Source organism: Ranitomeya variabilis, chromosome 1, assembly GCF_051348905.1.
Source record: "Ranitomeya variabilis isolate aRanVar5 chromosome 1, aRanVar5.hap1, whole genome shotgun sequence".
Lineage (NCBI taxonomy): Eukaryota > Metazoa > Chordata > Amphibia > Anura > Dendrobatidae > Ranitomeya > Ranitomeya variabilis.
Window position 1 is genome coordinate 913,232,781 of NC_135232.1, and position 132,213 is coordinate 913,364,993.

Sequence of the window (132,213 nt, forward strand, 5' to 3'; positions counted from 1 at the left end):
AGCAGCTTGAGGGGTGCAGTTTTTAGAATTGTGTCACTTTTGGGTATTTTCTATCATATAGACCCCTCAAAGTGACTTCAAATGTGATGTGGTCCCGAAAAAAAAATGGTGTGGTAAAAATGAGAAATCACTAGTCAACTTTTAACCCTTATAACTCCCTAAGAAAAACAAAATTGGGTTACAAAATTGTGCTGATGTAAAGTAGACTTGTGGGAAATGTTACCTATTAAGTATTTTGTGTGACATATCTGTGTGATTTAATTGCATAAAAATTGAAAGTTGGAAAATTATGAAATTTTCAAAATGTACGCCAAATTTCCGCTTTTTTCACAAATAAACGCAAGTGATATCAAATAAATTTTACCACTGTTATGAAGTACAATATGTCACGAGAAAACATTGTCAGAACCACCAGGATCCATGAAAGCGTTCCAGAGTTATAACCTCATAAAGGGACAGTGGTCAGAATTATGAAAATTGGCCTGGTCAATAACATGCAAACCACCCTTGGGGGTAAAGGGGTTAATAAAATCTGCTCCATAATGCTGCTGTTCTAATACGCAGAGGAATTTACGCACTGAAAATATGCCCCTTGTACAAATATCCTGAAAAATTCTCAATGTTTGTTTCCCATGCTCTTTGTATTTGTATAGACCCCATATGTGTGAGAAAACTACTCTCTGGGCGCATAGCAGGGCTCGGAAGGGAAGTAGCGCCATTTGACTTTTTGTATGTAAATTATGCTGGAATAATTAGCGGATGCCATGTCACTTTTGGAGAGCTTCTCTCATGTGCCTAAACAGCGGAAATCCCAAATGGAACCTAAAAAAATTGTTGTTCAATTTCTCATGAGTACACAGATACCCAATATGTGGGGGAAATCTACTGTTTTGGTGCATGGCAGGGCTCAGAAAGGAAGGAGTGACATTTTGGAACTCAGACTTTTTAGGGACCATATGACATTTGAAGTCACTTTGAGGGGTCTATATGACACAAAAAGTGACACCATTCTAAAACCTGTACCCCTCAAAGTACTCAAAACCACATTCAAGAAGTTTATTAACCCTTCAGGTGCTTAACAGAAATTAATAGAATGTGGAAGGAAAAAATTAACATTTAACTTTTTTCCTGAGTACGCTGATACCTCATCTGTGGTTGAAAACTACTTTTGAGTCACAATGCAAATATCAGAAGGGAAGAAGCGCAATATTGGAGTTCAGGTTTTGCTGTACTGGTTTGAGGGTGCCATGTCACATTGGCAGAGCCCTTGAGGTGCCAGAACAGCAGAACCCCCTACTAGAGACCCCATTTTACAAACTACACCTTTCAATTAGTTCTTCTAGGCTGTGGCCTCAAAAGTAGTTTTTAACCACAAATGAGGTATCGGCGTAATCAGGAGAATTTTCAAAACAAATTTTGGGTTCCCTTTTCTTCTGTTACCCTTGTGAAAATTAAAAAATGTTGCTAAAATAAAATTTTTGTGGGAAAAATGTTTTGTTTTTTTATCTTCACGGTTCTACATTATAAACTTCTGTGAGGCACCTGAGGGTTCAAGGTGGTCCCAGCTCATCTAGATGCATTCCTTGAGGAGTCAAGTTTCCAAAATGGGGTCTCTTGTGGGGGGTTTACACTTATTTAGGTACATCAGAGCTCTTCAAACTCAACATGACACCCGCAGACCATCCCATCAAAGTCTGAGTTCCAAAACGTCACTCCTTCCTTTTTGAGCCCTGCCATGCGCCAAAAAAGTAGATTTCCCCCACATATCGAACTACACTCTGATGTCATCCCAGTGCTGTCCGATGCAGCCAGTCAGGCCATGGAGGAGATGGACAAATTACTTTCCTGGTCTCCTCCGCACCTGTGCTGCGATTCTCTCATGCAAGAGCACAGTGCACTGACACTCCGCTGACGCACGCAGAAGAGTTGGAGCCCAGTGTCATTAACATATCACATTCGATGCTATATGTTTGTCTGATTCCAGCCTTGCCTGCATAGTCGTCATTTAACTGCAAAGAGTAAGGATGTTAAATTCAAATACACAGAGCAACAAAATTAAAGCTTGGACAAAGTCGTTGGCCAACCTTAATATTTATTAAAAGAATGTGTACAATTGAGGATTTTTCCTTATCAAATAAAACGATGAACTTTTTCATACGGAAACCAACTTAAAGTGGTTTTCCCAACAACAAAGTACATTTTATTTAATAGATTTTACAATAAAATATTGGAATAATATAATATATTACTAGCTGTTTCCAGCCAGCTAACGCTCGGCATGCTCATTGCTATCTAATTAACGTTGCTAGTGATTAAAATAAAGTAAATAATGACAACATTCAATAGCGCTTACGCAGGTGGTAAATTAACTTAAAATGAAGTTAATAACAATAATAATAATAATTAAAAATCAGAATAATACTAATACATTTTATTCACAGTGTAAAATCTAAAGCAAACTGGATTCGTGTGGTAATGTGTGGGGACAGAGCCTCGTGTGGTAATGTGTGAGGACGGAGCCTCGTGTGGTAATGTGTGGGAACGGAGCCTCGTGTGGTAATGTGGGGGGACGGAGCCTCGTGTGGTAATGTGTGGGGACGGAGCCTCGTGTGGTAATGTGTGGGGATGGAGCCTCATGTGGTAATGTGGGGGGACGGGATTATGTGTGGTAATATGGTGGGGGGGTAGGATTATGTGTGGTAATGTGGTGGAGTCAGGATTGTGTGTGGTAATGTGGTGGGGGGCGAGATTGTGTGTGGTAATGTGGTGGGGGCGGGATTATGTGTGGTAATGTGGTGGGGGGGCAGGATTATGTGTGGTGATGTGATGGGGGACGGCGTTATGTGTGGTAATGTGGTGGGGGGCGGGATTATCTGTGGTAATGTGGTAGGGGGGCGAGATTATGTGTGGTAATGTGGGGGGCGAGATTATGTGTGGTAATGTGGTGGGGGGGCGGGATTATGTGTGGTAATGTGGTGGGGGCGGGATTATGTGTGGTAATGTGGCGGGGGGTGGGATTATGGTTAGTAATGTGGCGGGGGTGGGATTATATGTGGTAATGTGGTGGGGGGCGGGATTATGTGTGGTAATGTGGTGGGGGCGGGATTATGTGTGGTAATGTTAGTGGGGGGGCGGGATTATGTGTGGTAATGTGGTGGGGGGGAGGGATTATGTGTGGTAATGTGGGGGGGGCGGGATTATGTGTGGTAATGTGGGGGCGGGATTGTGTGTGGTAATGTGGTGGGGGGCGGGATTGTGTCTGGTAATGTGGGGGGCGGGATTGTGTATGGTAATGTGGTGGGGGCGGGATTGTGTGTTGTAATGTGGTGGGGGGCGAGATTGTGTGCGGTAATGTGGTGGGGGGCGGGATTGTGTGTGGTAATGTGGTGGGGCGGGATTGTGTGTGGTAATGTGGTGGAGGGGCGGGATTGTGTCTGGTAATGTGGGGGGGCGGGATTGTGTATGGTAATGTGGTGGGGGGCGGGATTGTGTATTGTAATGTGGTGGGGGGGCGAGATTGTGTGTGGTAATGTGGTGGGGGGCGGGATTATATGTAGTAATGTGGTGGGGGGGCGGGATTATGTGTGGTAATGTGGGGGGCGGGATTATGTGCGGTAATGTGGGGGCGGGATTGTGTGTGGTAATGTGGTGGGGGGCGGGATTGTGTCTGGTAATGTGGGGGGGGATTGTGTATGGTAATGTGGTGGAGGGCGGGATTGTGTGTTGTAATGTGGTGGGGGGCGAGATTGTGTGTGGTAATGTGGGGGGGCGGGATTGTGTGTGGTAATGTGCTGGGGGTGGGATTGTGGGTGGTGATGTGTGGGGGGCAGAGCTACAGTGCAGGGGGTGGTATTAGCGAGTAATCACGATGCCTCATATATATAGATGTACCTTCAATAGGAACCTGAAGACCTACCTGTTACGGAGACGCGGGGTCCGTGGGTGCTCTCGTCCGCTGGCCCGGCTGTCTTTAGCAAGACTTCATGGACCACGGCTCATACCACTGAATGCCCGCTCTATCTCCCAGTGGGCAATACACTACACAGACAACACAGGGTTAAGGTAAAACAGAGTGGCCATACTTTATTGAGCCACAGCACACAATAGCAAACAGAACATTCCCAACATGCCTGGAATTGTATGGGTAAATGGGCGCATATAAAATATCACTGCGTCGCCACGTATTTCCAGTATGACATGACGTCAGAGCTCCCAGGATCGCTACTCCATCTGTGGATGAACGCACAGAGAAGGGGTAGCGACCCTGGGAGCTCTGACGTCGTGTCATACTGGAAATACGTGGAGACGCAGTGATATTTTAAATGCGCCCATGTACCCATACAATTCCAGGCATATTGGGAATGTTCTGTTTGCTATTGTGTGCTGTGGCTCAATAAAGTATGGCCACCCTGTTTTACCTTAACCCTGTGTTGTCTGTGTAGTGTATTGCCCACTGGGAGATAGAGCGGGCATTCAGTGGTATGAGCCATGTTCCATGCAGTCTTGCTAAAGACAGCCGGGCCAGCGGACGAGAGCACCCATGGACCCCGCGTCTCCGTAACATTGGTGGCAGCAGTGAGAAACTACTCAGCCCGGCGGAACCGGGGGAGCTGCAGGGGACTGGTGTTCTCACACACCATCCAGGGCTCCACAACAAGGGAGGTATACAGACAGACCCAGCAGACCATTGATGAGGCATGCACAGCAGGTTTTGGATGCCACTATATCCAACCCCACCAAATCGGCCTTGGGAAGAGGACCAGAGTGGCTATATGACCTCAACAAGAAATGGAAACTACAGGAGATGTTCCAGCTTCAACAGATTGAATAGAATTAAGGCAGGAACTACGGAATGCGGAGGAAGCCATGCGTGGACCCAATGGATACCAGTTGTTACTCTTCAATTACGTATGGAGTTTATTTTCGTAAGGAGCGTATGGAATATGCTCTAAGGAAACTGGATGATCGGAAGCCTATCATGTCTGGTTAATTAAGATGGGGGAGGAATGTGAAGAAACCAGATTGTATCTTAATTACCCAGACAGCTACATTTTTGCAAACCAATAAGGACTGAATTTTCATCTGTATATTGGCTTGTGCATTTAAGTGTTTATGTCTGGTGGTTCAAGAGGACAGACTTGCAGACTGATACCATTTTACATACAGTGTAAGGGTACCGTCTTACAGTGGCACTTTGGTCGCTACAACGGCACAATCCGTGACGCTCCAGCGTCGCTCCATTATCGCTCCAGCATCATAGACTGCGGTCACACTTCGCAATGCACGGCGCTGGAGCGATAATTTCATGACGTATTTGCGATGTAGAAGCCGTTGGTTACTGTGCACACATCGTATACAATATCGTGCACACCTTTGTTACACGATGCGATCATGCCGCCACAGCGGGACACTTGAGGACGAAAGAAAGTTTTAAACGATCTGCTACGACGTACGATTCTCAGCGGGGTCCCTGATGGCAGTAGCGTGTCAGACACAGCGAGATCGTAAGTATATCGCTGGAACGTCACGGATCGTGCCGTCGTAGCGACCAAAGTGCCATTGTGAGACGGTACCTTAAGTCTGTAGTGGTGACTGTACATTGAGTGTGTTGAGCTTTGTTTGTTGATGTGTGCTTATATGCTAATATAGTTAATACCATCACCATTGTTTACCTTTTCTTGATGTTGGACTGAAAGACCCTGGGTGGTTCTAAGGGTTGCTTACATGCCTTGGGTATAAAGAGTCTGAAGTAATACAGAGCTACGAGCCAGACATTCTGAAAACCACCCAACAGACAAGAGAAAGGACTGCAGCCAATTCATCATGGCACCATCACGAGGGACACTGATCTAGGATTCTGTAGGATACAACCTAGGGGTATTCGGCTCTGGTTGGAAGGACACAGATCTGATCCAGTGACCATCTCTGAACCATGGATGTTTGGAGAAAGCCAGGTACGGGACCCGCTGGTCGCCTGGTTCCATGGAGATGGTCAGATAAGCCAGGTGGTGGCTCTCGTGTCAACTGGCTTTGGACCTTGTATGGACTCTATGGACAGTTCTTGGTCATCTCCCTATGCTTGTTGTTACCCCTTCTCTGTGCGTTCATCCACAGATGGAGTAGCGACACTGGGAGCTCTGATATCATGTCAACTGGCTTTGGACCTTGTATGGACTCTATGGACAGTCCTTGGTCATCTCCCTATGCTTATCGTTACCCCTTCCCTGTGCGTTCATCCACAGATGGAGTAGCGACCCTGGGAGCTCTGACATCGTGTCATACTGGAACTATGTGGAGACTCAGTGATATTTTATATGTGCCCATGTAACCAAACAATTCCAGCCATGGTGAGATTGTTCTGTTTGCTATTGTGTGTTGTGGTTCAATAAAGTATTGCCACACTGTTTTACCTTAACCCTGTGTTGTCTGTGTAGTGTATTGCCCACAGGGAGATAGAGCGGGCATTCAGTGGTACGAGCCGTGGTCCATGCAGTCTTGCTAAAGACAGCCGGGCCAGCAGATGAGAGCACCCACTGACCCTGTTTCTCCACACTACCTCTTCCGACAACCCTACAACCTGCAGTAACCCTCTTTCCGTTGCACGACCAGCTCTACCCTCACCTACCGTATCCTCACCCATCCCTTGCAGACTGTGAGCCATCACGGGTAGGATCCTCTCTCTTGTACCAGTTGGTGACTTCTATTGTTAAAGATTAATGTACGGTACTCATTTTTATTATGTATGCTCCTTTTTACATGTAAACCATCATGGAATAAATGGCCCTATAATACTAATAATGAGAGCAGTAAAAACATATGGCTCAATGGCTTAATTTAAATTTGTAATAACAAAGGATAAAAAACCTTAAATAATACAGATAATAAAGTAATTTTCCTCCTACTGGAGCCCTAGGTTCCCCTTTCATTGAACTCATAAAGTATGATGTCAACAAAAGTGCCCCACAAACACAGTATGATACACCCATAGTGAATTCCTACTACTACTGTTACTACTGTACCCCCCTCCCTCAATCCCACCGACAATGAATAGTGACTCCATCAAAGTATGATTTTCCAACTGTAATCCCCATACAGCCCACTATACAATATAATGGCCACAAAAAGAGCTCCATACAGTATAATGGCCCCACATAGTGCTCCATGTAGTGTAATCGCCTCACCTAGTGCTCCATACAGTATAATGGCCACAGTGTTCCATACAGTATAATGGCCCCTGATAGTGCTCCATTCAGTATAATGGCCTCACCTAGTGCTCCATGCAGTATAATGGCACCACATAGTGCTTCATGAAGTATAATGGCCCCACATATTGTTCCATAAAGTATAATAGGCCCTACCTTAAATTAAATAAATGCTCACCTCTGCCTGTTCCCCCGCTCCTCCGGCCTCTTCTTAGTGTCTTCAGATCCTCCGTACATCTTCTGCATGTTGTAATGATGTCATCACGCCTGCTGCGCTGAGACATCAGATCAGACAGAGAGGGGAGTTATCATTGCTTTCAATTATAACAGCATCAAGGATGCCCATATAGTTGAAAGTGTGATGCCGGGTGAAAGTGTGGGCCAAATTTACTTAGGGCACCCACCTGGCATCGCGGGCCAAACATACTCACCATGTGGGCCAGATTTGGCCCACAAACCAGAGTTTGACATATGTGGCATAGAGGCTGATCACGTCCTTCTAGCAAGTACTTGGCAATCAGATGTAGTCACTAATTCTGGACTGCTTGCTGTAGAGGTTTTATGTGGGCCTTAAACTTAATACAATTAAGGAATCATTTATACAGAGATTTATTGATCCAGTCTAGAGAGTTAGAATTATTGTTGTGGACCCAGTCCCCAGATGGTTTCTTTGCCTGGTGATATATCAGTTCTCTAAAGTCCCATTTGAGCACTTCAATTTTTTTTTATAAAATATCTGTCTCTCAGGGCTTGCTTCCTGGTAGTCATGGGCTAAGATTTCCGTGTAAAATAAACCACAACCATGACTTATTAGCCACCAGAAATGGTGGAGCAAAACTCGTTCCTCTAATTCAAGGGATATTTTTAACTGGTAGGTATATTGGTTGCATGTAATGGGGTTTTGTGCTTCTGCTCTTCTTGCTTCGATGAGATTAGCCTTAATAATCTTCTAAGGACACATCTATTTTGGACCTTGAATAAATTACTGTATTGCAAGAGCCATAGATCTTTTTATTAATTTGTTTTGTTCGTCAGCGTTCACCACTTTGTAAAATTTATTTTCTATGTTTTTATTTTAGTTCAATGAAATCCATTAATAATACTTGCCTTTGGGTCACCACATTCTGGAATCTGAATTGCACATATATAAATTTCATTTTACACTGCAATATCCTTGAAGCGTCTGTTGAAAATGGATGGTTTGTCCAACACTCAATTTCAGGATAAAAATAATGAAAAGTTTATTGCTTCATGAACAGATAATTTATAAAAAACATACACAGGTTTAAAAACAGGACATTCTGAGGGAAAAAAAAAACTACGCGTTTTGAGCCTAGATATTTAAACGATTCTTAATTAATTGATTGATTTTTTTATATATCATATTTTTAATGAATCAGTAAAGTTTTCATTATTTTAATCCAGACAGTGAGTGCTGGACAAACCATATATTTTCTACAGACGCTGCATTTATCCTGGCTAAACAAGGTTCATTATCTGTGCGCATTTGAGAGTTCGTCTTTTTGCTTGAGGTGAGCTGAACAAATTCCTCCTTTTTTTCTCTTTGTGAATACCCTTGTATTGTAGTGTATTAAGCCTGTAAGCATAATGCTGACAGGCATTCTTTAAGGCCATGTTCACATGTTCAGTATTTGGTCAATATTTTACCTCAGTATTTGTAAGCCAAAACCAGGAGAGGAACGATCAGAGGAAGAGTAATATAGAAACAGGTCACCACTTCTGTAGTCTTCACCCACTCCTGATTTGGCAGACGCGGTACTGTATAAGGTGCGCGTCTCTGACTGGGGAGCACCTAGATAGAGCAGCACGGAAAGGTTGTCAGTGCCAGTTCCCCACTAGCATCACTCCCCCTTAGTGATGCACTAATTGGAAGACCCCCAGCCGGCCAGTGGTCACTGGAGGGGAGGGGTCCTACAGCCACTCCTACAGGGGTTAAATCCAGGTGTCCGGCCGGGAACTTTCTCTTTTCCTCCCGGCGGACACCTGGAAGCTTTTGTTCCCCTGCATCTCTGGAGTTATGTCGGACCCCCTGGTCGAGGCCCTGCTGAAAGGGGTGGAACAGAGAGGTGAGCACTGGCTTCAGGCCATTCTTACCGGCGTCAGGGCTCACCTCCCTGGGCCCTCTCCCGACCTGTCCTTCCTCACCCCTTCACCCCCCGGGTCCCCCTGATCTGTTCTCACTCACCCCCCCGCCCACGGGTCCCCTTGGTCCAGCCTCCCTCGCCCCTTCGCCCCCGGGTCCCCTAGGTCCGGCCTCCCTCTCCCCTTCGCCCCCGGGTCCCCTCGGGTCTAGCTCACCTTCGCTGCCTTCCAGAACGCCAGCACCCGGGGGACCGGAGGTTGGAGCGGCCCAGAGCTGTAGGCAGAGGCCCCTCTCTGCGCCGCTGCAGGCACCGGGGCTCTCGGCTGCAGAGGGCCTGGGGACCTCATGAAGGAGGCGGGGCAGGGCCGGGCGTCGCACCCGTCGGAGGGTGGGCTGTGTCTCATCGCTGGTGGCATCCGTACAGGTTCCTGCAGGGGCGGGGGGTGGCGGTGTACGTCTGGCGCCGGGGGCTCCGTCACGGGCCGATGGGGCTAAGCCTGGTAGCGCCAGGCGTTGCGCAACATCCCCCCTTTCCCCGGCCGCTCCGGAGGCGCTGACGGCGGCGCCGGGGGGAAGGCGATCCGTCCGCTTACCCCGCACCCCGGAGCGTCTCCAGGTAAGGGAGGGGGCGTCCTCGCCGCCTCGCTGCAGCCGGCGGCTTCCTGCTCCCTCGGTGTCGGCCCAGGGCTCTGCAAAGGCTCCGGCCGGGCACTTCCGGTCCCCGCCCCCCGACATCCGGTCACCGCAATTCCCCAGCGCTGGCAGCGCTGGCCGGTCCTCCATTACCTTCCCTGCGGGCACATATACGCTGCCCGCAGGGGGTAATCGGGAGGCTGGCATTAATGCCACGCAGCCCCCTGATTGCTCTGATCGGTCGAATCTGACCGATCAGAGCGCGGATCTCCCACCAGGTCCGACCTCCAGCATACCCCCGGCAGACACAGCACTGTTGCCTGCACGGGGGTATCAGGGGTCGGGCAGTACTGCTTACAGGGCAGCTGAGGAGCGCATTGTTCGGTCCGCAAGGACCAATCAAGGCGCTCAACAGCTGCACAACAAAAATTACTGTGAAATTTCGTTAACAGCACCAATCACGGACACATTAACACCGCCCCACACAGCCCATATGCCCAATAAAAATTATCCGATAGCCGCTGCCCCGTTAAATCCCAGTAATGGGGCTGAATACAGTTGCCTCCTAACGCCCCCCCTCCTAAGTAGCACAACAGGACCGTCTACGGCCAATTATCCCCTTCGGGCTACTGATAGAATCCCTCCCATGACACCGCATAGTAATGGTGGACGAAGGCGTAGACGCCAAACGCCCTCCCAATCATCTTCGGATACCTCCCATCGCCATTTGCGCTACCCCTCTAAACGCCCCTCTCGTCACCGACGCAGACGCAGCTCCCATAGGAGCTGCCGTAGATCGCGGGCCTCAGGATGGCTGTCATCAGCATCATCCGAGGGGTCCGATGTATCGCAGAGCCCGGATAGGAGTCATCAGGCACGCGACAAAACTTCAAAATCACACGCACCCTCTAGGGCTTTCAGCCACGGAGAACAATCCCCCGCGGCTTCCAGCCACAACAACAACCGTGCAGTCGCCGAAGACAGAGCCAGTAATCCGCCACTATGTGGTTGTAATCGGGCTCCAACGCACGATACTCAGCACATCGACCATTCCCACGCTGTAGCGGGAGCCAGAGTTTCCCTGTCCTGCGACATCACCCCGTCAACATCTGCGGGGGTTCCTCCAGGAACGGAGTACACTCGTCCAGAGTCACACAGCGGTGAGTGTTCCAAGGGTGGCAAGGAAATGTTACAAGAAATGGAGCTAACTTCAGCGGTAAAGGAATTAATCCTACAGCTATCACACTCGAGCGGAAAGGTGGTGAACAATACAACACCACAATCCGCTAATCTACACAAAGACGCCTTCTTCTGCGGGATCAGCCCGCTGGGCTCTCATATAGATCAGGAAACTAGACTGAAAATCTGGAGCAACGATTATATTGATATATGGTCGCTGTTATCAGCGGACCAACAAACGGTGGAAAAAGCTAACGAGAGAGGTTTCGATAGGGGGAGATCAAGAATTGCATTAACCATGAATAATTGGCTCCAGGCCTTCGCAGTATTGGGCTGTATTATGGGCCAGAAACATCCGGAACGCTGCTCCGAATTGTTTATATATCAGGACATGATATATAGTTCATACAAGTTGCACGGCTGTTCAGCCTGGTGGCGGTATGACGAGGAGTTCCGCAGGCATCTGGCCCTACAGCCCGATCTAGGCTGGGGGGTTAAAGCGACTGACGTGTGGTTGCGTTTGATGCTGTCCCAAAAGCAGCCCCCCTTTTCGGCCACGACCACTAATTACTCCACAGCCGCAGGTCAAAACTCAGTGGTCGTGCGAAAACCCGGGGCCTGCTGGTTGTTCAACGAGGGAAACTGCCGTTTCCATGCATTATGCAAATTCAGACATGATTGCTCCACTTGCGGGGGGGACACCCAGCGTCAAGGTGCACTCGTCAGCCTTACAAAGCGCCTACGCGGCAGAACCCCAGTGAGCGTAACCGCGATGGCCCCCTGGCTAAAGCTCTACCCCAATAAGAAAGCGGCTCAGCAGCTGCAGGCTGGATTCTCCGACGGGTTTTTTATTCCCTTTAGGCTAACAAGAATGCCAACCCTATCCGATAACCTAAAATCGGCTCGCGATTTCCCCAAAATACTTAGACAAAAAATTGAAAAGGAGGTAGAGTTGGGTAGAATAGCAGGCCCCTTTAAGTCACTCCCCTTCAAAAACATGAAAATATCACCGCTAGGCATTATACCAAAAAAGGAACCCGGTAAATACCGCCTAATCCATCATTTATCTCACCCAAAGGGCGATTCGGTTAACGACGCAATTTCCCCAGAAGAAGCCTCTGTCTCATACGCGTCTTTCGATAAGGCGGTGGAATTAGTCCGGGCAGCTGGACCCGGCACCCTGCTAGCCAAATCCGACATTGAATCGGCATTCCGTTTACTACCGGTGCACCCCGAATGTTTCCACCTTCTGGGCTGCAAAGTGGACCAGCTCTATTACTTCGACATGTGCCTCCCGATGGGATGTTCCATCTCATGTCACTATTTTGAGCTATTCAGTACATTCCTAGATTGGGTAGTTCGGTACGAAATGGGCAGTAAATCCTTAATTCACTACCGCGATGATTTCCTGTTCGTCGGCCCCAGAAAGTCAAAACTCTGCTCCGATCTACTAGAAAAATTCAAATCTATCTCACTCGAATTCGGCGTGCCATTGTCACCAGAAAAAACGGAGGGACCATGTAATGTATTGCCTTTCTTGGGCATCGAAATAGATACCACTGCAATTGTTTTCCGCTTACCAAAGGATAAAATATTAAAAACCCAGCAAATGTTGAAAGGCTTTCGAGAAGTTAACAAGGTAACCCTCCAGCAAATGCAGGCATTATTGGGCCTACTGACGTTCGCCTGCCGCGTAATGCCGGTCGGCAGAGCATTCTCGCACAGACTATCTTTGGCAACAAAAGGTGCTTCTCAGCCCGGCCATAGAATTAGGCTCACTCGTTCGCTAAAAGCAGATCTGCTAGTATGGCAAACGTTCCTACAATCGTACAACGGTCACACGTGCGTTATGGCTAGAGAGATCGCAAGCAAGGAATTAGGGCTGACAATAGGGTGGAACAAAAAAGAGGGTTTTGCAGCAATTTATAAAAACCAATGGTGCAAATCTGGTTGGCCAGAGAGATGGACGACAACAAAGTGGGGGCAAGACCCAGCTCTATGGGAATTGTTTGCGGTAGTAGCAGCGTTGGAGATATGGGCCGATCAGTTGAGAAACACGAACATTCGTTTCCAAACAAAAAATGCGAAAACGGCGAAGAGTCTAAATCACATGTCTTCTTCATCCCTGCCCATACTCGCTCTCTTGCGCCGGCTAGCGCTGATATGCCTAGAAAACAATATTTGGTGTAGAGCCACCGTGGTGGCGGAAGTAGATGATAATATCATTAACCCATTGTTATTTTCCAATTGGCAGGCTTTCAGAATCCAGCAGCCCAACGCGCAACCCCGGGGTATTCTGTGTCCACTGTCCCTTTGGGACACAGTGGCCAATCATTGATGCCCTTAATCATGGACTCCGTTTCGCCAGCTACCTGGCAGGTGTATGGTAAGGCTTGGGAGGAGTGGTGCTCATTAATTCAGGGTAGGCCAGTCGACGAAAGCGACGGAGCGCGAAGCGCAGTGACAACTGATTTCCTATTATGGATGAGGGAAGGCGGGGCGTTGGGCACCTCGGCACAACGGAAATTATCGGGGCTAGCATTTTTCTTTCAATTATTGGGATGGGTAGACGTAACTAAATCCTTCTGCATAAGACAAGCCATAAAAGGTTGGAAAAGGCTTCAGCCAAGCCAAGAATATCGCCGCCCCATCTCACTGAGACTATTGCAGGACCTGATTGCGATATCCCCGTCAATCTGCTCATCTCAATTTGAGGTGGCCCTCATATCGGCAGCTTTTGCGACCGTCTTTTTCGGAGCACTGCGTATTAGTGAATTGCTACCGCGGTCAAAAAACGCGTTGGAAGGAGGCCTAATTAATGAGGACATAGTAATATGCCGCAATGCCCTGCGCATCAGGGTTAGAAAATCCAAATGCGATCCCACTGGGAGGGGTACATGGGTCCTGGTTAACTCTACAGAGGGCCCAGCTTGCCCGCTAAAAATGGTTAAAAGATACGCCGTAATAAGACACGCTGGTAGATTTTTCTTCACTCATACATACGGGTCCCCTCTGACCAAGTGCCAATTCCAGGCAATGTTCAAGCTATGCTTGGAAAAAACCGGCGCAAATCCAAAGGAGTACGGAACACATTAGTTCCGGATAGGGGCGGCCACAGAGGCAGCTAAGGCAGGAGTGTCAGAGGCCGAAGTGCAGAGAATGGGTCGTTGGAAGTCCGCATGCTTCGCCAGATACATAAGACCCGACTTGCTTAATTAACATGTGTTGTCTCTTACAGGGGTTGAAGTTTGGGTGGTAGGAGATTCCTACGTATACTGGGCCGAAAAGAGGGCCAAACTGCGGCCAGGAGGAACAAATCTTTACATCCCGGGAATAAAAGTTAACTGGAGGCCTCCAGTGGAAACAGGTGTTCAAGGAGATGGTTGGCATAGCAAGGATGGCGGAACGCCCGGTGATAATGGTGTTACACGCGGGTGCCAATGACCTGGGCAAACAAAAGGTGGCCGAGTTGTACAAATGGGTGACAACGGATACGGAACGGTTCAGCAGTCTGTTCAGGAACATGATACTGGTGTGGTCGGAGATAACACCACGGGCCGTTTGGCGCGGTGCAAGAGATAAAAAAGCCATAGAGCGGACAAGGGTGAAATTCAATGCTCGGATCGGAAAATATGTGAGAGGAAGAGGCGGTATCGTGATTCGTCACCAATACCTACAAGGGGATAACACGCCACAATTGAGACCGGACAGAGTTCACCTAACGGACATTGGCCTCAATATTTTTCTGTCTGGTTTACAGGACCGGGTTGAACAGGCCCTAACATTGTTGGGTGGGGTCGGAGTCCCGCGTAGGTAATACACGGGATCCTCCGTGGTGGAAGAAGCGGAGGAGGGCAAAGGTCGTAGCCGCTCGTTGGGCCAATTCCCCTGTCGATCACGGACAGGAGCTCGGCGCGAGCGCCCGTTACGATATGTAATTGCCCTTTCTCTGCTTATTTAATTAATAAAACTGTGACCGACCTGTTCAACCCACCTAGGACTGTGTGTGTTTCATTACGGGACTGATGGGAGGGGGGAAGGCACTGGTTACGACACCCAGGTCTCCACAGTCTGGCAGACACGGTACTGTATAAGGTGCGCGTCTCTGACTGGGGAGCACCTAGATAGAGCAGCACGGAAAGGTTGTCAGTGCCAGTTCCCCCCTAGCATCACTCCCCCTTAGTGATGCACTAATTGGAAGACCCCCAGCCGGCCAGTGGTCACTGGAGGGGAGGGGTCCTACGGCCACTCCTACAGGGGTTAAATCCAGGTGTCCAGCCGGGAACTTTCTCTTTTCCTCCCGGCGGACACCTGGAAGCTTTTGTCCCACCCTCCCTCCCTTTTTAAAGGCTAAAGATGGTACTAACCAGCGGGATGATGTAAATTTGTAAATGCTATTGTAATATTTTACGTAAAAAAAAAATAAATGTATATACGTATGTGACAGAACTAACCCTAGTAACCTTTATTAAGTCACAGCGGAAGAAGCGGAGGAGGGCAAAGGTAGTAGTCGCTCGTTGGGCCATTTCCCCTGTAGATCACGGACAGGAGCTTGGCGCGAGGGCCCGTTACGATATGTAATTGCCCTTTCTCTGCTTATTTAATTAATAAAACTGTGACCGACCTGTTCAACCCACCTAGGACTGTGTGTGTTTCATTACGGGACTGATGGGAGGGGGGAAGGCACTGGTTACGACACCAAGGTCTCCACAGTCATGGCTTTCAAATACTGATGTAAGTTACCAAGGACGATTTTCGACAATGTAGGGCCCCAAATGCTAACATATTGCACATCACACAAACATTTTGGTTGTATTTACATGCACTGAGTTCAGGCTGTTAAACAAGTGTGATCGACAATATTGAAGTCGTTGGACGCCTGTTTCCCGGCCTCTTTACACTGGCTGAGGAAGAATGATGGCACAGAACGATCACTAAAAGATCAATCTGTCCAAATACAGTATATCATGTTATCAGCAGCACATATACAGTTTACACCGGTGATGTGCTGCTGAGAACAATGATTTCTGTTCCGGCATAAACAATCCAATCATTAGATGAATAGGTAGCATTAGTAATACTTGTTTAGTATAATGCGCCTCATAGTCCGCCATACAGTATAATGCACACTATAGTCCTCCATATAGTACAATACACACCCCTTAGTGATCCATACAGTATAATACACACCCCATAGTCTTCCATACAGTACAATACACCCCATATTGCTCAATACAGTATAATACACACCCCATAGTCCTCCATACAGTACAATTAACCCCATATTGCTCAATACAGTATAATACACACCCCATAGTCCTCAATACAGTATAATAGACACCCCATAGTCCTCAATACAGTATAATACACACCCCATAGTCCTCCATACAGTATAATTGTTAGCACCATGCTGGATCCCTGCTCTCACAGGCAGAATCTCTGGTGTGTCACTTCACTCACCTGTGCTGTGGTCGATGCTTCCCTTCCCCATGCTCTGCGTGCTTCCAGCAGAGCTTCCAGCTGGGCCACCAGCCATGTCCTTAGAGCACGCGTGTGCGCTCTCCTGCCCCCTTAAAGGGTCTGCGCGTGCACTTGCTATTTCCTCCCCAGCCAATGCATTATGTACAGTATATATTGCTTCCTCCTCACTGGGGAGGTGCCTGAGCAACCTTCCTGTTCTGCAGTCTAAGTTGTGTAAGGTTGCGTACCAATCCTTGCTGCACTCTGGTACAGATCCTGCCTGCTGTACTCTGACACGCATTCTGCCTGTTGTATTTTGGTGCCGATCCTGCCTGCCAGTACTATGGGGTGTGACGATAATACACACCCCATAGTCTCCCATATAGTACAATGCAGCCCCACACAGGAGTACAATGCAGCCCCATAGAATGTAATGCAGCCCCCATATTATGTAATGCAGCCAGCCCCATAGAATGTAAGCAGTTCCCATATTATATAATGCAGCCAGCCCCATAGAATGTAATGCAGCCCCCATATTATGTAATGCAGCCAGCCCCAATAGAATGTAATGTAGCCCTCATATTTTGTAATGCAGCCAGCCCCAATAAAAAGTAATGCAGCCAGCCCCCATAGAATTTAATGCAGCCCCCATATTATGTAATGCAGTCCCCATAGACTGTAATACAGCTAGTCCCCATGGAATATAATACAGCCAGTCCTCATAGAATGTAATGCAGCCAGCCCCATGTGGCTGCGTAAGCACAGACTAGTGCCCATGCTGACCCCTGTCCACTGCATGAGAAAGTACCTACAATGGGCAACGAGCATCAACTTGACATGGAGTAATGGAAGAAGTTGACCTGACTGATGAATCATGTTTACTTTAACATCATGTGGATGGCTGGGTGTTACCTGGGGAAGAATGACACCAGGATGCTCTGGGCAAGGTTCTGCATGGATAACGCGTGCCCTGGATTCAAGTGGAAAGAAATTTTATAGGTACCACCACCAGTGCGTAAACATTGTTGCATATCATGTACACCACTTCATTGCAATAACAGTGCCCTGTTTCAGCAGGATAGAGCCCTGAAACCCTGCAACAAATGTTCAGGAATAGTTTGAGGAACATAGTACAAGATGTTGATTTGGGCAATAAATTTCTCAGATCTTAAAACAAATGTCCAGGCTTATGATATCAATGACCTATATTCTGGACAGGTTGTCAAAATCAGATTGGTAAGAGTCCCAGACTTGGCAGCCCCAAAATCAGTTGACTTCATCGGAGGCGGATGGATGTAAACACTTAACATGGCCAGAACAGCAAGCTCCATACACTGTGTCCTTTCTGTTTCCAAGAACTGCAGGTCAGCTCGTATTGAAATAAAAGAGCTGAGCCTCTGCCAGAATTGAAAGCAGCTGTTCATTGAGGATGTCAAGTTTTGGACCTCCACCAATCTGACATTGATCACTTCCCCAAAAAATGTGTTGGAAAAAAACAAGTCTGACCTATAGTGGCTGATAGTATACATTTAGCCATCTTGTGGAGTCCATGAATCAAAGAGTTGGAACTATTTCAGCAGAAGAGGAACCTATACACTTTTAAATGGGTGGTTTTAATGTTGTAGCTGATCTGCGTAAATACTAACCTCTTTTCTAGACACCAGAAGAAAGAGGGTCAGACAGGGTCCAATTTGCCTCATTGAAGTCAATAGCTCCATCAGGGACATGTCTAATTCCTGTTTTTCTGGTATTCAGATAGAAGTCCTTAGCGATCCATGAACTAGCACCCAAGCGCGATGTGACCCCAGCCTTAGACCTCAGCTGCTTTTGAACCTCCTGACCTGCAACAAATGTCCATTAATACTATAGAGCACTAGTATATTTTCCAGGTGCAGGGTGTCATAGGATGAAAAAGATATGCTCTTGTATAAGTCATATGTAAACTTTCTGCTCATGTTTATGACCCTTTTTTGCTTACTTTCCTACCTCATCACCTTTGACCAGTCACATTTACCTTTTTAGAAAAGACACAAGCTTTACAAATGATTTAATCAGTGTTAACATGATAGCACTGTGTTTAGCATAAACTACACAAAAGACTTGTAACTTAAAGGGGATGTCCACTACTCGGATAATCCTTTCTCAATCCATATGTTTGCCACCAGTAAAATAACAACAAATTTCCTCACCTCCACTGATGGCACCGGTGCAGCAGGGTTGACACTATCTCTCCTGGCGATCATGTGACATTGTCATGTCACATGATCTCTGCAGCCAATCAGTATCACAATCATCCAGAGGAATTGAGAGAGCGGTAGTGCTGACTTCCTTCAGATGTAAGTGCGGGGAGTGTGAAGCGGTGACTGACTGACAGCAAGGATGGAGTCACGTGATCGTGAGGAGAGACAATACTGACATCACTGAAATGGTGCCAACACTGGAGGCAAGTACAAGTGTTGTTACTTCACTGGGGCAAACATACGGATTGAGATGAGGATGTCCGAGTAGTGGACAACCACTTTAAAGGAAATGTGTAATCAGAAAATGACCTACTGCTTATATCTGATTATTTTATTTTTTAAATGTTTTTGAAATTTGTTTACATATCTCAATCTGTTTTTATAATACAAATTAGAAATCGTGTGCCTTTTTAAAAATCTAACTTCCTGCTGTTCTAGGAAATCTATAAGTACATTAGCAGCAATGAACAAACCCTAACCCAGTCTTTTGTAATGACGCATCTAATGAGCATGTGTAAAAATGTGAGCTGGACACATCAATTTGCGGGACTCTGGTCTATCATCCAGGTTAGTAAAAGGGAAGGATGTATTGGGCACATCAACTTCTAGTTTAAGATCCAAAAAACTTTATTAGAATGTCAAGCCATGTTAAAAATATCTGACGCGCTTCAGGCGCGACAGTAAAGCCCTTAGTCATAGATTGTAGAAAAAAGGCAAGGCATACACATATATAAGAAGGAGACCAATAGCAAGCCAGCAAGGGAATTGCATACATGTACTAAAGGTGTGTGCCACACTGACATTGTTAACAAAAAAATATAATGACCACAAAACAAAAATGAAATGAAAAAAATTATCAATCAATAGACATAAATAGTTTTTGAAATTCATCCCATTGGGATATTTGGGGTTTAACTTCAGAATCCAAAATGCTTCCCTCATGGTGAGATTTTTTTCGTCTGTCACCTCCACGAATGGCGTTATTAACCTCTCCAATGCCATAGAATTTGAAATCCGAGACATTACCCTTATGTATGTTAACGAAATGTTATGAGGCTCCTGAGTAAGATGCATTTTTATTATAAATATTGGAGAGATGTTCCTCTACTCTTTTTTTTTTCATTTACGTATGGTACAGCCAATACATTTCAGTTGGCACTTCTGGCAGCAGATGCAATAAACCCAGGGGCTGACATATCATTGGTGCAACCTGTGCGGCCGCACAGGGGCCCAAGAGGTAAGGGGGCCCATTTCTACCTCTGAGACAGGTGCAATTTTGCATTTTTAGTAGCTTTTGAGCTGCAAAGGGTCCAAATATTTTTCTTGCACAGGGGCCCTTTTCTGTCTGTGTCCGCCAGTGAATAAACCACATATTGAGTATCACAATTAATAAAAGTCGTAATTTCTTGAGATATGCCAGAAACCAAAGGGATAAAATTTCATTTTCTCTAAAGCATAGATGCAGACATTGCACCTGCTGCCAGAACATTTATGGAACCCTGTAACAGTCAGCCATGTACTAGTGTGATTCGGTTGTGTAATTAAACTGGGAGATAAGGAATCACCCAGAGTTAAGGTACCTTCACACTAAGCGACTTTGCAGCGAGAACGACGACGATCCGTGACGTTGCAGCGTCCTGGATAGCGATCTCGTTGTGTTTGACACGCAGCAGCGATCTGGATCCCGCTGTGATATCGCTGGTCGGAGCTAGAAGTCCAGAACTTTATTTCGTCGCTGATCACCCGCTGTCATCGCTGGATCGGCGTGTGTGACGCCGATCCAGCGATGTGTTCACTTGTAACCAGGGTAAATATCGGGTTACTAAGCGCAGGGCCGCACTTAGTAACCCGATATTTACCCTGGTTACCATTGTAAAAGTTAAAAAAAAAACAGTACATACTCACATTCTGATGTCTGTCACGTCACCCGGCATCCACAGGGTTACGCGCTGCTGCCGAGAGCTTCCTGCACTGACTGTGTCAGCGCCGGCCGTAAAGCAGAGCACAGCGGTGACGTCACCGCTGTGCTCTGCTTTACTGCCGGCGCTGACACATTCAGTGCAGGAAGCTCTCGGCAGCAGCGCGTAACCCTGTGGACGCCGGGGGACGTGACAGACATCAGAATGTGAGTATGTACTGTTTTTTTTGTTTTTTTTTACTTTTACAATGGTAACCAGGGTAAATATCGGGTTACTAAGCGCGGCCCTGCACTTAGTAACCCGATGTTTACCCTGGTTACCCGGGTGCTGCAGGAGGACTTCGCATCGTTGAAGACAGTTTCAACGATGCCGAAGTCGTTCCCCTGATCGTTGGTCGCTGGAGAGAGCTGTCTATGTGACAGCTCCCCAGCGACCACACAACGACTTACCAACGATCACGGCCAGGTCGTGTCGCTGGTCGTGATCGTTGGTAAGTCGTTTAGTGTAACGGTACCTTAAGACCTCTGCGAGCTACATGTCTGCAGCCCTGATTGATGATGCAACGTAGGGTATCATCCTGATATGTAACCGGTAAATATTTCTTTATTATAGATTTAATTTCGTTAACTTGAGGACTGTAGGGCGTTGAAAAAGTTAAAGTGGAGTTAGTATTATAAACGGAGGAAGAAACAGGAGCGTTATGAGAAGTTAGAAATCTCGGTCTGATTAACACTTTCTTGAAAGCATGTTTGAGGTCATGTTCTCTATAACCCCTTTCACTTCATCGTTTTTTTAATATAATTTAACTTTCTGAAAGAAAGGACTCATGTTCAGAACAATTACATTTTGCACGGTTAAATTTGCCATAGGGTATGGCTTTCATACTATGACGTGGGTGTGAGGAAGAAGATAATAAAGTGGACACACTTTTCCTATATAGGTAAGAACTAAAACGATGTGTGGCAGAATTGCCTGATAGATATATATCCAGGAACGGAACCTGGATGTCAGAGGCACTAAGAGTTAACTTTAGATTTAGATCATTAGAATTAAGATAAACTAAAAAATTCTCTACTTGTGAGGGTTCACCCTGCCATACAAGCAATAAGTCGTCCACATATCTGCCAAATCCAAAAAATTGAATCATGGAAGTGATAAAAATAAATAATTCTTCCCACCATGCAATAAAAAGGATGGCAAGGGATGGGGAGAATCTTGTACCCATCAGGGCACCAAGTAGCTGTAAAAAAATTTTTTTGAATCAAACATGAAAAAATTATGAGTCAGGAGATAAGAAAGGGATTTTAAAATGAACTTAATTAATTTGGACAAATAGTTGCTATATTTATTTAAATGATACCAAATAGCTTGAATGGCTAAATCATGGGATATAGTAGAATATAAATTAACAACATCACAGGTAATAAATCTGAAACGCTCTTCCCAATCAAAAACATGCAAAGCCGAGGAAGTATCTTTGAGATAACCCGGAATTCTAGTTACAAGTGAATGGAGATGTTCATTAATCCAAAAACTCAATTTTTTGTTTAGAGACCCAGTACTGGAAATTATTGGAGGAAGGGGGTGGGTGGGTTGGGGAATGCATTTGTGCATTTTTTGAAGACCATGAAAAATAGGAATAATTGGATGATCAGGAAGAAGCCATGTGCAAATTTAATTACTCAATAAACCTAAACTAACACCTTCATCAAGGATATTTGGCAAAATGAGCTTTTATGGCAGGGTGCGATCAGCAGACAAGGGTTTATACGTGAATAAATCATCTAAAATACAAGGTGTGCCATTTATATGGCTACACCTAAATGTTGCACATTAGTATATGTGAGGGGGGAAACTTTTCAAGATGGGTGGTGACCATGGCGGCCATTTTGAAGTCAGCCATTTTGGATCCAACTTTATTTTGTTTTCAAAGGGAAGCGGGTCATGTGACACATCAAACTTATTCAGAATTTCACAAGAAAAACAATGGTGTCCTTGGTTTTAACGTAACTTTATTCTTTCATGAGTTATATACAAGTTTATGACCACTTCTAAAATGTGTTCAAAGTGCTGCCCATTGTGTTGGATTGTCAGTGCAACCCTCTTCTCCCACTCTTGACACACTGAAGAAATGCTAGCACAGGCTTCCAGTATCCGTTGTTTCAGATGCTGCACAGCTCATATCTTCACAGCATAGACAATTGCCTTCAGCTGACCTCAAAGATAAGTCTAATGGGGTCAGATCAGGAGGACCTTGGTGGCCATTCAACTGGCCCACGATGACCAATCCACTTTCCAGGAAACTGTTCATGTAAGAATGTTCAGACCTTTTATCTTTGGGGTCATCTGTATGCAATTGTCTATGCTGTGAATATACGCCAATGGCAGCAGACCATGTGGCCGCTATGGTGCCCATGAGCAGGGGGGACCTGTACCAGCACCGGATTCCCCGCCCATCATTGCAAATTCATCCTGGTTGACAAAACCAATGATGGAAGAGGGAACTCATCATTCTTCCTCGGTGTCTGACGTCTCAGCACAGCAGCTGCAATGACGTCGCTACATAGCGCTTGAGATGTGCAGCGCTTCGGAACTCTGGCTGCAGAGACCAGAGTAGCGGAGGAATGAGGAGTAGAGATGATTGTTGTATTTGTATTTTTTTTTTTTAATCAGTGAGAACATTGTGGTGGCCAGAATGCTTTATGCAGTACAATGGGGTGCATTATACTATACGGAGGACTGTAGGGAGTTCATTATACTGTATGGTGGACTATGGGAAAAGGATTATACTGTATGGAGGACTATGGGGAGTGCATTATACTAAATGGAGGACTATGGGGGGTCCATTATACTATATGGAAGATTATGGGGAATGCAATATATTATATGGAGCACTATGGAAAGGGCAGCATACTATATGAACGACTCTAGAAAGTGCATTTTTCTATATGAAGGACTATGGGTGCATTACACTATATGGAAGGCTATTATAATATTTGGAGGGCTATGTGGGAGTCTTTATACTGCATGTAAACATACATTATACAGTGTGAAGGCTTGTGTGGGATCTATCATACCATGTACAGGGCTGTGTGGGGACATTAAAGTCTGGAGACATGTGGTGTCATACTGCATGAAGAGCTGTGTGGGGTTCACAGTTGTAGTACCATACTGTGCTGGGGTCACAATAGTTTTTGGGGGTGGGGGGGCAATTAGAAATTCGGCTATGGAGCCCCATTATTTGCATATATATATACTCCTGGTAGTGAATATAGTAGCTTGCGCCAAGCAGCAAAGAGCCACATTAAAGCCATGAAGGTTATTTGTCAAATTATTTGCAGCAGGAAATATTCACATTTTACCATTATAGATTGATGATTATTGTAATGTTACACCATGAGGCAGAGGTGAAAATTTAGTGTATGTAGTACTGGGTCACAAAGCAGAGGGACGGGGCATTCTCTCATCGTGGCAACTATAGAAAGCAGCAGTCTGTACTGTAGCGGCTCCTCAGAAGAATGGATGGGGGATGGAACAACACAGACAAATGTTTTTGTTCCCTTATTTCTTTTTCTCAAAGGGTCTGGTTAGTATGGTAATTCTTCATGATCTTTAGTAAAGCCAAGCTGCTCTATAAATACCTGTCAACATGTCCAATGCCAAGATGCTTTGGACTCACACAGTGCACTGGAAAACAATGGAGAAATAATGGGAAGACTTCAGTGTGCATTTACACTGCGTGATGCGTGGCATTAGGCGACCATGTTTGCCGGTCATTTACCGACTTTGCTACAGTTACAGATCTTTCCGTACACCTAGGCTGCCACTGTTCTTAGCAGCACAGGTCCTGTTTACACAAAACGATGTGCTGCCGAGAGCCATGATCTTTTGGGTAAACTAAAAGATAATTTCACTTGAGGGACAAGCATTTTACCTGTCAATCGTGTGATTGGTTGCTTGTTTAAATTACATTAGTGGGAATGAGAATTCCGAGGAACTGCCGTTCACAATAACAGTGCAGCGTAAATTTACCTTAAAGGGATTGTCCAACTCTGGAGAAATCTTTGGCAGGTGAAGCAGATTGCAGAATCCTAATGGCGTATAATGCATACACCGTTGGGATTCGGCTCCGCTTGCCGGATCGAGTGGTCGTCATTTGACCACAAATACATGATTTGCACATTTGCAGTCACGTACCAACTAGAGTCTCGAGAACTTTGCAAAACAAGGCTAATACTCTATTTGGCCCATGACTGTAAGAATGCACATACGTGATGGCCAATAGAACCAGCAAGCGGAGCCAAATCCTAATGGTGTTTGCATTACACACTGTTAGAATTCAGCAATCTGCAGCAGATTTCACCAGGTGTGGAAAATAATGCCAGATATAAAAAGTTGCAATAGTGAGAAGGGGATTAGACCTGAGTATAGGATACCAACCATGGGCCGACCTCCAGTAATGTAGTGACCAAACTACTTGTAAATAATAAGTAATAAAATCACAGCTGGGTGGAGAGATAAAGCGCAGCATGGAAAAGGGAGAGAATGGACAGCAAGACTGGTGGTTATGCTAGTAGCCCATTTATGCAAGCCAATAATAGGTACAGACAGGGGCGGACTGGGCCGGGTGGCAGGAATGCATTTGCCCCCGGGCCGGTGCCTAAGCCACTGCACAGGGCCGCTGGAGGACCTGTGATGAGCAGGAACAGGAGGTCGGGACACGCAGCGTGCACCTGTGGCCAGAGCCATGGCCAGCTTCAGTAAGGTGCAGGCTGCGGTGAGAGGGGGCAGCTCCTGGCACACAAGAAGAGGAGGCTGCCTTAGGCTACTTTCACACTAGTGTCGTATGACGCACGACCAATTGCGTCGCTGCGACGTACCAACGCAAGCAGTGAAAGCTCCGCACAACGGGGGCAGTGGATGCTGTTTTTCAACGCATCCACTGCCCCATTGTGAGGTGCGGGGAGGCGGGGGCGGAGTTCCGGCCACGCATGCGTGGTCGGAAAAGACAGGCACGACGCACCAAAAAACATTTTTTGGTAGCGACGGTTCGACGCAACATCGAACGACGGTTACGACGTGTGGCACTGCGTCGCTAATGCAAGTCTATGTAGAAAAAACGCATCCTGCAAGCACTTTTGCAGGATGCGTTTTTTCTACAAAACGACGCATAGCGACGTGCAGTGCACGACGCTAGTGTGAAAGTAGCCTAACTTACACAGTGATCGCACGCAGCCTCCTCTTCTGTGTGCAGTTTTGTCTCCGATGTCTGCTCAGCCAGGCCTGGAGGGGGAGGAGCTACAGCGTGCAGAGCAGCAGTACAGGACGGCAGGACATAGACAAGATGAGAGGCAGGCTGCTCTGTGTGCCCACTGCCCTGTGCCCACTGCCCAGCACACACTAGGTATCCTCTCCAGCTGCTCATCTCAACGCTTGCTGTGCTAAGTGGCAGGGGGAGAGGGGCATTTAACAAATTAAACATGGCAGGTCAGAGTATGTGTGTTTTCCTGAGTGTGTGGGTGTGTGTGTGTTTTCCTGAGTGTATGTGTGTATTTTTGTGTTTGCGTTTTCCTGAGTGTGTGGGTGTGTGTATGTATGTGTGTGTGTGTGTGTGTGTGTGTTTTCCTGGGTGTGTGGGTGGGGGTGTGTGCGTGTGTTTTCCTGAGAGTGTGTGTGCACGTGTGCCCGCACAGCAGCAGTTAAAGCCGCAAGCCAATTAGAGGCTGGCAGTTGACATCAGCGCGCATGTCGCCAGCGTATGACGTCATTGTTATTCGCTGGCGAGTCTGCGCTGAAATGCCAGGGATGGACGTCGGCGCTGGACCGTGGCCAGGTAAGGAGAAAGGTGTTTTTTTTTTTATTGAATGAGGCAAGCCCGCGGCAGAATGGAGACACAGGGGCAGGAATGGAGACAACACATGGGGCAGGAATGGAAACAACACACGGGGCAGGAATGGAAACAACCCAGGGGGCAGGAATGGAAACAACACAGGGGGCAGGAATGGAAACAACACAGGGGGCAGGAATGGAAACAACACAGGGGGCAGGAATGGAAACAACACGGGGCAGGATGTGAGATATGTGGGCATGGGAGACATGGGGGCTGGATGGAGACAAATTGGGCAGGAATATGGAGACAGATGGGGCAGGATGGAGGCAGATGGGGCAGGATCATGGTGCAGGATGGAGACACATGGTGCAGGATCAGGGGGCAGGATAGATACGATGGAGACAGATGGGGTGGTAGGATCATGAGACAGATGGGGCAGGATCATGGAACAGATGGGGCAGGATGCGGAGATCATATGGGGGCAGAATGGATCCTCATGAGGGCAAAATGGGAGAACATAAGGCTGGAGCCAGGAATGAGATACCCTGGGCCAGGATGGGGGATATTATTACCATAAGGTCTAATTTAGGGATATTATTACCACAGTGATGTGTTTATTTTATTTTTTGAGGATACTGTTTTAAATGAGGGGGCGGTCCTGTTACTGTGCAGAGCGACATTATGTCGCCCTTTTTACTTCATCTGGTGCAGTGTAGAAGTTGGGAAAAAATGAAGTAATGTGTTCTGCAAGCGGAGCTCTAGATAACTTATTTCCTGCAGAGACCCATCCTGGCTGGAAGATGTGATGGTGGTCTGTGCTGGTTGAGGATGAAAAGCGAAGCTTAAGGACTTCACCTAGAGACGTCACTGGTGAGTCAGTGTGTTACCTGTATACTGACACTATACAGAGTTCCTGTGTACAATGTCACCAGTGATCATTGTATTACCTGTACACTGGCACTATATACAGAGGTCCTGTGTACCATGTCACCAGTGATCACTGTATTACATTTACACTGACACTATATACAGAGCTCCTGTGTATATTGTCACTGGTGATCACTGTATACAGTGTCAGTGTACAGATAATACAGTGATCACAAGTGACAATATACACAGGAGCTCTGTATACAGTGTCCGTGTACAGATAATACAGAGCACCTGTGTATAATGTCACCTGTGATCACGGTATTACCTGTACACAGACACTTCATACTAAGTACAGATCTCCTGTGCATAGTGGCACTTTTGGTGATAGTATTGTGTTTTTTTTTATTAATGATCAGTATTGTAGTATTCAGTCACTATGTGGTGGTAATATGTGGTCCGGTCATGGTGTTGCAGTATTTGTCTCTTGTATGTGCTATTATTCGGTAACTGTGGTGGTAATATGTGGACTGGTCATGGTGTGGCGATATTTGTTCCTTGTATGTAGTATTATAGGTCACTATGTGGTGGTAATATGTGGTCTGGTCATGTTGTGTTGGTATTTGTTCCTTGTATGTGCTGTTATTGGTCACCATGTGGTGGTAATATGTGGTCTGGACATGGTGCGTTGTATTTGTCCCTTGTATGTGATCTTGTTGGGTCACTGTGGTGGTAATATGGCGTCTGCATTGTACGGTGGTATTTGTCCCTTTGGATGTGTCATTATTGGTCATTTTAAAAAATTGAAAAAAATAAATATAAATATTCCTAAATTGTATTGCATATTTTAACAAATTTTTAATAGGTTAGCGTAGAGTAGGGCCCGGCCAAATGAGTCTACCTTTTCGTGGTGGCAAATTAGTAAAATCTTTTGGCAAAACAAAAGCTGCTGGCTATATGTGTGATCTGGTGATGGGAACTGTTAATGTGTGATTGGTGAGAAGTGGAGTTTTTCCAAGAGAGCGGTGAGACTGTGGACAGTTCGAGGGGTGGAGACGAGGCTGGGGTTGGAGCCTGGGCAGAGTCTCAATGGGCCCCGAAAATTTTGGCCAGTATGGGGCCCCAAAATTCCTAGTGGCAGCCCTGTTTGAAGGTTCTGTATGGTGATGTTAAGGAGGTACTCTATGGTGGAGTTATGGAGGTTTTGTATGGTGCCGTTATGGAGGTATTGTAGGGGAGGCGAACAGCAGGAATGGTGAGCAGTGATCCACATATGAGCTGAAGATTACATGGCCTGACAAGGGGAGAGGAGGGAAGGGAGTATTGGGCAAAGTGTTTTACTGCTAGCGCATTTCAAGGACTGTGGTGTGTGTGTATCATTATACAGTGGGGCTGTGCGTGTGTGTGTCATTCTATGTGACTGCAGACTTGTGAATCCTCACATTGCTGGCAGTGCTGTGCTTATTTAGCGGGTGTGTGACTGCAAGTTTGTGATTTGCATACATGCAGTCACATGCCGACTAGACTTGCATGGCCTAATGCAACTGTATTGAACAAGGAAAGAAACAGTCTAGTCGGAATGTGGCTGGGAATATATATATATATATATATATATATATATATATATATATATATATATATATATATATATATATATATATATATATATATATATATCTCTATCATGCTTGTGGTCACAAGACCACCTGTTCCCAGCGCCGGCACCAGAGAATCTTCACAGCGCACAGTGCGCACGATATGAGGATTCACACATAGTGACTGTAGACATGTAGCATAAGTTCCGACAACCCATTTAAGGATGGGCCACTACTCATGGGCCACTGCTGTGTGCTTGCCCCCCAGGCAAAAAATTTGCCAGCCAGCCCCTGGGTACAGAAGTTCATTTGAACACATGTCCCAACTATTGGCCCATCTGAACAGGCTTCCAATCACCCAACAAGAAAAACAATTCTTTGTCTGGTGGGGCGACTTCTATTCATCATCACACATTAGTATCAGCAGCACATCACCCAGTTTATAAAAGACGTGTGCTCCGATAACATGATACTGTATGGGACAGAGTGGTCGTATTAGCAATAGAGCTGTCCCATCACAGCTACGTCTGCCTGTGTAACTGACCACTGATCGCCTTGTATATAGGCAAGTGCCAGTTATTTAACAACCTATTATTGCCTCGTCTAATCGGAAAGAGTTGCAATGGATCCCTGTAACAATGTACGTCACAAAGCGTAAGGGGAAGTGGACAAACATAGCAAAACCTTTAGGGTAACGTTCCAGCGATATAGTTACGATCTCGCTGTGTCTGACACGCTACTGCGATCAGGGACCCCGCTGAGATTCGTACGTCGTAGCAGATCGTTTGAAACTTTCTTTCGTCGTCAAGTGTCCCGCTGTGGCGGCATGATCGCATTGTGTAAGGTGTGCACGATATTGTATACGATGTGCGCACAGTAACCAACGGCTTCTACATCGCAAATACGTCATGAAATTATCGCTCCAGCGCCGTGCATTGCGAAGTGTGACCGCAGTCTACGACGCTGGAGCGATAATGGAGCGACGCTGGAGCGTCACGGATCGTGCCGTCGTAGCGACCAAAGTGCCACTGTGAGACGGTACCTTTACAGTTTCATAATCATGGAGTTTTACCACAAAAAATTACTTATGTGCATTAACCAGAGGCTCCCATGTAAAGAAACACTAAAAGACAAACAAGAGAAATTCCGATGTGCACTAACCCTAATTTAGAAGTGTAAATACCTGCAGCTGTATAATTGATGCAATTGTCTTGTTAACTAATTTGTTAACATTTAGATTTGCTTCCATGCAATTCTCTAATCACTCCTCTTCCTGAGATCAGTAAATAATTACTGTGGGTTCAGAATGATTGAAACTACAAACTCCAACCTTTCTTGTTAGGCTGTGTTCACATGTCCAGTAGTGATCAGTTAGAACAGATCCAGCAGCAATTCGTTGGCAAAAAAGTTGTGCATACACAAGTTTATAATCCGTTTTTAAATAACTGATCTCTGCTGGATCCTGTTATTTTTAACACTGAAGTCTATGGAAGACGCATCGATTATTTAACCATGCATTTTTGCTTACTGGATCGAGTACACATCTTATGCTGACCACACGCCTAAGCTGTAGCCTGGCCAAAAACCATCTCAGTCTTCTCTCCCATACACAGGAACACTCGCTTAGCTGAGCGCTTCTGTTTTCTCTATGAGAAAGCTGCCTAGTGTCATGTTATCCAGCGGCCAATCTCGGGAAAACAATGAGATCGGCAGTTTGAAATTGGACATGCGTGATCGACATCTCTCCCGACCATCAGTCTGCCGGCGCCCCCATATAAATTAGACTGTGACAAACCTCTATATTGGTGGGTTCAGCCAGCATTAGTCTATACGGACCTTTAGAACTACACATTACGCCATACCTAGCATATATACCGTCAGGTTTAGATAACACAAGCGCCATAAAGGAGGATCAGTATAGTTGTAGAGTAACCCCCTGAGTTATGCAGCCATTATTTTGGTTTTTTTTTGTGCTTTTGTTTTTCAATCAACTTCTCCCAAGAACCATCATTTTATATTTTTCACTCTACATAGTCATAAGAGAGCTTGTTTTATTGGATGGGCTGTAGTCTTAATACATTTTTGGGTGCTACATAGGGTGTTCTGATTGCTATTTTTGGGGTTAACTTTTGTGGTGGGGTCCAATGAGATGACCAAGAGAAGGACAATTCTGACATTTTTTTTCTGTTACGATATGGGTAAATTAACCCCTTCACAAGTCTGTTTTCACCTTCCTGACCAGGAAAATTTTTTACAATTCTACCAAGTGCCACTTTATGTGCCACAGGTTCCCTCTAACTTTATGTGTTAAAGGGAACCTGTCACCCCCAAAATCGACGATGAGCTAAGCCCACCAGCCCCCGATGTATCCTGAAAGATGAGAAAAACAGGTTATATTATACTCACCCAGGGGCGGTCCCGGTCCGCTTCTGGTCTGATGGGCGTCGCGGTCCGTTCTGGAGCCTCCCATCTTCTTACGATGACGTCCTCTTCTGGTCTTCATGCTGCGGCTCCAGTTGAAGCCAGAGCAAAGTACTGCAGTGTGCAGTCACCGGGTCCCTCTGACCTTTCCCGGGGCCTGCGCACTGCAGTACAAAGTACGCCTGCGTCGGAGCCGAGGCGTGAAGACAAGAAGAGGACGTCATCGTAAGAAAATGGTAGGCCCTGGACCGCAGTGGGACCGCCTGCCCAGGTGAGTATAATCTAACCTCTTTTTCTCATCTTTCAGGATACATCGGGGGCTTATCTACAGCATTACAGAATGCTGTAGATAAGCCCCTGATGCTGGTGGGCTTAGCTCACCTTTGATTTTGGGGGTGACCGGTTCCTTTTAACTCTGGAACGCTTCACCGGATCCCACAGATTTGTTTTCTTGTGTGGTAAAATTTAGAAGGTAGCTTTTATTCTTCAGGTCAGTACGATTACACAGATACCACATTTTTTTTTTTTTATGTTTTAGCGCTTTTACACAATAAAAACTATTTTATAGAAAAAAGTTATTATTTTGGCATAGCTTTATTATGAGACCTATAAGTTTAATATTTTTCCACTGACAGAGCTGTATGGTGGATTGATTTTTGCGGAACAATATGACATTTTCGGAAAAATCTCCTGCAGACCCCAGGTTGTCATGCCAACCCATCGGCGGTGACACGGGCGTTGATGGGCAGAGCTAGTGATGCGCTTCCGACGCGGGCATGTTAAATGTCGCTGTCATAAAATGCCAGCAGCATTTAACATGTTAACAGTGTGATCGCGATTCCAAATCAGCGGTCATGTGCATGAAAAGATGCGGGCTCAGCACTGGAGCCCGCTTGAAAGAGGGAAGGCATCCTATGACGTACCTATACCTTCATAGGTCGTTAAGGGGGACATGTCACTTGCTAAAAAAAAAAAAAAGGAGTTAAATACCTTGTAAAAATAGCTGAGTTCCATAAAATTTCTGCCATTTTTTTTTCTGTTTTGCGATGCATTGCTCTTTTGCAGAGATATCCTCCTTTATTGCTCCTGGAGTCTAGTATGTGAAATTTCTGCTTGCAATCCAATGGGTGTTTGTTCAGAGTCTTCTCTGGGGGCATGCACTTTCGCAACCCTCTCCTAGATGCTGCCAGTCTCTGCAGCTATGATTTATTGTCTATGGGACTGATAGAGATAGTACTGTAGAGTATAGAGCTTGGCTATTTCTACTAGATCAATAGACAATTAATTGAGCGGCAGCATCAATGCGCAACTGATGCCGCATTCAAATAAAGGACATATGACTCCCATGATCAGTTGGAGTCACATCAGTGAGAAAATCAGATACTTATGACCTATCCTGTGTAAAACGTGAAAAGTCGTGATTGTGGGACGACTTCTTTAAATGGCCTTCTGAATTCTTTTCTTCTAAGTGCTGGGTCAAATCTGGCTTTTTAACATACCATGTAGAAGAAACAGACACTACACGCATATTTGTATATTGAAATATTTTAATGAAGCTTGTGTCTAATTAAATCTCTTTCCAATAAACAAATTACCGTAAATTATGTCCCAAAAAATGTCACTGAGCTAGATAAAAAAAAAATGTGTGTAAATGCAGAACAATAAAGCAGAAAAAGGCAAAAGCAGTTTTTATTGTACTAAACTGCATTATGACTAAGAACTAATGTAACACATGTTTAGGTAAAAGTACATGGCTATATAACAGCAATTCTAATAGAGAAGGAAGTTGAGAAATGTGGATTGCATGTTACAATTGTATGTTTTTCCATAATTGCTCACTTTTCTTTCCTCTCGTTTGCACTTCTCAGGACCAGCAGACACTCGTGCACTCAAGGAGACGGCACACCCTCCATGATAATTTAGGTGCTCACAAAAGACAAGCACTGGCAAACAAGTAAATTCACGCTGATTGTTGAATGGCTGCACACGTTTGCACTGAACAATGATTGGGACCCTTAATTAAGACTGTAAAAAAAAAAATCATTAGATCAACTAATTGCCTCATATAAAAGTCACTTAAAACGAATGTCGTCAGAAAATGCAGACAATAACAGAGCTCAGCCAGAGTTGACGGCTCGAGCCGCTGCGTTCATTTATTGGCTGCAGCGCTGTCTCCGTGATATCAGCCCTGCAGACAATAACCGACATTGGGAACAGTGCTAAACACTCTGGACCGGGGAACGGCACGTCAGGAACAGTTTGTTTTCAGAATACACAAAAACCGGGTTTAAAAAATTGGTAATTTTCTGACGTCACGTTTCCTTTAAGTGGCTTGTTTATCTACAGATTTCTATTTAAACTTGTCTTTTCAATTTTTGTCCTGTGAATGGGGCAATGTGAAGCACACAGGTAATTGTTACTGAAACCCCGACACATATCCACAGAGCTCCTCCGATTCATTACTCCCTGCTTTAATTCTAAACCTCTGTATTGTTAATAGGGATTACGGTAATAGCAAACAAGTCAGCACATATAGAAAAATCCTAATGTAATAATAAACAGCTTGTAAATGCAATCATTGCCGGGTGTGAGTAACCTAACACAACAGGACAGTGACATCACAACATCTCCGCATTATAAATACTGTACATAACTGATAGAATTCACAGTTCATTGCTAAGAACTATTTACTGAGCATCAAAAAATGTCATCAGAGCGTTCTGGTCATAATTATCCAAAATCTCCAGTAACAGCGGCACCTTGGATTTCACATTGGTGCCCTTGAATTTGAACTTGTCAATGAAGAGGTCTGTTATCATGCCTATAAAACAAAGGAGACAACCATATAAATACACTCCTACCCCATAGTCATGCGGCTTCTTTATCCACAAATTAATGATACGAGTAGAACAAAGCATCTTAGTGAACTAAACTGATAACACAACTATTGGATAAGAAATCTGCATTGAAACGAAAATGACATAAATCACACAAAATCAGTTTCTATGTATGTGAAAACCAGCGATTAACGTTACCTGGGATTCTATGTTGTAATCTATGGCTGTTACTTCTGGATTAAGTAAATAAGGCGATTATTAAAATTGCTGTTTATTAAATGGTTAATCTGTATTTCTATTAGATCAGCATCTTTACTGACAAGACCTATTGTATGATTAGGCCCCCTTCACACGTCCCTGTTTCGGGTACGTGCCATGTCATTTTTCCTATGTACACCTATTATAACCACCTCTCCATTACCAAATTACCAACACCATGGCTTGATGTCAGCTGTGTTTTTGGACAATTCACAGCTGACATCGACCCCAAATCCCATTAACCCGATTACCATGTTGCAGTGGCATCGGGAAGAGCAAAGGTGAAGCACCAGAATTGGTGTATCTAATGTGCTGCGCCACTTCTGGGGCAGATGCGGGCTCATATTTTTAGGCTGGGAAGGACCCAATAACTATGGACCTTCCCAGCCTGATAATATCAGCTCACAGCCATCTACTTTACCATTTATTTATTTATACATTTACAGTAAGCAACAACGCAAGTCACTAATGACATGTCTTGCGGTTATCCATCTACCCCATATCCATCCATCCACTCCATATCCATCCATCCACTCCATATCCATCCATCCACTCCATATCCATCCATCCACTCCATATCCATCCACTCCATATCCATCCACTCCATATCCATCCACTCCATATCCATCCACTCCATATCCATCCATCTACCCCATATCTATCCATCTACCCCATATCTATCCATCTACCCCATATCTATCCATCTACCCCATATCTATCCATCTACCCCATATCTATCCATCTACCCCATATCCATTCATCTACCCCATATCCATCCATCTACCCCATATCCATCCATCTACCCCATATCTATCCATCTACCCCATATCTATCCATCTACCCCATATCCATCTACTCCATATCCATCTACTCCATATCCATCTAACCTATTTATTTATTTATACATTTACAGTAAGCAACAACGCAAGTCACTAATGACATGTCTTGCGGTTATCCATCTACCCCGTATCCATCTACCCCGTATCCATCCATCTACTCCATATCCATCTACCCCATATCTATCCAGCTACCCCATATCTATCCAGCTACCCCATATCTATCCAGCTACCCCATATCTATCCAGCTACCCCATATCTATCCATCTATCGATCTACCCCATATCCAGCTACTCCATATCCAGCTACCCCATATCTATCCAGCTACCCCATATCTATCCAGCTACCCCATATCTACCCCTTATCTATCTATCTACCCCATATCCAGCTACTCCATATCCAGCTACCCCATATCCAGCTACCCCATATCCAGCTACCCCATATCTATCCAGCTACCCCATATCTACCCCTTATCCATCCATCTACCTCATATCCATCCATCTACCCCATATCCATCCATCTACCCCATTATCCATCCATCTACCCCATATCCATCCATCTACCCCATATCCATATATTTGCACATCTTTAACCCCTAAACATCTGTAATTTCTATCCTGCATTCTATTCCAGTATGTGCCACATGGATGGCGCACACGTACACATGAACATGGATAACACAGATGCTGTTTTTTCCAGTACCAGCAAAATCAGGAGGTGTGAATGGGGCCTATGGGTGTGACAAAAAGTAAGACCTGAGACGAACATCAATAAGGACTGTGAACTGCTGCCATCGAACTTCCTGAAAACCATGTAAATCAGCATCTGACACATTTCTGAATCTAAAAGGTTTCACGCATAAAGCTCCCAACCTTAAAGGGCAACTATTGTTTGTAAACAGTTTTATGATGTTGCTGATCAGTGGGGGTCTAGATCCTTAGACCCCCACCGATTGCTCAAAAGACTACTCTGAAGCGCACAGCTCCAGCATGAGCTGCGAATACAGAGCGGTGTACGGACTCAATAGTGAACATATGGGTCCGTTCACCAAACTCTGAACAAAGCAGGGGATGGGCCCCAAGGTTGCACCATGATTTACCAAGAATGATTACTCTTGTATTAAACCCTTTTTGGACATGTGCTCCCCCACTCCCATCAGCCACAGGTGATTTTAAATAGTTAGCTGGCCATTCCTGCCCCATAAATTGGAGGCTTAATTTGCCCAGGAGAGGTGACATATCAGGACAGGGACCCAACTTTTGAAGGATGCCTTGATGTGGCAGTTGGGCTCACATATATTGGCCAATCTATGCTTTTAGTACCTTCTTTTTTACTGTAATTTTCATAGCAATTTTGCAGATTAATATTTTATATATACATTAAATAGCGCTTTTTTTCTTTTTTTCCCCATTTTCTATGGCAGTAATGCAGTTTCAATGCTCTAGAGTATTCATTCTTGGTAAATCATGGTGCAACCTTTATCGTTTTTCAAGTTATATGCTTTTTTTTTTGTTTGGCACCTGTTCACACTAGTTTGGATGTGCTGGTCTTTTTCTCTATTTGTTTTATTGAGCCTGTGCACTATTCGCTTCAGAGAGCCGCTTTGAGCGGTTGTGGGGGTCTCAGGATCCAGATCTCCAATGATTAGCAACCCTTTGCGGCCTCTGTAACATATTAGGGTATGTGCACACGTTGCGGATTCCATTGCGGATTTTTCCACGTGGATTCTGCAGAATCCGCAGATAAAATGACCTGCGTTTTACCTGCGGGTTTTCTGCGGATTTCGCCTGCGTTATTACACCTGCGGATTCCTATACACTGTGTTCCAAATTATTATGCAAATTGGATTTAAGTGTCATAAAGATTTAATTGTTTTGTTTTTCAAATAAACTCGTGGATGGTATTGTGTCTCAGGATTCAATGGATCACTGAAATCAATCTTAAATACATGTGATAATTGGTTTTCCAGGTGATTCTAATTAAAGGAAAACTACTTAAAAATGATGTTCCACATTATTAAGCAGGTCAGAGTTTTCAAGTAACATGGGAAAGAAAAAGGATCTCTCTGCTGCTGAAAAGCATCAAATGCCTTGCTCAAGGGATGAAAACATTAGAAATTTTCCAAAAACATAAGCGTGATCATCGTACTGTTAAGAGATTTGTGGCTGTATCTGAGCACAAATGTGTTTGTGCTGATAAAGGCATAATGAGGAAGATTTCTGCCAGGCAAGTTCATCGGATTAAGAGAGCAGCGGCTAAAAAGCCATTACAAAGCAGCAAACAGATATTTGAAGCTGCTGGTGCCTCTGGAGTCCCTCAAACCTCAAGGTGTAGGCTCCTTCAAAGGCTTGCTGTGGTGCATAAACCTACTATTCGACCACCCTTAAACAGTGTTCACAAGCAGAAATGATTGTATTGGGCCCACACATACATGAAGACTAATTTCCAAATAGTCTTGTTTACTGATAAGTGTTGAGCAACCCTGGATGGTCCAGATGGATGGAGTAGTGGATGGTTGGTGGATGGCCACCATGTCCCAACAAGGCTGCAACGTCAGCGAGGAGGTGGAGGAGTCATGTTTTGGGCCGGAATCATGGAGAAACAGCTGGTAGGGCCCTTTAAGGTTCCTGAAGGTGTGAAAATGACCTCTGCAAAGTATATAGAGTTTCTGACTGACAACTTTCTTCTATGGTCTAAAAAGCAGAAACGTGCCTTCAGGAGCAAAATCATCTTCATGCTGACAATGCACCATCTCATGCTGCAAAGAATACCTCTGAGTCATTGGCTGCTATGGGCATAAAAGGAGATAAACTCATGGTGTGGCCACCATCTTCCCCTGACCTCAACCCTATAGAGAACCTTTCGAGGATCATCAAGCAAAAGATCTATGAGGGTGGGAAGCAGTTCACATCAAAACAGCAGCTCTGGGAGGCTATTCCAACTTCATGCAAAGAAATACAAGCAGAAACTCTCCAAAAACTCACAAGTTCAATGGATGCAAGAATTGTGAAGGTGGTGTCAAATAATGGGTCCTATGTTAACATGTAACTTGGCCTGTTTGGATGTTTTGGTGTTAAATAGCTTTTTTGTTCAGTGAATGTGACCTCCTAATGCTGCAAATTCCACAAATGAGCATTTTCAGTTCTTTAAAACATATCAAATGTTTAGAAATTCTACTGTGCATAATAATTTGGAACAGTGCATTTTGAGTTTTTATTCATTTTGGAGATTATACTGTTATCATTGGGAGGTTTATTCAATAAAATTTGATGTATACTCTAACGGGTGATGACTTTTATTAGACTGACTGTCATTTGCACCGACCATTTAGGAAAATCTGATAAAAGTGTAATTTGCATAATAATTTGGAACATAGTGTAATGGAATAGGTGTAAAACGCTGCGGAATCTGAACAAAGAATTGACATGCTGCGGAAAATAAACTGCTGCATTCCTGCGCGGAATTTTCCGCAGCATGTACACAGTTGATTTGGCTTTCCATAAGTTTACATTGTACTGTACACCGCATGGAAAACTGCTGTGGATCCGCAGGGCCAAATCCGCAACGTGTGCACATACCCTTAAAGAGAATCTGTTACCAGCTTTTTACTATCCCTTCTGAGAGGAGTATGGCGTAGAGGCAAAGACCATAAATCCAGCTACAGTGGGTACGGAAAGTATTCAGACCCCTTTATATTTTTCACTCTTTGTTTCATTGCAGCCATTTGGTAAATTCAAAACAGTTCATTTTTTTCACATTAATGTACACTCTGCACCCCATCTTGACTGAAAAAAAAAAAACAGAAATGTAAAAATTTTTACAAATTTAATAAAAAAGAAAAACTGAAATATCACATTGTCATAAGTATTCAGGCCCTTTGCTCAGACACTCATATTTAAGTCACATGCTGTCCAGTTCCTTGTGATCCTCCTTGAGATGGTTCTACTCCTTAATTGGAGGCCAGCTGTGTTTAATTAATGATTATATATATATATATATATATATATATATATATATATATATATATACATACATATACACACACACATACACACACACATACACACACACACAGTGTGTATAATACAATTAAAAAAGGCATGACACAGCTTGTAAAAAAAACAAGAAAATAAAGTGCAAAAACACTTCATTTCTTCCGCTACGTGTTTTCGGCATATGTCTACACCAAAATACGCCACAACAATCTGCTCTGATTATTGGATTTGTGCCTTATTTTCTAATTAACCTTTTTTTTTTTTTTAACACACAATTGTTCAGAGCTCGTTACCAGCCTGATTACACAGGCAACAAACAATGGTGGGGTCAGAACAATCATCGTCAGCGTGTGCTGCTGATAATGAATTTTTTGGTAACAAAAGCGAGACGATCGTTCGTTGGGTGAACACAGGTATGTTTACATGGGCAGATAATGGGGAGTTAGCCTTCTTAGGGTATGTGTCCACGTGCAGGAAACGCTGCGTGTTTGACGCTGCGCAGAGCCGCAGCATCAAACACGCAGCGTCCAGATGTTACAGAATAGCGGAGGGGATTTTATGAAATCCCATCTCCACTATGCGTGGTAACACGCATCCGGCAGCCCTGCGATTCCGGACATGCGGCGCGTCTTTTGAGATCGCAGCATGTCCGTGTACCTTGCGGCGCCGCTGCACCACCGCAAGGTAAATCACAGGGCCCTATGTGTGGGGTGCGATGATGCCGGATGTGTGCAATGAACACATCCGGCATCATCGCGTCACAGAAGGGGGCGGAGCTTAGGGCAGAGCGGGTTTGCCGCTCCGTCCAAACCGCCGGCCATCCTGAAAGTGGACACATACCCTCATGGATGCTTCTTCACTAATTCTACTAATGTACATGTACCGGAATACCACAAATAAATGCAGATCTAAGCAATTTGGATCCTGTTATATATACTGTAAAATAACAAAAAACCTATATGTTGGATTTAGTTTAATTTCCTCATCTCCCAATAGTGAGGGTTAGGTAGCTTTCATGTATATTTGTGAAATGTCAGAGTGGCATCTTGAAAACTTACCATTTTACCAGAGTAAAATAAACTATGGCTGTATGGTAGCAAAACCCAAGTTACAGATTCCCTTTAGCAATCTGAACAGCATGATAAAAGGGACAGAGACCCTGATTCCAGAGATGTATCACTTACTGGGCTGTTAAGATTTAAAACGGTTTCAACTACTGCAGATTTAGCAGTTCTCAATGCTGAACTCTGTATAAATCTGAAAACACTAAGAGGAAAAAGACAGCGCAATAGGGAGATAAAGGTGTTATATAAGGTTTGGCTGATTTAGTTGTGTATACACAACATTTCCATCACTTCTAAATCCAGCTGCTGCAGGCCCAACGGGTCATCAGACCGGGAAAACCCAGAGAAGGAGGATTTGTGGATAATCTGCGCTCCTGGTATCCCATAATAGATAGATAACTGAATAAAGAAAAAATGCAAAGACTTTCTGTCTGTATTTGGATCCATTATATTGGGTACCAGCAGCACATATTATCCACAAATTCTTCTTACCTCTGTATAAATCTTCACACACCACCAATTAGCAGCTTTCTGTTTACACTATGCTTAGGCAGAAAGCTGCCAATCTGCGGTGGGGGCGGGGTTATAAAAAGGTCATGACTATAGAGGACTACATGGCAATGCATTTACTAGTCTTCTACGGTAGGGATAAAACACGAAATTTATAAAAACTATAAAAAGCAGCCCAGTAAATGACGCCGCTGGAATCAGGATCTGTGCCCATACATCATGCTGCTCTAAGGTTAGGGTCAGATTAGGTAGCAAAAACTTGGTTGACAGGTTCCCTTCAAAATCAACTGTGTCTGTTCTACTAATTATGCATATTGCTGTAGATGTTCACAAATAGATAACAGACTAATAAAAATGGTTATTTCTCCATACCATCAAATCCACATCACGCAACCTCCGATCCTCACAAGATCTCCTTCTCTACTCCCCTCTTATCTCCTCTTCCCACAATCGTATACAAGATTTCTCTCGCGTATCACCCCTACTCTGGAACCCTCTACCACAACACATCAGACTCTCGCCTACCATCGAAACCTTCAAAAAGGGCATGAAGACCCACCTCTTCCGACAAGCCTACAACCTGCAGTAACCACCGATCGACCAAACCGCTGCATGACCAGCTCTGCCCTCGCCTACTGTATTCTCACCCATCCCTTGTAGATTGTGAGCCTTCGCGGGCAGGGTCCTCTCTCCTCCTGTACCAGTTATGACTTGTATTGTTTAAGATTATTGTACTTGTTTTTATTATGTATACCCCTCCTCACATGTAAAGCGCCATGGAATAAATGGCGCTATAACAATAAATAATAATAATAATAATAATAATAATCCACATGAAAGGCATTAAAACTGGCATAGAAATAATAACTACAGTAATCCGTTTGCTTATTTCTACAGTTTCTAGCTATGAAAATCCTAACTTGAGAGTGGCAAGTAAGCTTACTTCTACAGTGACCCGAATAAAACACATGGCACGTGTACCAAAGGACGGCACGTGTACCAAAGGACGGCACGTGTACCAAAGGACGGCACACGTCAGAGTGATGGCAGAGGCAACCGAGACTTCAGAGCCTGTGTGCTCGTGGTTTGTACGGGAGCACTTCTATCCCCCCCCACGAAGCCTCTGTACCTGCTGCCCCACAGGCTTTACACAGCTGCTATTATATTCTGATGTGCAGGAACATTTTTAGTCTATCATGAAAAAAAATCCCAAGAAACCTGTAGAAGTGCTGGGCCGCTGCACCCCATCATAATGCCAAGCTAACGATGCTGAACTGAAGCAGATACTGTGTAAATCATTAATAGGGAGCACAACAAAAATCTTACCATAAAGCCTTTCAAGATGTGCCGGCTGTTTCTTGTATTCCTCCTGGAGCTGCTCTGCCTCCTCTAGAATACAGCGATATTCTGGGATCAGAAAGTCTGCATTTCCTTCATGAACCCGAAGCTCCTTCCAGAAGAAAGGTATAATTCACATAACTTAGAAAACGCTACTATACTGATTAACACACACGGGGCCACGAGTCTCCATGATGCAAGTTTCTGGGTATTCCCATCTCAGAGATCCTGTCCCAATATACAGTAGGTGTAATAATATTAGTAAATACCTCCAATATAAATGTAGTATAGATTTTCTAATTTGCCGTGTCTCTTTCCTCATATGCAGGCATTGTAGGACCTTAGGTATCCATGGTTACAACCAGTGTTATAGTTATCAGTTAGCTGCTAGTGGTCGTAACCATGGATACCTAAGCTACTGCAATGCCTTAACATGAAGAAAGAGACATAGTGAATCAGAAAAACTACACTATATTTCTATTATTATTACTACTACTAGTATTACACCTACTACATACAGGAATAGGATCTTGTAGATGGGAATACACTGTTAAGTATTAGCAGAACTATAAAGCTCAGCACAAGTTCTGCTGAAACACATTCAGCCATCAGCGCTTTCTTCTTAGTGTACCATATATACTCGTGTATAAGCCAAGTTTTTCAGCTCTTCCTGTGCCGAGCGATCACGTGGCCCCGCTCATTAATGTAATGAATATGCACGCATCTCCACTCCCATAGGCGTGCAGGGAATATTCATTACATTAATGAGCGGGGCCACATGATCGCTCAGCACAGGAAGAGCTGCCGGGACCAACGAGATGCGGCAAGAGCGCGTGGAAGGCAAGTAGGATGTTTTTGTTTTTTCTTTTTTTTTTATAGGAACCATTCATACAAGGATAGGGGATAAGAAGCCACACATACCAGGACAGGACAGGGGAGCCACGCATAGCTGGACAGGGATGAGGGGACAATGCAGACCCGGCTTATACTGTAGTCTATAAGCTTAGCCAGTTTTCTGTGGCAAAATTAAATGCCTCGGCTTATACTCGGGTCAGCTTATACTTGAGTATATATGGTACACTGCTATCACTACATTTACACAGAGATAACAGGACATTTAAACAAGCGCACAGCTCCAGACAGGGAGAGTATAGAGATTAGCAGACCTGCTGTGAAAGCTGACATCTGGTGATTTTGCAAGATTATATAAACAGCAGGTTTTCAGAAACAGAGGGACAGGGAGGGAGATGAGCTGTATAGAAATCAAAGGACCGGGGAGACCTTACTGGGATGTCAAGAGTTAATCTCTACAGTTAACATAGCTGCTCCTATGACAGCTGCATCACTGCACAGTAAGGGTATGTGCACACGTAATCTGGAGGACTGCGGATTTATTGCGGTTTCTATTGCGGTTTCCGCTGCGGGTTTACATCTGCAGTTTTCTATTGGAGCAGGTGTAAACCCGCAGCGGAATCCGCACAAAGAATTGACATGCTGCGGAATGTAAACCGCTACTTTTCTGCACGGTTTTTTCTGCAGCATGGGCACTGCGGATTTAGTTTCCCATAGGTTTACATTATACTGTAAATGCATGGGAAACCGCTGCGGATCCGCAGCTGCAGATCAGCTGCAGATCCGCAGCAAAATCCGCAACGTGTGCACATACCCTAATAGTAGAGCAGAATGAAGGACCTGCATAGGTTCTGTGAGATACTAGAAGAATACATGGCTAAGGGGTTAAGTGCGCAATAACAGAATCCGAATTTCTAACAGGGTTTGTAGTCAGCCAGCTGTTATCTTATACAGATTTGTCAAGATATTTAACAGTGCGCAAAAATGAAAAAAAAAATGCTCATAAAAATTGGACGTTTCCTTTAACCCCTTCACAACATCCGCTGTATATATATGGCGCATGTCGGAAGCGGGTGTATAGAGCGGGCTCAAGCAATAAGCCTTCCCCCCCCCCCATACCCAGCAATTGTTAACTTGTTAAATGCCGCTGTCTGACAGCAGCATTTAACATGCACTGACATGCCAGAACGTCCTTCCCTCCACATGACGGCACGCCCGTGACATGACTGCGGGTCGCCGATGGGTTGTCATGACGACTGGCGGTCAGCTGATGACCCCTGAGCCAGTCATTACGGAGCTCCTTTGAAACCCTGCTTGTTGCCCGTCTTCAAAGGAGACCGTGATTTTTGCTATATGCAGCGATGCTGTAGCAACACTGTATATAGCCCAAGCGATTGGACGATCGCATCTCCAAGTTCTCCAAAGGGACTAACAAAATCAGTTAAAAAAAAACAAACAAAACATTTTACAACACATGAAAAAAATATAAAAAACAGAAAGTTCAAATCATCCCCCTTGCCGCCCATTGAAAATAAGGATATTCAGAACAAATTAATCAAACCCACGTTTGTGGTATCGCCGCATTCAGAAAAGTCTGATCTATCAAAATATAAAAATAATTAACCTTATCAGTACACACCGTAAATGGGAAAAATTTAAAAATGTCAAAATTAAGTTTTTTGGGTCGCTGCCGTTCCGCCAAAAATGCTGTAACAAGTGATCAAAAAGTCACATCTATCCCAAAATAGTACTAATAAAAACATCATGCTGCCCTGCAAAAAATTAAGATATCACACAGCTCCACCGGATGAAAAATAACAGGTCTCGGAAAATGGCGACAACTCCAAATGATTTTTTTTTTTTTTTCAAACTTCTGATTTCTTTTTCACCACTAAAATAATAAAATAACTAGACATGTTTGCCATCACAGTAATCGTGTTGATGAGGAGAATCATATTGCATGGTCATTTTTCCACAAAATGTACACCGTAAAAACTATTCCCAAAAAACTTGGAATTTTTTCCCCTGTTTTCAAGTACGCTATGTGGAAAAATGAATGGTGTCATTTAAAAATACTACTCGTCATGCAAAAAACAAGCCCTCATATGTCTATGTGGACAGAAAAAAGAGTTATGGCAAGGGAAAAAGGAGAGGAAAAAAAACGGAAATATAAAAAAAAATTGGCTGCATGGTGAAGGGGTTAAGTCATAAAATATATGAAGAATATGTAATATAAATCTGAAATCCATGATAAGATTCTCCAGATAAAATTTTTACCATGGAACTATGACCGGAACAAGAGGACTAGCAGGATTACCAAACTGTCACCAGGTCATGTGCTCTACCCCATAACCCAGCTAGCCTATGTTCGGAGATGCAGGTGATAGCCACTTCACAAGTTTTCTGGGCCTTTGTCTGTCTCTCATATCAATCTTTGGCAACCATGTTTGGAAAAAAAGAATTCTATTTTACTTATAAAATACCAATATGTCAGCATTGGCATTTGTTTTGGCAAAAAGTCTTTTACAAGCGTTAGCTAGGATTGGTATGTCCATTCTTTTGTAGGAAGACTACTAGTATGAGTATCCTTCCTTTGTGAACTATACCCCTAATGAAGGCTCGGGCCGAGATGTGCGTTGTTGGGGCTGGCACCATTCCAGCAGGAGAAGCATATGGGTAAGGAGGACTTTGATCTTTGATTCGGTGTTTTATTTCATTTTTTTAATATTGTATATGCAGCCTAATATGTTTAAAAACATTATTCAACCCCTACTGTGCATATTCATACTTATATACCCTTTTGTGACGCGGAGTCACTACTCGCGGGCAAGCTGTGACACAGATAGTCAGGAGGTCTGAGGTCAGATACCAGGAGGGCTCGTAGTACAAAGGGGTAAGACAAAGACATGGTCAGGTAACAGTTTGGGGTCAAATATCAGGAGGGTACATCAAGACAAGAGAGTTCAACAAACGGATAGTCAGAGCTCAAGTTCAGGATTAGATACTTAAAAGTCAGCGGGTCAAAAGCAGAAGGGATAATCCACATGAACAGTCACAACAAATCCAAGGTCAGCAACAAGATCAAAAAGTCAGACACAGCAAGCACAGACACGTAACTGAGCAAAGCTACAATTGACACTGGACTGCACACAGCAACCCAGCTAAATAGCTTGTAAATAATACGATGGGAGGCACCTGAAGAAACGCCCGCAGGCTAGACCAGATTGAGCAGCAGGGCTTTTGTAATATTGTTATAATAAACTTCTATTCATACTTTCATCCTGGCTACACACATTTCTTTATAGGTTTTTTTCTATATAAATGTATACCATACTGGATACCATGGAGGCACGCAGATCAGACACGTTCTAAATACTTTACCTTCAGTGCATCAATTAAATGAACCTTCTTAGCCAACAGCAGCTGGTACTCCAACTTTGGATGGATCATTTTGAGAGTATGGCCAACAGATTCTTCACTTATATCTACTCAGGAAAACACAGAAAAGGGACTTCAATTACAACCTTACATTATACAGATGTTTTTAATTTTTCAACAATATATTTTAATATTTGTATTAGAAACTGAGGAATCTTAAAAACTTCATGCAGAAAATAAAGATTTTTCATCCATATGCCATCAGTAAGTCTGTTTCCAACATCAGTACGGCTTGTGTTTTATACATTCACAATTAAAAATAATGCAAGGCTAAATTCAGTTTTCTATGTTAGCAGCTGCAATGGATCCATTACGAACAAATGCTATCCGCATGGCATCTGTTTTTTATGCACCGTTTGTGTTTAATGGGCGAACCTGATCCGAAAAAATGGATCATACTGCATGCTAAGATTTTCTACTCCTTCACGTCAATTAATCTGTAAGTATATTTGGTACACAGACTGTAAATACACTTGTCTGAATGAGCAGTAAGAGGCAGCATTGGGAACAGGCCTGGATATTACCATATGATATATTAAGATTGATTTTTCTTTTAGTGGCTTCTTTAGATAAGACGTCTTTTAGAATTGAAATTGTGGAGATATTGTCCGACTTGAAAACTCCTTCTCCTTTTCTGCAGAAAATAATTAAAACATTGAAGTTACCGAAACCGAAATACATTACTACACTTCACTGCAGTCAACAAAACATTCAAACACCAAAACATGGAGCAAAAACACCTCCAAAAGACCAAAAAATATTTTTTCAATATAATAAAATGTTATATTCTTTATTAGCAAAATAAGTAAAAACAACAAACAATAAATTAATTTTATATATAAACAGAGCTATTCGAATATGGCCACAGATGCCAAGATGTGCTGGGCCATAAGTATTATACATAGTTTTCAGCCATTGCGAAACGCGCGTCGGGGCGCATGGTTACAGATGGACATTTCTATGGGTGAGAACTATGTATAATACTTATGGATACGCAGTGTTTTGGTGCGGAGTTCTATGTGACAGGTCACTGACTGGAGTACTGGGAGAAATCTCCATGCCATTATGGTACTACTTACCATTATGACACTTAGGATTTGGCCAACCCTATATTCTTAAAGAATATGCACTGGCACTTTAGTTAGAATCAATTTTTAGAGTGAGGATATTGTTGATAATCATGTATTACCTTTTCCGATGATTTTGTCTTGTCTGTAGCATTTTGTTTTACATCTTGGCATCTGTGGCCATATTCGAATAGCTCCGTTTTTATCCAGAGTAAGAAAAGATGCAACAGCACTCACCGATCCTTGAAGTAGTGTGGTTCCTTTATTCAATCATAATAAAAAGCCTTCCACGGCTCGGGGGTGTGCAAAACAAAGAAGTGTGCAGATACCGACGACGGCCGTTTCGCGCCCAACACGGCGCTTCCACGGGTGTGGGCGCGAAACGGCCGTCGCCGGTACCTGCACACTTCTTTGTTTTGCACACCCCCGAGCCGTGGAAGGCTTTTTATTATGATTGGATAAAGGAACCACACTACTTCAAGGATCGGTGAGTGCTGTTGCATCTTTTCTTACTCTTGGATGGTAATACTGTTTTTTCTATGCAAGCACACGACATCCGAAGGCGACTTTCTGGCAAGCACCAAGCATGACTGACGCCCGATTTCTGGTTAAACTGGTGGTGCTACCTGCTTTTTTTTTTTCTTTTTTTTGATTAGCTCTGTTTATATATATCATTAATTTATTGTTTGTGGTTTTAACTTATTTTGCTATTAAAGAACATAACATTTAATTCTATTAAAAAAAACCTTTTTTGGTCTTTTGGTGGTGTTTTTGCTCCATGTTTTGGTGTTTGAATGTTGTCTGGGAGCTCCACAGGGTTATACCCATACATACACGGGTTGTATTTCTGATGATATCTGTATTTGAGATTCTGTTAGGCTACGTTCACATTTGCGGTCAGCGCCGCATGCGTCATGCGCCCCTATATTTAACATGGGGGCGCATGGACATGCGTTGTGCTGCGTTTTGCGCCGCATGGCCGCAAGCGTTGGACGCAAGAAACGCATCAAGTTGCATTTTTTTCGCGTACAACTTTCGGCCAAAAACGACGCATGCGGCGCAAAACGCAGCGTTTTAGCGTGCGTTTTGCCGCGTTTTTGTTTGCATTGTGCGCTGCGGCGCACAACGCAAATGTGAACGTAGCCTTATTAGTCAGCAAAACATGTAGGAACCCTACAACTGTTACACTGCAGTCCCACAAACTAATACGAAGATACCGTGTGGGTCTGCAAGAAATAGTTACCTGTACGAACACTCAAGTAATGTATCCAGGAAAGTATTCTGAAAGTAGAAAACAACATCTTCCTCAGCTGGAGGCTTCTCAGGGACCTCAGGCAGACAGAACACCATCCATGAATGGATCTCCGCAAAGCTGAACTGACCTGTGAGGCTCAATATATTCATAGGCCTGCGAAAATGGATACGTTTTATCTATACTTGATTAATAAAATGGACTATTGAAATCATTTAACCAAATATTTGTCTAAGATGTCATGCATGTACAGTATGTTCTAAACAGATACAGGTTTGTATGCTTTGTTACATGGGTTCACGTAGTTATTCCATGATTAGCCGTATCTGTAATTTACTAAACTTCTGATATGGCAAAACCCAATATATATGGGGCTCTGGGTGTTGACATATAAACCTTTTGTTTGAAGGAAAGAAGAAAACGGAACCAGAAGTGCTTAGCGTCAATAAAGTACAGGGTAATTTTTGACATTTCTCAATGCAAAGAATTATGAAGTTATATAATACAGGATGGTAAATGGAATAGTACTAGATATAAGTTATACATAAATGCGATATGAATATTACACCATATTTTCCCCTATCGTCATTAATGTACCTGTTTTGATCGAAGACATGACTCCTCTGATGAAGAGACAAGGGTTTAATTTGGTATTGACGAACTTGGCATGTTTTGGGTTGGATTCTAGGTGTTACATAGGCCTGTAATGTTCCATACTGTCCTTCTATTGAGCGAATCTGTATGAATACAGAAATGACAAGTTATATAGGCAAGCTTTACAAATATCAATCAATACAAAAAAATAGGAGTACAATGTCCAATACAATCATATAAAGTTTATTAATCAAACGCAAGTAAATTATAACAGACTAGGATCAGATAATGATGGCTGTCAGGGTCCAGATATTCAAATAAACTATAAGGTAATCCGTAAAGTGCATAGTGCATAGTACTTTCAGAGGGAAGTCACTATTAAAGGCAAAAAAGTATCACCAGAGAGAATAGTAAGTGCGCTTCATCAATGGAGCCCATACTTCCCACTGTTAACCTTGCTTACCCATAGTGTATCAGAGTCTGGGCACGCGCCACGCCAACACCGACGCGCGTTTCGCCTTGCTTTCTCAAGGTGCGGTAGTGTGTTGTACAACAAAGCCACATATAAATATACCCCACTCCCCAGGTGTCTGTATAAATACGGTACCCCACATATAACAAAGCTTTACAAATAATAGCAATTCACTAAATAGAAACACTGGTTATACTAAAGCAAAAATAACATGTGAATTGTACATGTTCTTGTTCTTTTAGTGTGAGAGCAACAGCTTGTGCTCCAGAGCAGATCTTCCCTCTGTGAATGATATAACAAAGTGGTTCCTATGGTTCGTCATTTTGGAGGTTAATTCTTCCATGTTATTTCCTTTTTCCTACTCTGAAGCATGTCTCCTTCTCTGTGCATGCAGTCTAATAATTACATCCCACTGCCTTGTATTAGAAGAGATATAGTATTAGCACATTGAGGCCAAGAAGACATTTGTGACCGGCTACATACAGTCTCCAGACGGCAGGCATTATTCTCACCATCAAATACATTTTAGACAATAATGATGACTTTAGACAGAATGCGGATTTTTAGCTTCAAGATTACCTTCAGTTCTAGGCGGGTGGTGTTTGCCTGGCAGCGATAGGTAGCAAGGAGGAAATTCCCATTTGGCTGTGTAACAAAAGTGATATGTTAGAACATACTGTACGTCAGAAAGAAAATCTAATCCTCTCATCTGTAAGAATGTCCTCACCTCACTGTCACAGCCACTGAAACTCACGACAGCCGAGTTCTTGTCAACATCCAGCAGATCCACGGGGACATCGCTCTGCAAATATCAAGAGCATTTGTGCTGGAGAAATCAAGAAATTCTAGTACACAGCTAGATAGAAATCACCACTAAAATGCACAACTGTCACTGCACACGATCACATTCAGAACAACAAGGTAGAAATCCCGGATATATGTCTTTTTCTTGGAATACACAAAGGTATCTGATACAAAATAGCAGGTAAAGACCTGATAGTAGTGCTGGAGAAACATATGACCAAAGGACAGATTAGGCTCTGTGCAATAGATTACACAAAATGTTTTACATTTACTGTAATGTGTTTTTAACCCCTTAACCATCACCATAAAAGTGTTTTTACCGTGGGTATGAAAAAGTCAGGTCATCAATATCGGATCTGCGGGGGCCCGACACCTGGCTCCCTCACCTATTATCTGCCCATATCCCCGGTGGAGACTGGATGTAATAGGAGCCGATGTGCAGTACCGGGCATTAGCTCCTACACAGTGAACTCCATTCAATAAGTTAGTAGCCATCAGAGCTAAAAAAACGCTCAGAGATGCATTATCTCTCTTGATATGGCTTTATAAGGGCCATCTGCTGCCGAAAAGTCGCTTTTTTACTTTGTGCTGTAACTAATAAAGAAGTTTACTGAGAAAGACATTTGGTGCCTGGGATGTTTTTACTTTAGAGATTATAACCACTCATAGGTGGGAGTGCAGGGTCCCCATACCCACGCCAGCACACATACACGGGTGCACATATACACAAACACGAGCGCGTGCACACATACACGGGAGCACACACACATGCTTGCGCGCACACACACACACACAGACATACACATACACGGGCGCACACATACACACACGCTTGCACGCGCGCGTACACAGGCGCACACGTACACGGGAGCACACATGCACACACACAGACGCACACATACACGGGCGCACACACGCCTGCGCGCACGCGCGCACACACACACATACACACAGGCGCACACATACACACGCACACACATTTTAAGACAAGAAAACTTAACTGAAAATATGTTCAGTCATAATGGTGACTACCAACCTGCATCAGCACATTGTCAATAGCCATCTGTACCTCTAGGACAAGGCTGTAACTGGCATCGTCTTTATTCAGTGTAAACTTGTCATTAATGCTGAATACAGGTACAGCGGAGACAGCGGTGGTGGACTGAGACGAGTGCTGGTATCTCTCTCGCTCCTGAACAACTTTATACTGAAGCTGCTCCAATTCAGCCCTGGATATAAACATACGTCCGTGTCATGAGTCGTAGCCTGCCATATGTTACTCTGCTATAGTGTGTGATGCCAGTACTGGTGAATAGGGAAACACATCAGTGATGTCCAAAGCAACACGGCAAAGTGGTCTTCGCAATTGTGATGTGTGTAAAGTAATACTGGCCGTACTCTCACCACGGATTGTTGGAGTTCTCCCAGATCTGCTTCAGTTAGTTTGCTCTGTACTTCTAGTTTGAAGCGTATAACATACGGTCATGGAAGAAGATGTTTCTATATTATTATTATTACGATTATAATAGCAGCTTTGTAACCATAACTATACGCATTGAACAGGTCCAATGAGCTACCAGGTCTAAATCAGAAAAAATATATATTGTGACATTTGATCAGCAGCTGTGAATACAAAATTCAGCAGATAGTTTTAGTGGTCCAGTGTGTTGAAGATCTTGGTGTGTGCAGGTTTGATCACACCACCATGACTGCGATCCAGCTCACCCACGCTGAAGGAGCCAGCAAATCCTCGGCTTGGGTGAAAGACCACTCCTGATCAGTGGTAGTAATAGGAAAAGATAAGGCTATCCAGCTGTTTTTGGATAAAAAAAAAAAAACACATCTGTATTAATAGATTTGGATGATGATCATTTCTGTAAAGTGCTGTGGAGTTATCATGGCGCTATATAATCAGCGCATAATAAATAATAAAAACAGAATATCCCCAGTACTGAGAGCTTTTTCTACGTGTTTCGAACTGAATCTCAGTACTTACTCACAAAATGGAGATTCAGTACGAAACATGTAGGAAAAGCTCTCACATTCATTTTTTTCTATAGTTCTGGAAATGTTCCGTTTTTATTAAATTCTACTGAAACTTTTTATCCAAAAAATGGCTGGATAAGCTCATCTTCTCCAGACCACTGACTAATAGTTGCCGTTTACCTGCCTGTATACACACTGGCTGTTAGTTACTGGGCAGAAAGAGCTGGCATGAAGCATGGTCTCTTCTTGCGGGAGATTATTAAAACAAAACAGTCTTTCGATTCATGCTGTCCGAACAACAGGCATCATGAATCAGACACTGGCCGCGTTATTACTGCTGTGTACATTTTAATATGATATGCTGTTACAGAGAAAATGTACCCTGAAAAGCCAAATGGGGACCATGCGTCTCGGATGACTAGTCCAAGGCAGGTCTCTGGTGGCTTCTTCCTGCCTTCTCACTCTGTAGGAGTCACGGGGATCTAATGCTCATTTGCAACGAGCAGTTGGTGTTCTGGAAAACACCTGAATATTGGTTTGATTATTTCGCAAACAAAAAACCCTACAGACATGAGTATAATAAGAGCTCGTGTACATGACTGTAGTTTCAGTCAGAGTGCTGTCCGTGAAAAAAAAAAAAAAAAAAAAAATCGGACAGCAGTTGGACCAATGTTGGCTGTACAAATGAGCGATTTTTTTCACTAACCAAATCTCATATGACCACTGATGTCATCGAGGTTACTGCAGGTCACTGAGGCTACATTCCCAGAAGTTCACCGCGAGTATTGACGTGACATCCATGACAACCCACTTGTCACTGACGCTCATTCACAAGTGGTTCTCAGCCTGGACGGTGCCAAGATGCGCAACTTGGCACCATCCAGGTTGAAAACGGTTTCGCGTGGTACAGAACACTGCCGCCTGCTCTCACTGTTAACAGGTGAATACAACTCAACATGCAAGAATGATGAGCGCTGTCTTCAGTAGCCAGCACCAGGGAACAGCGTGAACAGTACCGCCGATTCCCAGGTGCCGGTACGTGTGATACTGATGCGGCACACGGTTGCCACACATATATATTGTTACTGATATGTCAGGTACTGGATTTTCCAGTCCGGAAATATCAAGATGTGTGAAAGAGCCCGTACACTAATTTAGACAAATTTCTGAACAATATTTGAGAAAAAAGGGCCTTTTGTGAACATAGAAAAAGTCTTAGAGCTTTGAGTTCATCTCATGAAAAATGGGAGCAAAAACAAAAGTGTTTTGTTTACATTTTTGCTCAGTGTAGTAACTAAGTCACCATATACCATCTTAATGAAAACTAGGAGTCAGCTGTATTCTTTCCAAGTTGCTATTAACTAAATGGCACAATCTCTTTTATGGCATGTGCACATGCTCAATAGTTGCAGCATAAAAAGATTAATATGGGTCAAATTTGCAGCAAAAACTTTGAAACAACTGACACTGCAGATTTAAATCTGCTGAAAATGTGCAAAGAAAAAATAAGGAACATGCCTGAGACTTCAGGAATACCATTCACCTTGCTGGTACTCAGAAATCCTTCATGTTTCGTGACATATCTATGCAGAAAAAAACACGACAAAACTGCAACACGTGTAGAGACCCCTATGGTATGTGTGCAAGTATTTGCTGCGTTTTTGTTGAATTTTTCCTGTTCTGCACAGATTTGTAGTAAAACTGAAGGATTTCCCTATACAGTTTCACATCAGCAGAATGTCAATTCATCAATTCTAATGAATGAGCAAAACGTGCAAAACCTGCCTTTTCTATGCTGTGTTTTTCCTGCCAGCATATCAGTGCTTGCCTCAGTTTTTTCTGCTGGAAATACTAAACAAGTAGGCTATGTGCACATATTTAGTAACATAGCTCGGCGGACCTTTTATATTATACAGATAACCGCTTTAATAATAACAAGATGTAATCATTAATATCAGTCATTTTTATTTATTTACCAGCTCTGACCTTAGAGATGATATTTTGGTCTGCATTTCTTGGCTCATCTTCAGCTCCTCACCTGGACCAGCTTCTTTATGAGTCGGTTCTGTCGTAAGTCCAGAAACCCACCCTAACAGACACACACAAAAAATGCGGTTTGTGATCACAGCTACAAAAAAAGGCTCCTTGAAGTTATTACAAATGGCAGTTCTTGTATTGTCAGGCTCAATCAAGTACCGTATTTTCTGGTGTATAAGACGACTGGGCGTATAAGACGACCCCCAACTTTTCCATATAAAATATGGAATTTGGGATATGCCCACCGTATAAGACGGGCGTCATCTTATACGGCGTGTGGTTCCCAGGGTCTGGAGGAGAGGAGACTCTCATTCAGGCCCTGGGATCCATATTCATGTAAAGAATAAAAATAAAAAATATGGATATACTCACCCCTCCGGCGAACCCTGGCTGTCACCGCTGCAAGCGTCTGCCTCCATTTATAAGAATGCAGTGATTGGTCGCGTGACCGGTCACCTGACCGCGACATTATCGAATGTCCTTCACACTCTGCATTCTTCGGAACGGAGGCAGACGCTTGCAGCGGTGACAGCCAGGGGCCGTCGGAGGGGGTGAGTATATCCATATTTTTTATTTTTATTCTTTATTTTTTACATGAATATGGATCCCAGGGCCTGAAGGAGAGTCTCCGCTCCTTCAGACCCTGGGAACATCCAGGATCGCTCCCTGCACACGCCGTACCCGGCGTATAAGACGACCCCCGACTTTTGGGACAATTTTTAGGGGTTAAAAAGTCATCTTATACGCCGGAAAATACGGTATATAGTGAACTCTTTTACAAGTAACACTGCATTCACACATTTGGTACAATGTCCATGTGCTATTTGGTTTTTTCTTGGGGGTAACACACGGATCAATAGTGTTGAATGGATCTTATTCTCATCGATGTTTGCAGATCAGACTCGGCTATAAGCTATATGCACACGTCAGGATTTCTGGCAGAAATTTTCCTGACAAAAACTGGACATTTCTGCCAGAAATCCGCATGCGTTTTTACCGCGATTTTACCGCGGTTTTTAGTGCGTTTTTTCCCAATGCATAGAATAGCGGGAAAGACGTGAAAAAACCGCAAAATTAATGAACGTGCTGCTTTTTTTACCGCGATGCGTTTTTTTCGCGGAAAAAAACGCACCATGTGCATAAAACATTTTTAATGAGTTTTTATAGTGTTTTTATCGCGAAAAAACGTGAAAAAACCTGAACGTGTGCACATACCCTAAAACTCAACAGGGATTCCCAAGACACCAGTGCAAATCAGAATTGTATCCTTATCTCAAGGATCTGTTGCATAGTGTTACATTTGCATACAAACATCCGACCTTCCAGGGGGCTCTCACTGGCTTTAGGGTACCGTCACACAGTGCCATTTTGATCGCTACGACGGTACGATTCGTGACGTTCTAGCGATATCGTTACAATATCGCAGTGTCTGACACGCAGCAGCGATCAGGGATCCTGCTGAGAATCGTACGTCGTAGCAGATCGTATGGAACTTTCTTTCGTCGCTTGATCACCTGCTGACATCGCTGGATCGTTGTGTGTGACAGCGATCCAGCGATGTGTTCGCTTGTAAACAGGCTAAACATCGGGTAACTAAGCGCAGGGCCGCACTTAGTAACCCGATGTTTACCGTGGTTACCAGCGTAAAAGTAAAAAAAACAAACAGTACATACTTACATTCCGGTGTCTGTCCTCCGGCGTCTCAGCTTCTCTGCACTGTGAGCGCCTGCCGGCCGGAAAGCGAGCACAGCGGTGACGTCTGACGTCACCGCTCTGCTTTCCGGCCGCTGTGCTTACACAGTGCAGAGAAGCTGAGACGCTGGAGGACAGACACCGGAATGCGAGTATGTACTGTTTGTTTTTTTTACTTTTACGCTGGTAACCAGGGTAAACATCGGGTTACTAAGCGCGGCCCTGCGCTTAGTAACCCGATGTTTACCCTGGTTACCCGGGGACTTCGGCATCGCTCCAGCGCCGTGATTGCAACGTGTGACCGCAGTCTACGACGCTGGAGCGATAATCATACGATCGCTGCGACGTCACGGATCGTGCCGTCGTAGCGATCAAAATGGCATTGTGTGACGGTACCCTTAGGAACAAACATTCCTCTTCTAGTATGCAACTAGGGTGACACCAGAAAAAAACAAAAAGTCTCTGATTTACTTACTTACTAATCCCATCTAATTTCTGGACATGTAACGTAGACCAGACAGTCTTTTAGGCTACTTTCACACTTCCGTCGGTACGGGGGCCGTCGCGAACCGTCGGGCTGACGTACCTTGTGCAAATATTGCACAGCGTGGGCAGCGGATGCAGTTTTTAGATGCATCCGCTGCCCATTATGAGTTCCGGGGAGGAGGGGGCGGAGTTCCGGCCACGCATGCACGGTCGGAAATGGCAGACCCGTCGCACAAAAAAAGTTACATTGAACTTTTTTTGTGATGACGGTTCGCCAAAACACGACGCATCCAGTGCACGACGTATGGAACGTTGTGTCCATACGTCGCGATGCATCGGTAATACAAGTCTATATGCAAAAAACGCATCCTGCGGGCAACTTTGCAGGATGCATTTTTTGCACAGAATGACGCATTGCAATGTCTTTGTAAAGACGGAAGTGTGAAAGTAGCCATAGAATGCACCATATTTATCACCGTGGCTCATGCTGGACGATAAATGTAATGCTTCTTTAGGCCTCATTCAGTCAATAATTTTTCTTGTATGCAAAAAAACAGTCAGAGCTTCATCCGTGTTTGGTCCGTGTGTCAGTTTTTACAATCAGTGTTTTTCATCAGTGTTTGGTCAGTGTGTCAGTTTTTACCATCAGTGTTTTTCATCCGTGTCTGGTCAGTGTGTCAGTTTTTACCATCAGTGTTTTGTCCGTGTGTCAGTTTTTACCATCAGTGTTTTTCATAAGTGTTTGGTCAGTGTGTCAGTTTTTACCATCAGTGTTTTTCATCCGTGTCTGGTCAGTGTGTCAGTTTTTACCATAAGTGTTTTTGTCCGTGTGTCAGTTTTTACCATCAGTGTTTTTCATCAGTGTTTGGTCAGTGTGTCAGTTTTTACCATCAGTATTTTTCATCAGTGTTTGGTCAGTGTGTCAGTTTTATCACCAGTGTTTCCTCAGTGTTTTCACATATGAAAAAATAAAAAAATAAATTACAATGTCTCTCCAGTGTTAATTTCATAAAGCATATTAAAGGAATCTGAGTGCTTTCCACGATTTTCATGGACCCGTAAACTTGCATTGGTTATGCGGATCAGAAATGGTCAGGTCTCCGTAATTTTTTTTTTTTTTACAGACTGGAGGAGGACTCCAATTGTGTAGTCTCCTATTAGTTGACTTACCTTGAGCCAAAATTTTGGTACAGAACGTTGCCCTTAGGCCATTCCGTTTAGCATGAAACCACAGCCCTTTCCTGCTAAGGCATGCACATCCTTTTATCACCATCATTAACCCTCCGTCAGGGGCAACTGATCTGACAGGCACAGCTCACTAAGGGTACTGTCACACTCTGCAACTTTCCAACGATCACGACCAGCGATACGACCTGGCCGTGATCGTTGGAAAGTCGTTGTGTGGTCGCTGGAGAGCTGTCACACAGACCGCTCTCCAGCGACCAACGATGCCGAAGGCCCCGGGTAACCAGGGTAAACATCGGGTTACTAAGCGCAGGGCCGCGCTTAGTAACCCGATGTTTACCCTGGTTACCATCGTAAAAGTAAAAAAAACCAAACAGTACATACTCACATTCCGGTGTCCGTCAGGTCCCTTGCAGTCTGCTTCCCGCTCTGACTGACTCCCGGCCGTAAAGTAAAAGCAGATCACAGCGGTGACGTCACTGCTGTGCTCTGCTCTTACTTTCCGGCCGGCAGTCAGTCAGAGCGGGAAGCAGACTGCAAGGGACCTGACGGACACCGGAATGTGAGTATGTACTGTTTTTTTTTTTTTACTTTTACGATGTAACCAGGGTAAACATCGGGTTACTAAGCGCGGCCCTGCGACGAAAGAAAGTTCCAAACGATCTGCTACGACGTACGATTCTCAGCAGGATCCCTGATCGCTGCTGCGTGTCAGACACAGCGATATCGTATGGATATCGCTGGAACGTCACAGATCGTACCGTCGTAGCGACAAAAGTGCCACTGTGTGACAGTACCCTTAAGGTACCTTCACACGAAACGACGCTGCAGCGATAGCGACAACGATGCCGATCGCTGCAGCGTCGCTGTTTGATCGCTGGAGAGCTGTCACACAGACCGCTCTCTAGCGACCAACGATGCCGAGGTCCCCGGGTAACCAGGGTAAACATCGGGTTGCTAAGCGCAGGGCCGCGCTTAGTAACCCGATGTTTACCCTGGTTACCAGCGTAAAATGTAAAAAAAACAAACAGTACATACTTACATTCGCGTCCCCCGGCGTCCGCTTCCTGCACTGACTGAGCGCCGGCAGTAGCAGGGCACAGCGGTGACGTCACCGCTGTGCTGTGCTTTCACTTTCACTTTGCGGCGCTCAGTCAGTGTGGGAAGCAGACGGCGGGGGATGCGAATGTAAGTATGTACTGTTTGTTTTTTTTACATTTTACACTGGTAACCAGGGTAAACATCGGGTTACTAAGCGCGGCCCTGCGCTTAGTAACCCGATGTTTACCCTGGTTACCAGTGTAAAACATCGCTGGTATCGTTGCTTTTGCTGTCAAACACAACGATACACGGCGATCGGACGACCAAATAAAGTTCTGAACTTTATTTAGCGACCAGCGATATCACAGCAGGATCCTGATCGCTGCTGCGTGTCAAACTAAACGATATCGCTAGCCAGGACGCTGCAACGTCACGGATCGCTAGCGATATCGTCACAAAGTCGTTTCGTGTGAAGGTACCTTTAGTTTCATTTCTCTATTTTCAGTGGTTTGTCTGGGAAACACCATCCTCCCAGTACCTTCCTAACAAGCGGTGTGAAACCTGAGAAGCCTCTTGTGCTGCAGAGCTGCAGGAGATCAGATATCAGTGTTTTGGCTTCTCTGGCTCATTGCCCCTGAATGCGTCACACCTTTGACGGTTAGCATTTGCTGTTTTTATTCATCCCAATTGTTTTTTTAGCTTGTTTTATGAATAGCTAGTGCTAAATTTGTGGATTTGTCATAAAAGGTTTTGTTAGAAATAAGAGTGTGCTTCTCAGGCACATTGCGCCCTAACACATATTCTCTTTCTTGCTTCAGCTTTTGCTTCTGAAATGGCGAGGAGAATATTTGACTTGTCCAATGCCCTTCATGTTGAGCAAGTGGAAAATATACTGATTGATGATGAGACAGACCCCTTACAGCTAGAAGATTTAGGGGAAGAAAGTGACATTGATTCAGAAGATGATGTGGAAGAATGTCCAGATGTGTCTGATACAGATCAAGATGGAGAGAGTGAGGAGGATGCTCAAGACATAGAAACATATTTTCTGATTAAACTTTTTTTTTTCCACCTGATTATGTGTATTCTCATTTATTACATTCCTATTAAGGTAACTGATCACTTTTAGAGCATTGAAATTTTTTAAAAAGGAAAATATAGCCAATTTTCTAGCCTGTGCCGGACAGGCACAATGCCCCTAAACTCGTTATGAAACATATTGCCCCTGACGGAGGGTTAAAGGGGTATTCCCATCTCCATACGGCATAAGGCCGGGGTCACATTTGCGAGTGCAATGCGAGAAACTGACATGAGTCCCTCGCATTAATACCCGGCACTGCCACTGGCACTTGGGACCGGAGTGTGCGGCTGCATGTATTTCTATGCAGCTGAAGGCTCCGTTCCCGAGAGCCGGCGGCAGTGTCGGGTACTGATGTGAGAGACTCGTGCGAGTTTCTCGCATTGCACTCGCAAGTGTGACCCCGGCCTAAGACTGAAAAAGTAAGTGGTACTAATCAAAAACATCTGGAAGATCAATTTCTAACTAAGTCACATGTCCATTTATAATAAGAGCTTGTTAGAGAGGCAGAGTCTCTCAGAAGCAAAGATGGTCAGACGTTCATTATTATTAAGCATGTCTGACCAACCGCACTTGGCATATTTGGTGATTTAATTAAAGGGAATCTGTCAGCAGGTTTTTGCCATTTATACAGAGAGCAGCATGATATAGGGCACAACAGCCTGATTCCAGGAATGTGTTACTTATTAGGCTGTGTTTCGTATTTTCAATACAATCAGTATTTTATCAGCAGAAGATTACCACTACAGGACTACATCTTATGTGCATAGCAGTCAGGCTAATCTGTGTAACCCCACCCCCACCAGTGATTGGCTGCTTGCTCACAATGCACAGTGTACACAGGAAACAGCCAATCAGGAGTGTTGGTGGAGTTATACACAGAGTAGAAGACTTAGCTCTGCTATATCTGATAAACAAGGATTATAAAACTACATTAAGCAGTCCAGTAAGTGATATATCCCTGGAATCAGATTATCTTGCCATATATTATTCTGCTCTCCGATTAGATAGCAAAAAACATCTGAAAAATTCCCTTTAAAAGAACAGCAGGGGCGTCATAGCATGTATATAATCATAATATCTAAATACAGGAGCATTTTTTTTATTATTCCAATTTTAAAAAACGGTTATGTCTTACATCATCTAACAGAAAAACTGAACATTTAATCACAGGACAAGCCTTGTTAGACTAAACACAAATAATGTATTCACCTTACCAGAGTAAGTAGCCAATACAATTTCATCATAACCTTCTTTCCCAACACAGCCTCCCTGGATGGATGAAATGCTTTCTGTCAAGGACTAATGAAAAAAATAAAAGACAAATGAAATGCGAGTTATGCACAATTGGGTCCCTTATAAAAATTCTCTTAGAGCTATTGTTACACTCAGGATTATATAGATAGGTCTTCGATATATTTAGTGCTTTTTACACTGAGCTGGAAGATTGCATAAATGGTTACATTATAGAGCGCTCTTTACTGAGAAGCTACATTAGATTAATCTACAGAAATCAATATAATGACATAATAATTACTTGGCAGCTTAAACAAACTATTTTGGGTCAAATGATTCTAACCTTTCCTGGCTAGATCCTTACAGTATAATAATTCATAGTATTGATCTGTTCAGATAGGTTATTATGCAATACAGAATTACAGTTTCCTAAAGATCGTTCGCACAGACTTACATGGTCAAATCGGAGAACAGGATCACCTGCACTGTCAAAGCCATACACCTCCACCGTCCCATCATCTCGACCAATCAATATGTCCTTTACTCCATCTGCCATTATGTCATAGTTGTCAATGCACAGAATACCTAGCCAGACATAAGAAATACAAGGATTAGGGATCTATCTTGTTTATTTCTCCATTAGTGGCATTAAAGCTCATAAACAGCAATAAAATGCATGAAAATATTTATACAAACCTCCTCTTTTCTTCTCATTGAATATTTCCCATTTGGGTACAGGTGAGCCCTTTGCAATATGAATTAATCCAATCTTTCCGTCTGATGTTCCATATAAAAGCTCTTCTCCGCTGCCACCTGGATATAAGAGACATCTGGATGAATTTGAGAGTATCACACTTCTTACACCAATTTTAATAAAGAGAAACAGTACTCCTTTCAGTGGCTACAATATAACATGGGAGTAACGATTTACCTAAGCTATCTATACAAGTTGGTTTGTTTTTAATAGTTTGAAGGAGCTTTCATCAAATGTTTCATGTTTAACTGGACACACAATGCAATAGGGGCTGTACAGCGATTAGCAATTAAAGTATTGGACACCTAATGAGTTATAGGGGTATTCCCATCTCCAAGATCCTATGACAATATATAGTACGTGTAATAATAATAATATCAGCAAATACCTCCAATTAGAAATGTAGTATAGTTCTTCTGATTCTCTATATATTTTACCCCAGGTGTAGGGCATTGCAGTAGCTGAGATATCCATGGTTATAAACATTAGCAACTGTCTGTCACTATAAGGGTATGTTTTCACGGTCAGTAAACGCTGCAGGTTGGACGCTGTGTACATCCACAGTGTCTAATCTGCAGCGACCAGATGTTACAGCATAGTGGATGGGATTTCAAGAAATCCCATGTCCACTATGCGTTCAGAGAGGCCCGCAGCATGCCTGCGTAAACGGACATGCAGCGCGACTTTCCAGACCGCAGCATGTCTATTTATGTTGCGGAGACGCTCATTAGATGCAGCAAAACCACATTATCTATATAGTCAGATGCGTATTAGGTGCGGGAACGCTGATGCTGACAATCGTAAGCACAGGGCGTTTTTCTGCATTTATATCAATGGCCCCTTACCAGCCTGAGAATACCAGCCCCCAGCTGTGAGCTTTAGCAAGGCTGGTTGTCAAAAATGGGGGCGACCCCACGCCGTTTTTTAAAATTATTTAAATAATCAAAAAAATAAGCATGAGGACCCCTCTATTCTTGATAACTAGAATTGCTAAAGCTGACAGCTGAGTGTTGCTGCCCACAGCTGTGAGTTTTGTCTGGCTGGTTATCAAAATTAGGGGGGAACCCACGCTGGGTTTTCTTTGTTTTAATTATTTATTTATGGCGCAGGAGCGGCAGATGAATACTCAATTCCGCCGGTCATGCAGTCACTGTAATTAGCGGCTGTAGGTTTCAGCTGATGGGAGCAATTGTATCACCAGCTGACACCAGTGACTGAAGGTAAAGTTTACACCTCCCCGCTTTCTTCTGACAGCATGGGAACCACGGCTCTCTGACCGGCGGGGAGGATTTCCCCGCCGATCATTAGCGGTGTTTGCCGCGCTGTCATGCATATGACAGCATGTCAAACACTGTAATGTCGGACCCCCCATTCAAGTGAATGGGGTTCAGGTCCGCTCTGCTGGATGACAGGCTGCATGGACGCATCATGCAGCCTGCCATCTAGATGTAGCAGAGCCGCCTGACGTCACATCCGGCTGTTATTGACTTTTCTGCAGCAAATACGCTGCAAGAAAAGTCAGCCTTGCGTATTTGCAAAAACGTGGAAAGAAGTGACATGCCCCATGTCAAAAAAATGCTGCAAAGCACAAAATACTGATCACACAAAAACCCAATGTGTGTGCATGAGATTTCTGAAATCTCAGACTTTGATGGTACTGTAAAAAGAAGTTGAAAATTAGCATAAAAAAAAAACAGCAAAAACGCCCTGTTTGAACTTACCCTAAGTGTGTGGGGGAGGAGCAGAGCAGCTGAGTTTAGCAGTCACAATATAAACTCTTCTATCAGCTCTCCTAATTACCGAGTTTCAGTAATCTCATGTTTGTCTGCTGTGCTCAAGCAACTTGTGACTGCAGACTTTCTTGCCAAATCTGGACAACGCCTTTAAAAAAAGTTAACTAAATTACAGGTGTGCTCAAAAGTTTACATACACCGGCAGAATTTTAGCTTTCTTGGCCTTTTTTCAGAGAATATGAATGATAACATCAAACCTTTTTCTCCACTCATGGTTAGTGGTTGGGTGAAGTCATTTATTGTCAAACTACTGTGTTTTCTCTTTCTAAATCATAATGACAATGCAAAACATCAAACATCAAAAGTTTACATACCCCATTTCTTAATACCGTGTGTTGCCCCCTCTAACATCAATGACAGCTTGAAGTCTTTTGTGGTAATTGTGGATGAGGTTCTTTATTTTCTCAGATGGTAAAGCTGCCCACTCTTCTTGGCAAAAAGCCTCCAGTTCTTGTAAATTCCTGGGCTATCTAGCATGAACTGCGAGCTTGAGATCTATCCAGAGTGGCTCAATGATATTGAGGTCAGGAGACTGAGATGGCCACTCCAAAACCATCACTTTGTTCTGCTGTAGCCAATGACAGATCGACTTGGCCTTGTGTTTTGGATCGTTGTCATGTTGGAACGTCTAAGTACGTCCCATGCGCAGCTTCCAGGCTGATTGCAAATTTGCCTCCTGTATTTGCTGGTAACATGCTGCATTCATCTTTCCTTCAACTTTGACCAAGTTTCCTGTGCTTTTGTAGCTCACACATCCCCAAAACATCAGCGATCCACCTCTGTGTTTTACAGTAGGAATGGTGTTCCTTTCATCAAAGGTCTTGTTGACTTCTCTCCAAATGTAACGTTTATGGTTGTGGCCAAAAAGTTCAATTTTGGTCTCATAACTCCAAATTAACTTGTTCCAGGAGTTTTGAGGCTTGTCGCTGTGCTGTTTTGCGTATTGTAGGCAAGATCAGGGCCGCCATCAGGGCATTACAGCCGTTACTACTGTATGGGGCCCGGTGATGAGGAGCAAAAAGGGGGGCCCGAACACACTGGCAGCTCGGGCCCCCCTCCTATTTGCTTCTCCTCATCGGGCCCCTGGACGTTTTGTTCAAGGCTTCCAACCCCCTATGCATAACAGCACTGTGGTGTTTTAAAGATACACCTACAGTGCTGTTAATGCATCCGGAAAAAGGAAAATGGCACTGTACCTTTAAAAGCTGCGGCCGGCCCAGGTGCATCATGGTCCTGCCTGACGTCACACGCTGCTCCACTTCCTCATCCCGGAGCAGAGAGAGTAGCATGCTGTGTGTCACGCGGGGGCGGACTGCAGATGACAGACGAGCAGGGTGAGTCTCTCCGGTGATCCCATCTGCTGAGTTGCATCTAATCCTCTCCTGTGTGTTTCTGACTGCTGAGCTGTATCTAATCCTCTATGTGATACTGACTGCTGAGCCGTGTATCTAATCCTATCCTGTGTGATACCGACTGCTGAGCCATGTATCTAATCCTATCCTGTGTGATACTGACTGCTGAGCTGTGTATCTAATCCTCTCCTGTGTGTTTCTAACTGCTGAGCTGTACCTAATCCTCTGCTATGTGATACTGACTGCTGAGCCGTGTATCTAATCCTATCCTGTGCGATACCGTCTGCTGAGCTGTGTATCTAATCCTATCCTGTGTGATACTGTCTGCTGCGCCGTGTATCTAATCCTATCCTGTGTGATACTGTCTGCTGTGCCGTGTATCTAATCCTCTCCTGTGCGATACTGACTGCTGAGCTGTGTACCTAATCCTATCCTGTGATACCATCTGCTGAGCCGTGTATCTAATCCTATCCTGTGTGATATCATCTGCTGATCTGTGTATCTAATCCTATCCTGTGTGATACTGACTACTGAGCCGTGTATCTAATCCTATGTGTTTCTGTCTGCTGAGTTGTATCTAATCCTCTCCTGTGTAATACTGTCTGCTGAGCTGTGTATCTAATCCTATCCTGTGTGATACCGTCTGCTGAGCTGTATCTAATCCTCTCTTGTGTGATACTGTCTGCTGTGCTGTGTATCTAATCCTATCCTCTGATACTGTCTGCTGAGCTGTGTATCTAATCCTATCCTGTGTGATGTCTGCTGAGCAGTGTATCTAATACTCTCCTGTGTGATCCCATCTGCTGAGCTGTGTATCTAATCCTCTCCTGTGTGATACTGTCAGCTGAGCAGTGTATCTAAGCCTATCCTGTGTGATACAGTCTGCTGAGCTGTGCATCTGTACTGTCCACACGGTGTAAGGAATTTAAGAGAGAGTAAGCTTCAACTGCATTTTATTCTTCTCCTCTTTTCCTCCAGCACACAGCATAACAGCAGCATAAGACTTTCTCCTCAGGCTAGAACTGAAACAGAAACTAAACTTAACTCCCACCCTAGCTTTCTTAAAGAGACAGATCTAATTCTTATACATTACATCATCCCCTTTTATATATATGTAACAACACGAAAATGTCCAAGAAAGACCATATGTCTGTATTGTCTTATTCCCTGTTTTTTTAAACTATATCTCTTCAATAAGTCTCGATGGAGCCCTTCTTTCCCGTGTAGGGTAATGTCTGGGTTCATTGGGGGTGTCCAGTGCTGACGGATCAGTCACCTCTTGTTGGTCCTCTCCACCGTCGGGTATCAAATCTTCCACTGGTGGGAGTTCATTACCATTGTTCTGCGGTATGATTTTAAAACGTGAGGAATTTCGAGTGATGGAGTGTCCGTCTCGCTCAGCCGTGACCATATTGCCTTTTCTCTCAGTAACATTATATTTTGCAGGACTATATACAGCTGAGGTTTTGTTGGTTGATTTTTGACGCACAACAACCATATCACCTCTTTTGATGGCACATGGCTGTGCCAGTCACCTTCTGTCTGCATAATGTTTCATGGCTTGCTTGTTAAAGAAATCCGTTGATCGCACTGAAGAGTCATTTGGTAAGGGATGGCTGGTCACATCAGGGATCCGTGTAAACGAAGAGTTCTGCTGAACATGAGATGAGATGGAGCAGCATTAGTGGTGGAATGTGGCGTGTTGCGGTAATTGCGCAGGAATTTGTATAGTGACTGTTTCAGTGGGGTGTGCTCCAGGCTAGCTGCCTTGATTCGTTTCCCCATGGTGCGCATGAAACGTTCTACGATTCCATTAGCTTGCGGCCAGCAAGGTGTGATTTTTTCTGTGGCTGAACCCCAAGTATTCAGAAAACTGTGCAAACACATGTCCATTGAATGGAGGTCCATTATCTGTTTTGACCACTCTTGGAATGCCATATGCAGAGAATATGTCATGCAGTTCTGGTATGACACTATTAGCAGACGTTGAAGAGATGAATGAAATGACAGGGTTTCTAGAATATTCATCAATTGTTACTAGAATGTATTGGCCATTTGGTTATGGTCCATATATGTCGACTGCCACTTCCTCCCATACAGCAGTGGGTAACGGAGACATTTGTAATGGCTCTAGAGTTGATGATGGAGTAATTAATTGACAAGTGGAGCAATGTCTAATCTTCTCTTCCACCAATTTATCCATATTTGGGAACCACACTTTTTCTCTGAGTAACTTTTTTGTGCCAACAATTCCTAGATGACCTTCGTGTGCCATCTGTATGACTAGGTTGCGCAAGGCCTTAGGTACAACCAGTTTGGTACCACGAAGGATGAGTTGATCTTCAGTGACTGATAATTCCTCACGTAAATTTGAAAATAGTTTTAACTCCTTCAGATCAATCCCATCTTCAGGAAATTTTTTCTTTTGAATTTCATGCCACCTTCTATTTTGGATAATTTGTATTAAGGCACAGAGTGTCTTGTCACTTGTTGTTGTATTCACAAACTGATCAACAAAGTGCTTTTGGCACGGTGTGAGCTGCAACAAAGTGGATGTATTCTTCAATGGAGGAATGCACAGGTAAATCATCATTCGTAGGATGTCTTGAGAGATAATCAGCCGGATTGCTGTATTTTCCAGGTTTGTGAACAATTTTGTAATTATAGTCCTGTAGACGTAGACCCCATCGTTCAATCCGTGCCGGCATTTTAGCTCGGGGATTTCCAAAAATTGTAAGGAGAGCTTGATGATCTGTGACAATAGTGAAGGGAGCGCCATAGAGAAATAAGTGAAAGTGTTCACATCCCCAGACGACTGCGAAGCTTTCTTTTTCAGGTTGTGAATACTTTCTTTCAGTGCTTGTTAAGCTTTTACTTGCATAAGAAATGATGTGGGGACTTTGATTGTCATCCTTGTATTGTGCTAAAATTGCACCCAGTCCCATGGGACTGGCATCCACAATCAGTTCGGTTTGAAGAGCTGGATCAAAATAGGCCATGGTGGTTGTTGAGCAGAGTTCGTTTTTAATTGTTTCAAAAGAGGCCTGACAGTCTTGGGACCATTGAAAAACGCAATTTTGTTTCGTAAGTTCCCTTAATGGAGTGCTGATTGTCGAAAAATTTGGAATATATCTAGCACAGTAACTTGCCATTCCAAGAAAAGAGCGCACTTCACTGGCATCCTGTGGAATTGAAGCTGCTCTGTGGGATTCCACTTTCTTGGGATCAGGTCGTACTCCTTCCGCCGAGAAAATGTGACCATAGAACTCCAATGAATTTTTATCAAATTCGCATTTTTCTTTGTTTAAAGTGAGTCCAGCAGAGAGCAGACATTCAAAGATAGCATATAGAGCACGATTATGTTCAGCTTGAGTTTTCCCAAAAACCAGTATGTCGTCACTGTAATTAAAGGCATTTGGAATATGTTGAATGACGCTCCTTATCGTATCTTGAAAAATTTCCGCTGCTGAGCAGACCCCAAACGTCAATCTTTTGTATCTTCTGAGACCCACATGGGTGGAAAATGTTGTTAAGTATCTGGATTCTGGACTCCATTCTAATTGATGATAGCCCTTATTGAGGTCGAGCTTTGAAAAAACGGTTGCTCCATTTAATAAATGAATAATGTCATCAATTGTGGGTGAGATGTGTCTTTCCCTTTGAATAGCAGTGTTGGGCAGGCGCATGTCACACAGTCTTACCTGCTCTGGAGTCTTTCCACTTGTGGTAGTTCCAAAACCAGAGACCCACGGAGTGGGACCAGAAACCGTTTCAATGACATCATCATCCATGAGTAATTGGAGTTCCTTTTCTACCTTCTTTCTCAGGTGAAATGGAATACGCCTGTGAGCCTGGGCTACTGGACGAACAGTGTCATCCACATGAAGATGCACTTGAGAGTCCTTTAATTTCCCCAATCCACTAAATAGGGAGGGAAAACTGTTCACTATGGCTTGTACATCCAGGTCCACAGGGTCGGTTATGGTATGAACAATCTGGATGAGTCCTAGCTTCAAGGCAGTGTGATAGCTGAGAAGACAGCCTCCTGATCCTTGTAATGTGTGAAAAGTGGTTTTCTGCCTATTTTCTTTATAGCTAAGTTCAGCATCAAATTGTCCCATTGTAACTAGAGGTGTTTTAGATCCATATGGAAAGATTTTAGTATGCTCTTGCTGTAAGACTGGCTTTGTTTTCAACTGTTCATAAGTATTGCAGTCTATGATATCCACCGAAGCTCCTGCAGCTATTGTAAAGGTGACATCCGTGTTGCAGATGGTGAGTGTAATACATGGAGACTGCACTGAGCCAGTGACAGATGTCGTGAACACATAGTTCTCAGCCACAGACATTTCTTCTATATCCTGAATTACCATTTTTATATTTGCAGGCTTTGTAATTGGCAGAGGAGACTTGTTGGGCGCTGATTTGCAGACAACTGCAAAATGGTTCCCTTTTCCCCATTTACTGCAAGTTTGTCCTATAGCTGGACATTTGTTCATGTGGTGAGGGAAATCTTGTCCACATCTATAACATTTCTTCTGTTGCGGGGCTTGCTTGCCTTGTGCACTGTTATGTTTGAGATTATGCACATGTAAATTATCCCCACTCTCCATTGCAGTTGCCTGATGATCTGCTATCTCTATAGCACGGGCCATCTTGAGTAAATCATGCAGAGAGATCCTGCTGCAGAGCTTTACGCCTTATGTTATTAGACGAGCAGGTGACAATTACTTGAGTTAGGATTTCATCATCTACGTCAGTAAAAGCACACCCATGTGCAAGTTCTTTTAGCCGGGTGACATAGGTGTCTATGGATTCTTCTGGAAGCTGCTTCGCAATCCTGAACTTGTATCTTTCATATCTGATGTTTTGTTTAGGGTTGAAGTAGTCAGTGAGAGCTTTGGAGCATTTGCTGTACGTGTCTGTCTCCGCTGCCGGTAATGTGCTGTATATGTCATAGACTCCTGTGCCCGCACAATGCAGGAACACGGCTCTTTTTCTGTTCTCCTCTTTTATATCTATTGCTTCCAGGAAATTCTCAAATCGATTTAACCATTTTCTCCAGTTATGAGAGAGATTAGTGACATCAGTCATATCAAACTGTGGGAACGTGTGCAAGTATTCAGCCATGATGGAGTCTCTCAGTGGCGCTGGAATGTGTGAAGCAGTAAAGCAGGGGTCAGTACTCACAGTAGCAGGTGATTCAATCCCATCCTCGTTGCCAGTTGTACTGTCCACACGGTGTAAGGAATTTAAGAGAGAGTAAGCTTTAACTGTATTTTATTCTTCTCCTCTTTTCCTCCAGCACACAGCATAACAGCAGCATAAGATTTTCTCCTCAGGCTAGAACTGAAACAGAAACTAAACTTAACTCCCGCCCTTGCTTTCTTAAAGAGACAGATCTAATTCTTATACATTACAGCATCTAATCCTCTTCCGTGCAATCCCATGTGGTTAGCTGTATCTCATTCTCCCCTGTGTGACCCCATAAGGTGGGCACTGTGGTATAACCCCTTCTCGCTGTTTCAGGTTGGGTGGTCTTGGAGTTCTTCACTTCTGCCGTTCTGTTCTTCTGACTGGGGGCGGATGACGGACGAGCAGGTGGAGGGCAGATCAGGCGGAGGGCGGGCGAGCAGGGTGAGTCTCTAGTGAAAAGAGGCTTCAGGTGGCTCACAGTGGCTGTGTCTGTACTGGTATCATGTGGCTGATGAGGGAAGGAGAGTGGGGACTGGGGCCGCATCCAACAGGGTCCAGGGGGAGACTAGTGGGGACTGGGGGTCGCATCCCTCTAGCCTCCCCCTGAACCCTGTTGGGACTGGGGCCACATCCAACAGGGTCCAGGGGAGGCTAGAGGGGACTGGGTGTCGCATCCAACAGGGTCCAGGGGAGGCTAGTAGGGACTGGGACCGCATCCAACAGGGTCCAGGGGAGGCTAGTGGAATGTATAAGATGCTGGATGATCCTGAGCTGCTACAAAACCAAATGCCCAACTATAACATCAGGCAGCAGCTCGGGATCATCCAGTAACTTATAAGTTTCGGTTAGGGTTTGGAAGGGGGGGGGGGGGAATTACTGAAGCAAGTTGGTATATATGATCGGAAACATCTTTATTATTATGACAGCGTAATTTTTGAAAGGGGGCTGTCGGTCTGTGCACCCACAGCAGTGCACGGACTGGGCGCTGATCTCCTGACCAGCATCCTCATACATGCTGTGAGGCTGCAAATTTCAAATCTGGAGACCCGCGGCCGGTCCATGCACCATGGTCCAAGTGCAGACCGATATTCACCAGAAGTGGAGCTTTTCCAAGAGAGGGCGGAGGAACTGTGGAAGGTTCGAGGGGTGGAGGTGGCACTAGGGGTGGAGCCTGGGCGGAGTTTTAAGGGGGCCCCAAAATTTTGACAGTATGGGGCCCTGAAATTCCTAGCGGCAGCCCTGGGCAAGATACTTTGTGGCATTTGTGCAGTAATGGCTTTCTTCTGGCGACTGGACCATGCAGCCCATTTTTCTTCAAGTGCATCCTTATTGTGCTTCTTGAAACAGCCACACCGCTAGTTTTCAGAGTCCAGTATTTCAGCTGATGTTATTTGAGGCTTTTTCTTTGCATCCTGAATAATTTTCCTGGCAGTTGATGGACGCCATTTTTGTTGGTCTACCTGACCGTGATTTTGTTTTTACAGAGCCCCTGATTTTCCATTTGATAATCACAGTGTGAACACTGCTGACTGGCTTTATCAATTCCTTGCATATCTTTTTGTATCCCTTTCCCGTTTTATACAGTTCAACTATCGCTTCCCGTAGATCCGTTGACATTTTTTTTGCTTTCCCCATGACTTCCAATCCAGAAATGTCAGTGGCTGGATGAAAGATGCAAGAGTCTGTCTGGATCGCTGAAACTCACTCAGCCTTTATGCACACACACTGATAACAAGCAAACAGGTCACAGGTGAGGATGTTACCGTTAGTAGCAATTCAAACCCATTTGTGTCAACTTCTGTGCATGTTATCAGGCCAAAATCACCAGGGTATGTGAACTTTTGATCAGGGTCATTTGGATGTTTTGAGTTGTGATTATTAGTGATGAGCGAATATACTCATTACTCGAGATTTCCCGAGCACGCTCGGATGTCCTCCGAGTATTTTTTAGTGTTCGGAGATTTAGTTTTCATCACCTCAGCTGAATGATTTACATCTGTTAGTCAGCATAAGTACATGTGGGGGTTGCCTGGTTGCTAGGGAATCCCCACATGTAATCAAGCTGGCTAACAGATGTAAATCATTCAGATGCGACGATGAAAACTAAATCTCCGAGCACTAAAAAAATACTCAGGGGACACCCAGGCGTGCTCGAGAAATCTCGAGTAACGAGTATATTTGCTCATCACTAATTATGATTTAAAAATAGAAAACAGCGTAGTTTGACAATAAATGGCTTCACCCAACCACTAGCCATGAGTGGAGAAAAAAGTTTTGGCGTTATCATACATAGTCTCTGAAAAAAAGCCAAGAAAGAAAAAATTCTGCAGGAGTATGTAAACTTTTGAACACATACATCAGAAATGCAAAATTAAAAGGGAGAACAACCAAAAAGACATTTTATTCTGCTCTTCAGCCACTATTACATTATTTGTCCAGTATAACAATAAAAATTTGGGTGAAATGTCCTCTTTACGCCAATTTTACACATGAGGGTAGTAAAAAAAAATGCTTGGTAGAAAGCTATCTCTCGACTCTCACATGAACATCAGCATCCGGCTCGACCAAGCATTTATGCGTTTTCAACAGTAAGAGGAGAAAGCTGCTGCCACTCCCCTCTTACAACTGCATCTGTCCCTTGAAAGCAAAAAGTGTGGCCGTTGAAATTCCAACTACCCGATCCTTCTAAACCAGGACACCTTACATCGGGGTAGAGTCAGAAGGCCCTCATGCACAGCTGGTTGGACAGGCATCATCGTATAAATTCCATTAAAATAAATATTACAAGTATTTCGTGCCTTGGCTTGGAGAATAGAAAGACATGAGAATCCCCGTGATCTAAATGGCATCTCAAGATACAGATAAATCAATTCAACTCAAATCAAAATACATTAAAAAAAAGAAAAGTATTGTCACATTTCAGCAGGAAAAGTGTTATCTATTCTGGAGTACAAGAGACAGAACTAGTCTGACTATCAAATTGGAATATAGAGAGTGCAGTGTGGAAAAGTGAAAGGGTTGGGTACCAGAGGGTTCGACTACTAGTGATGAGCGCAAGCGCTGACATACAAGGGCATTTCCCGCAAGTTTTGAGGCTATCCAACAGCCATGAACATGCGCCCGTGAGGACTCGAACACCCGCGATACCCGAGCATCCTAGGCAAACTAGGCACTTGCACTAATGACTACAACACGTAAAAATGAAAAAATAAGGAGTAGTGATGAGCGAGTGTACTCGTTGCTCAGGTTTTCCCGAGCACGCTCGGGTGATCTCCGAGTATTTGTAACTGCTCGGAGATTAAAGGGAACCTGTCACCACGTTTTTGGAAGATGGGATAAAAATAGCGTTAAATAGGGGCAGAGGTGGGCGTTACATTAGTGTGTGTGTTATGCGTTTATTACCCACCTAAGTTGCCGAAATAACTTTGCAAAGTCTCCGTTTTCGCCTGTCAATCAGGCTGGTCAGGTCACATGGGCGTGGTGTCTTCACCCAGATTTGGCGTAGTTTTCCGTTGGTGGCGTAGTGGTGTGCGCATGCCCAAAGTCCGGAATCCTCTTCCAGGGGATTTAAAATAGCGCGGTGTTCGTTATTGCATTGGTGATCGGTGGGCGCGGCCATCTTCCTTTGGCCGCGCGTGCGCAGAAGCGGCGCTCTGCTGGCCGCGGCTTCAGGAAAATGGCCGCGGGATGCCGCGCGTGCGCAGATGGATATCGCGGCGGCCATTTTCCTGAAGCCGCGGCCAGCAGAGCGCCGCTTCTGCGCACGCGCGGCCAAAGGAAGATGGCCGCGCCCACCGATCACCAATGCAATAACGAACACCGCGCTATTTTAAATCCCCTGGAAGAGGATTCCGGACTTTGGGCATGCGCACACCACTACGCCACCAACGGAAAACTACGCCAAATCTGGGGGAAGACAACGCCCATGCGACCTGACCAGCCTGATTGACAGGCGAAAACGGAGACTTTGCAAAGTTATTTCGGCAACTTAGGTGGGTAATAAACGCATAACACACACACTAATGTAACGCCCACCTCTGCCCCTATTTAACGCTATTTTTATCCCATCTTCCAAAAACGTGGTGACAGGTTCCCTTTAAGTTTTCATCACCTCAGCAGCATGATTTGCGGCTACTAGACAGCTTGAACACATGTGGGGATTCCCTAGCAACCCCCACATGTACTCAGGCTGGGTAGTAGCTCTAAATCATTCAGCTGCGGAGATGAAAACTTAATCTCCGAACACTAACAAATACTTGGAGACCACCCGAGCGTGCTCGGGAAAACCTGAGCAACGAGTACACTCGCTCAACACTAACAAGGAGCTGAACTATAACAAAAACAATCATGTTTCCACAAGACAGGTAACAGATGTATGATCACTGGGATCCCTAAAAATCAATAGTCCTGAGGCACTACTCAAGTATGGCCATTACTACCCAATTTATCATTATTGGGACTGGGAACAGGTCATAGATGTCAAAGTTGGGAATAACACTTTATAGCATAAATAATAGACTTTTGAGCAAGATAACCAACATTCTCAAGCATTGCCCTTATAATTTCTACTACAATATAATAGTATCTGACATACAATGCAAAATCCATAATTATAAAAGGCATGCACCACGCACAGCATGAATCTCCTGCAGGTTCCCTATAATACACGTGAAGCAAATCAATGAAATACTAACCTCCATCACCACTACTCAAGGCCAGGACAGATGGTGGACCAGGAACCTCAACTTCGTACAATAAATCAGATCCCTTAAAAGAAAGAACAACTTTAAAGATGAAGAAACAGACAAACATTTGGGGCAACATTACAAAAAAGAAAAGAAGTGTTTACCTACACAATATTTAGTTTTATTGCTAGTGTGCTTAACATTTCTTTCATTTTACACACGTCAAAAATTATTTGTGGATTATTGTAAAGTATATCCTTGTATGACTGGCGAATGTTAGAGCCCTGTGTATGGACATGGGCTATAATGACATGATAGGCGCCATCCAGCATTAGGAGTTCCATGGGAGCTCCACAAATCTGCCTTCAGTAAACTCCCCACGAACAGTCGGGATTTAATAAAGACCTGTCTGTTCTCATGACTTGTCTGGTTTGATTCTCCAAAACATAAGAATTTGGATCATCTTCTCTAAGATGTTTGGGTTGTATCATTTCTCTGTTATTCTTGGTGGAAAAATGATAATTACTTACGGGTAATTTTATTTTCCAGAACCATGACAGCACCGCATTAATTCCTGCCCTGTCTTGGTGATGGTTGTGTGATTCACAAAAAAAAAAAAGAAATATATATATATATATATACAGTGCCTAAAAGTAGTATTCAACCCCCTGCAGATTTAGCAGGATTAATAAGATGCAAATAAGTTAGAGCCTTCAAACTTCAAACAAGAGCAGGATTTATTAACAGATGCATAAATCTTACAAACCAAAAAGTTTTGTTGCTCAGTTAAATTTTTATAAATTTTAAACATAAAAGTGTGGGTCAATTATTATTCAACCCCTAGGTTTAATATTTTGTGGAATAACCTTTGTTTGCAATTACAGCTAATAATCGTCTTTTATAAGGCCTGATCAGGCCGGCACAGGTCTCTGGAGTTCTCTTGGCCCACTCCTCCATGCAGATCTTCTCCAAGTTATCTAGGTTCTTTGGGTGTCTCATGTGGACTTTAATCTTGAGCTCCTTCCACAAGTTTTCAATTGTGTTAAGGTCAGGAGACTGACTAGGCCACTGCAACACCTTGATTTTTTGCCTCTTGAACCAGGCCTTGGTTTTCTTGGCTGTGTGCTTTGGGTCGTTGTCTTGTTGGAAGATGAAATGACGACCCATCTTAAGATCCTTGATGGAGGAGCGGAGGTTCTTGGCCAAAATCTCCAGGTAGGCCGTGCTATCCATCTTCCCATGGATGCGTACCAGATGGCCAGGCCCCTTGGCTGAGAAACAGCCCCACAGCATGATGCTGCCACCACCATGCTTGACTGTAGGGATGGTATTCTTGGGGTCGTATGCAGTGCCATCCTGTCTCCAAACGTCACGTGTGTGGTTGGCACCAAAGATCTCGATCTTGGTCTCATCAGACCAGAGAACCTTGAACCAGTCAGTCTCAGAGTCCTCCAAGTGATCATGAGCAAACTGTAGACGAGCCTTGACATGACGCTTTGAAAGTAAAAGTACCTTACGGGCTCGTCTGGAACGGAGACCATTGCGGTGGAGTACGTTACTTATGGTATTGACTGAAACCAATGTCCCCACTGCCATGAGATCTTCCCGGAGCTACTTCCTTGTTGTCCTTGGGTTAGCCTTGACTCTTCGGACAAGCCTGGCCTCGGCACGGGAGGAAACTTTCAAAGGCTGTCCAGGCCGTGGAAGGCTAACAGTAGTTCCATAAGCCTTCCACTTCCGGATGATGCTCCCAACAGTGGAGACAGGTAGGCCCAACTCCTTGGAAAGGGTTTTTTACCCCTTGCCAGCCTTGTGACCCTCCACGATCTTGTCTCTGATGGCCTTGGAATGCTCCTTTGTCTTTCCCATGTTGACCATGTTTGAGTGCAGTTCACAAGTTTGGGGAGGGTCTTAAATAGTCAGAAAAGGCTGGAAAAAGAGATAATTAATCCAAACATGTGAAGCTCATTGTTCTTTGTGCCTGAACTACTTCTTAATACTTTAGGGGAACCAAACAGAATTCTGGTGGGTTGAGGGGTTGAATAATAAATGACCCTCTGAAAAGACTTTTCACAATTTGAAAAAAAAATAAACAAAGAAATAACATTCTTTTTTGCTGCAGTGCATTTCACACTTCCAGGCTGATGTTCTGGAAAATCAAATTACCCGTAAGTAATTATCATTTTTTCCCTTCACCATGACAGCACCACACGTGAGGGGAACAGATAGAAGACTCCTAGGGTGGACAACAGCAGATAATACCTTTCTCCCGAAAGGCAAGTTTGATAGACCTAAGTCTAGCCTATAAGGTCGGAAGAAGGTAGAGGGTGAAGACCACACTGCCGCTCTACAAATCTGTTCCACCGAAGCGTTTGCCCTTTCCGCCCAGGATGTGGCCAGAAGAGGAATATGAAAGTGAAATAGCCGTACGCAACCACTGGGCAATAGGTGCCTTTGAGGCCTTTTTTCCCGTTTGTCCCCTGGAAGGTGACAAAAAGGGCTGATGACTGACGCCAAGATTTTGTGGCTTCTATGTATTGAAGCAGGCAGCGTCTGACATCAAGACAATGGAAGGTTTGCTCTCCCTGGGATTTTGGTTGAGGGCAGAATGAGGGCAAAATAATTTCCTGGTCCCTATGAAATTTTGAGTTGACCTTTGGTAGGAAGGCCGGGTCAGTTTTGATAACTACTTTGTCATCCTGGAAGGTAGTGTAAGGGGGGTTCACCGAAATAGCTTGCAGCTCGCAGGTACGTCGGGCTGAAGTTAAGGCAACCAGGAGGACAGTTTTTAGGGTTAAGGATTTAATTGAAATGGAATTGAGAAGCTCAAAGGGGGGGGAACAGTTAGAGCATTTAAAACTAAATTTAGATCCCAGGGAGCCACCTTAGGTAATACTTTTGAGGGTCTAGATGTAAAAGAGGCTCAGATGAACCTATAGACCCAAGGGTGTTCCGCAAGTTTCTGATCAAACAGCGCACCCAGGGCGGAGACTTGCACCTTTAAGGTGCTGGTAGATAGCCCCCTCTCTAACCCTTTTTGGAGAAATTCTAGAATTTCTTTTACCGGGACTTCTTGGCTTGTCTCAGACAACTGTCGCCCCGAGAATTCCAGGAATTTCTGCCAAATTTTTTGGTATTTCTCTGAGGTGACCTTTTTCCTGCTAGCGAGCAACATGGTCACCAAAGGGTTTGAGAATCCTTTTGCTAATAGAAGCCCCCTCTAAAGTTCCAGGCGGTGAGATGTAGCCTGTGTACTTGGGGATGTTGAACTGGTCCCTGGTGTAGGAGGTCCGAGGCATCCGGGAGGATCCATGGGTCCGAGATAGACATGCGTCTGAGCCACGTGAACCATGCCCTTTTCGGCCAAAAGGGAGCTATGAGGATCACTCGTGCCTTGTCTTCCCGAATTTTCTTGAGGACTGTCGGGATTAATGGTATCGGGGGAAATGCGTACGCTAGATGGAAATTCCATCGGTATAGAAACGCGTCCACTCCCTCCGGGTGTTCTCTTGGGTTCAGAGAATAGAATTTCCTCACCTTCCGATTTTCTTTTGTGGCGAACAAGTCTATTTCTGGAACGCCCTAGCTGGCACATATTTTCCCAATTATCCCCTGGTTCAGGGACCACTCCCCTTGATGCAATATGTGACGGCTTAAGAAGTCGGCTACTTGATTCTCTGACCCTTTTAAGTATGTTCCGGTTAAGGAAAGAAGGTTGTTCTCGGCCCATGTGAAAAGTTCTTTGGCTTCTGCCATAAGGGATGGTGATCTTGTGCCCCCTTGACGATTTATATAGGCTATCGTTGTGTTGTCGGACAACACCACCACATGTCTTCCTCGTATGCCTTCTCCTATATGAAGAAGTGCTTGCCTTACCGCCGACAATTCTTTTAGATTGGAGGACGCTGCTGTCATTGAGGCCCCCCATTGACCCTGAAGGACCTGATCCTCCAAGTGTGCTCCCCACCCCCATGGACTCGCATCGGTAGTAAGGACTACTGATTCTGCACTGATCACGGCACTGCGTTGCTTAAATTTTTTGTTCTCAGCCACCATTCTAGTGAGCCCTGAACTTTTGGAGATAGAAGAATTTTCCGATTCAGATTGTATGGATTCCTCATTTGTTCGGTTAGTATCTGCCATTGTAATTCTCGTGTGTGGCTTTGTGCCCACCGTGTTGCTGGAATTGTTGCCGTTAGAACTCCTAAGAGTGACATTGCATTCCGTAGTGAGATGGTCCGTTGTAGCTGAAACAGTTGTACTTTCTGTTGAATAGTTTGAATTTTCCTCTGTGGGAGGACACATTCCTGTTTGACTGAATCCAATAGGATCCCGAGGAATTCTTGAGTCTGTGTTGGGATAAGTCTTGATTTTTTCAGGTTTATAATCCATCTTAATTTGGTCAGCACCTCCAGTACTCTTGCGACTGTTTTCTCGCAATTTTCTTTGTTGTTTGCTATTACCAAAAAATCGTCCAAATAAGGTACCAGCATTATGTCTTCTTTCCTGATGAAGGACGCCACTTCGGAAATGATTTTTGTAAACACGCGGGGCGCTATAGCCACCCCGAAGGGAAGACATTGATATTGTAGATGGGTGGGGTTTTTTGCAAGGTTTACCACTAATCTCAGGTATTGTTGGTGTTGGACAGCGATTGGCACATGGTAGTAAGCATCTGTAAGATCGATCCCTGCCATGTAACAGTTTGGGTCGAGTACTTTTATCGCCGTTCTTAGGGTCTCCATTTTGAATCTCTCTATTTGAATATAATGGTTTAGAGCCTTCAGGTTGAATATCACTCCCAGCGAGCCGTCTGGTTTTGGAGTTAGAAACAAGGTGCTGTAGAACCCTTTCCCTATCTCTTGATAAGGTACTCTTATTAATACTTCCTTTTGTATGAGGAGATGAACTTCTTTTTCTAGTGTGGCCTGATGTTTTTCGGCCACTTGGGTCATTATTACACGATTTGGCGGGAGGCTGGAGAATTTGAGTCTTAGACCTTCTGACAACAAGTTGGTTATCCATTGAGAAGCCGGCAGTGCTGCCCAGTGGTGGACAAACCATCGGAGTCTTCCCCCCATTGGAATTTTGGCGTCATTGATGTTTGGTTCAGACTTGGGGGGAAGCTTGTTGAAAAGGAATCCCCTTTCTTTTCGATCTTTCCAGGGTCTGCCCCGACTAGACCTGTCATCTTCCGGCCACGGGTCCCTCTATATCCAGATCCACGAAAGGACGAACGAGAGGTTTCCCATCGGCGCCTAGGAAAGGGAGTAGGTGGAAATCGCTTCTTCTTGTCCGATGCCTTCTCAAGGATCTCGTCTAGAGCCTTACCAAAAAGATAATGCCCTTAAAAGGGAACCCCACAGAGTTTGACCCTCGATTGGAAGTCAGCCGTCCAATTTTTCAGCCACAATGCTCTACGACCCGAATTGGATAAAGCATATGCACGTGCGGCACTTCTGACAGAATCAATTGAAGCATCTGCCAGGAATCTTGCGGCGCCCTGTAGAGAGGGTAATGCTTCAAGTAGTCTCTCTCTCGGGCATTTGTTTTTGATCTGGTCACTTAGCTCCTCTAACCACTTGACCATAGCACGTGCAGTGCAAGTGGCAGCAACCCCGGGTTTAAATGACCATGTCGCCACTTCCCAAGCCGATTTTAGAAAGGCATCTGCTTTCTTGTCGAGGGGGTCTTTTAGGGCTCCCATGTCCTCAAATGGCAATGCTACCCCTTTAGAGGTGCTGGCAATGGCAGCATCTAACTTAGGGGCCTTTTCCCACTTTTCACAGATCTCTTCATCAAAGGGTTACTTGCGCTTTAAGGCCTGAGGGATGGATATCTTTATATTGGGCTTTTTCCACTCTCTTTTAATTAAATTGACTATATTATCATGGAAGGGAAAAAATTACGCTTTTTCCCCTCCAAATTACTGAACATGGTGTCCTGAATTGACCGTGGCTCCTTAGGGGTCTCTACCCCCATAGTTGCTCTAACGAGTTTGAGCAGTTTCCCAATATCTTCAGACTGAAAATAAGGGTGGCCATACTCCTCATCCGAGGAGTCTAGGTCTAAGGCATCAGAGGGGGTTAATACTCCCGGTTCATCCCCTGAATCTACGTCCGACCCTTGTTCACTTGTTGGGGGAGGGGGTTCCCTTTGCTGTATGATGTTTCAGCTGCTCCTTAACCGTTGATTTGACTTCCTCCCGTATAATCGTTTTAATATTTTGTAATAAGGAAGAAGATTCTTCTGCAACCGTTTTGTCAATACAAGGCTGGCAGATTTTATTTCTGTATAGTCTAGGGAGTGTTTCTTTACATAGTGCACAAACCCTATTTTTCTGTTTGGAGGTGGCTTTCCTTCCCTAAAAGACACATAGTGTACAGGGTATCAGTATGTGTGGTTTGCCTTACAAAGGCACTCACCCCTCCAGGACCCCGGATACCGTGGTAGCTTGTGCCTCCTCAGACATTCTGGGCGCAGGCATCATCAGTGTGTCCGGATCCATCGCTGGTTCGGTCATCTTAGCAGGCAGATTGCTTGCTGTAAAGGACCAGCGATTCCTTTGGTTGCTCTGTTATGTACCAGGAGCGGTGTGCGCGCCTCTGGAACAACTTCCGCCTGGAAGTGTCCAGCACACAGGCTCCCTCGGCGTGTGACGTCACTTCCGTGCGACCGGAAGTCGTCATCCTTCACTTCGGCGCCAGCGTCAGTGAAGGACACGCCCCTTATCCCCGGACCAGCCTCCTGCACAGAGCGGACACCGGGGAGTCCAGCGAGGGGGAAAAAAGGCGCGGACACAGCAGCCTCTTCACCCGGACAGCACCGCACGCAATGCCGCCGAGTATGGCTGCCCCCCCCGGCGGACCTCAGCCTCCGGACCAGTATCAGAGGGGGATCCCTCCGGAGGTAGGAGCTCTGCGACAGGCATCCACCTGCAGGAACAGGAAACCAAACTGAGGAGAGAAGGGCCGCCCCATTCTTTTATCTCTGCTGCAGGTTTCCTGTTCCTGGGGGCGGATGCCATCTCTCACGTGCGGTGCTGTCATGGTGAAGGGAAAAAATATCAATAAAAGTAAAACTACGTTGAGGGTGAATAACAGACTAAAGGGATGTGCCTTTATAACAAGATGAACAGTAACACCTAGTTGTCATTTATTCCTACAATTCTAGGAAGAATAGCAGAGGAACAGTACAATAAAGAGTTCTAAGAAAAGATGCTTTACACTTGTTATTTCTTGGGGAACACAAGTGTTAATAAAACAGGAACGGTGACAGGAATCAGGAATGGTGACATGCACGCTTTACTCCCTTTTTTTGCACTTTTGTTTTTTCATCCTCTTTCTGCCATATCCATAACTTTTTAATTTTTCTGTAGCTGTTGTAATATGAGGCTTGTTATTTTGTAGGACAAGTTCCAGTTTTGAATAACACTGTCTATTTTACTATAACGTGCTGTAAAATGGGAAAAATAATCTAAGTGAGGTGAAATGGAGAAAAAAAAAACTCACACAATTCAGAGTGTGTTTTGGGGTTTTGTTTTTATGGCGTTCATGGTGTGTAAAATTCACCTGCCAACATGATTTTTCAAGGTGGTACAAATGCAGCGATACCAAACTTGTATAGCTATTGGACCCAGTTCATCAAAGCTTTCACCTTAAAGAGAACCCGCCAACAGGTTTTTCCCATAGGGGGTTAGGCCAGTACTGCGCCGGGGCTCTTTGTTCTTTCCTGGCACATGCATTCTGCAGTACTTTGCTCTGCCCTCGACAGAGCAAAAAGAAGTACACCTGTGCAGGAGTGCGATGTCGGGGAGACTGTGGATGATGCATGGACACATCAGCCACACAAAGCAGGGACAGAGGACGGCAATAGTAAGAAGAAAGGAGACACTGGATCAAACCCAGAGACACCGGACCGCCCCATAGGCGAGTATAATAACAGGTCTTTTTCTTGTCGGATCGGGTGCATATATACAATGCTGTATATGAAGGCTTACAGGTACGGGGCTTATCTCATATGAGAAAAACCTTGTGACAGTATCCCCTTAATGAATCAGGGGTGTCTAACTCCAGCACTTCCCCTCCAGCACAGATGAAATCAGGGCCTTTATTATTATTGTAGTTTAATTTCTAACAAAAAAAAAAAAATTATATTATATATATATATATATATATATATATATATATATATATATATATATATATATATATATATATATTGTATACACACACACACAAGCCGTATATACATATATAAGAGCTTTTTTTGAGGGAAAGGCAGCAACTTAGACAGAAATTGTGGGGTCTCAATTATTTTTTGCTTTAGAATTTACTGTAGAGGTTAAATAATTTTATGTTTTAATAGCTTTGACTTTACTGTTGGTATGGATTATAATTTTTCTTTAATAGCTTTATTTTTAATAGGAGAAAAGGGAGGCAATTCAAATTTTCACATTTTTTAAATATTTTACAGAAAGGAAAGGTTTGGAAACGTCCACTGGCGTTTGAACCTGGGAGAGATCGCTTGTTCTATACAGTTAAAAGGTATGTTCATACTTCATAAGAGTACAAGCATTGCAATAGGCCACAGCAACCCATTGGCACCCTGCGATCTCCTTGATGTGGGGCTCATAGGCGCCTGGAACGGTGCTACCCCGGGATGGATGGCCTTAAAAAGAACTCACTCCCACACAGTAAGGTGACCAATGGTCCTTGCAATGAGCCATGATGCATCCCTGGACTTCAGAACTTTGCCAAACTGTACAGGGACTCCTAGATGCCTCCGGAGCATGCAGGGAATGGCCATTTACTGTGCGGTAAATCAGTCCAGAGAAGTATTATGCAGTCATTAGAATAGTTCAGGGCAGTTTTTCCGGTGACATCGTCTGCTTAAATACATATCAGGTACACTTTGATAATATCATGTTACTGGGCAGAGTGTAAACTAAAATATATAGCAAAATCGACAATCTCATCCAACAACCGTTTCATGTGTAAAACCATCATACCTCCAATATACGGAGCACTCTGTCCTGGCAGGCAAGGATTGGCGTGATCCTTTCCAACTTTTCCACTGGCAGGCAAAGGACATCGCTAATTTTATCCCCAGAGAGATAGTAGTGTTGGTCTTTACAGTCACAATAATGGTTGTAGATGTAACTCGCACACAAGAAAAGATCAGATCCAGATACGTGCCTAGGAAAGTATGGACCAAATAGTAAAAAGGAATACTTTGTTCATGTAATGTTATTTGGTCTAATAACCAAATGTAATATAGGAGACTATGAACCATTTCATTTTAAGGAGTTGCCTCATCTTGTTAAATCGGTAAAAATACAAAGTCTTTGTAAAAACAAACAACTTTGCAATTTTAAAACTTATTTAAAAATATTTTCCAATCTCAAGAACAAAGGGATTTTTAATACTATAGTGTACAGCTAGTTGCCTAGGTTATCGGCCACCTCTGCAGAGTACCAGCGGTGGCTGGTATCCTTGGCAAGCAGAGTGCCCTTCCTAGTGCTGCTCTGACCCTGGTTCCAGTCACATTTAGGCTATGTGCACACGTTCAGGATTTTTCACGTTTTTTCGTCCGTTTTCCGCGGGAAAAACGCTTAAAAAAATGCATACATAAGCATCCCATCATTTTTAATGCATTGTGCAATTTTTGTGCACATGATGCTTTTTTTTTTTTTTTTTGCGAAAAAAACGCATCGCGGTAAGTAAAAAACGCATCATGTTCACTAATTTTGTGGATTTTTTGCATTTTTGCCGCTATTTTATGTATTGGGAAGCTCCGTAAAAAAAACGCACAAAAAAACGCATCAAAAAAACGCATGCGGATTTCCTGCAGAAAAAGTCCGATTTTGTTCAGGAAAATTCTTCAGAAAATCCTGACGTGTGCACATAGCCTTAGAGGATTTGTACTCCTCAGATGCTGCAGAGCCAAAGCTGCCTCTGCCTAAGAACGCACAGATCGGACCAGCAGCGTGACTATGCCGATATTCAGGAGCGCACCACCCAGAGGCAATCAGGAAGATGAATACATCCCTTTAAGTAATCTTAGCCATTGCAATTAAAGGGGCAGTCTTACAATGGACATTTATCCCCTATAACTGATCACTGGAGGCCCACCAATCTCTACATTAGAGACGAATGAAGCAACAGGTCATGACACATGCACTAGGTTTATAACGGACAAAATAATTATAAATGCACAGATAGCTATAATCTGTGCTGGGGTATATACATGGAGAAAACAAATGGTTCAGTACAGAAACAGATAAAAGCCTACAGAAGAAATGTACACAGAGAAAACAAAATTAATAAAAGGAAACGCTTTATTGAACATACAAAAAAAAAAAAAAATCATAAGAAGGATTAAAAAGTGGGAAACGAGCAAGTGGCACCAAAGCACAGAAATATGGCAAATCATGATACGATTATGCTAGGCTGTAATAGCATTACATGGAAGCCACAGAGGATCCAATACACTAATGCAAATAAAGTGAGTGAAATCAGAAGTAAACATTACCTCCTTCTGATGTGGTGCCAGGCCCCGACGTGCGTTTCGGCACAATGCTTTCTTCTGGGGGAAGAATCTATTTAAGCAGACCAGTGACCAATCACATCAAGTGACAGTGCCATGTTGTATAAAACACAGAAGAATTAGTGCACATCGTGCTGACAGGGGCCCATATCAGCAGGAGGTAATGCTTACTTCATTCAGATTTGCATTAGTGGATTGGATCCTCTAGGGCTCCCATGTAATAGTGTTATAATGATATAGTCAAACTCCCAGAAATGACATGGGTCCCATATAACCAATATTTGAATCCTAGTGAATATCTCATTTTACCCATGTAAATTGCAGGATAATAAATGTATACTCCAATACAATTAGAAAAACAAAAATTGGAGTTCTATACACAATAATAAAATGAGATTAGAAATACTTTATTACACATAATGAAAAAAATGCAAAAGATGTATATGAATTGAAGTACAAACAAGGAATAAGACCCTAGTAAAAAACACATGGGTCCAAGGCATGAGAAAGAGTATTAATAATAACCATAATCATGGTATTAGTACAAGGCACTACAATTATATATAATGTCAGCCACATATATTAATGACAGGTTTGAATTTCATATAATCCTGTAATGCTGACCGAAATGCAATAGAACCACACAGTTCATCATAATTTCTTAAGGCTGCCAAAGTGACAGTATACCACCCACAAAAAGAAAAACAAAGTACCCTTAATAGCAATGTTGCTTACCCATGATGGAAGTGACTTAATGCCTGGGACCCAGTCCACCCCGACGCGCGTTTCGTGTAGGCTTTATCGAAAGGGATAAATTCCTGTCATTAATATATGTGGCTGACATTATATATAATTGTAGTGCCTTGTACTAATACCATGATGATGGTCATTATTAATACTCTTTCTCATGCCTTGGACCCATGTGCTTTTTACTAGGGTCTTTTTCCTTGTTTGTACTTCAATTCATATACATCTTTTGTATTTTTTTCATTATGTGTAATAAAGTATGTATCTGATTTTATTATTGTGTATAGAACTCCAATTAGTGTTATAATGATTTAGCACATGCATTTGTTGTGATTTAAGTTATTTATTAGTGATGAGCGAATATACTCGTTACTCGAGATTTCTCAAGCATGCTCGGGGGTCCTCCGAGTATTTTTTAGTGCTCGGAGATTTAGTTTTTCTTGCCGCAGCTGAATGATTTACATCTGTTAGCCAGCATAAGTACATGTGGGGGTTGCCTGGTTGCTAGGGAATTGGAGGACCCCCGAGCATGCTCGAGAAATCTCGAGTAATGAATATATTCGCTCATCACTATTATTTATATATTATGCTATTCCAGATTAACACTATACTCATTGTGACAATTTTGCCCTGGTATTTACTTTGGTCCAAATGTATTTATCAGCCTATATCCTATGCTTTCCGTACTTACCTCCTGCCATATTCTTGTGTGGTGGCGCCACCTGCTGGCCTCGCACTTTTTAATCATTTTTTAATGAGTTTTTTTCTATGTTTTATAAAGGTTTACCTTTCATTAATGCCAGGATATTCCTCTGTAGGATTCAATCTCTACATTTTTAGAAGAATAGAGATGTGTCCTCCTCCTCTCCTCATGCATTGGTCACAGTTAGCAGAAGTCTATGCGGGTATGGTAGAGCAATGAGCGTTTGCTGGAAGTAGGAGAAGGAAATGGAAGCAGGGATGGGGTGTGCCGTCCCTGAAGTGACTCCTAGGAGAGGAGGGATGGAATAAATCCTGATATATCTACTTAGGAGAGAGGTGGTACTCATTGTGACTACTAGTGAAAGGAGATGGGGGACACAGCATTAACAACCACAGAGGGAATACTATTAGACTACTGGATGTTCTCCAGAGAAGTGTAAGGCCAGGATCAAAAAGACAAGTTTTTCCCCTTTAAATGTATAGCTGCTTACATGGCTCTGATGCTTTCTGTTAGGTTTGTTTCAAAGGACAGAAACTGTTTTCCTCTTTTTGTGAAACCCCGAACTTCAGATCCAGATGCAACAAATATTTTTTCCTGAACTGTGCCGACTGCTCCTCCAAGCTCCAACCGTGATATCTTTTGGCCGGGTAAGGTCTTAAAAACTGGCTGGAGAGAAATACAGAATAAACATCACAAGATAAACCAGTGTCCAGAAACATAGCCTGTTATATCAGGCAACCCTTACCACTGCTTCACTTTTCTTGATACCGAAGCATGTAACCACTCCATCCTGATCGCCAATTACCACCTAGAACAATGGAGAGTAAAACAACCATCAAAGAAACAATTACAGGAAAGGGACAGTGCAGCCATTCTCCGTACAGCCACAAAAGGTAGTCCGGCATCAGCCACGCAGCTAGAACAGCCCCTATATCACAATACAAGGGCTGAAGTGAACTTCACATGCAAGTTTCTTGACAGTATTTAACACCTTTAAGGCCTCTTTCACGCGTCCCTGTCTCCAGTACATGTGGTGACAGTTTTCACAGGTACCAGAGATACTGACACATGTAGACCCATTCAAGTGAATGGATCTGTGTAAATGTCAGTGTGTTTCCATAGACTGTGTCCATGGGCAAATCATGCTCGTTTTTTACCGTCAGCACGGGCCGCAAAACGTCCCACACACGTGTACTCAGATGACATACATGGATGTCCTCCGTGTGACACCCCGGCGCCAGGGAAGAAGCGTTACAGTAAGCGCTGTTCCCCGGCACCGGGTGCTGAACACGGCTCTCCTCATTCTCCCCTGTTCTGCCGGGGAAAATTTAGTTTGTGATGCCATTTTTTGAGATCCATCATTTTTTTTATTTTTCTATCAATGGAGATGAAGGCTTGTGCTGTTTGCTTGACAAGGTGGGATATTTATTTAGACCATTTTGGCGTACATACTATATTTTGATCACATCCTACTGCATTTTGGGTGGGAATATGCAGCAACTGAAAACCCCCCAGAAATTTTGACATTTCAATTCCTTTCCTCTTTATAGCATTTACCAATCCACTATTAGGACCACCGCTTCTCATTCTGAATGCTTGCCCCCATTAAAATAAAAACACATCTACTCACCTCCAGTGAAGGTCCAGCTGTGTAGGCACTCGAGTTTCCAGGATTCACGTGAGGTTGTTACATGAGCCCTGCGACTAGGGTTGAGCGAAACGGATCGGACATTTTCAAAAGGAGAGAGAGAGAGATAGATCGAGAGAGATCGAGATAGATCGAGATCGAGATAGATCGAGATCGAGATAGATCGAGATCGAGATAGATCGAGATCGAGATAGATCGAGATCGAGATAGATCGAGATCGAGATAGATCGAGATCGAGATAGATCGAGATCGAGATAGATCGAGATCGAGATCGAGAGAGAGAGATCGAGAGAGAGAGATCGAGAGAGAGAGATCGAGAGATCGAGAGATCGAGATCGAGAGATCGAGATCGAGAGATCGAGATCGAGAGATCGAGATCGAGAGATCGAGATCGAGAGATCGAGATCGAGAGAGAGAGATCGAGAGAGAGAGATCGAGAGAGAGAGATCGAGAGAGAGAGATCGAGAGAGAGAGATCGAGAGAGAGAGATCGAGAGAGAGAGATCGAGAGAGAGAGATCGAGAGAGAGAGATCGAGAGAGAGAGATCGAGAGAGAGAGATCGAGAGAGAGAGATCGAGAGAGAGAGATCGAGAGAGAGAGATCGAGAGAGAGAGATCGAGAGAGAGAGATCGAGAGAGAGAGATCGAGAGAGAGAGATCGAGAGAGAGAGATCGAGAGAGAGATCGAGAGAGATCGAGAGAGAGATCGAGAGATCGAGATATCGAGAGAGAGATAGAGAGATCGAGATCGAGAGATCGAGATCGAGAGAGAGAGATCGAGAGAGAGAGATCGAGAGAGAGAGATCGAGAGAGAGAGATCGAGAGATCGAGAGAGATCGAGAGAGAGATCAAGAGAGAGATCGAGAGAGAGATCAAGAGAGATCGAGAGATCGAGATATCGAGAGAGAGATATCGAGAGATCGAGATATCGAGAGATCGAGATCGAGAGAGAGAGAGATCGAGAGAGAGATCAAGAGAGAGATCGAGAGAGAGATCAAGAGAGATCGAGAGAGAGATCGAGAGAGAGATCAAGAGAGATCGAGAGAGAGATCGAGAGATCGAGAGAGAGAGAGAGAGAGAGAGAGAGAGAGAGATCAAGAGAGAGATCAAGAGAGAGATCAAGAGAGAGATCAAGAGAGAGATCAAGAGAGAGATCAAGAGAGAGATCGAGAGAGATCGAGAGAGATCGAGAGAGATCGAGAGAGATCGAGAGAGATCGAGAGAGAGAGAGAGAGAGAGAGAGAGAGATCAAGAGAGAGAGAGAGAGAGATCAAGAGAGAGATCAAGAGAGAGATCGAGAGAGATCGAGAGAGATCGAGAGAGATCGAGAGAGAGAGAGAGAGAGAGAGAGAGAGAGAGATCAAGAGAGAGATCGAGAGAGAGATCAAGAGAGAGATCGAGAGAGAGATCAAGAGAGATCGAGATCGAGAGATCGAGAGAGAGATCGAGAGAGAGAGATCGAGAGAGAGAGATCGAGAGAGAGAGATCGAGAGAGAGAGATCGAGAGAGAGAGATCGAGAGAGAGAGATCGAGAGAGAGAGATCGAGAGAGAGAGATCGAGAGAGAGAGATCGAGAGAGAGAGATCGAGAGAGAGAGATCGAGAGAGAGAGATCGAGAGAGATCGAGAGAGATCGAGAGAGAGAGAGAGATCGAGAGAGAGAGATCGAGAGAGAGAGAGATCGAGAGAGAGAGAGATCGAGAGAGAGAGAGATCGAGAGAGAGATCGAGAGAGAGAGATCAAGAGAGAGAGATCAAGAGAGAGAGATCAAGAGAGAGAGATCAAGAGAGAGAGATCAAGAGAGAGAGATCAAGAGAGATCGAGAGAGATCAAGAGAGATCGAGAGAGATCGAGAGAGAGATCAAGAGAGATCGAGAGAGAGAGATCGAGAGAGAGAGATCGAGAGAGAGAGATCGAGAGAGAGAGATCGAGAGAGAGAGATCGAGAGAGAGAGAGAGAGAGATCGAGAGAGAGAGATCGAGAGAGAGAGATCGAGAGAGAGAGATCGAGAGAGAGAGATCGAGAGAGAGAGATCGAGAGAGAGAGATCGAGAGAGAGAGATCGAGAGAGAGAGATCGAGAGAGAGAGATCGAGAGAGAGAGATCGAGAGATCGAGATATCGAGAGAGAAAAAAAAAAAACCCGACTCGATCCTAAAAAAAGCAAAAGTCGCTCAACCCTACCTGCGACCAATCAATGCTGGCATTGCTGTTTCTTCCTTCAAATGTACAAGTACCATATTATTCGGATTATAAGATGCACCAGAACATAAGACGCAGCCCAAATATTGGGGTGCAAAATAGGATTATTCTTTTTTAAATAAAATGGTGGTGCGTCTGATATTCCCTTTTAATGGTAGCTTACCTGGGGGGCGGCTGCGGAGGAGGGGGTCACAGGAGGCAGGGTTGCTGCTGCAAAATGCTGGCGGCAGGAGCGGGGCGATGCTGTGGTGCCTGGGGTCACAGAAGGTGTTGGTACCAGTGAGTGGAGTCAATTTTTTTTTTAATGATATTCCCAAGGTGAGCTTCAGGAAAATGGCCACCGGAAGCGGCACATGAGCACATCGAGATCTCGAGAGACGAGATTTCATCTCCTGAAATCACAATCTGAGCAGGTGCCGCAGGAGGATGGTGGCTGTTGAATAGGCAACTCAAACAGATGACCGGGCCGGATGTTGGCACTTAAGGCACAGTTAGTGATTGACAGCAGCATTTAAAAGGTTAACGGCAGCGATTGACGATAGTGCCAATTACTGCTGTTAAAGGCAGATGCCAGCTATGTAGTATAACTGGTATATTTTCTGACCTGAGCGGGTTCAGCTTCTGAGCTTCCATGACGTAATAGTATGTCAATCAGTGTTAAGAGATTAAATGGTGATTCGCTACATTTTTTATATTTATAATGACCCCATGGGAATATTAAAACATAGAAAACTCACTGCAGCCTTCACATTGCGTCTAAGGCTACGTTCACATTTGCGGTCAGCGCCGCAGCGTCGGGCGCCGCAGCGGCGCCGCATGCGTCATGCGCCCCTATACTTAACATGGGGGCGCATGGACATGCGTTGTGCTGCGTTTTGCGCCGCATGGCCGCAAGCGTTGGACGCAAGAAACGCTTCAAGTTGCATTTTTTTTGCGTCCAACTTGCGGGCAAAAACGACGCATGCGGCGCAAAACGCAGCGTTTTAGCGTGCGTTTTGCCGCGTTTTTGTTTGCGTTGTGCGCTGCGGCGCCGACGCTGCGGCGCACAACGCAAATGTGAACGTAGCCTAAGCCAGAAACGAGATTCTTTCTTCCAGCTAGGACAGAATGTGAAGGTTGCAGCTAATTAATGGCTGCCGGGTGGCTGCAGGGGTTAAGTGATGTTCCCTGTGTTGGAAGGGAAAGTGAGAAGGCCAGGGGGACACAGGTAACAATGGGAAGGACCATCATGGTGCCCTAGGTGAGTATCTTTTATTGTTTTATTCACCCACAGACTTATTTACATCATAAAAAAATGATGTTGCCAACCCTTTAGGCTATGTGCACACATTCAGGTTTTTTCGTGTTTTTTCGCGATAAAACGCTATAAATACTCATTAAAAACGCATACATTATGCATCCTATCATTTAGAATGCATTCTGCATGTTTTGTGCACATGGTGCATTTTTTTCCGCGAAAAAAACGCATCGCGGTAAAAAAAGCAGCATGTTCATTAATTTTGCGGATTTTCCGCGTTTTTCCCGCAATTCTATGCATTTGGAAAAAAACGCACAAATACGCGTAAAAAAAACGCGAAAAAAACGCAGCGGTTTTCTGGCAGAAATGTCCGTTTTTTTGTCAGGAAGATTTCTGCTAGAAATCCTGACGTGTGCACATGGCCTTAAAGACAGACTATTGTTGAGTAACAAGTTGCGCAGTTATACAGGACCTGCCATAATGAACCTGGAGGAGAGATAAGGCATTTATGTTACCTTCTGAGTTGCTCTTCTTCCAGATGCCGGAAGTAATCTCATTGTTTTCTGAGCAGTGACCCCAACCTATAGATAGATAGATATGAACATATTTAAATTCTCTATTTAATGTGTAATACAAGCAATGCACATTTTGCACATTGATCTTCTAAGTTTATAATGACTCTTCCAGGCTTAATTAGAGTCTGCAGTCACTCTGCCTGCCAAATCATGACAATGTACAATGTGCACAGTCATGACATCCCTTTATGATCCCAGCAAGTGGGCAGTCACGTGAGCAATTTACATACTTGCAGTCATGTGCCGACTATTAAAAACTTGACTTGAGAAAACCATGATGAGACTAATTGGCATGTGACCGCAAGAATGCAAATTGTGTATAAGTGGTTAAGTGATTGCCCACTTGCTTGGGGCACACAGGGGAAATTTGACAGTGCGAGCATGGCATACTGTCAGGATTTGGCAGTCTGATGTCACAGAGTGACTGCAGATGTTTCTTCTTAGGCTACTCTCACACTTGCATTGTGTGACGGATGTCGCAATGCGTCGTTATGTAGAAAAAACGCATCCTGCAAAGTTGTCCGCAGGATGCGTTTTTTCCCCATACACCTGCATTAGCGACGCATTGTGACGGATGTGTCGTGTTTTGGCGGACCATTGGCACAAAAAAACGTTCCATGTAAATTTTTTTGTGCGTCAAGTACGCCATTTTCGACCGCGCATGCGCGGCCGAAACTCCGCCCCCTCCTCCCCGGACTGCAGAATGGGCAGCGGATGTGTTGTAAAACTGCATCCGCTGCCCATGTTTTGCTACTTTAACACACTGTCCGTCGGTATGTTGGGCCGACGGTTTGCGACGGCCCGTACCGACGGACTAGTGTGAAAGTAGCCTTAGCCTGGAAAAGCCCTTTTAGAAAAGCACATTTCTTGGCCTCTTTTAACTCCTTTCCGACATTTAGCGTAAATGTACGCCGATGTCGGACTCCCTCCCTTTGATGTGGGCTCTGGCGGTGAGCCCATATCTTTCCCGGCACATGTCAGCTATTAACCCGTTAAATGCCGCTGTCAAAAGCTGACAGCGGCATTTAATATGGGCATTTGGCAATCGCAACGGAAATCCGCCCATCGGTGACCTCCGTCACGTGATTGCGGGTCTCCGATGGGTTGTAATGACAACCTGATGTCTCCTTCACACCTCTATGGTTGTCACTGCCGGATTACTATGAGCGCCGCCTGGTGATCTGATCATCGCCTGTATGTAGCAGAGGCGATCGGGTTATGGCAGCTTCCATTCTCCCATAGAGACTATTGAAGAATGCCAAAAGTAAAAAAAAAAAAAAAAAGTTAATAATAATAAATATAAATATATGTAAGGATTAACCCAATTGCTAAACGGCATAGCGAGAAAAAAAGTAAAAACGCCAGAATTCCTTTTTTTGGTTGCCGCAACATTGCATTAAAATGCAATAACAGGCGATCAAAAATATTGTATCTGCACCAAAATGGCATCATTAAAAACATCAGCTTGGCACGCAAAAAATAAGCCCTCAACCGACCCCAGATCACGAAAAATTGAGTCGCTACGGGTATCGGAATATGGCGCAGTTTCTTTTTTTTTTTTAAGCGAAGTTGGATTTTTTTTTCACCACTTAGATAAAAAAAGAACCTAGACATATTTGTGTCGATGAACTCGTAATGACCTGGAGAATCATAATGGCAGGTCAGTTTTAGCATTTAGTGAACTTAAACCAACCACAGTAAGAAAATCTCACCAAAATCAATAAATAATATTCACTAGAACAAATCTAGAAAACCTACTCAAAAGTGAATATTCAAAATCCAAATATCAAATGCTTTAAAATAGTTTTATTGCATATACGGTGGCATATGTTTCGCCATCGTGGCTTTTTCAAGGAGCCTTGAAAAAGCCACGGTGGCGAAACGTACGTTGGAGCTGGTGTCCTTGGGAGCCACGGATCACTAATATATTGGTATTTATACCCTTTGTACATCACTTATGCACTTTATGAAGTTCTGACAGACTGATTATTAGATTTGCACTTTATATGATTTTTTGAGGGTCATTCAGCCAATTATATTTGTATATAATATGGGATCTGTGTTCCTAATGATGTATATATTCTTTGTGCTATGATATATATGGTGAGGTTTGTTATTAGTTTCTCCTGGTTTTTAATTATATTCAATAAAACTATTTTAAAGCATTTGATATTTGGATTTTGAATATTCACTTTTGAGCAGGTTATTTAGTGAACTTAGTAAAAAAGCCAAACAAAAAACAAAATGTGGGATTGCACTATTTTTGCAATTTCACCGCACTTTGAATTTTGTTCACGTTTTCCAGTACACGATATGTTGACACCAATGGTGTCGTTCAAAAGTACAACTCGTGCTGCAAAAAATAAGCCCTCACATGGCCATATTGACGGAAAAATAAAAAAAATTATGGCTCTGGGAAGAGGGGCAGCAAAAAAACCAAAAATATCTTTGGTCGTTATTGGGTTAATACAGATTTTTATAACACTTCTCCTTGACAGCGGGATAACAGGGATTTTGTGCCATACCTGCAAGTAATCCACAAGGTTTAACTGCAGCTCCATGTTGATGACAGCCAGCTGTCTCCTAGCTTCTTACAAGAAATAGCCCACCAATAGAAAGGCCTGTGGTCAGGCTCCCGTCAGCTCCTTACCAGTTTGTCTGTTTTCACTGCAGAATGGCATAGCTGAAAATACATTAAGAAAACAACATTAAGACGAGGATAACACAGCAGAACAGCAAATAACTTGTACAAATAAAAGTACTGATCATTGGAGAGGTTGGCATGTTAGACTTTCATATATTTCTGGGTCACATGTAGAGAAGGATGAAGAGTAAAATTAAGATTTAAAAAAAAAGAAAAAAAAGAAAAAGAAAAATCTGTTAGTCTAGTGGAAAGGTACTTTAATTCAGGTGGTCTTTTCTGTGGACATTCATACACAGTGAAATCTGCCAGAAAATCCACATCAAAATCACAATTGAACTGATGAACTGAAAATAAAATATTGGGTTCAATAGTGAAGAGGAAATTGGCAAAAAAAACCTGCTGGATGCGAATTCTGCTGTGGATGAAATGTCAAACTAGAGTACAACCCACAGGGGAGGACAACTGTAAAAAGCTGGTCCCCACAGGCACCGCCGCCGCCGGCCCACCACAGGCCACGACCGCTGGCCCATACAGGTCTCCACAGCTGGCTCATACAGGTCTCCACAGCTGGCTCACACAGACCCCGCAGACCACCACCTCTGGCACTCACAGGCCACCACCTCTGGCCCATACAGGTCTCCACAGCTGGCCCACACAGACCCCGCAGACCACCACCTCTGGCACTCACAGGCCACCACCGCTGGCCCATACAGACCCCGCAGGCTACCGCCTCTGGCACTCACAGGCCACCACCGCTGGCCCATACAGGTCTCCACAGCTGGCCCACACAGACCCCGCAGACCACCACCTCTGGCACTCACAGGCCTCCACCGCGGGCCCTTACAGGCCACCACCGCTGGCCCTTACAGGCCACCACCGCTGGCCCATACAGGTCTCCACAGCTGGTCCACAGACACGGCAGGCCACCGCCTCTGGCACTCACAGGCCACCACCGCTGGCCGGACACAGACAGGCTTCGAGCAGGTTATAAGAAGCACCAGCGGTGCCAGTCCCACCAGCAATGTCAGCAGGGAAGCCGGATCATTGCTCTGGATCCCACAGAACTCCACTTGCATCACTAAAATAAGTTACCAAACTATATACATTAGAAAATTCTTCTTGGACCCCCAATCAGCATGCATCACAGGCCCCCATTCATCATTTGTGGGGGAGGGTAAGTCACTTTCCTTTTTTTATCTTGTGATTTTTGCTGCCCTTTTTCCGCACTACCTTTCAATAATAATAAAAAAAGCTCTTTTTTAATCCCCTTTGACCTGTTATACATCACACATTTTGCTAAATGGGGCAAAAATTATGCCAAAATAACTGGGGTACATAAAACACCCCAGAGGGAAACTGGAGAACACTTTTTTTTTTTTATAAAGATACAAATAATGAATCAGGCGAAAATATCTGAAAGCCCTCCACAATGGCAAACAACATCCAAAAACAGGAAAACACATAAAATAAAGATCTCCCAGCCGAATTCCAGATGACATGGGAGCCTTTATGCACCGGTGGATGGACTCCGGGAGGTCTGCCTTTTAATCTTGGGGGACTAGAGTTGACCATTTTCTCTGGAACACGGCTGGAGGACTCGGTCTTGGTCTTCGCTGCACCATGTGGAGCCGATTCCTCCGTGCCGAGGATTGTAGTAGCCTCGATTAAGCGCCATCTGGTTTTTCTACACCATTTAAACACATAAAATAGACTGAAAGACGTGAAAACTAAAAGAATTTTACAGGTCCCAGACTAGTGGCCCATGGCTGCCCGAATCCCGCAGACCGGCCACCCTAGCTGCACGGTGCCGTTTACAGAAAGTCTGAGATATCAGAAATCTCCTGCACACATTGGCTTTATTTCCCTGACTGACCTGGAATCCTGCAGCGTCGCTGCTTTCAGCGATTCTTCACCCATAGAAAGCAACGGGAAAGTGCAAAAATCAGGTATCGGGTTTGGTACAAAAAACGCAGGAAGCCGCGTCCTTTTTTTATGCAGTAAACTTTATCAGCATGCACAAGAGACAAACGGAACGGATACAAATGCAGCAAAACCTACTTTATTTAAGCCGCATCTTTACTGACAAGAGAAGGATTTGTCTGCAGAAAAAAAAACGGAAAAATGCAACGTATGAACATAGCCTTCCATGGGCAAACCTGGCAGCATCACAGCGAAGGCCGAGGGGCCTGTGCGCTCACAGAATAACGGGCTAGATGGAGTGCACAATGTTGCACTTGCCTATCACCAGAACAGGGGTCCCCCAACCACCACTTGCTCGGGGGTCTCTTCAGCATGTGGAATGATGGTGGGAGAAGACTTTCTGGAAACATTAAAACCTGCAAAAAAATTACTGGTCATATAAAAGGGGATTTTCCCTACTGGATAGCCCCAACTTAATCAATTCAGCGCCCCACAACCTAAAAACAGTGTGCACGGCAAAAAAGACACAAATTGTGGAGGACACGTGACAATAATGCCACGTAATGGCACTGCTGCGGGAGAGGGATTGATTAAGCTGAGGTGGTCCAGTAGCAGACATCCCCTTTAAGCTGAGGTGGTCCAGTAGCGGACATCCCCTTTAAGCTGAGGTGGTCCAGTAGCGGACATCCCCTTTAAGCTGAGGTGGTCCAGTAGCGGACATCCCCTTTAAGCTGAGGTGGTCCAGTAGCAGACATCCCCTTTATGCTGAGGTGGTCCAGTAGCAGACATCCCCTTTATGCTGAGGTGGTCCAGTAGCAGACATCCCCTTTAAGCTGAGGTTGTCCAGTAGCAGACATCCCCTTTAAGCTGAGGTGGTCCAGTAGCAGACATCCCCTTTAAGCTGAGGTGGTCCAGTAGCGGACATCCCCTTTAAGCTGAGGTTGTCCATCTCCTCTAGCACATCTAAACAGTATAAATAAAGTTTATTGAAATGAGCACAAAACGTCAAATAACTGCCTCCTCAATCAAACTTTATTTACACAGATCAGCGCCCCGCATCCTGTGGCAGCAGCGCATAATCCGCACGCAGGACACACGCATGCACAGTACAGTACACACCGTGCGTATAGTAATGACGGCCGTGTACACATCGCTGGAGCTCACCCGAGTCACACACAGCACGGCCACAGCAACCAAGGCAACCAGCGCGTCCGGGGAGGAGCGTGCGACGTCACGTCTCGGTCATATGACGTGCATCCTGCAGCAAGGCAGCCAATGGCTGAGAATTAGGCCAGGGGGGGCGGAGCTATGTCATTCATAACGTGGTGTAGTAATAGCTCGCAGGCGCACTATTGTACTGTAGGTATTAGACGTGTATGAAGCAGCACTGGAGATAGGACGGCTGAGTTGATTTTTGAGGTCCTCATTACAACTCCGCTCCAGACGGTTCAGTGCTGAGGTGACTACATTGCAGTGGATATTATGGCGAGATCCTCACAAAATCACCTCCGGTGTAGACAATTCAGCCCTGAAATGACTAGAATGGACTTGGTTCCTGGATCCTCATACAAACTCCATTTTCGTCCCTTCATCGGACTTTTTTTTTCTGGAATTTATCAAGGTTTTAATGGATCAAACAGCACAGATCAGACAGGAAGGTTTTTACATTGTTATATAGTTAACTAGATAGTGGCCCGATTCTAACGCATCGGGTATTCTAGAATATGTATGTAGTATATAGCACAGGCCATGTAGTATATTGCACAGCCCACGTAGTATATTGCACAGCCACGTAGTATATAACACAGTCCACGTAGTATATAACACAGCCACGTAGTATATAGCACAGCCCATGTAGTATATAGCACAGCCCACGTAGCATATAGCACAGCCCACGTAGCATATAGCACAGCCCACGCAGTATATAGCACAGCCACGTAGTATATAACACAGCCACGTAGTATATTGCACAGCCACAACCTACAACCTATACTAGACATAGAGTACAAAGTCCAAATATGTAAAAATATATATAAATTTTTATTACAAAATTACAAGTAATAACTCACATATAATAAGAAAAGACGATGGAAAAAGTGGTGCACAGTGTCAACAAATTCCCACTGCACAAATCCATACATAGCATATCAGGTATGGGGCAAGAGCCATAAAGACAATATACATAATCAATGATGGTATAATATAGTGCACATCATGCATATTGATCCACTACCAATAATCAAGAGAACAGAATCGTTTGTATAACAAACTGGGAAGTATCCACATCATAATAAGATTATATTGTCACATATTACAGGTAAAAAAAGGGGGACAGCAAACCCAGAAAAAATCCACGTCATGGAATCAGATCATGGTAGGGATAGTTAGCCGACTAGGGGCATCTCACCCATTATAACCTGTGTATGAAAGTGCCAATGGAACCAGCCCCGACGTGCGTTTCGCGTGGGCTTCCTCTGGGGGGCCGTCAGCCACGTAGCATATTGCCCAGCCACGCCGTATATTGCACAGCCACGTAGTATATAGCACAGCCCACGCAGTATATAGCAATGTGGGCACCATATCCCTGTTAAAAAAAGAAAATAAAAAATAGTTATATACTCACCTTCCGTCGGCCCCTGGATCTAGGCCAGGCGTTTAGCGATGCTCCTCGCAACGCTGCGGTCCCAAGAATGCATTGCGGCAATAACACGAGACCGCTACGTCATCTTCGGTCATTGCCGAAATGCATGGAGCCTGCATCCTACCGGTCTGCAACCTGCCCGAGGAAGGGGAGGAAGACCCCCTTCTGGACATGCTGGCCCAAGTTAAAGGTAAGGTACCGCGTTTGTAGATCATTAATAAATCACTGTAATGTAGCATAACATGCTGCTATAACCAAGTTTTAAATGCATGTGAAACAGATTTCGTGTGTTATATGAGTTTAAAGAAGGCACTGGGGGCTGACATCTTGGTTTTGCAGCAGTAGCAGGGCACTAACAGTGTCATTTTACAGCACCCCATGGACATAGGAGATAATAGACCGGTGCTGACCCTATCTTTAACATTGGAGAGGCGTTAGCAGTGAGCTGGGCACGCCTCTGTGGGCTGCACAACTCACTGCTGTAGGTGTGACTAGCTGCCATTTTACTATAGCCCAGTGCTCTCTGCCAAGCTCCACTTACTCTCCATCACAGGAGCTCCTTTCACTCCATTAAGCTGCATTCCCAGCCTGCAGAGAGGTGACACCTGACACCTCTCTCAGCCATACAATGTATCTCTCCCCTCCCTCCACAATGCCTGGCCATTCACTGCAGACCTGGAGCTCCTTCTTACTGAGGGATGAGTCACAGACAGCTCTGCACAGACAATGCTGCTCCATACACACCACATAAACTAACTGTGCTTCTGATGCAGTAACTGCTGGTGATAGCAGACCACAGGGCAGTCACACACAAAATGGCTCTGCCCTGTGATGCTGCTCTTCATTCTGCCCCAGGGATATTAGACCACCCAAAAGGGGAGGGAAATGCTGATGTCAGCAGTTACTGCCCAGATTTTCCAGCTAACAGTAAAGCTGGTAAGTCTTACTATAGCTGCTTGAGGTCTAAAACGGAAAATGCTCCCCCTAGTGGTCAATATATATATTTGTAAGAAAATATATAATATTTTTCATATAGAAATGTTTGCAAACAGTGCAAACATTGCCTTAGTACATTTTATTTACTATTTTAAGCTTAATTTCACAAAAAAACAAACTACAAGAAAACTGGTGGCACCTTCCCTTTAATGCAGGTGGGTCCATAGAGGACGTGGAGGTAAGCGCCTTGCTATCCGCACCCCAGCGGTCGCAGTTGCGAGCCACGCTTGAACCCTTCCAGGCCGTGTTTACCAACAGACCTGGAAGGACTGAGATAGTGGTCCATGAGGTGGACACCGGGCATCCACTACGGCAGACATCCTATCGAATCTCGGACGAAGTGCAGCATGTCATGCGCCAGGAGATCGATGAGATGTTGCAGCTGGGGGTGATTAAGCGGTCCAAGAGCGCGTGGGCCTCACCTGAAGTCCTGGTGCCAAAGAAGGATCAGGCCACCTGGTTCTGTGTGGACTTCAGGGGGCTCAAAGTCATAACGGCCTCCGATGAGCACTCAATGCCACGCATTGAAGAGTTGCTTGAGCGGTTAGGTGGCGCGCACTACCTATCCATTATGGATCTGAGTCGGGGATATTGGCAGATTCCCCTGATCCCCGAGGCACAGGAGAAGTCTGCCTTTATCACCCCCTTTGGTCTCTACGAGTCCACGGTCATGCCTTTTGGCATGAAGAATGCTGCTGCCACATTCCAGCGGATGGTCAACCTCCTGCTCCAGGGACTGGAGAGGTGCACCGTGGCATACCTGGATGACATTAACATCTTCAGTTTCACCTGGGAGGAACACCTTCAGCATCTCCCGAAGGTGCTCGGGCGCATCCATCAAGCAGGCCTGACCATCAAGCCGGGAAAGTGTCAGATGGGCATGAGAGAGGTCCACTACCTGGGGAATCGGGTAGGAAGGGGGTTCACGAGGCCATAACCTAGGAAAGTGTATGCTATCGTGTCCTGGCCCATCCCCAGGACCAATAAACAGGTGATGTCCTTCCTGGACACTGCAGGGTACTATAGGCCAGAGGTGTCAAACTGCATTCCTCGAGGGCCGCCAACAGGTCATGTTTTCAGGATTTCCTTGTATTGCACAGGTGATAATTTAATCACCTGCACAGAATGATTCCAGCACCTTGTGGAATGCTAAGGAAATCCTGAAAACATGACCTGTTGGCGGCCCTCGAGGAATGCAGTTTGACACCTCTGCATAGGCCCTTTGTACAAAACTATAACAGCCTTGTAAAGCCCTTGACGGACCTCACCAGGAAGAAGCTACCCCAGTCGACTGGACAGACGGCTGTGAGGTGGATTTTAGGGCTTTGAAAACAGCATGGAGCAGCTCTCCCGTGCTAAAGGCAGTCGACATCAGTTGGCCGTTCTTGGTACAGACGACGCTAGCTAGTTTGGCCTCGGTGCTGTGGTTATGTCAGTATTCCGGGTTTTCTAAGTCACCTTGTGAATGATTTTGCCCTTTGTTAAGATGGAGTTTGCTGTTTTTGTCTGCCCTACTTCCTGTTCGTTTGTTTAAAACCCTGGTCAGGTGTCAGTCTCTTTGCTGGAGTATTCTGATTCTGTTCTCCTTCAGCTAAGCTGCTGGTTCTGAGTGTGTCTCTACCTCTACCTCTGGCTCTGGCCATTCCCTGCATATGTAAGCTACACTCTCTATGTTATCATTAGTCTGCTGACTTGGAACTTAACCCTTGGTTCATTCCTCCTGGTAAGAACTGTGTTTTTGGAACTTTGCTTATGAACTTGTTTCTGGACTGTGAGCTGCTACGTAATCCTTCATTTACTCCCCCCGGTGGGAGCTGTTGGAAACAACACCAGTAAAATACTTATGTGAACCTGTTTCTGAACTTACCTGTGTTTATGCCAAATCTGGGATCAACTTGTGAACTAGTTTCTGGACTTACCCGTGTTCATGCCACACCTGGGATGAACTTGTGGACTTGTTCTGGACTTCCCTGTGTTTACTTCATACCTGGATTTGACTCTTTCTGCACCGACTGTGTTTGGATCTGCACCACATCACCTGTCACACTCACCTTTTGCTCACCTTGCTGAGGACTCTGCCTTAAGAACTCTGCCGATTTACTGTATATATTTCAAGTACTCGTTTCATTCCAGGACACTGTGGGTTATCAATATATTGTTTTGGGTGTTATTGCTGTTGTACAAATACATACCACATAAGCTATAAACAGCTTTAAGGTCAACCAAACGTCTAAATAATTATCAAAAAATAACCTACAATTTCTTATTCCAGATACCAAAAGATAAAATACAGTATTTATTTATATAACTCTAAAAACCATGAAACAGCGTGTTATTCTACATCAATTGATAAGTATCGTGTTCCTTACTTTTTGCTGTCATGCTGTGCATTTGTATGCATTTGCTGTCTAAATATCAGAACAAATAACTGCTGTGGTTTCATGCTGCTGTGTTGAAATATCTTTTCATGGCAATACTTGGAGAAACCTTTTGAGAGCTGACATCTAATTATCAGTAGGGTAAATTTAGGGACAGCCGCCGCCGAGTGGGGGCGCCATTTCCCCTGACAAGTAGGGTACCAACCCCCACAGGTAGGCAGATGATTATCAGTAGTGGACAGCATTAGTATTGTCACATTTAGTTTTTTTTCACATGCACTTTTATGTTTTGCACCATTGTCTATGTCTGTGCACAGCACCCTTAATTTGGCCTTTCAACTAAGGTCTGAATCTTTTTTGTCCTATACAATTTCCTGTCATGTATAGATGCTGGCCTGTCTGAAACACTATAAATAGGGCTGACTTGAGGAGCCACAGGGCAAGCCGACGGTGAGTGGGGGCGCCATTCTCGTATCAATGTGTAGGGTGCCAACCTCCACTCACAGGTAGAAATCGATATAGGATATCTAGATTTAGGGGTACTTTAGAGTGCACGGTTGTGTGGTATTCTTGTGTATATCTGTTTGTGGCTGTTTCATGGTTTTTAGAGTTATATAAATAAATACTGTATTTTATCTTTTGGTATCTGGAATAAGAAATTGTAGGTTATTTTTTGATAATTGTTGTACAAATGCACTATTTGCACTAAAGAAACCCGTCTCTGTCTGTTCATTGCCCCATGCTATCAGAATCCTTGAGTTCCTACAATAGTATTACGGGATACTCCAGCCTAAAAAAAAGGATTCTGCTGGGGCAATGACAAAGACACGGGTAGACAAGATGTTTGCTATGATTAACTCCTTGCAGCAGGAGGTGGCGGCTGTACAAAATAAGATTAGAGACATGGACTCCCGGGCTAACCACAATGTTTGGTCAGGCTCTCCAAGATTTACGTACCTTGGTAGAAGCTCATGTTACACCACCTGCTCAGCATACACCACCTGTTCAGCATACACCACCCACCAGTACGCCTAAATTGCCTCCTTTCCGGTTTAATGGTGACCGAAGTCAATTCCTCGGGTTTGTTAATCAATGCATATTATTTTATGTACATGCCTCCTACTATCAGTCTGATAGATCTAAGGTACTATGTATTATTATGTTGTTGACATCACGTGCACTGGCTTGGGCAAATCCTATGGTTGAAAGTCGTGATGTCCATCTAAATAATTTGGATGATTTTCTGGCAGCTATGGCGCAAATGTTTGATGATCCCAACCGCCGTGCCTCTGCTGAAAAATCCTTGCTTTCCTTACGCCAGGGGAAACGTTCAGTCATAGAATATATTACTGAATTTAAGAGGTTAGTAGTGGATACCCACTGGGATAACAATGCTTTATTGCCAATTTTTAGGAAAGAGTTGTCCAGTACAATCAAGGATGAGCTAGCTTGCTCAGAGTCTCCACAGGAGTTTGACTTATTTTTACAACACTGTGTGCGTATTGATATCCTCCTAACTGAACGCAGACAAGAGAAATGGGCAGCTTTAAATTGCATCACTAATTTTACTCTTCCATCTAGGGAAACTACCAGCAAGAACCCACGGGAAGCTGAGGAGGTGCCTATGCAAGTGGACTCACTACAAAAACGTGAGAGTAACAAACGCTGTGAATATCGGTTTTGTGAGCGCTTATGTTTTTACTGCGGTCAATCGGATCATTTCCTCATTAATTGTCCTAAATGTCCCAGGAGACCTAACAAAGTGTTGGCGGCAGTAGGGGATTATGACAATACGGACACTGAGTCAGAAGTTTCGGAGACCAGTTTACATATAGATGCTGTGGTTCCCCTAACAGTGATGCCGGCTTCCCATAAAGATCAAGGGGAGAAATACTCACATTGTTCTCTTCCTATTCAGATTCTGTGGGAGGGACAGTGGATACCAAGTTCTGCTATGATAGACTCTGGAGCAGGTGGAAATTTCATGGATTCTTCTTTTGCCAGGGAACATGGTATTAAGACACAACTAAGAGCCTCACCAGTCACCATGGAAACGGTGGATGTTCTCCATTAGTTTCCGGACCAGTAGACCGGGAGACGGTGCTTCTGAAGTGTAAGATGGAACCAGGCCATCAGGAAACACTTTCCTTTATGTTAATATCTTCTCCTCATTTTCCTGTAATTTTAGGAATTCCCTGGTTACGGTCACAGAATCCAAGCATCAACCAAGGAGATATCCTTCCTTCCGAAGTGTAGCCCTACCATCAGTCCACCGGTAATGGCTCCAGTTACCCAGAATTTGGAGGAAACAAAACAGGTATCTACTCTCCCCCTGGTTTACCAGGAACTCTCAGACATTTGTGACAAAAGGAAGGCAGACCAACTCCCTCCACATAGACCTTATGACTGCCCTATAGAGCTTCTTCCTGGGGCAGCGATTCCTTTCGGCCATGTTTACCCGTTGTCAGCTCCAGAATTAAAGACATTGCGAGAATACATAGATGAGAATTTAGCCAAGGGGTTTTTCCGACCATCCTCTTCACCAGCGGGAGCCCCCATATTCTTTGTAAAGAAGATAGATGGCACTCTAAGACCTTGTATTGACTACCGGGAGCGAAACAAGGTAACCATTCGTAACAGGTACCCGTTGCTGTTAATTCCTGAATTGTTGGAGAGAGTTCGCCAAGCTAAAATATTTACCAAATTAGATCTTCGCGGGGCATATAATTTACTCTGTATACGTCCCAGAGACGAATGGAAGACAGCTTTCAGATGTCGGTATGGACATTTTGAATATTTAGTGATGCCATTCGGACTCTAACGCTCCTGCTGCTCTCCAACACTTAGCCAACGATATCTTCAAGGATTTACTGGATCATTATGTAGTAGTTTACCTGGATGACATCTTGATTTTCTCTGATTCATTACAGGAACATGTCAAGACCGTGCTCAGACGTTTGAGATATAATCATTTGTACATCAAACTCGAAAAGTGTGAATTTCATTGCTCCAAGATTCAATCTATGTTATTTCTCCCCAGGGATTGAATATGGAGTCCAGCAAGATCCAGGCGATCATAGATTGGCCGGTACCAGGAAACATCAAAGAGGTACAACGATTCATTGGTTTTGCTAACTTTTATAGACTTTTTATTCGGAATTTTTCAGAAATTGTCCGTCCCATCACTCTCCTCACCAAGAAGGGGAAGAAGTTTGTATGGTCTTCGCAAGCCCCCCAGGAAGCCTTTGATCGCCTCAAGGTTTGTTTTACCACTGCTCCGATATTGACGCACCCGGATCCTGCACTGCCTTTTGTCGTGGAGGTGGATGCTTCTGACTGAGCACTGGGAGCAATCCTCACAACGAACCAGAGACAAAGGTTTGCTGCACCCGTGTGCCTTCTTTTCTCGCAGGTTATCATCTGCTGAACTGAACTATGATATTGCAGATAAGGAACTTTTGGCAATCATTTCCGCCTTTAAGGAATGGAGACACCATTTGCAGGGAGCAACTCAACAGGTAGTAGTGCTCACAGATCACTGTAATTTGGAATTCCTTAAGTCCGCCAGATGTCTTTCACCTCGACAAGCTAGGTGGAGTTTGTACTTGAACCAGTTTGATTTTATCATCTCGTACCGCCCAGGTTCACGTAATGGGAAAGCCGATGCACTTTCCCGAATCCACACAATGGACTCCGTGCCTGGGACCCCGTCTAAGACCATCTTGTCAGATGCCAATTTCATAGGAGTGCTCCAGGACCGGAACTTGTGGGAGGAGATCAAGCTGGCCTATGATGGTGACGTATTTCTTGCTGCCCCACATGACAATGTGAATCTTGTTTTTCAGAATGGTGTATGGCTTAGAGATAGCTGTATTTATGTCCCTGAGGCTGTGAGACTTCGAATTCTCAAATTGGTCCATGACTTCGTATTGGCTGGTCATCGGACGCAGAAGACGCAGGAATTCTTAAGTCGTTTTTTTCTGGTGGCCTACCTGCTTGAAGGATGTGAATGACTATGTCCGCTCTTGTGAGGTTTGTGCCCGGTACAAAGTTCCTCGTGTTTCACCGACTGGCCTTCTTAAGCCACTACCCGTACCTTCTCGCCCTTGGGTCTATTTCGATGGACTTTATTGTGGAGTTACCCATCTCTGGCGGTAAAAATACTATTTTGGTGGTAGTGGACCGTTTAACGAAGGCTGCTCATTTCATTCCTTGCACCGGTCTTCCCTCAGCTACAGAGACAGTGGATCTCGTTATCCAGAACGTTTTCCGGCTGCATGGGGTACCAGATGAGATCATCTCTGACCGGGGAATACAATTTACCTCTAGGTTTTGGAAAGGATTTTGTTCTGCGCTCCACATTAATGTTTGCTTGTCTTCTGCATACCACCCTCAGACCAACGGGCAGACTGAACGGACCAATCAAACCTTGGAGCAATATCTGCGCTGTTACGTCAGTCATTTGCAGGATGATTGGCTTAAGCTACTTGCACTTGTGGAATTTTGGTATAACAACTCACAGAGCAGTTCCACGAAGGTAACACCTTTTTTCGCCAATCTGGGATATCATCCAAATATTTTGCCTAGGTCTCCGGTTGCTACTTCGGTACCAGCAGTTCAAGATAGAGTGACGGTGTTGCAACGTAATTTTGAAAGACTCCCTGATCGCAGCACAGGAGCGTTACAAGAAGACGGCCAATAGATTCTGGAAACCGGCACCCATGTATAAGGTAGGAGACTCGGTTTGGTTGTCCACCAAGAATCTAAGATTGGGTGTTCCTACGCAGAAACTGGGGCAGAAGTTCATCGGTCCATTCAAGATCACCGGGATTGTGAGCTCTGTTGCTTGTTGGCTGAAGCTGCCACAAACTCTAAAGGTACACCCAGTATTTCATGTTTCTTTATTAAAACCGGTCTCTCTTAACACATTTCAGGGACGTATCGTACCTCCTCCTCCACCAGTGTTGGTTGATGGCGAAGAACAATTTGTGGTACAGGACATAATTGATTCAAGACTTCATAGGAACCGGCTTCAGTATCTAGTTAGATGGCAGGGTTACTCTCCTGAAAACGATTCTTGGGAACCAGTAATTAACATCAATGCTCCCCTGAAGGTTGCTCAATTTCATCGTAGATACCCAGACAAGCCTGGTCCAGATTCGTCCTGAGGCCGTTTCTAGGGGGGGGAGTAATGTCAGTATTCCGGGTTTTCTAAGTCACCTTGTGAATGATTTTGCCCTTTGTTAAGATGGAGTTTGCTGTTTTTGTCTGCCCTACTTCCTGTTCGTTTGTTTAAAACCCTGGTCAGGTGTCAGTCACTTTGCTGGAGTATTCTGATTCTGTTCTCCTTCAGCTAAGCTGCTGGTTCTGAGTGTGTCTCTACCTCTGGCCATTCCCTGCATATGTAAGCTACACTCTCTATGTTATCATTAGTCTGCTGACTTGGAACTTAACCCTTGGTTCATTCCTAATGGTAAGAACTGTGTTTTTGGAACTTTGTTTATGGACTTGTTTCTGGACTGTGAGCTGCTACGTAATCCTTCATTTACTCCCCCCGGTGGGAGCTGTTGGAAACAACACCAGTAAAATACTTATGTGAACCTGTTTCTGAACTTACCTGTGTTTATGCCAAATCTGGGATCAACTTGTGAACTAGTTTCTGGACTTACCCGTGTTCATGCCACACCTAGGATGAACTTGTGGACTTGTTCTGGACTTCCCTGTGTTTACTTCATACCTGGATTTGACTCTTTCTGCACCGACAGTGTTTGGATCTGCACCACGTCACCTGTCACACTCACCTTTTGCTCACCTTGCTGAGGACTCTGCCTTAAAGGGAGGATGCCGTGATTTTAGTTTTTGTATTAATAATTATTGATAATATAATCAATTATTTTTAATACAAAAGTAAATGTACTACTTTTTTATTTATTCACTTTTACTTTTACCACTGGAGGCTGCCATTTTCATTAGTGTGAGTGTAAGTGTCTGGGCACGACACTTGCACACCTCACTTACGGCAGCCATGGGCATAGGAGCCAACGGTCGGACTCCGACCGCATCCCTTACATTGAGGCCGCTCCTCCTGCCTCTCAGCTGTGACTTGGGCACACCCACTGGGCTGCTACGTCACAGCTGTGAGAGGAGATCGCGGCCATTTTGTTGTTTTTTTTTTTCTCTGTTATTGCACACACAGCTCAGTGTGTGTGATGGCAGGAGCTGCCAGGGAGAAGCTGCTGCTGGGAAGCAGGGGCCGAGGTAAGTATCTGCAGCGAGGAGCGGTGATTGCAGCCTGTACTTAGTATTACAGTACAGGCTGCAATCACTGCTCACTGCCGACCTGTTCAGAGCACAGCAGGGAGATCATCACACTGCTCTGCCCTGAACATGATTCAGCACTTCCTGAGAGAGGAGGGAAGGTAAGTACAGGTTTTTTTTTTATTTGTTTATTTTTATTATGCACCTACCACTGCTACCTGCCCCATATACCAACTGCCACTGCTACCTGCCTCTATATATACCACCTACCACTGCTACCAGCCCCTATATACCACCTACCACTGCTACCTGCCCCTATATACCACCTACCACTCCTGCCTGCCTCTATATACCATCTACCACTGCTACCTCTGTCCTGTGTAGCTAATCCTGTCCTGTGTACAGTATCACACAAGATAGGATTAGATACGTGGCTCAGCACAGTATCACACAGGACAGGTTTAGATACATGGCTCAGCAGTCGGTATCACACAGGACAGGATTAGATACATGGCTCAGCAGTCGGTATCACACAGGACAGGATTAGATACACGGCTCAGCAGTCGGTATCACAGAGGACAGGATTAGATACACGGCTCAGCAGTCGGTATCACAGAGGACAGGATTAGATACATGGCTCAGCAGTCGGTATCACAGAGGACAGGATTAGATACACGGCTCAGCAGTCGGTATCACACAGGACAGGATTAGATACACGGCTCAGCAGTCAGTATCTAATCCTCTCCTATGCACTCCTCTCCTCCCTGCATGTTTTTCCCCATTGTGGTTTATTTTTGTTGTGGGAGATGAGAGTCGAGGATTATGCATTCGGTATGGTTTAAAAAAGATTAATAAAGGACTTTATTCTGGCCGAGTCTTTATTTACAATACAACTATAGGATTAGTAATGGATGGGTGCCTTATAGACGCCTCTCCATTACTAAGCCGTGGGCTTGATGTCACCGGACAATATGAAGGTGACATTAACCCCACAAATATGAACCCCACTTGCTATCGCTACAGGGCAAGTGGAAATTGCCAGGCAAAGCGCCAGAAAAGGCGCATGTAAAAGGCGGCTGAGAGCTGATGTTTTTAGCCTGGGGGGGACAATATACATGGGCCCCTTCCTAGGCTATTAATGTCAGCCCGCAGCTGTCTGCATAGTATTTGCTGGTTATTAGTTATAGGGGGCCCCATGTCTTTTTTTTGGGGGGTGTCCCCCATTTTAATTGCCAGTAAAGGCTAAGTATACAGTTGGGAGCGTGTGAGTGTGAGCACACCCTCCCCCCCCCAGTAGACCAGTACACTGCTCTCCTGGAATACTCTGTGCTCCTGTCTCCCTGCTCCTTCCACCATACATCTATGTGACCTCCCTAGAGCAGCACAATACCATATGGATCACGTATAATGCCGCTATATATATTTATCACATAATACTCCATAAAGATCACACATTATGCCGAGATATTATAATATATATAATATCACACATTATGCCGCCAAGTATTGTGTGATCTATGTGACGGTATTATATGTGATCTATATGGCGGTATTATGTTTGATCAGTGTTGTGGAATGATGTAAAAACTATGACGGTGGTATGTGAGAACTATATTGTGGGATTATGTGTGATCTATGTGGCAGTACTAGGTGAGAATTATATGGTGGGTTTTATGTATGATCTATATGACGGTATTATGTGATTAGTATATGGCAGTATTATGTGTGATCTATATGGCGGTATGTGTGAAAAGTATATGGCGGTATTATGTGAGATCTATGTGGCGGCATTATGGGTGATCTATATGGCGGTATTATGTGAGAAGCATATGGTGGTATGTGAGAACACTGGCGGCATTATGTGTGATCTATGTGGTGGTATGTGTGATCTATATGGAGGTATTATGTGAGAACTATATAACAGCATTATGTGTGATCTATATAGCGGTATTATCTTCAGAAAGGGGACCCATTCTAGGGTGGTTCTGGCTGATCACCTGCACACGGGTCTGGGGTCATAGAGGGGGCAGCATGACCTACGTTAGGTGCAGTCAGGGGAGGGCTGGTGAGGCAGCTGAAGAGAGGGGTCTCATTTTTATCGTTACTATGTGGCTACATTTCCACCCTGCTTCCCAGTGTAACCCTGTACTGCGCCTGTTGCCTCGCTTTCACACATCGCCAGGACAGGATCTGAGGAGGGGAATGGTGTCTTTGCATGCAATGTCTGGATCAGAACAGGCCATCAATTTTGTGGAGCAGACGGTCCATCCATGTGTATAAAAGACAGCGCTCTATATAAATCCGTGGCTGCTCTGCGCACCGAACATGGTGCCAAAGAACTGCCTGCACACTGCTCTCCTGAAATACTCTGTGCTGCTGTCACCCTGCTCCCTCCACCATATGTCTCCCAGAATCCTTGCTGCCTGCAATCCTCTGTGACTGTTTACTTGTCAGTATAACTTTGCAGTCACCAACAAAATGGCTTCTCGCTGTGTTCCTGAATCCTCTTATCCCTTAGCAAACACCCAGAAGGAGAGGAGAGGAGTGACATCACACCCATGTCAGCAGACTCCGCCCATAATTACTGCAGTGCAGTAATGTGAGCTAGTTGTACACTAGGTTTTTGTCAAATTTCAGTAGCTGCTCCCCTAGTGTTTAAAAGTGGAAATGCCAAACTTTTTAAAATGATTTTTCATATTTTACTAAATTATAAACAAATGATAATATTTGTTTAAGAAAATGTAAACATTAATTCTTTACATTTTTCAATTGCTGGAATTTTTTTTTTTTTATGGCACCATCCCTTTAAGAACTCTGCAGATTTACTGTATATATTTCAAGGACTCGTTTCATTCCAGGACACTGTGGGTTATCAGTATATTGTTTTGGGTGTTATTGCTGTTGTACAAATACACTATTTGCACTAAAGAAACCCGTCTGTCTGTTCATTGCCCCATGCTATCAGAATCCTTGAGTTCCTACAATAGTATTACAGCTTAGCCAGGTCGACTAGGGGAACTGTTATGATCCGGTGACCTTGGAGCCGCATGAGACTTTCTCAGGAGTAGGCGGAACCTATACTGACCACAATCCCTAAACTGACACCGCAACTAGAAGTAGCCGTGGGATGTACCTAACAATCCTAGACACCTCGACACAGCCGGAGGACTAAATACCCCTATAGATGGAAATGGGAATCCTATCTTGCCTCAGAGCAGAACCCCAAAGGATAGACAGCCCCCCACAAATATTGACTGTGAGTATTAGAGGAAAGACACACGCAGGCAGAAAACAGGGTTTAGCAAAAGAGGCCACTCTAGCTAAACAGGAAAGGATAGGACAGAATGCTAAGCGGTCAGTAATAAAACCCTGAAAATATCCACAGCAGATAATACAAAAATTCCACCATCTAACTAAAGACATGGAACGTATATCTGCATCTCCTGAGAATCCAACTTGACTGGAAAAATCCTGGCACAGTCTAAGCTGGACAAGAAAAAACAATGAATAGCACTGATCTGTAAAGCACTCAGCATGTGTGCTGCAGAAACAAAAACCAGACACTTATCTTTGCTGAATTGGCAGCAGGGCAGGAGGAACCAGACTGAGATCCAAACCTTCCAAGAACAATGGACAACTGGCAAGGACTAATGAATCCTGCAACCTTAAATACCCCAGTCAGCACTGCAATCAGCAGGGACACATGCCCAGGATTGCAACCCAGGGACAACTGTATTACCACCAACAACCACCGGAGGGAACCCAAGAGCAGAATTCACAACAGTACCCCCCCCCCCTTGAGGAGGGGTCACCGAACCCTCACCAGAGCCCCCAGGCCGATCAGGATGAGCCAGATGAAAGGCACGAACCAAATCAGCAGCATGGACATCAGAGGCAAAAACCCAAGAATTATCCTCCTGGCCATAACCCTTCCATTTGACAAGGTACTGAAGCCTCCGCCTCGAAAAGCGAGAATCCAAAATCTTCTCAACCACATACTCCAACTCCCCATCAACCAACACCGGGGCCGGAGGATCAACAGAGGGAACAACGGGCACCACATATTTCCGCAATAAAGATCTATGGAAGACATTATGGATAGCAAAAGAGGCAGGAAGCGCCAATCGAAAAGACACCGGATTAATAATCTCAGAAATCCTATAAGGGCCAATAAACCGAAGCTTAAACTTAGGGGAAGAAACCTTCATAGGAACATGACGGGAAGACAACCAAACCAGATCCCCAACCCGAAGCCGGGAACCAACACACCGACGACGGTTAGCAAAACGTTGAGCCTCCTCCTGAGACAACACCAAATTGTCCACCACATGAGCCCAAATCTGCTGCAACCTGTCAACCACAGAATCCACACCGGGACAGTCAGAAGGCTCAACCTGCCCTGAAGAAAAACGAGGATGAAAACCAAAATTACAAAAGAAGGGCGAAACCAAAGTAGCCGAACTAGCCCGATTATTAAGGGCAAACTCGGCCAATGGCAAGAAAGCCACCCATTCATCCTGATCAGCAGACACAAAGCATCTCAAATAAGTCTCCAGGGTCTGATTAGTTCGCTCGGTTTGGCCATTTGTCTGAGGATGAAATGCGGAAGAAAAAGACAAATCAATGCCCAGCCTAGCACAAAAGGCCCGCCAAAACCTAGTGTGACAAAACACTCCGGGATCGCCTTTGCTGGTGTCAAAGGTCAGGTGGTTTGTGCATTGAACTCTGAGGCGACAGCAGGTTTCCAAGTTGACTAACCTCAGGTCAGGTTTATTAAAGTGAAAGCAAATACAGAAAACAAAACATAAAAATAAATCCTAGCCTGTCCGGCGCTAACTAAACAAATATGTTGCTATCTAACAACTGGGGGGGCTTCTCCCTCCCAGCTAACATTACGCAGATCATGAGCACAGCTCTCACTCACGTTGGTCTCACACAGACAGGCATTCTGTGTGCCCCAGGCTGACACCTGAAACCTCCAGCTGGTCAGCCTTTATTCCTGCACTTATTAACCCCTCGGTATCCTGAAGATACTGAGCGGCCTAATTCACATAGGACAAATACCTGGGTGAGATATACCTGCCCCCGACTACCAGACCGACATGACTCTTACACATCCTCCCCCCCTGCTCAGACCACTCAGGTCGAGCAAGAATACTCTCGAAACAGTGTACTCGGGACAGGGCATCAGCGTTCCCCATCTGCACCCCGGGGCGGTGCTCCACCGTGAAAGAGTAAGCCTGCAGGGCAAGGAACCACCGGGTTACCCGACTATTACGGTCCTTGTGGAGATGCATCCACTTGAGAGGGGCATGGTCCGTGACCAGCCTAAACTTCCTACCTGCCAGGTAATATTTGAGGGAGTCGAGAGCCCATTTGATGGCTAGGCACTCTTTTTCAATCACGGCATACCTCTGCTCATTTACATTCAGTTTCCGACTGAGGTAGAGGACCGGGTGTTCGACTCCGTCCCTTACCTGGGAAAGTACAGCTCCGACACCAGTATCAGAAGCATCAGTTTGCACCACAAACTCGCTGCTGAAATCAGGAGTCACTAGTACGGGCTGAGAGCACAAAGCCCGTTTCAGACTGTGGAAGGCCTCTTCAGCCGCTGAGGTCCATTTTACCATGACGGAATCCCTCCCTTTGGTAAGATCCGTCAAGGGGGTAGCCATGGCCGCAAAGTTGGGTATGAACCGGCGATAATAGCCGGCAATGCCCAGGAAAGCTTGAACTTGTTTCTTGTTCACTGGTTGCGGCCAGCCCTGAATTGCCTGTATTTTGTCGATCTGGGGTTTAACCACTCCTCTGCCAATCACGTAGCCCAAGTATAGGGCTTCTTCAAGGCCGATGTGACATTTCTTGGGGTTCGCCGTTAAGCCTGCGTCTCTCAGGTCATCAATCACCGCCTGTACCTTCCGGAGGTAAGCTTCCCAGTCCACGCTGTAAATTATGATGTCGTCTAGGTAGGCAGAAGCGTACTGCCTGTGGGGCCTCAAGACTCGATCCATCAATCTCTGGAACGTTGCTGGGGCTCCGTGAAGTCCAAACGGCATGTAGATATACTGGAACAGCCCTTCCGGTGTAGCAAATGCCGTCTTCTCTCTGGCCGCCTCGGCCAGAGGGATCTGCCAGTACCCCTTTGTTAGATCCAGGGTCGTAATGTATCGGGCTTTACCCAGCCGATCGATCAACTCATCGACCCGGGGCATAGGGTAGGCATCAAATTTAGAAACCGCATTCAGTTTCCTAAAGTCATTGCAAAACCGTATAGAGCCATCCGGCTTAGGTATCAACACGATTGGACTGGACCAGGCGCTGTGCGACTCTTCAATGACTCCTAAGTCCAACATTGCCTTCACCTCCCGGGAGACGGCTTCACGGCGTGCTTCCGGAATCCGGTACGGCTTCACATGAACTGTGACACCAGGCTCTGTGACAATCTCATGTTTCACTAGCCTAGTCTGGCCAGGTTTTTCCGAGAAAAACTGTTGGTTCTGTAACAAAAACTGCTTAACCTCAGATTTTTGTCGTTCAGAGAGAGTCTCGGCAATCTGCACCTCCGGTACGGTAGGTGAGCAAACCGGACGGGGCAGATCCGCTGTTAGGGCAGCACGGTCTTTCCAGGGTTTTATCAGATTCACATGATAAATCTGTTCTGGTTTTCTCTTACCAGGCTGGTGCACTTTATAGTTCACTTCTCCAACTCGTTCCATGACCTCAAAGGGGCCCTGCCATTTCGCCAGAAATTTACTATCCACCGTAGGGATTAGGATCAACACCCTATCCCCGGGTGCAAACGTACGGACCTTGGCGCCTCTATCATAACTTAGCCTCTGGGCTCCCTGGGCCTGTAACATATGTTCCCTAACAATGGGCATGACAGCAGCAATACGGTCCTGCATTTGCGTTACATGGTCTATCACCGTTTTAAAGGGAGTGACTTGACCTTCCCAGGTTTCTTTTGCGACGTCCAACAGTCCACGGGGACAACGGGCGTATAATAGCTCGAAAGGCGAGAACCCTGTGGAAGACTGGGGAACTTCCCTAATGGCAAACAGCAAATAGGGTAACAAGTAATCCCAGTTCTTCCCATCTTTGTCTATCGCCTTCCGGAGCATCTGTTTTAAGGTTTTATTGAACCGCTCAACCAACCCATCTGTTTGAGGGTGATAGACAGATGTACGCAACGGATCTATTTGTAAGAGTCTGCAGAGCTCCTTCATTACCCTCGACATAAAGGGAGTCCCCTGGTCGGTGAGTATCTGTTTTGGAATTCCTACCCGACTAAACACTTGCACCAATTCTTTGGCAATCGTTTTGGTAGCAGTGTTACGCAAAGGGATGGCTTCCGGGTAGCGAGTGGCATAGTCCATGATGACGAGGATATGTTGGTGCCCACGTGCGGACCGGGGAAGGGGCCCAACCAAATCCATCCCAATTCTCTCAAAAGGGACCCCAATGATAGGGAGGGGTACCAAAGGGCTACAGTACCGAGGTTTAGGTGCCGAGATTTGGCACTCTGGACAGGACTCACAATAGTTACGCACATCATTGTGTATTCCAGGCCACACAAAACAATGCAATATTCTTTCTGTGGTTTTTTGTACCCCCAGATGTCCCCCCATTATATGTCCGTGGGCCAGGTCCAGTACCTTCCGCCGATAAGGTTTGGGTACCACTAACTGCTGCACAGTGTCTTCCCCTTTTTTTTCTACCTGGTAGAGTAAGGCTGGGGTCACACATGCGTGTTTTACGTACGTAAGAGCGCAAAAACTACGTACGTAAAACTCGCATTACATACGGCACAATGCTTCTCAATGGGGCTGCTCCTATTAGCCGTATATTACGGTTCAGTATTATACGGCGTTCTACGGCCGTACAAAATCGCAGCATGCTGCGTTTGTCAGCGTATTGCGCAAATAATACGCCAATGAAAGTCTATGGGGGCGAGAAAAATACGGATTCCACACGGACCAGCAGTGTGACTTGCGAGAAATACGCAGCGCTGTTAGTGAAAAGTCGGTAATTCAATTGCCGGCTTTTCATTTCTCCTGCACAAACCCGACAGGATATGAGACGTGGTTTACATATAGTAAACCATCTCATATCCCCTTTTTTTTTGCATATTCCACACTACTAATGTTAGTAGTGTGTATGTGCAAAATTTCAGCGATGTAGCTGCTGAAATAAAGGGTTAAATGGCGGAAAAAATTGGCGTGGGCTCCCGCGCAATTTTCTCCGCCAGAGTGGTAAAGCCAGTGACTGAGGGCAGATATTAATAGCCAGGAGAGGGTCCATGGTTATTGGCCCCCCCGTGGCTAAAAACATCTGCCCCCAGCCACCCCAGAAAAGGCACATCTGGAAGATGCGCCTATTCTGGCACTTGGCCACTCTCTTCCCACTCCCTGTAGCGGTGGGATATGGGGTAATGAAGGGTTAATGCCACCTTGCTATTGGAAGGTGACATTAAGCCAGATTAATGATGGAGAGGCGTCAATTATGACACCTATCCATTATTAATCCAATTGTAGGAAAGGGTTAAAAAACACACACACACATGATTGAAAAGTATTTTAATGAAATAAACACAGCGGTTGTTGTAATAATTTATTGTTCTCTCAAATCCATTTGCAGTCCCTCGCTTGGCAACATAATAAACGCACAAGATACATACCCTCTCTGATGTACTGTCAGGTCCAACGATGTAATCCATCTGAAGGGGTTAACTAATATTACAGGCAGGAGCCCTGCTAATGCAGCTGTGCTCCGTGCCTGTAATCCCCGGCGAATGAATGAAATGTAGGTCATTGACCTACATTTCATTCATTCGCGGTGATGCGCCCCCTGGTGGATGTCCTCATATGACCTGGAGCGTGGGAAAAAGTTCCCAGGCTGCAGTTCATGAGAACATCCACCAGAGGGCGCCTCACCGCGAATGAATGAAATGTAGGTCAATCACTCCGCCTCTCGCTGAGTTTCCTCAGTTTCCTCAGTTTCCCCCGCCATAACTGAGAAGGGGTACTGAAGGTTAGATTCACTAATCTCCCCAGCAGCATCTTCCTGTGGGGTCTCCTCCAGGAGCTCGGGACCTCCAGGTAGCATGGGAGAAGATTCACGGTCACAGCTACCGTGAAGGAGCAACTGATTCTCCCACAACTGCCAGAAAAGAGGAAAATCCCTGCCCAAGATTATATCCTGTAACAATGCGGGAACGAGTCCCACTTTGTGTTGCACAGACCCATAGGGAGTGGAGATACATATGACCGCTGTAGGATATGAGCAGGTGTCACCATGCACACACGTTACAGAAAACTTGTCAGACGGACTAGTTGGACGTGCTATCAGACTGGCTTTCACTAGAGTCACCACACTTCCAGAGTCTAGTAATGCCACAACATTTTTCCCATCTACAGACAATTCACACAGATGTTTTACTGTATCATTTTGACCCGCATTCACACTTACTAGCCGTGTAACCAAAGACATGCGTTTCTTAGAGTCCGTAACGTCGCACTGCATGGGTTCAGTGGTAACAGGACAGTTCGCAGAAACATGGCCCTTCTCATGGCAACGGAAACACCTAATAAGCCCCCTATTGAAACCAGAGTCCGACACCCTTGATCTCAGGGTGCGAGCAGTCCCGTGTTCCTCCCCCACAGTTTTTGGCAATTTTCCTTCCCCCGCAGTCCCTGGAACAGTCCTACCGGTTCCACGAGGAGGAGGTACAGTTCGGGTAGTAGTGGTATCATCAGGAAGTCCTTCCGCCACGGAATAACGCTCCACCAAGTCCACCAGTTGATCCGCTGTCGCGGGATTTCCTTGGCTCACCCACTTTTTCAGCGCCGGTGGTAGTACTCTCAGGTACTTGTCCAGAACGACCCGCTGGATTATCTCCGGAGTTGTCAGTACCTCGGGTTGCAGCCATTTCTTTATCAAGTAGATCAGGTCGAACATCTGCGATCGCGGCGGTTTATCTGGCTGATAGGTCCACTGATGTACCCTCTGTGCACGGACAGCCGTCGTCACACCCAGCCGGGCCAAGACCTCAGCTTTCAGCCTCTCAAAGTCCTGAGCGACTTCCGGGTCCAAGTCATGGTAAGCTTTTTGGGCCTCACCGGAGAGAAACGGAGCAATTAGATCGGCCCATCGTTCCTTCAGCCACTTCTCTCTCAACGCTGTCCGCTCAAACGTTGTCAGGTACGCCTCGACGTCATCTTCTGCGGTCAGCTTTTGCCAGCATCGACTCACATGGATCCTCCTGGACTCTGCTTCCGGGTCAACCTCAGGCATGCTCACCAAGCGTTGCACCACCTGTTGGAGAAGCTGGCGGTCTGCAGCCGTCATGTCCAGTAACTCCTTCAGCTGTGCGGCCATCAAGCGATTAGCTTCCTGCTGTGCCGCAGTGGCCTGTACTAGGGCTTTCACCACGTCTTCCATACTGTCGCCTGTGCCACGCGTTGCCCACGTTCTCCACCACAATGTGACAAAACACTCCGGGATCGCCTTTGCTGGGATCAAAGGTCACGTGGTTTGTGCATTGAACTCTGAGGCGACAGCAGGTTTCCAAGTTGACTGACCTCAGGTCAGGTTTATTAAAGTGACAGCAAATACAGAAAACAAAACATAAAAATAAATCCTAGCCTGTCCGGCGCTAACTAAACAAATACGTTGCTATCTAACAACTGGGGGGGCTTCTCCCTCCCAGCTAACATTACACAGATCATGAGCACAGCTATCACTCACGTTGGTCTCACACAGACAGGCATTCTGTGTGCCCCAGGCTGACACCTGAAACCTCCAGCTGGTCAGCCTTTATTCCTGCACTTATTAACCCCTCGGTATCCTGAAGATACTGAGCGGCCTAATTCACATAGGACAAATATCTGGGCGAGATATACCTGCCCCCGACTACCAGACCGACATGACTCTTACACTAGAAACAAACAGGGAACCTCTGTCTGACACAATATTCTCCGGAATACCATGCAAACGAACTACATGCTGAAAAAACAACGGAACCAAATCTGAAGAGGAAGTCAATTTAGGCAAAGGCACCAAATGAACCATCTTAGAGAACCGATCACAAACCAGCCAAATAACCGACATCCTCTGGGAAACCGGAAGATCAGAAATAAAATCCATAGAAATATGCGTCCAGGGCCTCTCAGGGACCGGCAATAGCAAAAGCAACCCACTAGCACGGGAACAACAAGGCTTGGCCCGTGCACACGTCCCACAGGACTGCACAAAAGAACGCACATCACGTGACAAAGAAGGCCACCAAAATGACCTACCAACCAAATCTCTGGTACCAAAAATACCAGGATGGCCAGCCAATACAGAACAATGAACCTCAGAAATCACTCTACTAGTCCATCTGTCAGGAACAAACAGTTTCCCCACTGGACAGCGATCAGGTTGTCAGCCTGAAATTCCTGAAGAACCCGTCGTAAATCAGGGGAAATGGCAGAGAGGACCACCCCTTCTTTCAGAATGCCGACCGGTTCAAGGACCTCAGGAGAATCAGGCAAAAAACTCCTAGAGAGGGCATCAGCCTTAATATTCTTAGAACCCGGAAGATACGAGACCACGAAATCAAAACGAGAAAAAAACAAGGACCATCGAGCCTGTTTAGGATTCAGCCGTCTGGCAGACTCGAGGTAAATCAGATTCTTATGATCGGTCAAGACCACAATACGGTGCTTAGCTCCCTCAAGCCATTGTCGCCACTCCTCAAACGCCCACTTCATAGCCAACAATTCCCGATTGCCGACATCATAATTGCGTTCGGCAGGCAAAAACTTACGGGAAAAGAAGGCACATGGTTTCATCAAGGAACCAACAGGATCCCTCTGGGACAAAACGGCCCCTGCGCCAATCTCAGAAGCGTCAACCTCAACCTGAAACGGAAGAGAAACATCCAGTTGACGCAACAATGGGGCAGAAGTAAATCGGCGCTTAAGCTCCTGAAAGGCAGAGACAGCTGCAGAGGACCAATTCGCCACATCAGCGCCTTTCTTCGTCAAATCGGTCAAGGGTTTAACCACGCTGGAGAAGTTAGCAATGAACCGGCGATAAAAATTAGCAAAGCCCAAAAATTTCTGAAGGCTCTTCACGGATGTGGGTTGAATCCAATCATGAATGGCCTGAACCTTAACCGGATCCATCTCGATAGATGAGGGAGAAAAAATGAAGCCCAAAAAAGAAACCTTCTGCACTCCAAAGAGACACTTAGACCCCTTCACAAACAAAGCATTATCACGAAGGATCTGAAATACTATCCTGACCTGCTTCACATGAGACTCCCAATCATCGGAAAAGATCAAAATGTCATCCAAATATATAATCAAGAATTTATCAAGATAAGTCCGGAAGATATCATGCATGAAGGACTGAAAAACAGATGGAGCATTAGAGAGCCCGAATGGCATCACAAGGTATTCAAAATGGCCTTCGGGCGTATTAAATGCAGTTTTCCATTCATCACCCTGCTTAATACGAACAAGATTATATGCCCCCCGAAGGTCAATTTTAGTGAACCAACTAGCCCCCCTAATCCTAGCAAACAAATCGGAAAGCAGAGGTAAAGGGTATTGAAACTTGACCGTGATCTTATTCAAGAGGCGATAATCAATACAGGGTCTCAAGGAGCCATCCTTCTTTTGCAACAAAAAAAAATCCCGCTCCCAACGGTAAAGAAGATGGCCGAATATGCCCTTTCTCCAAAGACTCCTTAACATAACTCCGCATAGCGGTATGTTCAGGCACAGACAGGTTGAAAAGTCGGCCCTTAGGAAACTTACAGCCTGGAATCAAGTCAATAGCACAATCACGGTCCCTATGCGGTGGAAGGGAACTGAACTTGGGCTCATCGAATACATCCTGAAAATCAGACAAAAACTCTGGAATTTCAGAAGAGGAAGAAGAGGAGATTGACATCAAAGGAACGTCATTGTGAACCCCCTGACAACCCCAACTAGTCACAGACATAGACTTCCAATCCAACACAGGATTATGTACCTGCAACCACGGAAAACCCAGCACGATAACATCATGCAAATTATGCAACACCAGGAATCGACAATCTTCCTGATGGGCTGGCGCCATGTGCATGGTCATCTGTGTCCAAAACTGAGGCTTATTTTTAGCCAAAGGTGTAGCATCAATCCCCCTTAAAGGAATAGGATTCTGCAAAGGCTGCAAGGGAAAACCACAACGCCTGGCAAACTCAAAATCCATTAAGTTCAAGGCGGCGCCTGAATCCACAAACGCCATGACAGAAAATGAAGACAATGAGCAGATCAAGGACACAGATAACAGAAATTTAGGTTGTACAGTACTGATGGTAAATGAACTAGCGATCCTCTTAGTACGCTTAGGGTACTGTCACACAGTGCAATTTTGATCGCTACGACGGTACGATTCGTGACATTCTAGCGATATCCATACGATATCGCAGTGTCTGACATGCAGCAGCGATCAGGGACCCTGCTGAGAATCGTACGTCGTAGCAGATCGTATGGAACTTTCTTTCGTCGCTTGATCACCCGCTGACATCGCTGGATCGTTGTGTGTGACAGCGATCCAGCGATGTGTTCGCTTGTAACCAGGGTAAACATCGGGTAACTAAGCGCAGGGCCGCGCTTAGTAACCCGATGTTTACCCTGGTTACCAGCGTAAACGTTAAAAAAACAAACAGTACATACTCACATTCTGGTGTCTGTCCTCCGGCGTCTCAGCTTCTCTGCACTGTGAGCGCCGGCCAGCCGGAAAGCGAGCACAGCGGTGACGTCTGACGTCACCGCTGTGCTTTCCGGCCGCTGTGCTTACACAGTGGAGAGAGGCTGAGACGCCGGGGGACAGACACCGGAATGTAAGTATGTACTGTTTGTTTTTTTAACGTTTACCCTGGTAACCAGGGTAAACATCGGGTTACTAAGCGCGGCCCTGCGCTTAGTTACCCGATGTTTACCCTGGTTACCCGGGGACTTCGGCATCGCTCCAGCGCCGTGATTGCAAAGTGTGACCGCAGTCTACGACGCTGGAGCGATAATCGTACGACGCTGCGACGTCACTGATCGTGCCGTCGTAGCGACGAAAATTGCCCTGTGTGACAGTACCCTTAGGGCAGACTGAAATGACATGAGAAGCATCGCCACAATAAAAACACAACCTATTCTGACATCTGAATCCCTGTTGTTCCGTTCTAGACAGAATCCTATCACATTGCATTGGCTCAGGCATCTGCTCTGAGGACAACGCCACAGCGCGCACAGTTCTGCTCTCTCGCAAACGCCGATCAATCTGAATGGCCAGAGACATAGAATCACTCAGACCGGAAGGCGTGGGAAACCCCACCATAACATCTTTAACGGATTCAGAAAGACCCTTTCTGAAAATTGCTGCCAAAGCATCATCATTCCATTTAGTCAACACAGACCATTTTCTAAATTTCTGACAATACAATTCTGCCGCTTCTTGACCCTGAGACAGGGCCAACAAAGACTTCTCTGCTTGATCCACAGAGTTTGGTTCATCATATAATAATCCTAAAGCCTGAAAGAAGGCGTCTACATTAAGCAATGTCGAATTTCCAGATTCCAGGGAAAATGCCCAATCCTGAGGATCGCCACGCAGCAGGGAGATGACAATTTTAACCTGCTGAATGGAATCCCCAGAGGATCGAGGTCTCAGAGCAAAAAACAGTTGACAGTTATTTTTAAAACTCAGAAATTTGGACCTGTCACCAAAAAACAAATCAGGAATAGGAATCTTAGGCTCTAAAACCGGAGTCTGAACAATATAATAAGAAATACCCTGTACCCTAGCAGCAAGCTGGTCTACATGAGAAGCTAATTCCTGAATATCCATGCTAGCACCAGACTGCTCAGCCACCCAGAGAAAAAGAGGGAAGAAAAGACAAAGCAGGCTACAGAAAAAAAAATGGCTCAACACCTTTCTTCCCTTCTTCTGAGATGCATTTAACTCATTGCAGGCCAGTTGTACTGTTATGATCCGGTGACCTTGGAGCCGCATGAGACTTTCTCAGGAGTAGGTGGAACCTATACTGACCGCAATCCCTAAACTGACACCGCAACTAGAAGTAGCCGTGGGATGTACCTAACAATCCTAGACACCTCGACACAGCCGGAGGACTAAATACTCCTATAGATGGAAATGGGAATCCTATCTTGCCTCCGAGCAGAACCCCAAAGGATAGACAGCCCCCCACAAATATTGACTGTGAGTATTAGAGGAAAGACACACGCAGGCAGAAAACAGGGTTTAGCAAAAGAGGCCACTCTAGCTAAACAGGAAAGGATAGGACAGAATGCTAAGCGGTCAGTAATAAAACCCTGAAAATATCCACAGCAGATAATACAAAAATTCCACCATCTAACTAAAGACATGGAACGTATATCTGCATCTCCTGAGAATCCAACTTGACTGGAAAAATCCTGGCACAGTCTAAGCTGGACAAGAAAAAACAATGAATAGCACTGATCTGTAAAGCACACAGCATGTGTGCTGCAGAAACAAAAACCAGACACTTATCTTTGCTGAATTGGCAGCAGGGCAGGAGGAACCAGACTGAGATCCAAACCTTCCAAGAACAATGGACAACTGGCAAGGACTAATGAATCCTGCAACCTTAAATACCCCAGTCAGCACTGCAATCAGCAGGGACACCTGCCCAGGATTGCAACCCAGGGACTACTGTATTACCACCAACAACCACCGGAGGGAACCCAAGAGCAGAATTCACAACAGGGAACCAAGAGCACTCCTTGTTGTACCTGAGCCGGAAGCTTCTGCTGAGGGAAGTGGCCTATTCCACCACAGAGAAGGAGTGCCTGGCCATGGTTTGGGCCCTGCAACATTTGCAGCCATAGGCCTGTCTCACACATCCAGATAATTACGGTACCGGAAAAATTGGTACCGGAGTTGTCCGTGTGCTCACGTGGAACATCCGTGTGGCACACGTGCGGCAGCCGTGTGCCGACTGGGTACCACATGGACCGTGCAGGAGACAGCGCTAGAGATAAGCGCTGTCCCCTGCATCTGGTGCTGAAGCCGGAATTCATTCCTTCTTCCCAGCAGCGTTCGCTGGAGAGAAGGAATGAAAAATCATATTATTTTATTTTTTGTGTGTGTGTTTAAAATAAAGTACCCTGTAGCCAACCCCCTCCCACCCCCTGTGCGCCCGCCCGCTGGAAATAAAATACTCATCCGGCTCCCTCGATGCTTCCTTTCAGCGCCGCAGCTTCTTCCTGTATGAGCGGTCACGTGGTGCCACTCATTACAGTGATGAATATGCGGCTCCACCCCTATGGGAGGTGGAGCCGCATATTCATCACTGTAATGAGTGGCACCACGTGACCGCTCATACAGGACAAGCTGTGGTGCTGAGATGAAGCATCGAGTGAGCCGGGTGAGTATTTTATTTCCAGCGGGCGGGCGCACAGGGGGTGGGAGGGGGTTGGTTACAGGGTACTTTATTTTATACACAAAAAATACATATATTTTTCATTCCTTCTCTCCAGCGAACGCTGCTGGAGAGAAGAAATGAATGGCGGCTTCAGCACCACTAGCTGGGGGGACAGCGCTTACTGTAGCGCTGTCTCCTGCACGGCACACGGACAGCATCCGTGTGCGGTACGTGTTTTACACGGACCCATTGACTTTAATGGGTCCATGTGATACATGGGCTCCCACGAACACTGACATGTCTCCGTGTTTTTCAAACGGACACACGGTCCATGAAAACACGCTGACATGTGCAGAGACACATTGATTTTAATGTGTCTATCTGAATCAGTGTCTCCGGTACATGAGGAAACTGTCACCACACGTACCGGAGTCACTGACGTGTGAGACCGGTAGGACCTGTGTGGACGCACCTACAATGTGGTGATCGACCACAACCCGCTGAGCTGGCTGCACCCCGTGTCTGGAATCAACGGAAGATTGCTACTCTGAAACCTTGCCCTCCAAAAGTACGACTTTACCATGACCCACAAAAAGGGCAACGAGCATGGCAATGCAGACGGCTTGTCCCGGCGGGGCGAGCCAGCAGAGGTGTGCATGGAGGAATACCGAGAGATACTGCCTCCATAGTGCAGTCCAAAAGGGGGAGGTAATGAGAAAATACACCGCACTCACGGATGGAATATATTGCAAATAAGTCACATAACAATTTATTAGTGTACATACACATCAAAGACAACAGTGCAAATTTATGCAGTAGAAAGCGTATATACAAGTGACGTTTTGAACCCAACCGGGTTCTTAATCATATAACGCTGTGGAAAAAAATGGGGAAATACAAATCCATAAATCATAACAAACCATAAACCAGAAACTCACACTAGAGTGAGACAAGGGAGGTCAGATTTACCTTATAATGATATGTAGTAGAGAGAATTTTGGGAATATCCCAGCCGGGATAGAATATTGCACTGGGCAGATATGCTGTGGGGAATAGTGTGACAATTAGGAGAATGCTGAACATGAAGGCAGGCCAGATTAGTGTGTAATAGGTACCTAAAACTGATGTAAGAAGCATCCAATTGGAGGCTAGCTGTCGCTAGATCCTGTGGACATAAAAGTGTCATAAGAGATCCGGAACCTAAGCAAACACATAGTGGGACAATCGCTGCGCACTGGAGAAGCATTACCTGCTGGTAGAGAAGTGAAGAGCGGCGCTCCCGCGCCCTGCTGTGCTGCATAGGTAAGAGGTAATGATCGCGGTTTTATATGAGTTTGTATGTGGTGGCGCCGACCGGAAGTAACCCATGGGAGACCGGAAGTGACGTGGCACAATCTTACAGACACACTGCGCATGCGCGGGTCTAACTATGGACGCCTGGTAGCGCTGTGTGTTAGGTGAATACAGGGCGCACGCGCAGTAGTGGATAGAGCTGTGATAACATAGGGGCTGCGTGTAACCTGCTACATATAACAGCGCAATGAACCAGGATAATGTGTTAACGCCCACAAGCGTGGAGGCAGCGGCAAAAAAGCAGTATTATGTGACACTAATGTGTGAGCCCACTATTCATGGCCAGCAAACTCTATAGTTGAAGAGAGACAAAAAAACAGGAAACCTGGGAGTAAATGCAAAAGGTAGTGAGAGACCTAATTGGTAGTATCATTAAGGAGACCCTTAGGCCAATGGGTAGTACTTGAATGAAAATATAGGACGCAGCGAAATGAAAAATAAAAAATAAATAATGAAAAATATATAATAATAAAATAAAATGAAGAATGAGAAAGTAGACGGAACTAGAAAAATTGAAAAATAATAAAAAAAAGGAAATAAAGAAAAAAAGGGGAAAAAATAAAAATAAATATAAAATAAAATCGTAGCCTGGACCCACTGAAAGCAATGTGGAAAAAATGGAATAACCACAAAATAATAAAAAATAATAAAGTTTGAAAATAAGGAAAAAAAGGAAAAATTTGCAAACAAAATAAAAAATAAAAAATTAATAAAATATAAATAAAATATAAATAATAAAAAATAAAAATAATGAAAATAAAAAATTACAAATTTTTTTTTGGCAAAAAGTAGACTCACCAGCAGGGTATCCAGGTCAACGTGTCTAAGAAAATTAGGAAAAAAGAACAATTCGTTAGAAAGTCTTGAAATTTATGGAAGCCATTCTATCTCTCTATTTTGGCCCCTGGGTTCCAGGGTGTCCATTGTATAAATCCAGTAGGACTCTCTTTGCTTTAAAAGCCTAACATGATCCCCACCTCTCCTGGGGCGACGCACCTGTTCGATGACTTGAAAGCGTAGTTGTGCTACAGTGTGCCTGAATTTAGTGAAGTGATCTGGTAATGGGAGCCAGTTCTTGCTGCAGCTAATCGGATATAGGAGACCACAAGGGCACTTCACAACATAGACCACAAAATTTGAATTGCATGTAAAGTAACCGCGAATGGGGTAGCTCTTGCCCGTTCTAGGATGAGTGATATTCTCTGCCTTAGTGACATTGGAACAGGCTGCACAGCAGAGACAGTGAAATGTGCCTAGACGTTGCGTGCTGAGAAACCTCTGAGTAGTGTCCGGACGTGAGCTACCTATGTCAGCCCTAACGACTGTGTCTCTGATGTTAGTGGGCCTCCGGGTACAGATTAGTGCAGGTATACTGAATGACTCAATCTTGGGGTATGCTTTAGAGAGGAGGGACCAGTGCTTCCTGATGATGGAATAGACCTTAGGCATGCATGGATGATATGTATGGACCAATGGCACCCTGTCAATTTTCCGGGATGGCGGGGCCAGGGAAAGTGAAGTAGTGGCCCGTATCCTTTCTCATTCTAGCAATCTGGTAGGGTACTGTCTTTCTATAAACTTGTTGCTCATAGCGTCCAGTCTGACGTCCCATATTGTAGGGTCTGTGACTATCCGTGACACTCTGGTAAATTGTGATCGTGGTAAACTATTCCTTGTGGCTTTGGGATGACAACTGGAGTAGTGGAGTAAATTGTTGCGGTTAGTGGGTTTACCATATAGATCGAGGGAAAGTAGTCCCGTGTCATCCTTGACCACTAGTGTGTCTAGAAAAGGTATTTCTTTCATGCTGTATTGAATGGTGAAATTAAGTTCTGGTACGATAGAATTGAGGTACTCATGAAATTATTTGAGGGAATCCAAGGACCCAGACCAAATGCAAAATATATCATCGATATAACGATGGTAACACTTGGCATATTGTAGGAATAGAGTATTTTTAAAGATGTGTTTAGTTTCAAGCTCATTCATGTATGCATTTGCATACGCGGGCGCCATGTGTGAACCCATGGCGGTCCCCTGCTTCTGAATGTAAAAACTATCCTCATAGAGAAAAAAATTCTCGTATAGAACGAGTTTAAGCAAATCCATACAAAGCTGTATGGAACCTTCAGGCAAATCAGACGAGCCCAGAAGTGACTTAGTGGCTTCCATACCCCTGGTATGTGAAATTGAGGTATACAGACTATTGACGTCAAAAGTGACTAACCAACTGGTGGGGGGTATGCTCCTTAAGCCTTTGATAACCCTTATGAAGTGACCCATGTCTAGAATAAATGATCTTGTTGTTTTAATGAGTGGTGTTAATATTTTCTCCAGAAAAATAGATAGAGGGGACAAAATTGAGTCAGTGGACGCCACGATTGGTCTACCAGGTGGGTCCACAAGGGATTTGTGTATTTTAGGTAATATATAAAATACAGGTGTTATAGGATGAGGAATTGCAAGAAATGTGGCAGTTTTCTTGTCAATAATATGCCTCTCTAGATAATGTGCTATTATTTTGTCTATTTTGATCTCCGTGGTGGGGTCCCTCTGGATGATCATGTATGTCTCCTGATCAGAAAGTTGACGTAGGATTTCTTGAGTGTAGGATGATCGGTCCATCACTACCACTGCTCCGCCTTTGTCGGCTGGTTTAATAGTAATCTGTTTATTGTCTCGAAGAGACCTGAGTGCTATCCTTTCGCTCTGTGATAGATTAGAGTGAGTTGGAAAGAAACCCAATTTGTGATCATGTGAGAGCTGTTTCACTTCTCGATCCACCAGATCAATAAATGTTTCTATTGCATGATGGGTACATGGTGGTTAGAAATGGCTAGGAGTGCGGAGACCGAGAGATGAAATAGAGAGTTCAGAATGAACCGAATCACCCATATGAAGAGCCCTTTGTTCTACTACATTGGGTGATAAGCCAAAATGGGTTTTGAGTCTTAGTGAATGATAAAACATTTGTAAATCTCTCTCAAGTAGAAATGCATTCCAGCCCGGGGTTGGACAAAAGGATAGACCTTTTTCAAGTATACAAAGTTCCGCAGGGGCAAGCAGGTTGCTGGAAATATTAATCACCAGGCTTGGTGGCCTACCTGGGAGCGTGTTGTCATGCGTTCTCCTAGATCTTCTCGTGGGCCTGCTTGATGTGTTCCTCCCCTGCGTTTTTTTGGTAAAAAACGTGGTCGTCCTGTTCCAGTTGAGTCCCCGCTCGAACTGAAAGAACCGAACCTTCTTTGGGAAGAGGGTTGGCGCCAGGTGGATGATTCGTTCCATCTGTACGCTCTATTGTTGGCATAGTCCTCGTTGTCTCTGTAAAATTTTTGCCTTTTCCGTTCCTGTAACAATTTCTCGTGTTCGGCCAAACTTTTGTCCGTTTTAGTTTTAAGGGCAGTCCATTCAATAGATGAAAGAGTTGTGCTAATGCATATCCCAAGATTGAGTCATTCAGTATACCTGCACTAATCTGTACCCGGAGGCCCACTAACATCAGAGACACAGTCGTTAGGGCCGACATAGGTAGCTCACGTCCGGACACTACTCAGAGGTTTCTCAGCACACAACGTCTAGGCACATTTCCCTGTCTCTGCTGTGCAGCCTGTTCCAATGTCACTAAGGCAGAGAATATCACTCATCCTAGAATGGGCAAGAGCTACCCCATTCGTGGTTACTTTACATGCAATTCAAATTTTGTGGTCTATGTTGTGAAGTGCCCTTGTGGTCTCCTATACGTGGGAGAGACCACACAACGTATCCGTGATAGCATATCGAGCCATAAGTCTACGATTAGATGCAGCAAGAACTGGCTCCTATTACCAGATCACTTCACTAAATTCAGGCACACTGTAGCACAACTACGCTTTCAAGTCATCGAACAGGTGCGTCGCCCCAGGAGAGGTGGGGATCATGTTAGGCTTTTAAAGCAAAGAGAGTCCTACTGGATTTATACACTGGACACCCTGGAACCCAGGGGCCTAAATAGAGAGATAGAATGGCTTCCATAAATTTCAAGACTTTCTAACGAATTGTTCTTTTTTCCTAATTTTCTTAGACACGTTGACCTGGATACCCTGCTGGTGAGTCTACTTTTTGCCCCCCAATTTTTTTTTTATTTTTTATTTTCATTATTTTTATTTTTTATTTTTTATTTATATTTTATTTCTATTTTATTAATTTTTTATTTTGTTTGCAAATTTTTCCTTTTTTTCCTTATGTTCAAACTTTATTATTTTTCATTATTTTGCGGTTATTCCATTTTTTACACATTGCTTTCAGTGGGTCCAGGCTACGATTTTATTTTATATTTATTTTTATTTTTCCCCCTTTTTTCTTTATTTCCTTTTTTTTTTATTATTATTTTTCAATTTTTCTAGTTCCGTCTACTTTCTCATTCTTCATTTTATTTTAGTATTATATATATTTTTCATTATTTATTTTTTATTTTTCATTTTGCTGCGTCCTATATTTTCATTCAAGTACTACCCATTGGCCTAAGGGTCTCCTTAATGATACTACCAATTAGGTCTCTCACTACCTTTTGCATTTACTCCCAGGTTTCCTGTTTTTTTGTCTCTCTTCAACTATAGAGTTTGCTGGCCATGAATAGTGGGCTCACACATTAGTGTCACATAATACTGC

General features: G+C 44.6%; 1 protein-coding gene across 5 annotated transcripts; it reads right to left on the reverse strand.

Moving 5' to 3' along the window:
- Positions 1-32,982: 32,982 nt before the first annotated feature.
- On the reverse strand, positions 32,983-98,791 carry BBS7 (Bardet-Biedl syndrome 7). Of its 5 annotated transcripts, none has more exons than XM_077279041.1 (21): positions 98,673-98,704; positions 97,647-97,687; positions 95,470-95,627; positions 92,885-92,950; positions 88,032-88,094; positions 87,777-87,952; positions 84,299-84,485; positions 75,298-75,370; positions 62,205-62,321; positions 61,963-62,093; positions 61,490-61,574; positions 54,740-54,842; positions 51,804-51,996; positions 50,691-50,765; positions 50,543-50,608; positions 49,495-49,634; positions 48,889-49,053; positions 47,103-47,212; positions 46,522-46,625; positions 42,277-42,400; positions 32,983-34,271 (listed from the first exon to the last, which is right to left on the reverse strand). In XM_077279041.1, the coding sequence occupies exons 3-21, from the start codon at positions 95,503-95,505 to the stop codon at positions 34,138-34,140; spliced, it is 2,148 nt and encodes a 715-aa protein (XP_077135156.1). In that variant the 5' UTR covers positions 95,506-95,627; positions 97,647-97,687; positions 98,673-98,704; the 3' UTR covers positions 32,983-34,137. The 5 variants fall into 5 exon arrangements, with proteins under 5 accessions (XP_077135156.1, XP_077135155.1, XP_077135153.1 ...); XM_077279040.1 differs by lacking the exon at positions 98,673-98,704 and adding an exon at positions 97,827-97,933; XM_077279038.1 differs by lacking the exon at positions 97,647-97,687 and having other exon boundaries at positions 98,628-98,791.
- Between the last annotated feature and the right edge of the window lie 33,422 nt (positions 98,792-132,213).

Coding starts and splice junctions, on each gene's coding strand:
- BBS7 (XM_077279038.1), bottom strand. CDS start 95,505: ATGGAGCTGCAGTTAAACCTTGTGGATTACTTGCAG. Junction 50,609..50,690: donor TCAGTGGCTGTGACAGTGAG/GTGAGGACATTC, acceptor TTTGTTACACAG/CCAAATGGGAATTTCCTCCT. Junction 49,635..50,542: donor CCACCCGCCTAGAACTGAAG/GTAATCTTGAAG, acceptor GTATTCATACAG/ATTCGCTCAATAGAAGGACA.